Genomic DNA, 144,179 nt, shown 5'->3' on the forward strand with positions numbered 1-144,179 from the left:
TCCCCCGGCCCCCCTCCCCCGCCACCCCTCCCCCTCCCCCCGCCCCCCCCCGCCCGCTCGCTTCCTCCCCGCTCCCTCCCCCCTGCTCCCTCCCTCCCCCTCCCCCCGCTCGCTCCCGCACTCGCCCCCTCTTCTTGCCCCCTTCCTTACCCCTCCCATCCCTCCCCCTCGCCCCCACTCTCTTTCCCCCTCGCTCCGTCCTCTCTTTCCAACCTCTCATATCTTTTATCTCTTAGTTCTTGTACACAGACTGTTTCACCCTATCCTCACTCTCATAAATACAGAATGTTCCTCCCCCACAAATCTTTCTCCTGCTCACTCTTACACATACATTATCGCTCCCCCTACCTCCCTTTCGGATATATGATAATCCTATAATATCTCCATATATGAGCAATAGGGATACATGACCCATGCTATATCATCACCACACAAGGGCTTATCGGGATATGTGACCATAACCTATAATACCTCGATAAGGGAATAGCGATATGACAATAGCGTATACTATCGCCACATAAGGGAGACAGGAATATATGACAATCTCCTACAATTAAGGACAAAGTGACTGAGCACTGAGAGAAATTTGAGTTGATTAGAGAGAGGCAATATGGATTTGTAAAGGGCGGGTCATGTCTAACGAACCTCATTGAATTTTGAGGAATTAGCTGAAGTAGTAGACAGTGGAATGTCTGTGGATGTGTTGTATATGGACTTCCAGAAGGCTTTCAATGAGGTTCCGTATAAGAGAATGTTAGCTAAAATTAAAAGTCATGGAATTGAAGGCAAATTATTGGCCTGGTTCGGAGATTGGTTAGGCGGTAGGAGACAGAGTAGGGATAATGGGAATGTACTCAAATTGGAAGAAAGTGACTTGTGGTGTCCCACAAGAATCTGTGCTGGGGCCTCAACTGTTCACTATATTTATTAATGACAGCGGTAACATAATGGCCCAGAAATTTGGGTCGGAGGCTTCCCGTGGGTGCAAGACTCCGACCTGCACTTATCTGGCGCGCTAGCCGTTGAACTGTGGGCCTGCGTCGTATTCCGATCCTCGGCCTCCTCCAACTGCCGGTGCGCAGGAACTTGAATCCCTCCCCCTTGCACCATTCCTCTAGCCACGTATTCATCTGAAATATCCTTCTATTTCTACTCTGACTAGCACGTGGCACTGGTAGCAATCCTAAGATTACTACCTTTGAAGTCCTCTTTTTTAATTTACCTCCTAACTCCCTATATTCAGCTTTTAGGACCTCATCCTGTTTTTTTTACCTATATCGTTGGTACCTATATGCACCACGATAACTGGCTGTTCACCCTCCCCCTCCAGAATTTAAACCCTTCCTCTTTGATCAAGCTTTTGCTCACCAATATCTCCTTAGTTGACTCGGTGTCAATGATTATTCAGATTACACTCCTGTAACGGCAGAAATTCGTATTGTTGTTCCGAGAAAGTGAAGAGAGGGAGGCGCGTCGGTCCGAGAGAGGGGGCACTTCGGTCCGAGAGGGGGGGCGCTTCGGTCCGAGAGAGGGGGCGCGTCGGTCCGAGAGAGGGGGCGCTTCGGTCCGAGTGAGGGGGCGCTTCGGTCCGAGAGAGGGGGCGCGTCGATCCGAGAGAGGGGGCGCTTCGGTCCGAGAGAGGGGGCGCGTCGGTCCGAGAGAGGGGGCGCGTCGGTCCGAGAGAGGGGGCGCGTCGGTCCGAGAGAGGGGGCGCTTCGGTCCGAGAGAGGGGGCGCGCCGGTCCGAGAGAGGGGGCGCGCCGGTCCGAGAGAGGGGGCGCGCCGGTCCGAGAGAGGGGGCGCGCCGGTCCGAGAGAGGGGGCGCGCCGGTCCGAGAGAGGGGGCGCGCCGGTCCGAGAGAGGGGGCGCGCCGGTCCGAGAGAGGGGGCGCGCCGGTCCGAGAGAGGGGGCGCGCCGGTCCGAGAGAGGGGGCGCGCCGGTCCGAGAGAGGGGGCGCGCCGGTCCGAGAGAGGGGGCGCGCCGGTCCGAGAGAGGGGACTGTTGTGTATGTACCTGTAAGGGAATAACTGGTCTCAGACTGCAGTACCGGCAGTGACCACCCCTGTATAAAAGGCCCTAGCAGGCTTCTGTAGTTTCAGTTTCCAGGTTGTCTCCATTCAGTTAAGACTTGTTATAATCAACTCCTGCAGTCCGTGTCTCAATTATACACGGACATAATACTGGCGACGAGTAAGAAATGAACTTACCTGCAATTTGGCAGCACCTCAGACGACGTTATTGAAGGTCGGAGCTCGAAGAAAGAAAAAGAATAATCCGAAGAAACTCGAGAAACGGGCGTCGACCGTGGGCAACCGCCCTCCAAATCAGCGAATTGAAAAGTTGCAGGAGAGACTGTTGAGAGCCAGGCTTGGTTCTCCAGTCTGTGGTTTCCCAGCTAATCGGTCTGGTGGCAGGTAGTGCACTGATTCTTCCTGGGCTGCGGCGGGCTAGAGCTCGATCGGGTGGCTCTGCAACGGGGCCGGGCAGCGAGTCGGGAAGCAGAGAGAGAGAGAGGGTGGAGCACACAGGGCGCGGCCGGTGCTTCGAAGCCGGGCAGCGTTCGGACCAACGAAGAGGGAGGGAAGTGTCCCAGAGGGTCCGCTCCACGACGGGAATGGTTCTTCAATTAACGGAGCAAATATTGACGCGCGATAGACAAATAAAAATACCGCAGAGGGCAGCAGCGGCGGGAAAGCGCGTGAGGCGCCACCTTAACTCGGCGGGGAAGAAGGAAAAGCGTGGGAGGCGCCATTTTGATCCATCGGGGACGAAGGAAAAGCGCGGGAGGCGCCATCTTAGATTTTCAAGATGCCAAAGACTGGCGATATCACTGCCTTCGATAATGCAATAGAAGACTGGACCACGTATGTGGAAAGAGTCAAGGTATATTGCGAGGCAAACGAAATAGCCGATGTGAAAAAGGCATCGGTATTGCTAAATTTAATGGGCGCAAGAACGTACGGCCTATTGCGGGACCTGATTACTCCAGCCAAACTGAAGGCGAAGAGTTTTAACGAAATTGTAGCTATCCTACAGGAACACGTAAATCCTACACCGCTGCTGATAGCAGAAAGATTTAAATTCCACAGGAGAAATCAGCATAAAAATGAGAGCAATGCTGATTACCTTACGGAACTACGCAAGCTATCAAAGCACTGCCAGTTCGGAGCAGGACTGGCAGATACCTTATGGGACAAATTTGTCTGTGGACTCCTGAGTGAAGGAACCCAGAAGAGGTTACTCTCAGAGAAAGAGCTGACGCTAGATAAGGCTTTCAGCGTGGCAGTATCGTACGAAGCAGCAGCAAGGGGAGCTGCGGAAATACAACAAAAGCCACAGGAATACGGCACCCACGAAATGACACGGGGATTTGCAAAATGTTATCGCTGCGGCAGAACAAACCATGACCAGAAGGACTGCTGGTCCAAGGACAAAATATGCAGGCAATGCGGAAAGATGGGACACATTGCACGAGTTTGCAGGTCTGGGAAGAAGACCAACGACAACAAAAATGCTACTAAGGAACCGTACAGGAAAGTACAAAAGATGACGGACAGTAGTTCCGAAGACCAGATGAGCGATAGTGAATCCGGGAACAAGAGACTAAGCTGTCTCAAACTTCACAACGTAATCGCAAAAGAGGATCACCGAACCATTTGGGTCACCCTCACGATAGCAGGGTCCCAAGTCAAAATGGAATTGGATACAGGATCAGCTCTAACCGTCATGAATCGACGAGACTACGAGCGGCTATTCTCACACGTACCCTTCAGAGAGACATCCATTGTCTTGAGGACGTATACGGGGCAAAAAGTATACCCCAGAGGAAAAATAAGGGTGCCTGTCGAATACAACGGCAAGAAAATACGGAAATTGTATCTCTACATTCTGCAAGATGGTGGACCACCGTTATTGGGACGTGAATGGATCAGAAAGATAAGTTTAGACTGGCACTCCATTCAGGCACTGATGGTGGCTGGTAAAAAAGGATGACGACGTTACTCCTGGACGATTGTCAACAATCTTAGCTGACGCCAAAGAGGTATTTCAACAAGAACTGGGCACTCTTAAAGGCGTAACCGCCTCGATAAAAATAGGAGAATGCAATTCCCAAGTTTTTCAAAGCAAGACCGGTACCATGTGCAATTCATCCAGCCGTCGAGGCAGAGCTGGAGAATCTGGAGAATGCAGGCGTGTTATCTAAGGTAGACTGGAGCGAGTGGGCGACACCCATCATTCCTGTCATGAAGAAAACGTTAAAAAATAAGTCTGAGGAGCCAAGGAAGGTTCGCATCTGTGGGGACTTCAAGGTGACGGTGAACCCAGTCCTTCACACAGTACAATATCCTCTTCCAAGGATAGAAGTTCGCCTCACTATCTGGAGGGAAGCGTTTTACAAAAATTGACCTAGCACAAGCATATTTGCAGATGGAGGTTGAAGAATCCTCTAGGAAGTATCTCACGATAAACACTCACAAAGGTCTTTACCAGTTTAATTGACTGGTATTCGGAGTAGCATCAGCTCCGGCGATATGGCAAAGAGCAATGGAACAAGTCCTGCAAGGGATTCCGGGGACTCAGTGTTACTTGGACGACATCCTAGTGACAGGTGAAGATGACAGTGAACACCTTGTCAACCTAGAGCAGGTGCTCACTAGACTACGTGAACATGGGCTACGAGCCAATCGCCCCAAGTGCGAGTTTTTTAAGAAACAGATATCGTATTGTGGCCACGTGATTGATGAAGAGGGGTTGCATAAGTCCCCTGACAAAATTGAAGCGGTAGTTAAGGCTCCAGCGCCTGAAAATGTGTCGCAACTGAGGTCATTCCTCGGATTGGTGAATTACTACCATAAGTTTTTGCCGAATTTGTCCACAATTCTGCATCCACTGAACGCCCTACTACGAACGGGAGTAGCATGGAAATGGAGCGATGAATGTAAGCGGGCCTTTCAGAAGAGTAAGGACCTAATCACTTCAAGAGAAGTATTGGCTCACTACAACCCATCACTACCGATAAGACTGGCGTGTGATGCGTCTCCCTACGGCATTGGGGCAGTACTGTCACATAAATTCCTTGATGGTTCAGAGAGGCCGATAGCTTTTGCGTCACGCTCGTTAACGTCAGCCGAGAGTAACTACGCCCAGATTGACAGAGAGGCCCTCAGCCTGGTGTGGGGGGTGAAGAAGTTCAATCACAACCTGCACGGTCAGAAATTTACTCTACTAACTGATCATCAACCTATCGTCTCCATTTTCAACCCTCAGAAGGGCGTTCCGATAATGACGGCACAACGGCTACAGAGGTGGTCCCTTTTCCTAGGGGCACACCAATGTGACATCGAGTACAAAGGAACTAAACAGCACGGGAATGCTGATGGATTGTCGTGCCTACCGTTGCCGATGGTGGAAGAAGAACTGGCAGTGGATCCAGTGGAGTTATGCCACTCGACTATAGTCGAATGTCTCCCTGTGACGAATGCAAACATAGAAAAGGAAACACGAAATGACTCGACACACTCCTGGGTCTATGATTTAACGGTGAAGGGATGGCCAGCACATGGCGAACCACTGCTGCCAGCATTCTCGCCGAGAAGAGAACAGCTGTCAGTGTGCAGAGGAACCTTGATGTGTGGACCCAGAGTAGTAATTCCACCCAAATTGAAGGATAGAGTGCTCAATGAGCTTCATGAGGGTCATCTGGGAGGGGTAAAAATGAAGAACTTAGCCAGAGCGTTTGTGTGGTGGCCGGGAATCGATAGAGAAATCAAAGAGATGACCAAGAACTGTACAGGATGCCAGAAGGTCCAAAACGCCCCACCACAAGCCCCTCTACATCCATGGGAGTGGCCCTCATCTCCATGGCAAAGGGTGCACATTGATTTTGCTGGTCCCTTTATGGACTCGATGTTTTTAATTGCGGTGGATGCACATTCAAAGTGGCCAGAGGTAATAAAAATGTCCTCAACCACCACAGAAAAAACTATCGCAGTCTTACGAACCATATTCACCAGGAATGGGCTGCCTGAACAGATTTGCTCTGACAATGGACCACAGTTTGTGTCTGAAGAGTTCCGGAGGTTCTTAAAGAACAATGGTGTTCAGCATTACACATCCGCCCCATATCATCCAGCCACTAATGGATTGGCCGAGAGGTTTGTTCAAACATTCAAGAAGGCTATCAAGGCAATGTGTAATGAAGATATACCCCTACAACACAAGGTGGATAACTTCTTGTTTGCCTACCGGAATGCGACACATGCGGTTACCAACCAAACTCCAGCCATGATGTTCTTCAATCGAAGACTACGATGCTGCTTGAATTTGGTTAAGCCAAACGTCAGAAGAGATGTGGAGAACAGGCAGTTTCAGAATATGAATGGAAAGGCCGACCAGGAGTTTTAAGATAGGTCAACCAGTTTTGGCCCGGGACTACCACACAGAAAAATGGCAGCCAGGAACGATCTGTACATGGCAAGGACCTCTAATGTATACCTTGGACGTTGGAGAGAGCATTGTAAGACGCCATGCTGACCAGATTCTAGAGTCACTGGAAACGTCAACTCCACACCACGATCTGATACACCTGGCGATGAAACCGAAGTACCAATTGCATCTACCGCAGAATCGGTGATATTGGAAGCAGACGAACCAAACAACGACATTGATCCCGACGCAACCTTGCCAGAAGAACCTGATATCCCAAAGAGGCGTTATCCAGACAGAATCAGGAAGCCTCCTCAAAGACTGAACTTATAATTGCTTAACTTCAACCAATGTATCTAGCAACCGTAATTGTAATTAGTTATTTAGTTGTTAAATGAATGTTATGTACTGTTTATCTAAAAGGGGAGGAATTGTTGTGTATGTACCTTTTAAGGGAATAACTGGTCTCAGACTGCAGTACCGGCAGTGACCACCCCTGTATAAAAGGCCCTAGCAGGCTTCTGTAATTTCAGTTTCCAGATTGTCTCCATTCTGTAAAGACTTGTTATAATCAACTCCTGCAGTCCGTGTCTCAATTATACACGGACATAATATAACCCGGGGAGGATGTGCCCGGTGAGATCAGACAGTGTGTAACCCGGGGAGGATAGGCCGAGTGAGATCAGACAGTGTGTAACCCGGGGAGGGTGGGCCCAGTGAGATCAGACAGTGTGTAACCCGGGGAGGATAGGCCCAGTGAGATCAGACAGTGTGTAACCCGGGGAGGATGGTCCTGTGGTAAACCACTAATCTGCCTGTACAGAACATGTCTGGGCATGCCTCAGCTGGCTCCGCCCCTGGCTCCACCCCTAAGCCCAGGTATAAAGGTGATTGACCTCCAGTCCCCCTGGCTTTAAGGATCGGTCTACCAGCAGAGGCATGCTCGTATTCTTTTGTTAATAAAAGCCTACTTGTTATAAGTTTAACTCTTAGTCTTCTGGAGTTATTGATGGCGCATCAATTTTATTAACGAAAGGTTTTGAAATGGAGCAAATCCTGAAACCGGAACGCCTGGAACTGGACCCTCAAACGGCGGATGCATCAAATAACTTCGAGCACTGGCTGAGCTGCTTCGAAGCATTCCTGCAGGCCTCCAGCACTACCGTCAGGACCGAAGCCGACAAACTGCTAGTACTGAACTCACGGGTGAGCCACCAAGTATATTCGATTATCCGAGACGCTGTATCCTACACAGCCGCTATCACGATACTAAAAGAACGATATACTAAGCCAGTCAACGAGGTCTACGCTAGACACCTCCTGGCTACCCACAAACAGCGACCCGGGGAATCGGGTGACGAATACCTACGGGCACTGAGAGTCCTCGGCCGGGACTGCAAGTGCAAATTGGTGACGGCCGCGGAAAATACCGAAGACCTAATCAGAGACGCCTACGTCGCCGGCATCAGGTCCAGCTACACTCGACAGAGACTGCTAGAGCAAAGTGGGCTCAACCTGCAGAAGGCTGTGGCCCTTGCTAACTCACTGGACGTGGCCCTCCGAAACATGGATGCCTACCCCCCGACCATACGGCCCTCCCCGCCCCGTGGATGTCGCGGGGGCCGCCATCTTGGGACACGGTAAGGCCACAGGCCTGCGCCACGCCACCACCGCCACGGTCCACCTGCAGCCCAACTACAGCTGCGAAGTCCAGAGGCTCAAAGTGCTATTTCTGTGGCCAGGCCAAGCACCCCAGACAACACTGCCCGGCGAAGGACGCGATCTGCTCCAAATGCGGAAAGAAGGGGCACTATGCCAAAGTGTGCAGGGCAAAACCGACCAACTCCAGCAGTGCCGCGTGTGAGCCGTGCAGGTCGCCATCTTGGACACCACCAGCCGCGTGTGAGCCGTGCGGGCCGCCATCTTGGACATCACCAGCCGCGTGTGAGCGGTGCGGGCCACCATCTTGAACGTCACTTTGGGACCAGGCCCCTGACTCCCCCACTGCCTCGCGCGAGTACAACAGCGACCCACCGACCTCAACGATGGCCTCCATCATCCTGGACCAATCCAGGCCTCACCAACTGGCCAGGTCCATGATGGACATCAAGGTAAATGGTCATGCAACAAACTGTCTATTTGACTGCGGGAGCACGGAGAGCTTTATCCACCCCGACACGGTGCGGCGCTACTCCCTATCAGTCATGCCCAGGCGCCACCGGGTCTCTATGGCCTCCAAGTCCCATATGGCGGACGTCGGCGGCTACTGTGTAGCAACCCTGACAGTAATGGGCACAGAGTACAAAGACTTTAAACTCCTTGTCCTGCCACAGCTCTGCGCTGCTGTGCTACTGGGACTGGATTTCCAGTGCCACCTAGAGAGTGTCACGATGGCGTACGGCGGGCCCCTGCCCCCACTTACAGTCTGCAGCCGGCAAAATTTAAAACAACCGCCGCGCACAATATGCAGCCTATCCACCCTGAAAGTCAGCCCCCCCCACCCCCCCCCCATTGTTTGCTAATCTCGCCCACGACTGCAAGCCCATCGCAACAAAAAGCAGACGGTACAGTGCCGGGGATAGAAGCTTCATTAAAATAGAAGTAGAGAGACTCCTGCGGGAGGGGATTATCGAGGGCAGCACCAGCCCATGGCGAGCCCAAGTAGTGGTCGTGAAGACCAGCGAGAAACAGCGCCTGGTCATTGACTACAGTCAAACAATCAATAGGTATACCCAATTAGACGCATACCCCCTTCCCCGCATATCTGATATGGTCAATCAGATTGCACAATACCGGGTATTCTCTACCATTGACCTGAAGTCGGCATACCACCAACTCCCTATCAGACCTGAAGACCGCCAGTATACTGCCTTTGAGGCAAACAGCCGCCTCTACCACTTCGTCAGAGTCCCCTTCGGCGTCACCAACGGGGTCTCAGTCTTCCAAAGGGAGATGGACCGGATGGTTGACCAGAACGCGCTGCAGGCCACTTTTGCCTACCTGGACAATGTCACCATCTGCGGCCATGACGCCAATCTAGAAAAATTCCACCGAACAGCCCAGCGCTTAAATTTGACATACAACAAAGAAAAGTGTATGTTTCGCACCACCTGCCTCGCTATCCTTGGCTGTGTAGTGGAAAACGGAGTCATCGGCCCCGACCCCGACCAAATGTGCCCCCTTCTGGAACTACCCCTGCCTCACTGCCTCAAAGCCCTGAAGAGATGTCTGGGGTTTTTCTCTTATTACGCCCAATGGGTGCCCAATTACGCGGACAAAGCCCGGCCCCTTATCAAGTCAACCTCCTTCCCCTTGGCGGCAGAGGCCCGTGCAGCCTTCACCCGCATAAAAGAGGACATTGCAAAGGCTACAATGCACGCCGTGGACGAGTCCATCCCTTTCCAAGTGGAGAGCGATGCGTCTGACTTCGCCCTGGCCGCAACCCTTAACCAGGCGGGGAGACCCGTGGCCTTCTTTTCACGAACCCTCCAGGGCCCCGAAATTAGACACTCCTCAGTCGAAAAGGAGGCCCAGGCTATAGTGGAGGCTGTACGGCATTGGAGGCATTACCTGGCTGGTAAACGCTTCACCCTGCTCACTGACCAACGATCAGTAGCATTTATGTTGAATAACAAGCAGAGGGGCAAAATCAAAAACGACAAGATATTGCGGTGGAGGATCGAATTATCCACCTACAATTATGATATCTTATACCGGCCCAGGAAACTTAATGAGCCCCCGGATGCCCTATCCCGTGGAACATGTGCCAATGCACAGGTCGATAGGCTACGGGCCCTCCACAACGATCTCTGCCACCCGGGGGTCACCAGGTTTTTCCACTTCATTAAGGCCCGCAACCTGCCTTACTCCATCGAGGAGGTCAGGACCATGACCAGGAACTGCCAAGTCTGTGCCGAATGCAAACCGCACTTTTATAGGCCAGACAGGGCGCACCTGATAAAAGCCACCCGCCGCTTCGAGTGCCTAAGCGTAGATTTTAAAGTGCCCCTCCCCTCCTCTGACCGCAACACGTACTTCCTCAACATCATTGACGAGTACTCCCGTTTCCCGTTCGCTATCCCCTGCCCGGACATGACCAGCGCCACAGTCATCAAATGTCTCAATGACCTCTTCGCCATATTCGGTTTTCCCAGCTACATCCATAGTGACAGGGGCTCGTCGTTCACGAGCGACGAGCTGCGCCAGTACCTGCTCGAAAAAGGGATAGCCACAAGCAGGAACACCAGCTACAACCCCTGGGGTAACGGACAAGTAGAAAGGGAGAACGCGACAGTGTGGAAAACCGCCATGCTAGCCTTAAAGTCCAGAGGCCTCCCAACCTCCCGTTGGCAAGAAGTCCTCCCCGATGCGCTTCACTCCATACAGTCACTACTCTGTACCGCCACGAACGCCGCCCCTCACGAGAAAATGTTCGTCTTCCCTAAGAAATCCACCTCGGGGACATCGCTACCGCCATGGCTGACGTCTCCAGGGCCCGTCTTGCTCAGGAAGCACGTGAGGAGCCATAAAACAGACCCCCTGGTCGAAAGGGTCCACCTCCTCCACGCCAACCCACAATATGCATACGTGGCGTATCCTGACGGGCGGGAGGACACGGCCTACATACGAGACCTCGCACCCTCAGGTGCCACCGAAAACACCATTACCCACAACACACCCCTAGAAGGGAATCCACATCTAACCCAAGTAGACGGCACGCCAGGGCCCTGTGACCCACCCTTATACACCCACCGACCCCGCACCCACGAAGACGACACGCCGGTGCTCCGGCCCACGCGGGAAACGGCCGCGGGAAAAGAACCGCCGCAGCCGGCACCCCGACGATCACTACGGCAGACAAGACCCCCGGAGAGACTTGCCTATACGAACTTCTGAGACACTTCACCCCGCCGGACTCATTTTAAACAAGGGGTGAATGTGGTAAACCACTAATCTGCCTGTACAGAACATGTCTGGGCATGCCTCAGCTGGCTCCACCCCTAAGCCCAGGTATAAAGGTGATTGACCTCCAGTCCCCCTGGCTTTAAGGATCGGTCTACCAGCAGAGGCATGCTCGTATTCTTTTGTTAATAAAAGCCTACTTGTTATAAGTTTAACTCTTAGTCTTCTGGAGTTATTGATGGCGCATCAGGTCCCAGTGTGTAACCTGGGGAGGATGGGCCCAGTGTGATCAGACAGTGTGTAACCCGGGGAGGATGGGCCCAGTGTGATCAGACACTGTATAACCCGGGGAGGATGGGCCCAGTGTGATCGGACAGTGTGTAACCCGGGGAGGATGGGCCCAGTGAGATCAGACAGTGTGTAACCCGGGGAGGATGGGCCCAGTGTGATCAGACACTGTATAACCCGGGGAGGATGGGCCCAGTGTGATCGGACAGTGTGTAACCCGGGGAGGATGGGCCCAGTGAGATCAGACAGTGTGTAACCCGGGGAGGATGGGCCTCGTGAGATCAGACAGTGTGTAACTCGGAGGATGGGCCCAGAGAGATCAGACAGAGTGTAACCCGGGGAGGATGGGCCCAGTGAGATCAGACAGTGCGTAACCCGGGGAGAATGGGCCCAGTGAGATCAGACAGTGTGTAACCCGGGGAGAATGGGCCCAGTGAGATCAGACAGTGTGTAACCCGGTGAGGATGGGCCCAGTGTGATCAGACAGTGTGTAACCCGGGGAGGATGGGCCCAGTGTGATTAGACAGTGTGTAACCCGGGGAGAATGGGCCCAGCGAGATCAGACAGTGTGTAACCCGGGGAGGATGGGCCCAGTGTGATCAGACAGTGTGTAACCCGGGGAGAATGGGCCCAGCGAGATCAGACAGTGTGTAACCCGGGGAGGATGGGCCCAGCGAGATCAGACATTGTGTAACCCTGGGAGGATGGGACCAGCGAGATCAGACAGTGTGTAACCCGGGGAGGATGGGCCCAGTGAGATCAGACAGTGTGTAACCCGGGGTGGATGGGCCTAGTGAGATCAGACAGTGTGTAACCCGGGGCGGATGGGCCCAGTGAGATCAGACAGTGTGTAACCCGGGGAGGATGGGCCCAGCGAGATCAGACATTGTGTAACCCTGGGAGGATGGGACCAGCGAGATCAGACAGTGTGTAACCCGGGGAGGATGGGCCCAGTGAGATCAGACAGTGTGTAACCCGGGGAGAATGGGCCCAGTGAGATCAGATAGCGCCAGTCCCTCTAAAGCACAGAGAATTTGTGCATTTCCATCCAGAATTCTGGTGATTGTTCAGAAGCCAAAGCAGGCAGGACGAGGATCTGAGCAAATGGAGAAAATGAAACAGAAATACTCGGCCCTGAACTTTTACTTCTCTGAAACATTGGAGGAAAATTGTAAACTGCAATCCACTTCACAACATTAATATTGTTCTCCTTTTCTGCTCTGTGGTAATTAGATCTCCCGGGGAGTGACAGAGTAATTGAGAAAGGTCCACAGCTGGCGTAAACATGGATTGTAGACTGAGGAACAACAGGTGAAATAGCACAGGATTGTGAGAGCACCAACCAGAGAGAACCCTTGCGATTCAAAGGGCTTCTAGAGATCGACTGGGGAGAAAGGTCAGAGAGAGTCCCATTGACTCAGATACACACTGGTTCTGGAGATGGACTGGGGAGAAAGGTCAGAGAGAGTCCCATTGACTCAGATACACACTGGTCCTGGAGATGGACTGGGGAGAATGGTCAGGGAGAGTCCCATTGACTCAGATACACACTGGTCCTGGAGATGGACTGGGGAGAAAGGTCAGAGAGAGTCCCATTGACTCAGATACACACTGGTCCTGGAGATGGACTGGGGAGAAAGGTCAGAGAGTCCCATTGACACAGATACACACTGGTCCTGGAGATGGACTGGGAAGATAGATCAGAGTCCCATTGACTCAGATACACACTGGTCCTGTAGACCGTATACAAAGGTTACAGGGTAATGCAGGAAATGGTGAGAATAGGACTGGGAGAGTCTGACCACTGAGCACAATTATCCAGCATGAGGCCGTGCAATGGGATGTGAAGTGAGATCAGTTTCTGTCTCTAAACACACAGTCACACTGAATCTTGTGTGTTGTAGAGTAAAGGGGTTTGATCTAAGAGGTGACTCCAGTCTGAGGCCGAGGCCAGTAGACTTTAACTATCTCCCCGCCCCCAGCACCAACTCAGAAAGAACTGACCTTTATGATGGCCATGATATCAGTATTATACTGCCTGTTAAGGTGATACCAGACATTCAATTATATTTCATATCCAACTCTCTAAAGTCTTATAATTCTGAACTGGATGCTGGGTTTTACGAAAATGTATTTACTCTGATTCTTTTGCTGGATTTCACAATTGAAGTTGATTTAAATGATTAATTTATTCATAAACTGGTGATAAAATGATATATAAATCTTATATTTTAATAAAGATTTGTAAAATTGCAAACAATTTATTATTTTGTGTGGTCACCTGATCCAGCTCCCTTCCTTGGCCGAGGGTTCTGTTTATTAAACTGAGAGAGGTGTTTGTCCCGATATTTTCTAGATTCCTTTCCCTGCTCGTTCAGCACAGTCCCCTGATTATCGTGGAGCCTAAAAACACCATGTTTCAGCTCTTCAAAGACTGACTGGAGTTTCCAGAATTGTCCTTTACTGAAATTTTGTAACATTTCAGATGTGCAACGGTGACGATCGGATATTTCGCCGTCAAGTTCAGTATATTGTGTAATTTAAATGGTCACTGTTAACAGTAACAGATTTAGATGGTTTAAGACAATCTGATTTTCAGCAGTCACAGGGTGTATCTCCAACAATGTGACTTTTATTGATGTATTTCTGTAGATGTGGCGCTGCTTAATGTTCTGTACAGCTGGAACTGACGGTGGATTCAGTAAATCCGCAGTGTCAGGTCTGGTGGTGTAAAAAATCCGTTATTGGAATCGCAGCTTCATGGTTAGAAACACTGGCTGAATGTTCAGGGTTACTGTTCTGAACTAAACTCCGAACATGTCATGTTGGTTTTGTTATTTCCGTGTTCAGTTATTTTCGGCAATCGAGTTCCTCTATTTCTAGGGTAACAATCTGTTCGATCGCAGCACAATGGCAAACATTCAAAGACCGAATGGATGAGCTACAGAATTTGTTCATTCCAGTTTGGCATAAAAATAAAAATAAAAAGGTGACTCAACCGTGGCTAACAAGGGAAATTAGGGATAGCATAAGATCCAAGGGGAGGACATATAAATTGGCTAGAAAAAGCAATAATCCTGAGGATTGGGAGCAGTTTAGGAGTCAACAAAGGAGGACAAAGGGATTAATTAAGAAAGGGAAAATAGAATATGAGAGTAAGCTAGCAGGGAACGTAAAAACTGACTGTAAAAGCTTTTATAGATATGTGAAGAGAAAAAGATTAGTGAAGTCAAGCGTAGGTCCCTTACAGTCAGAATCAGGGGAATTTACAATGGGGAACAAAGAAATGGCAGACCAACTAAATACATACTTTGGTTCTGTCTTCACAAAGGAGGACACAAATAACCTCCCAGAGATGTCGGGGAACATAGGGCCTGATGAAAGGGTGGAACTGAAAGAAATCAGTATTTGTAGGAAAATTGATGGGACTAAAGGCCGATAAATCCCCAGGGCCTGATGGTCTACATCCCAGGGTACTTAAGGAAGTGGCCCTAGAAATAGTAGATGCATTGCTGGTCATCTTCCACAACTCGATAGACTCTGGAACGGTACCCATGGATTGGAGGGTAGCTAATGTCACCCCACTATTCAAAAAAGGTGGTAGAGAAAAAGCGGGGAATTATAGACCGGTAAGCCTGACATCGGTAGTGGGGAAAATGCTAGAGTCTATTATAAAAGATGTAATAGCAGAGCACTTGGAAAGCAGTGACAGGATCGGACAAAGTCAACATGGATTTACAAAAGGTAAATCATGCTTGACTAATCTACTGGAATTTTTTGAGGATGTAACTGATAAAATAGATAGGGGAGAACCAGTGGATGTGGTGTATTTGGACTTTCAGAAGGCTTTCGATAAGGTCCCACACAAGAGATTAGCATGCAAAATTAAGGCACATGGGATTGGGGGCAAGGTATTGACTTGGATAGAGAACTGGTTGGCGGACAGAAGGCAAAGAGTTGGAATAAACGGGTCGCTTTCCGAGTGGCAGGCAGTGACTAGTGGGGTACCGCAAGGATCGGTCCTCGGACCCCAGCTGTTCACAATATATATTAATGCTCTGGACAAGGGAATTGGATGTAATATCTCCAAATTTGCAGACGACACAAAGCTGGGCGGGAGGGTAAGCTGCGAGGAGGATGTCAGGAAACTCCAGTACGATTTGGACAGGTTGGGTGATTGGGCAGAAACATGGCAAATGCACTATAATGTGGATAAATGTGAGGTTATCCACTTTGGTGGCAAAAACAGGAAGGCAGATTATTATTTGAATGGCAATAGATTGGGAGAAGTGTAAGTGCAAAGAGACCTGGGCGTCCTTGTGCACCAGTCACTGAAGGTAAGCATGTTAAGAAGGCAAATGGTATGTTGGCCTTCGTAGCAAGAGGGTTCGAGGACAGGAACAAGGATGTCTTGCTACAGTTGTACAGGGCCTTGGTGAGACCGCACCTTGAGTATTGTGTGCAGTTTTGGTCACCTTACCTGAGGAAGGACGTTCTTGCCATGGAGGGAGTGCAGCGAAGATTCACCAGGCTGATACCTGGGATGGCAGGAATGACGTATGAGGAGAGATTGTGTCGATTGGGCTTATACTCACCGGAGTCTAGAAAATTGAGAGGGGATCTCATCGAAACCTATAAAATTCTGTCAGGTCTGGACAGACTAGATGCAGGGAGGATGTTTCTGATGGCCGGGGAGTCCAGAACCAGGGGTCATAGTCTAAGGATAAGGGGTAAGCCATTTAGGACTGAAATGAGGAGGAATTTCTTCACCCAGAGAGTGGTGAACCTGTGGAATTCTCTGCCACAGAGGGCGGTGGAGGCTAGTTCATTAAATATATTCAAGAAAGAGTTGGATATATTTCTTGAGGCTAAAGGAATCAGGGGATATGGGGAAAAGGCAGGGACAGGGTACTGAATTTGGATGATCAGCCAATACATTGAATGGCGGAGCAGGCTCGAAGGGCCGAATGGCCTACTCCTGCTCCTATCTTCTATGTTTCTATGTTTCCAATTTATATCCGAAGGACCGTGAAACTTCAGTGTAAACTGCAGTCTATGTATTCGGTAGTCTCGGAGTTGGAACCTGTTGTTTCTGAGCAGTAGGTTATATAGATACATATATTTCGTAATACCTCCTCTTGCTATGATTTATTAACGCTTTGTTCTAAATTTGATAACACCTGTTTCAATACATTTTGTATAGAGAATATTGTTCCATGTTATTCGGTTCTGGGCACTGCTCCCTCGTAAGATATATTGGTCTTGGAGAGGATGCTGCACAGGTTCATTGGAATGACACCGGAGATAAAAGTGTTCAATTATGAGGACAGGTTGCATAGACTAGGTTTTCTATTCCCCAGAAGATGAAGTGGTGATTTAATTGAGGTTTTTAAGATGATTAAAGGATTCAGTAGGGTGTATAGACAGAAATTATTTCCTCTGGTGGAGGAGTCTTGAACAATGAGGCATAACCTTCAAATTAGAGCTAAGCTCTAATGATGTCAAAGTATGTCTCCACAAAAAGGGCAGTGGAAAACTGGAACTCTCTCCCCCTAAAAGCTGTTGCGGCTCGGTCAATTGAAAATGTCAAAACTGAGATTAGTAGATGTTTGTTAGGCATTAAGGGTTAACGAACTATGGCGCATGCATTGAGTGAAGACCCAGATCAGCCATGATCTACTGAAATGGTGGAACAGTCTGAAGGGGCTGAATGGCCTCCTCCTGTCGCTATGTTCAGTTGTATTCCTCCCACCACTGGGGGCGATGTAGTGAACATTCCCGCTGTCCACCTTTTCCCAGGAGTGCAGTGAAGACATCCCAGTCCCTCTGCCTCAGTCTGAGCAAAGCCATGGAGATTGAGTTGTGATGAATTAAAAGCCTGCTCCCTCTCCAAGGAGAAACTAGACCGCGAGAGGCAGCGACAGCGACCCTCCGCTCAGCAAACTCCAGCCCGGCTTTCACACCGGGAGGCGGAGGGGGATTATCACGCAGGCGCAGTGATGTCACAGTCAGCCTGAAATATCAGAAACAACAACAGGAAATGCTGGAAAAACTCAGCAGGCCAGGCAACATCCATGGAGAGAAAAAACAGAGTCAACGTGTCGGGTCGAAACCTTTTTCAAAACTGGAAAGGAAATAGATCGAAAGGCAGTGCTGGGAGAGAACAAAAGAAGTGAAGAGACATTAAGAGGTATTCAAAACGAGACGCGATGGTGATAGGACGAGTGGAGACAAAAGACGGCTCCAGATTAGGTGTGAGATGTTCTGGCAGAATGGGAGACAGCTGCCATGTGGGAGATCTGTTTCATTTCCTTTCCAGTTTTGAGAAAGGGTTAGACCCGAAACGTCGACTCTGTTTGTTCTCTCCACGGATGTTGCCTGGCCTGCTGAGTTTTTCCAGCATTTTCAGTTGTTTCGGATTTCCAGCATCTGCAGTATTTTGCTATCGTACTGAAATATCAGAAATAACAACAGAAAATGCTGGAAATACTCAGCAGGCCAGGCAGCATCCGTGGAGAGAGAAACAGAGTTAATGTTTCAGGTCTGGGACCCTTCATCAGAACTGGAAAAAACTGGAGATGTAACATATTAAGCAGGTGCAGAGACAGGGGCGGGGGGGGCGGTTAGGAGGGGAGGAAGGAATTGAAAGAACACCCTGTACTATTGAAAGAGGCAGGAAAGATAAAATGTTGCAAATGGGAATGGCCTCTTACCCTCTCTAGATCTTATCATTGCTAACTGCCGACGTGACGTCGGCCGTCTCCATTTCTCTGCTCCCCTCACTCACTCCAACCTACCTCCCTCTGAACTTGCAGCACTCCGATCGCTCCGATCCAACCCTAACATTATCATTAAACCTGCTGATAAGGGTGGTGCTGTTGTTGTTTGGCGAACCAACCTCTACCGTGCGGAACCTGAACGCCAACTCTCCAACACCTCCTCCTACCTCCGCCTGGACCATGACCCCACTAGCAAACATCAAGCCATTGTTTTCAAGCGTGTCACTGACCTCATCTCCTCTGGAGATCTTCCCTCCATGGCCGCCAACCTCATAGTCCCCCAACCCCGCACAGCCCGCTTCTACCTCCTTCCCAAGATCCACAAACAGGACTGCCCTGGTAGTCCCATCGTTTCAGCCTGTTCTTGCCCCACGGAACTTATCTCTTCCTATCTCGACTCTATTTTTTCTCCCCTTGTCCCATCTCTTCCCACCAACATTCGCGACTCTTCCGATGCCCTCCGTCACTTTAACAATTTCCAGTTTCCTGGCCCCAACTGCTTCCTTTTCACCATGGACGTCCAATCCCTCTACACCTCCATACCCCACCAGGACGGCCTTCGGGCGCTCCGTTTCTTCCTTGAACAGAGGCCCAACCAGTCCCCATCCACCACCACCCTCCTCTGCCTGGCTGAACTTGTTCTCACATTGAACAACTTCTCCTTTGACTCCACTCACTTCCTCCAAATTAAAGGTATTGCTATGGGAACCCGCATGGGCCCTAGCTATGCCTGCCTGTTCATGGGATATGTGGAACATTCTTTGTTCCAGTCCTACTCGGGTCCTCTCCCTCACCTCTTTTTCCGGTACATCGATGACTGTATTGGTGCCGTTTCCTGCTCTCGCCCTGAACTAGATAAGTTCATTCACTTTACTTCCAATTTCCACCCTTCCCTCACCTTAGAGTCATAGAGTCATAGAGTAATACAGCACGGATAGAGGCCCTTCGGCGCATCGTGTCCGCGCCGGCCATCAAGCCCTGTCTAATCTAATCCCATATTCCAGCATTTGGCCCGTAGCCTTGTATGCTATGGCATTTCAAGTGCACATCCAAATGCTTCTTAAATGTTGTGAGGGTTTCTGCCTCCACAACCCTTTCAGGCAGTGAGTTCCAGACTCCAACCACCCTCTGGGTGAAAAAGTTCTTTCTCAAATCCCCTCTAAACCTCCGGCCCTTTACCTTGAATCTATGCCCCCTAGTTATTGACTCCTCTACTAAGGGAAAAAGCTCCTCAGCATCCATCCTATCTATGCCCCTCATAATTTTGTACACCTCAATCATGTCCCCCCTCAGCCTCCTCTGCTCCAAGGAAAACAAACCCAATCTGCCCAGTCTCTCTTCATAGCTGAAGCGCTCCAGCCCTGGTAACATCCTGGTGAACCTCCTCTGCACCCTCTCTAACGGTCCCTCACATGGTCCATCTCCGACTCTTCCCTTCCTTGACTTCTCCGTCTCCATTTCTGGCGATTGGCTTTCAACAAACATCCACTACAAGCCCACTGACTCCCACAGCTACCTGAACTACACTTCCTCCCACCCCGCTTCCTGTAAGGACTCTATTCCATTCTCCCAGTTTCTCCGTCTACACCGCGTCTGTTCTGACGATGCCACCATCCATACTAATGCTTCCGACATGTCTTCCTTTTTCCTCAACCGAGGATTCCCCTCTACTGTGGTTGACATGGCCCTTGACCGTGTCCGTTCTGTTTCCCGCACTTCTGCTCACACCCCTTCCCCTCCCTCCCAGAACCGCGATAGGGTTCCCCTTGTCCTCATCTTTCACCCCACCAGCCTCCACATTCAACGGATCATCCTCTGCCATTTCTGCCACCTCCAACGTGATCCCACCACCAAACACATCTTCCCCTCACCTCCCCTTTCAGCATTCCGAAGGGACCACTCCCTCCGCGACACCCTGGTCCACTCCTCAATCACCCCCAACAGCCCTTCTCCTTCACCTGGCACCTTCTCGTGCAAGCGCAGGAGATGCAACACATGCCCTTTTACCTCCTCCCTTCCCACTGTCCAGGGCCCCAAACACCCCTTCCAGGTGAAACTGTGATTTACTTGTACTTCTTGCAATCTAGTATACTGCATTCGCTGCTCACGATGCGGTCTCCTCTACATTGGGGAGACCAAACGCAGATTGGGCGACCGCTTTGCGGAACACCTCCGTTCAGTCTGTAACGGTGACCTTGAGCTTCCGGTCGCCTATCACTTTAATTGTCCGCTTCATTCCCACTCTGATCTCTCTGTCCTCGGGCTATTGCATTGTTCCAATGAAGCTCAGCGTAAGCTCGAGGAACAGCACCTCATCTTTCGATTGGGCACTTTACAGCCTGCCGGACTCAACATCGAGTTCAACAATTTCAGATAATTATCCCTGCCCCCATTTTTCATGCAGTATGATTTTTGCCATTCCCATTTGCAACATTTTATCTTTCCTGCCTCTTTCAATAGTACAGTGTGTTTTTTCAATAACTTCCTCCCCTGGCCATCTCTGCACCTGCTTAATATGTTACATCTCCAGCTTTTTCCAGTTCTGATGAAGGGTCCCAGACCTGAAACGTTAACTCTGTTTCTCTCTCCACGGATGTTGCCTGGCCTGCTGAGTATTTCCAGCATTTTCTGTTGTTATTTCTGAAACGGTGGCAGTGGTTAGCACTGTTGCCTCACAGCACCAGGGACCCGGGTTCGAATCCGGCCTCGGGTGACTGTCTGTGTGGAGTTTGCACATTCTCCCCGTGTTTGCGTGGGTTTCCTCCCACAGTCCAAAGATGTGCGGGTTAGGTTGATTGGCTATGATAAATTGACCCTTAGCGTTAGGGGGATTAAATACGTGGGGTTACGGGGATAGGGTGGGATATGTATTGGTGTAGGGGTTACGGGGATCGGGTGGGATATGTGTCGGTGCAGGCTCGATGGGCCGAAATGGCTTCTATCTGCACTATGGGGTTTCTGTGATTCTGTGAAATATCAGAGTTGCATTGCCTTCCCGCGCAGGCGCAGTGCCGCTCCCTTGCCTTCCCGCGCAGGCGCAGTCTCGCGCTCCCTCTGACGCAGGCGCAGTGCCGCTCTGTCTCAGACGCAGGCGTAGTGCCGCTCTCTCTTTGACGCAGGCGCTGTCGCTCTCTCTGACGCAGGCGCAGTACCGCTCTCTCTCTGACGCAGGCGCAGTACCCCTCCCTCTCGCTCGCTCGTTTTCTCTCTCTCTCTGACGCAGGCGCAGTACCTCTCCCTCGCTCTCTGACGCAGGCGCAGTGTTGCTCGCTGTCGTCATTCCGGGGATTGCCGGTCCGGCTCAGCTTGCCTCTGGTGCCGGGCCGGGTTGATCGATGAGTGAGGGTCAGAAACAGGGTCATTGCCCAGGTTACGGGTGCCGCGCTCTGTGACTGAGGGAACTCTGCTCCATTCAGCACTCGGCCCGACAGCGGCTGCTCAGCCCGGAGTTTGGATCACAGCGAGGGAGGGTCACCGCTCCGGTCAGTAACTCCGCTCAGAAAATGGCGCATTTCTGTCTACAGCAGTGAGAATGCGGAAGTCTCGTATCTAATTTTTTATATCACACAGAGGGAGGGGATTCACAGGATCACAGCTCCGGTTAGTAACTCCCCGGGGAATGAGCTGGACCGGCTCACAATACAGGGGCTGGTCCGGGGGTGGAGGGCGCGGTGGGTTCATCAGGTCCCGGGGAATGAGCTGAAGCAGCTCACAATACAGGGGCTGGTCCGGGGGCGGAGGGCGCGGTGGGTTCATCAGCAGTTTGGACAGGAAATGGCGCATTTCTGCCCAGAGCAGTGTAAATGGGGGAGTCTCGGGAGGGTGGAAATTTACTGTGAGGAAAATCTCCAAACTAAACACACAGCCCCGGAACTGGGGATCTGAGGAAAGGGACAAAATCAAACAAATACTCGACCTTGAAATTGAATTTTAATAAGCAGATTAAAAGTCTACATTACATTATTTCACGCTTTCAATATTGTTCTTATTTTCTGCTCTGCCGCAATTAGATCTCCCGGTGAATGATGGCGTGATTGAGGAAGGTGCTCAGCTCGAAGTAAACAGGGATTGTAGACTGAGGAACAACAGTAGGTGAACCAGCACAGGATTGTGAGCACCAACCAGAGAGAACTCTTCCGATTCAAAGAGCTTCCATCGGTGGACTGGGGCGAAAGGTAAGAGAGAGTCCCATTGACTCAGATACACTCTGGTCCTGGAGATGGACTGGGGAGAAAGGTCAGAGAGTCCCATTGACTCAGATACACACTGGTCCTGGAGATGGACTGGGGAGAAAGGTCAGAGAGAGACCCAGTGACTCAGATACACACTGGTCCTGCAGACAGTACACACAGGTTACAAAGTGAGGCAGGTCTTGGCGAGAATGAGAGTGGGAGTGTCTGACCACTGAGCACAATTATCCAGCATGAGGCCGTGCAATGGGATGTGAAGTGAGATCAGTTTCTGTCTCTAAACACACAGTCACAGTGAATCTTGTGTATGTTTTAAAGTAAAGGGGTTTGATCTAAGAGGTGACTCTGGAGCAGAGCCCAGCAGATGGACATGTGTCTGTTTGTTAGGTGGGGCTGAACTCACACCGACACCTTCGGACCTCAGTGTTAAAATATTTCAGATCTGGTGACAAATCGGGGAAAGATTGAACAGTGAAACTAATTAAAATCAATTCATTGAACACGATTCAGAGACAAACCTATAGCCTGTGACCAGCAGATATGGAGTATTGTCAGATAGTGAATGCTGAGCACAGCATTATTACGTAAGAAGTAGGAGCAGAAGTCTGCCACACAGCCCCTAGAGCCTGTTCCACCATTCAATACGATCATGGCTGATCATCGACCTCAACTCCACTCTCCTGCCCGATCTCCATATCCCTGGATTCCCCTAGAGTCCAAAAATCTATCTATCTCAGCCTTGAATATACTCAATGACTCAGCATTCACAGCCCTCTGGGGCAGAGATTTCCAAAGAGTCACAACCCTCTGAGTAAAGAAATTCCTCCTCACCTGAGTCTTAAATGACCGACCACTTATCCTGAGACTCTGCCCCCTAGTTCTCGACACTCCAGCCAGGTGGAACAACCTCTCGGCATCTACCCTGTCAATCCCCTTCAGAATCTTATATGTTTCAATGAGATCACACCTCATTCTTCTAAACTCCAGAGAGTATCGGCCCATTCTACACAATCTCTCATCATCGGACAGCCCTCTCATCCCAGGAATCAATCTAGTGAACCTTCGTTGCACCGCCTCCAAGGCAAGTATATCCTTCCTTAGATAAGGAGGCCAAAACTGTGCACAGTACTCCAGGTGTGGTCTCACCAAGGCCCTGTACAATTGTAGCAAGACTTCCTTACTCTTATACTCCAGGCCCCTTGCAATAAAGGCCAACATGCCATTTCCCTTCCTCACTGCTTGCTGTACCTGCATGCTGGTTTTCTGTGTTTCTTGCATGAGGACACCCAAATCTCTGATCACCAACATTTGAAAGATTCTCACCATTTAAAAAGTATTCTGTTTTTCTTCCTCACATTTCCCTACATTATACTGCATCTGCCACCTTACTGCCCACTCACTCAGTCTATCTATATCCCTTTGCAGACTCTGTGTTCTCCTCACAGCTTACTGTCCCACCTAGATTTGTATCATCAGCAAACTTGGATACATTTCACTCGGTCCCTTCATCGAGGTCATTAATATAGATTGTCAATAGCTGAGGCTCCAATACTGATCCTTGCGGCACCCCACTAGTTACAGCCTGCCAACCTGAAAAAGACCTGTTTATCCCGACTCTGTTTTCTGTCCGTTAACCAATCCTCTATCCATGCTGCTTTATTATCCCCAACCCCATGAGCCCTAATCTTGTGTAATAACCTTTTATGTGGCACCTTATCGAATGCCTTTTGGAAATCCAAATATACTACATCCACTGGTTCCCCTTTATCTACCCTGCTAGTTACATCCTCAAAAAACTCTAATTAATTTGTCATACACGATTTGCCTTTCATAAAACCATGTTGACTTTGCCTAATCATGTTATGATTTTTAAGTGCCCTGATACAACTTGCTTAACAATCGATTCCAGCATTTTCCGAATGACTGGCCTGTTGTTCCGTTTTCCCTCTCCCTCCTTTCTTGAATAGCGGTGTTACATTTGCGACCTTCCAATCCGCTGGGACCGTTCTAGAATCTAGGGAATTTTGGAAGATCAAAACCAATGCATCCACTATCTCTTCAGCCACCTCTTTTTGAACACTAGGATGTATGTCATTGGGTCCAGGAGATTTGTCGGCTTTTAGTCCCATTAGTTTCTCTAGTACTTTTTCTCGACTTGTATTAATTACCTTAAGTTCCTACCCTTGGTTCCCCACCATTTTTAGTATGCTTTTTGTGTCTTCTACTGTGAAGACAGATACAAAATATTTGTTTAACGTTTCTGCCATTTCTTTATTCTCCATAATAATTTCTCCTGTCTCAGCCTCCAAGAGACCAATGTTTAGTTTTACTATTCTCTTCCTTTTTACATACTTGTAGAAGCTCTTACAATCTGCTTTTATATTTCTTGCTAGTTTTCTCTCATTGTATTTTTCCCTTATCAATGTTTTGGTCAACCTTTGCTGGTTTTTGAATCTTCCCCCAGTCCTCGGGCTTACTATTATTCTTTGCAACATTATAAGCTTCTTCTTTCAATCTAATGCTATCCATAACTTCTTTAGTTAGGGTGGGGGGCTGAGCCAGTGGGTGTGGGGGGGGCAGAGGCCTGGGCCAGTGGGGGAGAGCGTGGGCCTAGGCCAGTGAGGGGGCGGAGGCCTGGGCCAGTGGGGGAGAGTGGGGGCCTAGGCCAGTGAGGTGGCAGGGGGCTGGGCCAGTGTGTGTGGGGGGCGGAGGCCTGGGCCAGTGGGGGAGAGCGGGGGCCTAGGCCAGTGAGGTGGCGGGGGCCTAGGCCAGTGAGGGGGCGGAGGCCTGGGCCAGTGTTGGGGCGGTGCGGAGTGCTGGGCCGTAGGGGGCGGGTATCTGGGTCAGTGAGGTGGCGGGGGGCTGTGCCCGTGGGGGGACAGAGGAACAACATCACTTGAATTGTACAGGATCGGTCAGAAGGTAAGTTCCATGTTGCTGAGCCTCACTGCAAGTAAAATATGCATTGAATGAGGTGTTTGATAGAAACATAGAAGATAGGAGCAGGAGAAGGCCATTCGGCCCCTCGAGCCTGCTCCGCCGTTCAATTAGATCATGGCTGATCATCCAATTTCAGTACACTGTCCCTGCCTTCTCCCCATATCCCTTGATCCCTTTAGCCTTTAGAACTATATCTAACTCCTTGAATATATTTAATGAATTGGCCTCAACTGCCTTCTGTGGTAGAGAATTCCACAGGTTCACCACTCTCTGGGTGAAGAAATTCCTCCTCATCTCAGTCCTAAATGGCTTACCCCTTATCCTTAGACTGTGACCCCTGGTTCTGGACTCCCCCACCATCAGGAACTTCCTTCCTGCATCTAATCTGTCTAGTCTTGTTAGAATTTTATAAGTTTCAATGTGTCCTCCTTTGTGAAGACAGAACCAAAGTATATATGTATTTAATTGGTCTTCCATTTCTTTGTTCCCCATTATAAATGCATGAGGGAGAAAGGAATCTCAGGTTATGCTGATGGGGTTAGATGAAGAGTGCTGGCAGCAGGCTCGTGTGGACCATAAAGTGGCACAGACCACTTGGGCTGAATAGCTGGTTTCTCTGCTGTTAATTCCATGTAAAACAGGAGGTGACGATGCCGCATTTTCTGAGACAGTTTGGTATAAAGAGAACATCAGAAGCTTTGCTCTAATTCTGTAACGTGCAACAAGCAAACTCTTCCGGTGGAACTGGGAGATTCCAGTCGCCCAGCCAGAGCACGTGGAATATTCTGTAAAAGTGAAATGAGTTTAACTGTTTCTATAACATTGAATCACAAATAAGGTTTGTGTATTTCACAGAAGAGGGTTTGATCAGAGACTCGTCCCGTTTGCCACGTGGGTGAAGAGTCAGGCAGGTGCATCTCCATCTCCAGCCTCCCTTTCCTCAATGTTTTGCCGCCTCCCGAATTTCTGCCCATCTTTTTCACAGCCTCATGTTTGAATCTCTCCAATCAGGTTTCTGCTCCTGCCACAGCACTGAAATGGCAGCAACCAAAGTCCCAATCGACACATTCTGAGACTGTGACCATGGTAAACGATCCCCCCTCATTCTTCTCGGCCTCTGCCGTCTTTGACACGGTCGAGCACGACATCCTCCAAGGCCTCTCCCCCGTTGTCCAGCTCTGGGTTAGGGTTTCCTCCGGGTGCTCCGGTTTCCTCCCACAGTCCAAAGATGTGCGGGTTAGGTTGATTGGCTATGATAAATTGACCCTTAGTGTTAGGGGGATTAAATACGTGGGGTTACGGGGATAGAGTGGGATATGTGTTGGTGTCGGGGTTACGGGGATTGGGTGGGATATGTCGGTGCAGGCTCGATGGGCCGAAATGGCCTCTATCTGCTCTGTGGGGTTTCTGTGATTCTGTGACTGCCCTCACTTGGTTCCACTTTTACCTATCCAGTCGTAGCCAGAGAATCTCCATCAATGGCTTCTCTTCCCGCTCCCGCACTGTTAACACTGGAGTCCCCCATTGATCGCCCCTCGCCCCCTCCTGTTTCTCATCTCCGTGCTACCCCTTGGAGACAGCCGAAGACAAGTGGTCGGCTTTCACATGTACCCTGACCCCACTCTGCTCCACATCTCCACCAGCTCTCTCGAACCCGCCACTGACTCTGCTTTCTCACGCTGCTTATCCGACATCCATCTGTGATTAGCTGCACATTTCTCCAATTAAACATTGGTAAGACCCAAGACATGGTCTTTGGCCCCTGCCAGGAATTCTGTTCCCTCCTTGTACCCAATCAGTGTCTCAGATTTAAACATACCATTCGCACGTGATATCAAGAAATGGCTGCCTGCACTGGATACAGGAAAGGGTATGGGCCCCGACAACATCCCAGCTGTTGTGCTGAAGACTTGTGCTCCAGAACTAGCCGTGCCTCTAGCCAAGCTGTTCCAGTACAGCTACAACACTGGCATCTATCCGACAATGTGGAAAACTGCCCAGGTGTGCCCGGTCCACTAAAAGCAGGACAAATCCAACCTGGCCAATTACCGCCCCATCAGTCTACCCTCAATGATCAGCAAAGTGATGGAAGGTGTCGTCGACAGTGCTATCAAGCGGCACTTATTCACCAATAACCTCGTCAGTGATGCCCAGTTTGGGTTCCACCAGGACCACTCAGCTCCCGACCTCATTACAGCCTTGGTCCAAACATGGACAAAGGAGCTGAATTCCAGAGGTGAGGTGAGAGTGACTACCCTTGACATCAAGGCAACATTTGACCGAGTGTGGCATCAAGGAGCCCTAGTAAAACTGAAGACAATGGGAATTGGGGGGGTGAAACGCTCCACTGGCTGGAGTTATACCTAGCACAAAGGAAGATGGTTGTGGTTGAAGGGCAATCATCACAGCCCCAGGACATCGTGGCAGGAGTTCCTCAGGGCAGCGTCCAAGGCCCAACCATCTTCAGCTGCTTCACCAATGATCTTCCCTCCAACATAAGGTCAGAAATGGGGATGTTCGCTGATGACTGCAAAGTGTTCAGCGCCATTCACAACTCCTCAGATAATGAAGCAGTCCATGCCCGCATGCAACAAGACTTGGACGACGTTCAGGCTTGGGCTGATAGGTGGCAGGTAACATTCGCGCTACAGAAGTGCCAGGCAACGACTAACACAAACAAGCGAGAGTTGAACCACCTCCCCTGATATTCAATGGTATTACCATCGCTGAAACCCCCACTATCAACATCCTGGGGGGTCACCATTGACCAGAAAACTAACTGGACCAGCCACATAAAAACTATGGCAACAAGAGCAGGTCAGAAGCTAGGTATTATGTGGCGAGTGTCTCACCTCCTGACTCCCCAAAGCCTTTCCACCATCTACAAGGCACAAGTAAGGAGTGATGGAGTATTCTCCACTTGCCTGGATGAGTGCAGCTCCAACAACATTCAAGAAGCTCGACACCATCCAGGACAAAGCAGCCCGTTTGATTGGCACCCCATCCATCACCTTAAACATTCACTCCCTCCACCACCGGTGTACCGTGGCTGCAGTGTGTACCATCTACAAGATGCACTGCAGCAACTCGCCAAGGCTTCTTCGGCAGCACCTCCCAAACCTGCGACCTCTTCCACCTAGAAGGACAAGGGCAGCAGGTGCATGGGAACACCACCACCTCCAATTACCCTCCAAGTCACACATCATCCTGACTTAGAAATATATCGCCGATCCTTCATCGTTGCTGGGTCAAAATCCTGGAACTCCCCCCCCCACCCCCCCACCCCCCGTGACAGCACTGTGGGAGTACCTTCACCACACGGACTTTAGAAGTTTAGAAGAAAGAGGGGATCTCATTGAAACTTATAAAAGTCTAACAGGACTAGACAGACTAGATGCAGGAAGGATGTCCCCGATGGCGGGGGAGTCCAGAACCAGGGGTCACAGCCTAAGGATAATGGGTAAGCCATTTAGGGCTGAGATGAGAAATGTCTTCACTCAGCTGGTGTTGAATCTTGGAATAGCTGGGGTCCTAGCACCAATCCCTGCGGTACCCCACTAGTCACTGCCTGCCACTCGGAAAAAGACCTGTTTATACCAACTCTTTGCTTCCTGTCTGCCAGCCAGTTCTTTGTCCAAGTCAGTACCTTACCCCCAATGCCATGTGCTTTAACTTTGCACACCAATCTCTTATGCGGGACCTTATCGAAAGCCTTCTGAAAGTCCAAATACACCACATCCACTGGTTCTCCCTTCTCTATTCTACCAGTTACATCCTCAAAAATTTCCAGTAGATTAGTCAAGCATGATTTACCTCATAGAAGCAAGCCGGGTAGATGGAGTTAAGATACAGCTCAGTCATGATCGAATTGAATGGACGAACAAGCTGGAACGAATGAGTGGCCTACTCCTGTTCCTACGCCTCTATTTATAAAGCCAATGCTGCCATATACGTTTCAAAAGCCTTATCGTCCTGTCCTGTCACCGTCAAAGATGTCTGTATCTATACCTCCAAGTTTTTCTGTTCCTGCAATCCCTTACAATTAAAACCAACTGGTACAATTTAATCGCCTCATTCTTCCCTCCATAATGCAGCATTTCACACTTCTCTGCATTAAATTTCACCTGCCATGTGTCAGCCCATTTCACCAGTGTCTCCATTTCCTCCTGAAGTCTTCTGCTATCCACCTCACGGTTTACGACTTTTCTGAGATTCGTGTCATTGACAAACTTTTAAATTATGCCCCGTATACCTAAGTCCATGTCATTGAAATATATCAAAAAGAGCAGTGGTCCTAATCCCGACCCCTGGGGACACTGTATACTTCCCTCCAGTGTGAACAATATCGGTTCACAACTACTGTCTGTTTTCTGTCCCTTCACCAATTTAGTATCCACGCTGCCACTGCTCCTTTAATATCATTGGCTTCAATTTTGTTAACCAGTCTATTATGAGGTACTTTATCAAAGGCCTTCTGAAAGTCCATATACAGAACATCAGCTGCACCACCTTCATCAACCCTCCTATTTCATCGATTCGTTCATTCAAGTCAGCCAGATTTGATTTGCCTTTTAAAACAAATCCATTTTGGCTGTCACTAGTTAACCCATGTTCTTCCAAGAGACAGTTAATTTTGTTTTGGAAATGTTGTCCCGAGGAGTTTGCTCAACACCGATGTTAAGCTGAGTCACCTGTGGTTATTTGGTTCATCACTCTCTCCTTTTTTGAACAGTGAAGTAATGTTTGCAGCCCTCCAGTCCTCTGGCACCTTTCTCAGATCCAAGGATTGGAAGATTGTGGCAGAGCGGGTGACATTTCTATTTGAGCCTTATCAACCGTTTTAGTACATCGTCCTAATCGATTTATATCCTGTCCAATTTCTCTACCAGCTCCTCCTTTACTGTGCGATTGGCAGCATTCTCTGCTTTAGTGAATGCAGAGTGATGTAAGCCCCCAAAGTGTGGACTAAGTGATATACAAAGTCGACAACACTGGCTTGTTGTAAGAAAGACAGACCCAATAATTGAAGTAAAAACGGTTTATTCAGGCCTGGGGAGCTGTGGCTCTTGCGTCCCAACACAAGGCTCCAACTCCACCGAACCTCTTGAGGTTCACACAGTTATACAAAAATTAAGGCCCTGCCCTAAAGGCGGGGATAAGCTTATTAGCATATACAGAATTATAGTTAAATTGTAATTATAAAACCGTGACATTCCATTCTTCCAGTCGCTTACAAATCTCACATTTCGTTATCAGTTGGTCCTGTTACTTTCTCATGACCCGGGGCCTCAACTTTATTACTTTACGATCGTCCATTTGCTGTTGTCAGATGGCTTGGTCTTTTTAAGTATTTCTCTAAGATAGTAGATCTTTCCAAAGCGGGCAATCCGCAGACTTTCTGTCTCTCTTGAATTATTTCTACAGAGCAAAAACACTTTAGTTAGTTTAAAGAATAGAACCCTGTTGAGCTTCACACTAACAAACCCTTAAGTGCAAAGGTGTCGACTCACGTGGCCGAACCCATATATCTCTCCCTCTTTCTAAGGGGTTGTTTTGACAGTTTTAATCTCTCAGCAGTTAACCCGTAGTCCTGTTTAAACCTTATCTGGGTTTATACAACTTTTACAGACTTCTATTGTTCAACTCGGAGCACGAATTAACCTATTCCCTCCATTTTGTATATTGGTGTTACAGATGAATCCTGGTTTGTTTTACCTTATTAAATCCAATTTTTAATATCTTACTTCACAGGCAAAGTGCTAATTTATTACCTCAGCTGTGTCCTCGGCTTCCACAAGATGATTGCCTTTTTGGTCATTAATCGGCCCCACCTTTCCTTGGACTATTCTTTCATGCTTTATATGTTTATAAAAGGCGTTCGTGTTCCCTATTATGTTACCACTAATCATTTCTCATACATTGTGCTTGCCCCTCTGTTGCTGTTGTGTGTTTATTCCACTAGTGGCAGCTTTAGTGAAACAGCAACGTACTGAATTTTACAAAGTCTCAAACTGGTACTGAATTAACTGAATCGCTTTTACATTTCCACAGTGGGGAAAGGAAAGGCCGCTGATTGATAGTTTCAATGGCCGCACGTGCATGGGTACACACACAAATGGAGAATTATGATTGTAAAACAGCAGTCACATCCACCAGTTGTATATTCGTGGTGTTTTCTGAGATCCCAGATGTTCGATCCGTGTGTTAATGGAGACACGGAATGCAGGAGTTGATTTAACAAATGTTTACTGAACAAAGTCTGGAGGTGAACTAACTGCACAAGACGCTACACAGGCTTATATACCCGAGTGGTCACTACTGGTACAGTATACAGGGGCTTCAAAAACATAGTTCCTCTTAAAGGTGCATACACTACAATTCCTCCCCTTTTAGATAAATAGTACATAACATTTTAAGTAATCATTAAATAACATTTTTACAAGAACAATAATATACACATTTGCTGAAGTTAATCAATTACAAATTCAGTCTCTCTGGAGGCTTCCTGACTCGGTCCGGACAACGCCTCGGTGGTGTAGTAGGTTCTTTTGGCAAGGTCGATTCGGCTTCAATGCCAGTGTCGGGTTCATCTGGTTCCAGTATCACCGGATCAGAGGTAGATACTATGGGTATCTCTGCTTCATCATTAGGCGTATAGAGTTGTGGTGTCGGTTGTCCCTTTTCGGATGACTATGATCTGGTCAGCATGGCGCCTTATTATGCTTTCTCCAATATCCACAGTATACATCAGCGGTCCTAGTTGTGTGCAAATAGTTCCAAGCTGCCATTTCTCAGTACGGTAGTCCCGGGCCAAAACTGGTTGACCTATCTGGAAGGTTCTAGTTGGCCTTTCATTCATGCTTTGAAATTGCTGGTTCTCTACGTCCCTTCTGATGTTTGGCTTGACCAAATCCAGCCGGCATCTTAGGCTTCTATTGAAAAACATCATGGCGGGGGTTTGGTTTGTAACCACGTGTTGCATTCCTGTACGCAAACAAGAAGTTATCTACCTTATGTTGTAGATTTATGTCTTCATTACCCATGGCCTTTATGGCCTTCTTGATGGTCTGGACAAACCTTTCAGCCAATCCATTGGTGGCGGGATGGTATGGGGCGGACGTGTAGTGCTTAACCCCATTGTTTTTTAAGAACTTCCTGAATTCTTCGGATACAAATTGCGGTCCATTATCAGAACAGATCTGTTCAGGCAGCCCATTCCTGGCGAATATGGTCCTTAATGCTGTGATGGTTTTTTCCGTGGTGGTGGAGGACATCTTTATTACCTCCGGCCACTTGGAGTGTGCATCCACCGCGATTAAGAACATTGAGTCCATAAATGGACCAGCAAAGTCGATATGTACCCTTTGCCATGGAGATGAGGGCCACTCCCATGGATGTAGAGGGGCTTGTGGTGGGGCGTTTTGGACCTTCTGGCATCCTAGACAGCTCTTGGTCATTTCTTTGATGTCTCCATCGATACCTGACCACCACACAAACGCTCTGGCTAAGTTCTTCATTTTCACTCCAGCCAGATGCCCCTCGTGAAGCTCCTTTAGCACTTTATCCTTGAGTTTGGGTGGAACCACCACTCTGGATCCACACATCAAGGTTCCTCGGCACACTGACAGCTGTTCTCTTCTTTGCGAGAATGCTGGCAACAGTGGTTCGCCATGTGCTGGCCATCCCTTCACCGTTAAATCGTAGACTCGTGAGAGAGTCGGGTCATTTTGCGTTTCCTTTTCAATGGTAGAATTTGTCACCGGTAGACATTCCATTATGGTCAAGTGGAACATCTCCACTGGGTCCACTGTAGGCGCCTCTTCCACCGTTGGCAACGGTAGGCGTGATAACCCGTCAGCATTCCCATGCTGTTTTGTTCCTTTGTATTCTATGTCATATTGGTGTGCCCCTAGGAAAAGGGACCACCTCTGTAGCCTTTGCGCTGTCATAATGGGAACACCCTTTTTAGGGTTGAATATGGAGACGAGGGGTTGATGGTCAGTCAACAAGGTAAATTTTTGTCCGTGTAGGTAATGGTTGAATTTCTTCACCCCCCGCACCAGGCTGAGTGCCTCCCTGTCGATCTGGGCATAGTTACGCTCAGCTGAGTTCAATGAACGTGACGCAAAAGCTATCGGCCGCTCCGAGCCATCAGGGAATTTATGCGATAATACTGCTCCCACGCCGTAAGGGGATGCATCGCACACCAATCTGATTGGCAGTGATGGGTTGTAATGAGCCAACACTTCCCTGGACGTGATCAAGCCTTTGCATTTATGGAAGGCACGTTTACAGTCTTCACTCCATTTCCAAACTACTCCCGTTTGTAGCAGTGCGTTAAGAGGGTGCAGAACCATCGACAAGTTTGGTAAAAATTTATGATAGTAATTTACTAATCCCAGGAACGACCTTAATTGTGAGACATTTTCAGGCGCTGGGGCCTTTACGACCGCTTCAATTTTTTCAGGTGACTTATGCAACCCTTCTTCGTTAATGACATGGCCACAATATGATATTTGTTTCTGGAAAAATTCGCACTTGGGGCGATTTGCTCGTAGGCCCCATTCTCTCAGCCTCGTGATCACCTGCTCCAAGTTGGCAAGTTGCTCGTTGTCGTTTTCTCCTGTTACAACGATGTCGTCTCGGTAGCATTGAGTCCCCGGAATCCCTTGCAGGACTTGCTCCATAGCTCTTTGCCAGATAGCCGGAGCTGATGCCACTCCGAAAACCAGCCGATTGTACTGGTACAGGCCTTTGTGTGTGTTTATCGTGAGATACTTTTTAGAGGCCTCCTCAACCTCCATCTGTAGATATGCCTGTGCTAAGTCAATTTTGTGAAACGTTTCCCTCCGGATAGTGAGGCGAAAATATCTTCTTTCCTCGGAAGAGGATACTGTACCGTGTGAAGAACCGGGTTTACAGTCACCTTGAAGTCCCCACAGATGCGAACTTTTCTCTGTTCTTCAGATTTATCATTATTCAATGTTTTCTTCATGACCGGGACGATGGGTGTTGCCCACTCGCTCCAATCTACCTTGGATAACACACCTGCTTTTTCCAAATTCTCCAGCTCTGCCTCGACGGCTGGACGAATTGCGTATGGCACCGGCCTTGCCTTAAACTTGGGAATTGCCGCATCTTCCACTTTTATTGAGGCGGTGGCGCCTTTCAGGGTTCCTAGTTCCTGTTGAAACACTTCTTTGGCGTTAGCTAAGATTTCTTTTAATCGTCCAGGTATGACGTCATCATCGTTTTTTTTCTTACTGGTAACCGTCAGTGCCTGAATGGAGTGCCAGTCTAAACGTATCTTTCTGATCCATTCACGTCCCAACAACGGTGGACCACCATCTTGCAGAACGTATAAATACAACTTCTGTATTTCCTTGCCGTTGTATACAACAGGCACCCTTATTTTCCCCCTGGGGTATACTTTCTGCCCCGTATATGTCTTCAAGACAATGGATGTGTCTTTCAAAGGTATATGCGGAAACAGCCGCTCGTAATCCCGTCGACTCATGACGGCCAGAGCTGATCCTGTATCTAGCTCCATTTTGACTGGGGACCCCGCTATCGTGAGGGTAACCCAAATGGTCTGGTAATCTTCTTTGGCAATTACATTATGTAATTTGAGACAGCTTAGTCTCTTGTTTCCGGAGTCGCTATCGCTCTTCTGGTCTTCGGAGCTACTGTCCGTCATCATTTGTACCTTTCTGTACTTTTCCTTATTGACCTTTTTACTGTCAGCGGATTCTTTCCAGATCTGCATACACGTGTCCCATCTTTCTGCATTGCCTGCATGATTTGTCCTTGAACCAGCAGTCCTTCTGGTCATGGGTGGATCTGCCGCAGCGATAACATCTCTCGAAACCCCGTGTCATTTCATGGGTGCCGAAGTCCTGTGGCTTTTGCTGTATCTCTGCAGCTCCTCTTGCTGCTGCTTCGTATGGTACAGCCACACTGAAAGCCTTGTCCAGTGTCAAATCTTTCTCAGAAAGTAGTCTTTTCTGTGTTCCTTCGCTTAGGAGACCGCAGACGAATTTGTCTCGTAGAGAATCTACCAGTCCTGCCCTGAATTGGCAGTGCTTTGACAGCTTTCGTAATTCGGTGAGGTAATCAGCGTTACTTTCATCCTTGTGCTGATTCCTCCTGAAGAATTTGAATCGTTCCACTATCAGCAGCGGTGTTGGGTTTAAGTGCTCCTGTAAGGTATCAACAATCTCCTTAAAATTCTTGTCCATCGGTTTGGCTGGAGTGATCAAGTTTCGCAACAGCCCGTATGTCCTTGCGCCCATCAGATTTAGAAGTACCGATGCCTTTTTATCATCCGCTACTTCATTCGCCTTGCAATATACCTCCACTCTTTCCACATATGTGGTCCAATCTTCTATATCACTATTGAAAGCAGTAATATTGTCAGTCTTCGGCATCTTGAAAATCAAAAATGGCGCTTCCCGCGCTTTTCCTCCGTCCCCGATGGATCAAAATGGCGCCTCCCGCGCTTTTCTTTCTTCCCCGCCGAGTTAAGATGGCGTTTCCCGCCGCTGCTGCCAACGCTGTTCTCCGCGGTTCCCGTTGCGACCTGCAGTTTTTCGCGGTATTTCTTTTTTTTTTATATATCGCTTCAATAGTTTCTCCGTTACTTGGAGAACCGTTCCCGTCGTGGAGCGGACCCTCTGGGACTTCCCCTCCCTCTGCTCGGTCCGAACACCGACCTGCTTTGCAGCACCGGACGCGCCCTGAGTGCTCCACCCTCTCTCTTTGCTTCTGCTTCCCGACTCGCTGCCCGGCCCCGTTGCAGAGCCTCCCGATCGAGCTCTAGCCCGCCGCAGCCCAGGAAGGATCAGTGCACTACCTGCCACCAGCCCGTTTAGCTGGTGAAACCACAGTTTTTGTTTTTTTTCTGGCTTCGACCTTCGTCTGAGGAATCGATCCCCTTGAGGTGCTGCCGAATTGCAGGTAAGTTCGTTTCTAACTCGTCGCCACTGTTAGATCCGTGTGTTAATGGAGACACGGAATGCAGGAGTTGATTTAACAAGTGTTTACTGAACAAAGTCTGGAGGTGAACTAACTACAGAAGACGCTACACAGGCTTATATACCCGAGTGGTCACTACTGGTACTACAGTATACAGGGGCTTCAAAAACATAGTTCCTCTTAAAGGTACATACACTACACCAGAGCTACCAGCTGCTGTACTGTTGAGGGAGGAGGGCCTTGATATCATGTTAACAAGGCAACGTTCTCTTTCTCATTTTAATATTTCCGTCTAACCCACCCATTAATATTATATTTGTTACAGAGCATCAGAGCCTGGGAACGCTTGTCACCGCCATGGCTGAATGTCCAAACAGGGGAGAAGATCCAACATCTGCAACAAGAATAAGAATGGACACAGGTAGGTTCACCTTATACTTCAAATACAATGTCTGTCCCGACAAAAGGTCCAGAACTAGTTGAAGAACCTGCAGCTCTCTCAGGTCGAGGGAACAGGACAGGGGCTGAGTACAAAGAGGGAAATGAGTGACCATCTAGAGGGACACTGCAGTCTTGGGTGGAGGCAGTCTCTGAGTACTGAAACTCTCCAATGGATGCCTGGTATTGGGGACTGTAAGGTGGAGAGAGTGATCAGAGGAGGGTTTTCCTGAGCAAACAGTGTGACTCCAGAGAGCAGGAGGCCACCCAGCGGGGCAGAGTGAGAGGTAGGTGGGGCACAGGAATAGGAGAGCGGTACTGGTGGCAGATTGTATAGTCAGGGGAATAAACACCCTAATCTGCGGCCCTGAGCATGTCCCGAATGGTTAGTTGCCTTCCTGGTGCCAGAGGGAATAACATCCTGGAACGGGTGGGGCCACCTCTGGGAAGGAAAGGAGAGCAGAAAAGAGCCATGTTCGGAACCCGTAACACGGATAGAAATACGTTTATAGAGGGACTATTGAGACTGAGGCACTAAACTAAGAAACCAGGCCTCAAGCTGTTGAGCTCCGGATTGTTTTGCACTGGGCTGCTTAAGGCGGAAAATATGAGGCTGGTCAATGTGCGGCTGCAGGGCTGGAGCAGGAGGGAAGTGTTCACGTTCTTGGGGCGTTAGTGAGTTCCGATATAAGGGAAGCGACGAGCGCCATCTGTACCGACCAACAATAACGGTTTTACAGAAAAGGTGAATGAAGCAGTGGGAGGATATCGGGATGTGACTGGAGATTGGGAAATATCCGGATCGGAGACAGAGCGGAATTAGTAAAAATGTGGGAGCTGAAACAGAAGATTTAAGAAATAGTGAAACAGGTATTAGCAAGAAAAAGGAAGGAGGATTTGAAATCGCGAGAAACAAATTCACTTGGTTTTTAAAAAAAAAAGAAACTGGACAAGTCAGCATTTCAAGTGTTGGAGCTAGTATTGAGTGTTGTGTGTGTGTACAAATCATTCCAAACATTCAGAAACATGAGAGATGTGATCAGGTATCTATAAGACAGGGTCTTGGTTTTCACAGGACTCAGAGGGAGATGTTCCTGGTGATAACAGTTTGAGGGAAGAGTGAAAGTTTGTGACTGCCAGTATTAATAAAGTATTCGATGACAGCATAGAACAACAACATGGACACACTTACGTTTATATAGCACCTTTAAAGTAGTAAAACGTCTCAAGGTGCTTCACAGGAGTGTTAGCAATCAAAGTTTGACACCGAGTCACATAAGGTGATATTAGGACAGGTGAGCAAAAGCTTGCTCAAAGAGGTAAAGTTTAAGGAACGTCTGAAAGGAGGAGAGCGAGAGAGAGGCGGAGGCGTTTAGAAGGTAAGGGTGTTCCAGGGAGCAATGCTAAGATGGAATCCATATGTACACAGTTCAGCAATAGGAAGGGAGTTAGCACAATTCTCAGTGGGTTTTACAGGTCAGCGAGCAGTGGAGGTGAGGGAGAGGGGTGGCTGGGGAAACTAGTTGTGAAGAATGCAATTTTGGGGAGATACCAAATATTTCCTTAACTTTCTAAAAATGATGGTGGAAGTGAAGATTTGATGGACTAGAGGAGAATGTGGGTCCACAGTTAGAGATCACTGTAGGGAAGGATTTGGATCTGAGTAAAATAGCTAAGGTGGAGAAGTCACTGGGCTCAGAAATAATGCACCCCAGACTGTTAGAGGAAGTCAGAGAGGCGATAGGAGGGACTGCCCCCAGCATTTCAACCCACGTTTAATATCAAAAATATGCTGGTGTACTGAAGAAGCCCAAGTGATGATTCTGTGGATTAACCTGGTAACCAGAGACCATTGTGTAGAAACTCCACCAAATCTGTTAATCCAGGTCGAATTAGTGAGCATTTAGCGAGAAAGAGTATGATGAGGGGAGGCTGGAACGGATTGGATGTAGAAAAGTCGTATATGACAATTTTACGAACAATGACGGACAGGTAAAGATCCTTTGGTCCATCCAGACTCTCCCAGGCAATTGCGATGCTTTGCCATACTTTGTTCTAGCCATTCCAAACCAAACCATGGGTGAGGTGAAAAAAAACAGGTAAAAACACAGGCCAATTTGGGGGATTAAAATAGGGGAAATTCCTCTCCGACCCTCTAGGCAATTGAAACTAGTCCAGCAGATCAGTCTTACACTGAATTCCCGGAAGTGTCTTCCTGTTGTAAGAGGTGATGTCCACACCAAACAGGAACAGGTCCAGCTCTCGCCTGAAGGAATTCACCGAGTCACTGTCCACCGCCAGAGAAGGTATCCTGTTCCAGAGGTCGACTATTCTCTGGGAAAAGAACCACCTCCTGACACCTAACTTAAATCTGGCCTTGCACAACTTAAAATGGTGACCCCTGGCCCTCCGTAAGCTATGTAATTGGAACAAAGTGTCAAATGGAACACAATCGATTCCTCCATCATCTTATAAACCTCAATCAGATCACCACTAAGTCTTTGCTTCTCTAAAGTGTAGAGTCCAAACTCTTAGCCTATCTTGATAACTAAGTTGCTTTATACAGGAAACTTTGTGCTATCTGGCACCCATGGGACCGAGCTACTGCCGTTTTTTTAAAAGCTCCGCATGTTATCAGATAGGAGCTTTTCATCGCAGTATCTGACCACAAACACTGTTGCTCAGCAACAGCTTGTAAACACTCAGCCCGTGGCTTGGAAGCGTCTCTGAAGCTGTTGCTAAGATACAGAGACGCTTTCTAGAGCCTGCTGTATCTGACCACAAACACTGTTGCTCAGCAACAGCTTGTAAACACTCGGCCCGTGGCTTGGAAGCGTCTCTGAAGCTGTTGCTAAGATACAGACGCTCTTTCTAGAGCCTGCCGTGTCTGACCACAAACACTGTTGCTCAGCAACAGCTTGTAAACACTCGGCCCAGTAGCTTGGAAGCGTCTCTGAAGCTGTTGCTAAGCGACAAAGACGCTTTCCAGAGCCTGCCTGTGAAAAGAATGCTAGGAGAAAAAAAAACACCTAACCAAAACGGCTGCTGATTTCTGCTGTTAGATCAAAGTTGCCGGACATTCAACTTCCGGATAGCACAAAGTTTCCTGTACTGGGAATTAGTCTAATGTCCCTCCTCTGCAACAGTTTAAAAGCCTCAATCTCACCCACCATGTGAGGAGACCAAAACTGGACACAGTATTGCAAGTGAGGCCTTTACCAAGGTCTTGTACTAAGAGAAAATAGGTTGTCTTATACCCAACTGTCCTATGAATGCACCCTAATACCCCCTTTGTTCTAACTATCGCTTCACGGCATTGCTCCTGTACTTTTAGAGATGTATGTACGAGAATGCCCGGATCTTCCTTTCTCCCCCTTATTTAATGCCATGAAGGGTGTATGAATGTTGAGCACTCGCCCTGCCCACAGGCATAACATGGCACTGATCCAAGCTAAACATCATTTGCCAGTCATGTGCCCAATCTCCCAACACATTAAGATGCAGTTTTGTGGAGATGTGACTATACAGGGTTTTGGAATGTTGCCCATGCGGTGTGAATGTGTTATCAGAAGGTGATCGATAATGTGGCTCACAGGAAGCTGCAGCCGTTTGGTATACGATGAAATGTAGCCGCCTGGGTAGAAAGTGGATAATGTGTTTAGTTTTCTCCATTTGTGTTCACAGATCCGGACTCTACAATCACTGAGTTCTTGACAAAGTGCGACGATTACCAGCTGTTCCGGTTCACGAAATTCTACCGGGACAGACTGGAACAGGCGATTGAAGGAGGGGTGGACGGAGTCAGCTCGCTGTTAACATATGAGTGGCATTTCAGTGGACAAGAACATCGGGTAAGTGGGAGGCACACAGAATGAGTTTGGAATATTTAAACATCACAGAACTGACAGGATATCAGAACTTAGAATCACAGAATGTTACATAAGAGAAACATGTCAAATAGGAAAGAAATGGATAAAACGGAAAATATTTATAAGGCCCAGAAATTCGGGTCTCCACGGGTGACTACGCACGGGGTATTCACCCGTAGGCCCAATGGAAGTGCCGGTTTCCTGCATGCACGGGAAACCGGCACTTCTGTTCCCCTGAAAGATGGGGTTAAGAGGCCGAACACGTGCGCAGGAGAGGCTGTGCGTGCGCATCGAACTTGTGTTCTTTTTGCAGGTTTTCCCGGGAGGGTAAGTCTCCAGAAGTTACACATTTAAAAAGCAGGCGTAAGGCCTGTTTCTTTTTACAAGGTAAGTGGTGAATTAATTAAAATTAAAACATTTTTTCCACAGGTTTATTATTTTTAAATACTTTAAAGCAAGGTAAGTTTATTTTTAGCCCCGTTAGAAAATAAAATTATTTTTTCAAATTTAAATTATTGTATAAAAGTTATTTCATGTAATTTATAGTTTATTTAAAAAATGTGATTTTTTAAAAATTTATTTGAAGATTTAGTGATGTTTTGGGGCCCGTAGTATTTATAAGTTTTGACAGCTCTTCCTGTCAAACTTATGAATGATGCATACCCTGCTCCCCATGGCCCACGTGATCCCAGGGGACGCATCGAACTAACTGCGCCCCTGGGATACGCAAGCACTGCGTGCCGGCAGTTGGAGGAGGCCCAGGATCGGAATCTCACGCGGGCCCACAGCTCAACGGTCGGCGCGCTAGGTAAGTGCAGGTCGGGGGCGTGCACCCGCGGGAAGCCCCCGACCCGAATTTCTGGGCCATCGTGAATCTGAAACGATACGAAGAGGTGAAAATACCCAGCGGATCCATCCCTATCTGTACAAGGGACAGGGGAACGGTTTGGGTATAACTGTTTGTGGACTGAAAACAAAGGGAAACCGTTTTAGTGGGACTGGGAAAAGGAGAGACCAGAGGCAACAGACAGCAGTATTTTGCTATCGTGTTAGAGGGAAGGTCATGAGTTTACTGACTTGGAAACGACTTAACGTAAATTAAGGAACTGGGAGATGACAAAAATCACCTGTAGAGTAAATGAGAGGTATTTCAAGAACAAAAACAAAATGGTAAAATGTAGAGACCCGAACAAGAAATCTAACGCCCAAAAAATGGGAATTGAAAACCCAAGGCAGTGCAGGTTTTTCCTCCCCCTGCATCACCAGGAGTCAATTCCAACTTCGGCAAGAGACTCAATACGAGCGCTAGAACCTGTCGTGGAGCGTCACTCCCCGGGACAGCACTTCAGGAAATTACAGCAAGCAGCCTGTAATGTTCTATCAATTACCTGTAATGAAACAGAACTAAATGGAAATTATAATCGGGCAGGGTGTATAATGGACGGTTGATCTGCTACCACATTTCCAAGTTAATAATCTGGGAAACTTACTCTCATCCCAACCTCCTGCTCACTACCCATTACTGTTAATATCCCACCTAGTCTAATCCCAACCTCCTGCTCACTACGCATTACCGTTAATATCCCACCTAGTCTAATCCCAATCTCCTGCTCACTGCCCATTACTGTTAATATCCCACCTAGTCTAATCCCAACCTCTTGCTCACTACCCATTACTGTTAATATCCCACCTAGTCTAATCCGAACCTCCTGCTCACTACCCATTACTGTTAATATCCCACCTAGTCTAATCCCAACCTCCTGCTCACTACCCATTACCGTTAATATCCCACCTAGTCTAATCCCAACCGCCTGCTCACTATCCATTACCGTTAATATCCCACCTAGTCTAATCCCAGCATCCTGCTCACTACCCATTACTGTTAATATCCCACCTAGTCTAATCCCAACCGCCTGCTCACTATCCATTACCGTTAATATCCCACCTAGTCTAATCCCAACCTCCTGCTCACTACCCATTACCGTTAATATCCCACCTAGTCTAATCCCAACCGCCTGCTCACTATCCATTACCGTTAATATCCCACCTAGTCTAATCCCAACCTCCTGCTCACTACCCATTACTGTTAATATCCCACCTAGTCTAATCCCAACCTCCTGCTCACTACCCATTACTGTTAATATCCCACCTAGTCTAATCCCAACCTCCTGCTCACTGCCCATTACTGTTAATATCCCACCTAGTCTAATCCGAACCTCCTGCTCACTGCCCATTACTGTTAATATCCCACCTAGTCTAATCCGAACCTCCTGCTCACTGCCCATTACTGTTAATATCCCACCTAGTCTAATCCCAACCTCCTGCTCACTACCCATTACCGTTAATATCCCACCGAGTCTAATCCCAGCATCCTGCTCACTACCCATTACTGTTAATATCCCACCTAGTCTAATTCCAACCTCCTGCTCACTACCCATTACCGTTAATATCCCACCTAGTCTAATCCCAACCTCCTGCTCACTACCCATTACCGTTAATATCCCACCTAGTCTAATCCCAACCTCCTGCTCACTACCCATTACTGTTAATATCCCACCGAGTCTAATCCCAACCTCCTGCTCACTACCCATTACCGTTAATATCCCACCTAGTCTAATCCCAACCTCCTGCTCACTACCCATTACCGTTAATATCCCACCTAGTCTAATCCCAACCTCCTGCTGACCGCATAATGTTTAGAATTGCAATTAGTCCAGGTGTATTCTTCTGTTCAGCCCCCATACTCCAGCATTACCTTCTATCCACGCAGCAATAGAAATAGATTTTATCAAAAAAATGTTGACTTGCTTCCACAATAGTCTGTGGTTGAATTATGCTTTCTTTCTTACCACCTCGTGTGTAAATACATTTATCAACCTTCACCTCAATTCTTCAAATTAGCCGAAATATGTACCTGCTGGGCAATCAGTGGAAACTATCAGTAACTTTTTTTGATCTTAGCTATTCCGAATCTGAAGACTTGCAGCAACTCCTCACTTAATCTGCTCACCTCTAGTGGAATGAGCCCAATGTTCTCAAATCGCGCTCTCTGACAGTAACTCCACATCCATGGGAACATCCTAGTGCAATTACACGCCAGTTTTTCCATTGCTTTTACATCCTAAACATGGAGTGTCCAAACCTGGACATAACTGGTTAAATTACCTGCCCCTGTGCTCTTGGTGTGGAACGTCACTCCCCAGGGGGGATCAATAGGAAATTGAGATTTCTCAGTCTGTAATTACCTGCCCCTGTGCTCTTGGTGTGGGACGTCACTCCCTCGGGGGGAACATGAGGAAATTGAGATTTCTCAGTCTGTAATATTCCGTCCACTCACTTTAATGGTTTGGTTTCTGCCCCATTTTTTTCACTGGGTGAGTGACTGGTAGTTTCATATTTTCGCAATAGGACAGATTTTGCGGTCGAAATAACGGTGGGGCTAACAGCGCTCACTTATTAAAGTGTAAATTGGACAGTAACTTCGAACGACTGCACATGCGGCGTTAAACACGAAAATGGTGAAGGTCCTGTCTGAGTTTCCCTGCTGCTCCCAAAGCTGCACGAGGATGGTATCTCGCCGAGAGACTCACCATTGAAATGCATGGAACGGCATAAAATGACTACTTATCTGATAGATACACAGGAAACTCACCAGGAAAAGTCGGGGCTTGCCTATTCCAGTGTAATTATTTGTTTAACAGCGTGATCAGTCTTAACTAATGCCAAGCAACCTCTCTGGCGCAGAAAGTTAACTTTTACAAGTGTGGAGTCTCATTCCTTTGGATTTTAATTATTGTTGGAGCGGTATAAACAAAAATTCAATAATGTTTGTATCTTTTCTATCTGACTCTTTTTTCGCTCCCTCTGAACATAAGAGGATAAGAAATATTAGCACAAGTAGGCCATTTATCCCTTTGAGCCTGCTCTGCCATTCAGTAAGATCATTGCTGATCTATCTCATCTCCCCTTTCCTGCAATATCCCCATGTCCCTTGATTCCCTTAATATTCAAAAATCTATCGATCTCTGTCTTGAATATACTCAACGACTGAGCCTCCACAGCCCTCTGGGGTAGAGAATTCCAAAGATTCACCACCCTCTGAGTGAAGAAATTTCTCCTTACCACAGTCCTAAATGGCCGACCCTTTTTTCTAAGACTGTGACCCCTGGTTGCAGACTCCCCAGCCAGGGGAAACATCCTCCCTGCATCTACACTGTCAAGCCCTGTAAGAATGTTGTATGTTTCAGTGAGATGCATTCTGAATCCAATCTTTCTTTCCCTATCTTTATTTCACTTTCTGCATGTGATTTGACATTGCATTCTATATTCTAACTAAGACTTCCTGGTTCAGACTTTGCGTAAAGATTATTCAAACTGATTGGTTAAGGAAGCATACAGTCGCTTCTCCTGTTCCCTCTGTAGATGGTGCTGGGCGTTTTGGCTCTAATTTACACTGACGATGAAGGAATGGCGATACATGTTCAAGTCAGGATTGTATGTTACTTGAAGTGGAACTTGGAGGTGGCGGTGTTTCCATGCGGATGCTGCTCTTGTCCTTCTAGGTGGCAGAGGGCGCGGGTTTGAGAGGTGCTGTCAAAGAACCTTGGCGAACTGCTGCAGTTCTCTGTAAATAGCACACACTGCAGTGATGGTGCACCGTTGGTGGAGGGATTGGATGTTTAAGGTGGTGGGTGGGCTGCTGATGAAGCGTATTTCTCTGTCCTGGATTGCGTGGAGCTTCTTGAGTGTTGTTGCAGCTGCACCTATCCAGGCAAGTGGAGAGTTTTCCATCACACGCCGCAGTTGTACCTTATAGGTGCAGGAGAGGCTTCTGGGTGGCCAGGAGTTGAGCCACTCGCCACAGAATACCCAGCCTCTTACCTGCTCTAGCAGCCACGAGTTTTTTGTGGCTGGTCAATAGTAGGGATTTGACGATGACAATGCCAAGTAATGACAAACGGACATGGTTGGACACCATGTGGGAGATGGGCATTGCCTGACACTTGTGGGGCACGACTGTTAACTTGCCAATTGTCTGCCCAAGCCTAGATTTTGTCCAGGACTTGCTGCATGCGAGCATGAACCGCTTCATTATCTGACAAATTGAAAATGGAGCTGAACACTGCAATCATCAGAGAACATCCCCACTCCAGGCTTTATGATGGAGGGATGGTCATTGGCGAAGCAGCTGAAGTGGTTAGTCCGAAGACTCTACCCCGAGGAACTCCTGCAGTGATGTCCTGGTGCTGAGACGATTCTCCTCCAATAACCACACTCCATGGTGCCACACACGTCGAACACTATCCCGAGGATCTCCTGCAGTGATGTCCTGGTGCTGAGACGATTCTCCTCCAATAACCACACTCCATTGTGCCACACACGTCGAACACTGCCTTGATGTCAAGCACAGTCACTGTCACCTCACAGCTGGAATTCAGTTCTTTGGTCCATGTTTGGAGTCGATTGCTCCTGGTGGAACTCAAATTGAGCCTCGGTGAGCAGCTTATTTGTGATTAATTGCTGCTTGTTAGCAGTGTTGATAACTCCTTCCAACACTTTGATGATTGAGAGCAGGCTGATAGGGCAGTAATTGATCGGGTTGGATTTGTCCTGCTCTTTATGGACAGGACATACCTGGACAATTCTCTACATTGTCGGGCAGATTCCAGTGCTGTGGATGTACTGGAACAACTTTACTAGAGGTATGGTTAGTTCCAGAGCACAGATCTTCAACGCCACAGCCAGAATGTTGATGGGACCTTTAGCATTTGCAGTGCCCAGCTCATTCATTTGTTTCTTGATACCGAAATGTGAGGGAACTAGGCACTAAATCTCACATCTACTGTCCATTCTGGACCTTTTGTCACCTTTAGTGCTTCCTCCAAGTTGTGTTCAAAATGGAGGAGTACTGATTCATCGGCTGAGGGAGGGTGGTAGGTGGGAATCAGCAGGAGGTTTCCTTGCCAATGTTTCACCTGAACCCATGAGACTTTATAGGCTCCGGACTCAATGTTAATGATTCCCAGGGCACTTGCATCTGAGGGTCTATCACTGCGCCCCACCGCTGGTGGGACAGGAAATACCGATGAATGCTGATGGAGGTGCCTGGGACTTTGGCTAATAAATATGATTTTATAAGTATCACTGCATCACACAGTTGCTTGACTAATGTGTGGTCCACTTCTCCCTACATTGGCACAAGTCCCCAGGTGTTAATGAGGAGGGCTTTGCAGGGTTGACTGTGTCCGAATCCAATGCCGAAGCCGAGCGATCCGCCCAGTTTTATTCGTCCGTATCCTCCTTTCGAGAGGCTTTCTAGGCCATTTCAGAGGCCACCACATTGGTGAAAGACTGGATTCACGTATAGGCAAGACGAAAAGGACAATAGGTTTTACGACAATCATTAATATCAGCTTTTTATTTTGAAATGTTTCAAATTCGAATTTGAATTCAAATTCATGAAACGTCCATGATGGGATTTGAACTGTTATCTCTGGATTACTCATCCAGTAACATAACCAACACACTATCGTTCTCGATGCCTCGCCATCTCTGTGTCCATTTTCTGATTGCACCTCTGTGAAGTGCCTTTCGACGCTTTCTTTTTTGCATTAAAGGTGTTATATAAATGTAAGTTTTGATGATGAAAGTCCTGACTACACCAACCCCATTGCTGGATATATGTTCCCAGTTACCGAGGTTTCATACCGGCAGCGGATTTGTAAAATAACGGGTGTCAGACATTTCAATTACCGGGGGAAAAAGCGATTAGATTTTTCATCATTATTTTTAAGAACATAAGAAATAGGAGCAAGAGTAGGCCATTTGGCCATTCAATGAGGTCATGGCTGATCTTCTGCCTCAATTCCATTCACCGGCCCTATCGCCATATCCCTTGATGTCTTTACTAGTCAGAAATCTATCAACTTCTGTTTTGAATATTCCCAATGACTGAGCCTCCACAGCCCTCTGGGGTAGAGAATTCCAAAGATTCACCACCCTCTGTGTGAAGAAAATTCTTCTCATCTCAGTCCTGAATGGCCTATCCTTTATCCTGAGGCTGTGGCCCCTGGTTCTAGACTCCCCAGCCAAGGGAAACACTCTCCCAGCATCCACCCTGTAATAATTTTGTATGCTTCAATAAGATTCCCTCTCATTCTTCTGCATTCAAGAGAATATCGGCCTAGTTTACTCAAACTCTTCTCATATGACAGTCCCGCCATCCCAGGAATCAATCTCGTGAACCTTCGTTGCACTCCTTCTAAGGCAAGTTAATTCTTCCTTAGGTAAGGAGACTATAAAATTGTACACTACTCCAGGTGTGGTCTCACCAAGGCCTATATAATTGGAGTAAGACTTCTTCACTGCTGTACTCAAATTCTCTTGTAATGAAGGCCATCATACCATTTGCCTTCCTAATGGCTTGCTGCACATTCACTTTCAGTGACTAATGTACAAGGACACCAAGGTCCCTTTGAGCATCTGCATTCCCCAATCTTTCACCATTTAGGAAATACTCTGTCTTTCTGTTTTTTCTACCAAAGTGGATAACTTTATATTTATCCAGATTGTATTCCATCTGCCATGTTCTCGCCCACTCACTGAGCCTGTCAAGATCCCCTTTGAAGCCTCTTCACATCCTTTTCACAACTGACACTGCCACCTAGCTTAATAGTATCAGCAAATTTGGAAATGTTACCTTTAGTACCGTCATCCAAATCATTGATATAGATTGTGAATAGCTGGGGCCCAAGCACCGATCCTTGTGGTACCCCACTATTCACAGCCTGTCATTCTGAAAAAGCCCCATTTATCCCTACTCTTTGTTTTCTGTCTGTTAACCAATTCTCAATCCATGCTAGTATATTACTCACAATTCCATGTGCCCTAATTTTGTTCACCAACCTCTTGTGTGGGACCTTATCGAAGGCCTTCTGAAAATCCAGATACACCACATCTTCCGGTTCCCCTTTGTCTACTCCACTAGTTACATCCTCAAAAGAACTCCAATATTTTTGTCAAACAGGATTTCATTTTCATAAATCCATGTTGACACTGCCCAATCTTACTATTAGTTTCTAAGTACCCAGTTATTGCATCCTTTATAATAGATTCCAGCATTTTCTCAACAAAACATGTGAGGCTAACAGGCCTGTAGTTCCCAGTGTTTTCTCTCTCCCTTCTTAAATAGCAGGGTTACATTTGCTGTCCTCCAATCTGCAGGAACCGTTCCAGTACCTATATAATTTTGGAAGATGACAACCAATGCATCCACTATTCCAATGGCCACCTCTGTCAAAACCCTAGGATGTAGGTCATCTGGTCCTTGGAATTTATTGACTTTTAGTTCCATTAATTTTGCTAGTACAGTACTGTTTTTTTTTTTTGCTAATAATTTCTTTAAGTTCCTCATTCTCGCCATACCCTTGGATTCTCGTATTTCTGGGAGGTTTTTTATGTCTTCCTCCGTGAAGACAGAAACAAAGTGTTTATTTAATTTCTCTGCCATTTCCTCATTCCCCATTATAAACTCTCCCGTCTCTGATTGTAAAGGACCTACATTTACCTTTGCCAGTCTTTTCCTTTTCACATACCTATAGAAGCTTTTACAATCCGTTTTTATATTTATCGCTAGTTTGTGCTCATATTCCATTTTCCCTTTCTTTATCAATTTCTTGGTCCCCCTTTGCTGATTTCTAAAAAGACCCAATCCTCAGGCTGACTGCTTTTTCTGGCAACTTTATAAGCTTCCTCCTTTGATTTAATACTAGCTTTAATTTCTTTTGTTAGCCATGGTTGGATCACTTCCTTTTGGGTTTTTGTGCCCTAGAGGAATATATGTTTGTTGCAAATTATGCATTAGTTCCTTGAATGTTAGCCATTGTATGTCTCACTTCATACCTTTTAGTGTAGTCTCCCAATCTACCATGGCCAACTTGTCCCTCATACCCTTGTAGTTTCCTCTGTTTAGATTGAAGACCTTAGTTTCAGATTGGACTACATCACTCTCAAACTTAATGTAAAATTCAATGATATTATGGTCGCTTGTCCCTAAAAGCCCCTTTGCCACAAGATTATTGATTAGCCCTTTCTCATTACACAGTACCAGATCCAGAATAGCCTTTTCCCTGGTTGGTTCCTCCACATACTGATCCAGGAAACCATCTCGCATGCGTTCCAAAAATTCATCCTCCACACCGTTGGTGGTAATTTGATTTGCCCAGTCAATATGTAGATTAAAGTCCCCCATGATTACCGTATTGCCCTTGTTACATGTACTTCTAATCTCCTGATTGATACTGTGCCCTACATTACCACTACTGTTTCGTGGCCTATACACAACTCCCACCAATATTTTCCGCCCTTTGCTGTTTCTTAGCTCCACCCAAACTGATTCCAGTTCTACATAACGATCTGCCAAGCCAAGATCTTTTATCTCTATCGTACCGATCTCATCCCTTATTAACAGCGTTACACCACCTCCTTTACCTTTTTGTCTGTCCTTCCTAAATGTTGTGTGATGAAATATGTCATTCATCAGAATCTGTATTTAACTACATATATTGTATTGCCTGCTCCTGTGTTTTTACCTTGTATTGTGTATAGTGCACCGCCCCCTTTCTCCCCATTGGGTGTGTCGGCTCCGCCCATACCTGGCCCTACTTAAGACAAGCCCAGGCTTGTCTTGCAGCAGAACAGCAGAATGCTAGGTGAAGACACAGGCATCTTTCTTTGCTAATAAAAGCCTAGTTTTATCCAGTTAACTTTGAGCCTTGAAGTTATTGAGGCGCATCATTGAGTACCCTGGAACATTCAGTTCCCAGCTTTTGTTACCCTGCAACCATGTCTCTGTAACGGCAATGATATCATACCCATTTACTTCTATTTGTGCCATTAATTCATCCACCTTGTTGCGAATGCTACGTGCATTTAGATTATGTGCCTTCAGCTTTGCCTGTTTAATATTTTTCTGCACTTTGACCCTCTTTACTGTTGGTCTTTATTTCTGCTCCCTACTAGTTTTGCTGACTACTTTTCTAACTTGCACTTCCAGCTTTGTTTCTCTCTGTTCTGGGCCCACACTAAGGTTCCCAGCCCCCTGACAAACTAGTTTAAATCCTTCCCAACAGCATTAGCAAACTCCCTGCGAGGATATTGGTCCCGGTTCTGCTGAGGTTTAACCCTTCCAGCTTGTACAGGTCCCACCTTCCCCAGAATCGGTCCCAATGCCTCAGGAATTGAAATCCCTGCTTCTTACACCATCTCTCCAGCCATGCGTTCATCTGGTCTATTCTCCTATTTCTGCTCTCGCTAGCACGTGCCACTGGGAGTAATCCTGAGATTACTACTTTTGAGGTCCGGCTTTTTAATTTATTTCCTAGCTCCATATATTCTGCTTGCAGGACCTCGTCCCTCTTTCTCCCTGTGTTGTTGGTACTGATGCGGACCACGACCTCTGGCTGTTCACCCTCCCCCTTCAGAATGTCCTGCAGCCGCTCAGTGACATCCTTGATCCTGGCACTAGGGAGGCAACATACCATCCTGGAGTCACGTCTGCAGCCACAGGAAAGTCTATCGGTTCCCCAACTGATAGAATCCCCTATCACTATTTCTCTCCCACTCTTTTTCCTCCACTCCTGTGCAGCTGAGCCACTTGTAGTGCCACGGCCTTGATTCTTGCTGCATTCCCCTGAGAAACCATCTCCCCCAGCAGTATCCAAAACGGAAAATCTGTTGGAGAGGGAGATGGACCCAGGGGACTCCTGCACTGCCTTCCTAGTTCTTTTACTCTGTCTGGTGGTCACCAATTCTCTGTCTGTCTGTGCACTCTTTACCTGTGGTGTGACCACATCGTTCTCCGTGCTATCTGCGAAGATCTCAGCCTCGTGGATGTCCCACTGTGGCTCCAGCCGCTGCTCCAGATACAAAATGCGGATTTCGAGTAGCTGCAGCTGGAGACACTTCCTGCAGATGTGTTCGCCCTGGACTCCGAAAGTGTCCCTGACTTCCCACATGGCATAGGAGGAGCACTCCACGCTGCCCTGCCATGTCCTACCCTTAATTTACTCCCTTTACTTCTGCTAAATTAAAGAATATTAAATACACTAGGGACCTTACTTCACTTTAAACACTACAGGGTTAATTTTCTGGCCGCCGTCGGGCGGCTTTTCATGCGGCCGGGGGCCGAAAATTGGCGAAAAAGCGGGTCGGGACCCCCCCCCCCCCTGATTCCCCGCCCTGTCCGACTTTCGGACCGCCGTTTCCCCGCGCCCTGCTTCAATCCCGGCCGCCGCTGGCGGGACTGGTCGTTGGAGCACTAATCAGCAATTACCAGCTTGTTGAGGTAGTTTCTCCGGGGCCGTTGCAACTTTGGGGCTTTCCCCACCTGAAACCCGCCTGCGGGGAATCCCGCTGCTGAGAGCTGGCGTGAAGCTTGCCGGCTTGCTTGCTGTCAGCTGCAGGTCAATGGAGAAGCTGCGATTTAAAGGGACAGCACTTGTTTGTTGAAGGACCTTGTTGCAGGTTTGGGGCTACTTCTTCAAGGCTTAGGCACAGCTGTGGAAGGTTGCATCCTCACACACTTCTCCAATGCCATCTCCTGGGAAGCCCCTCTCGCCACCCTCACTCAGCGCTTCCTCAGCGGAGGCATCTACGAGAAGCGTGGGACGCCTTTTTTTCCTTCCCTTCTTGCCAGCAGAGGCGGCAGCAGCAGAACCAGGAACAGCAGGATGAGCACCAGGAGCACCAGGCTGCTGCTCACTCACCTGAAGCTGCACAGGCCAGAAGGGGCCAGCGCTTGGAAGTGGCTTGAGAGCACCCTGCTGCGCTTTAGGGGGCCATGGGGACCCGTATCTGCACTGGCAGTCCTACTCAGAAGGACTTCCATGAAGATCTGGTTTCTCTGTTCAACAGATGGCCAACGCTCCTCAAGAGATGTCATTTTCTTATGAGCACTCACCATGTTTTCCGTACCCTGGCGAGTTATCTCCTCCATGGAGGTTGCCAACCTTTCCATGGTGATGCGTTCATGCGCCAATGACTCCACAAAGGCTCTGCTTATGGTCGCTATGGACTCCTCCATTCGCTCCACACTCGCAGCGACCCTGGAGACAAAACCTGACAGAGACTCCTGCATCTGTGCATGGCGATCCATCAACTCTTCTCTTGCGGATGGACCCAGAGGCAGAGGGTCGACATGCAGCGTAGCTGAGCTCAACTGGCAGAGTCCTGCGCCCTCCGATGAGGACTCTCCACTGCTGTCCCTGTCTCCAGAATCTGCTGAGGCTCACTTGTGAGCTGTGAAACACCAGGTGACAACACTATATGTCCTGAAGGTCCCCCCGAAGTGTGAGTGTCTGCGCTGGTGTTGGGTGTGCTTACTTCTGCTGATGCTGCGCCATCAGAGGTTGGAGGTTCCTCTGAGGAGTCTGGCTGCACAGCCTCTTCCTCCTCCACAGTGAGGACGGGGGCTCTGGATGGTACTGTGGGGGAGTAAAGGAAGGATTTAGGGATGTGATGCCAAGGTTCTTCTGGTGACTCCCAGCGAGTTGGCATCTGCTGACACCTGCATCCATGCAGCATTGGTCTCAGTGGGAGGCCTCTTCCTCCCTGACCTAGGGAAGAGGACCTCCCTGTGGGCCCTAACCCCATCCAATAATGCCTGCAGTGAAGCCTCGTCGAATTTGGAGGCAGCTCGGGGTCTGGCACTGCCCACAGCTGCTGCAGGCTCCTCTGCCATCCTGTATGGTTCGTTTGGAAGCCTTCAAAGGATGCAGTGTTTGCTGTGGACCTTGAAAGCACCACGGATGATGACATGCATACTGTGGGGATTTCTGACTCGAATTGGACAATTAGCAAGGCTTCCCACATGCTGGGAATTAATTGGCCACTTGAGGGAAAATTGCGTGGAGCTGGCTGACACTTTTTTATGTGTGTCAGAAACCCCACATGCGGGGAAACCCGACCATTCCCCACACAAGCTGAAAATCGGGGCCGACTTACTCTAAACTAGAAACCTTACTTTTACTTTAACGTGTGGACTGAAGAAATATTTACAAGGTCCTACTTACCAATCAGCTCCTTCCATGGTTGAGATGTTACTTTAGCGGTTTTGCAGTTGTTGTTTGACTGCTCCCACTCTTGGATTCTTTCCTGGGTTTAAATAAGAACCAACTCCTACAGAGTGAAAAGTTAGGGAAAGCAAAGGGGAACCAAGGGAGCTCCTCCTTCGACTCCTCACGCATCTAACTCCCTCACTCACCCAACTCTCAGCACTCTGTTCAAACCGCACTTCGTGCAGAACGCACTGCGAAGTCTGTTTTTATAGGCCGAATTTCCCTAATTAACTGCCTTCAGCTGCTTTCAATTATCCTCTGCCTCTGGGCCTGCTGACTCCTTTCAGGTCCGCTGTCCTCGGCCTCCTGCGCTCTTTATCCTCTGCCTTCTCCGGGGCTGCCGACTCCATTCAGGTCCGCTGTCCTCGGCCTCCTGCGCTCTTTATCCTCTGCCTTCTCCGGGGCTGCCGACTCCTTTCAGGTCCGCTGTCCTCGGCCTCCCGCGCTCTTTATCCTCTACATTCTCCGGGACTGCCGACTCCATTCAGCTCCGCTGTCCTCGGCCTCCCACGCTCTTTAACCTCTGTCTTCTCCTGGTTTGCTGACTCCTTTCAGCTCCGTTGTCCTCGGCCTCCCGCGCTCTTTATCCTCTGCCTTCTCCGGGGCTGCCGACTCCATTCAGCTCCGTTGTCCTCGGCCTCCCGCGCTCTTTATCCTCTACATTCTCCGGGACTGCCGACTCCTGTCAGGCCCGCTGTCCTCGGCCTCCCGCGCTCTTTATCCTCTGCCTTCTCCGGGACTGCCGACTCCTGTCAGGCCCGCTGTCCTCGGCCTCCCGCGCTCTTTATCCTCTGCCTTCTCCGGGGCTGCCGACACCTTTCAGGCCCGCTGTCCTCGGCCTCCCGCGCTCTTTATCCTCTGCCTTCTCCGGGGCTGCCGACACCTTTCAGGCCCGCTGTCCTCGGCCTCCCGCGCTCTTTATCCTCTGCCGACTCCGGGGCTGCCGACACCTTTCAGGCCCGCTGTCCTTGGCCTCCCGCGCTCTTTATCCTCTGCCGACTCCTTTCAGGTCCACTGTCCTCGGCCTCCCGCTCCCTTTATCCTCTGCCTTCTCCGGTGCTGACTCTTTTCAGGTCGATGGGACAATTCTCCGGCCCTATACATCAACAACGGTGATTATTTCAATCAGTTGGCCTAATTTCTCAAGCAGTTTTCCAGCTGCTTCTCTCACTTCAGATTCGTTCCTTTCCTGCAAATGAAGTTCTGACTTGCTGCTGTTTTATTTCTATTAAATCACAAAGTATGACAGCAGGATAAAATGTGAGAAACGAGTGTTTCATATCGTCAATCAATAATCTGATGTCATGTTTGACACTGAAGGACAGAGTAAACTAATCAGATTACAGCTGCTGCAGATTCTCAGTGATTCCTCGCTCTCCGAGAACTATAATTCATTCCAGTTCTTTGCCATTAATGAGTGAATCAAGATGTTTACAGAATATTTAGCCCCTGTTCAGAATGGATCGGTACCCGCCCCAGCGACTGCTTCCTCTGCTCAAAACAACTGGGAGGTCCCAACTCTGAACACATCCTTTCCTTCTCAGTGTTTATCTTTCACTCCGCTCCTCAATCCATTCATTACCATTCTTTACAGAAAGTCACTGATCTCGCGGAGAAGGGAAACCGGGCGGACAGTTCCAAACTTCTCCTAAATCTGGTGATGGAGAAAGGCTCTCGGGCTCGAAGGACGATGTGGGAATCCTTTGTGAAAATGCGCAATGGGGTACCAAAGCTGGACAAAATACTGAAAGAAATGCAGGAACTTGGTACGGTGAACTCCGATATTGCATGCAATTTCAAATTCAAAGAAAGCATGATTTGCTCTAATATGTAACAGATATGATTTCATGAATGCTAATTGATTTAAACAGGTTCAGAACCATTTGATTACATGAACATCGCACGAGGTTTATCCGAAGTATCCAGTCAGCTGAAAGGTAAGTGACGACGGAGATTTGAAAACATTTATTTCACACCTGAGAATCGGAATGATTGGCTGTAACCGTTTGTTTAGAGGTTTTGAATCTGGAAATCAGAAGTTGAAAGCCAGGAAAAATAGGATTGGACATCATTTAGATTTATCATCAATCCAAAGCTATTCTGTATAGGTTCAAATTACAAATCAGGACATTTCTGAAGTTCCTGTAAATATGCGAACGTGACATCATTTCACTAAATCCATCTGCTGATCTCTTAGTTGTGAAACCCCATACACACCTGGCAAGATCCTGATACACTGGGAAACCCCATACACACCTGGCAGGATCCTGATACACTGGGAAACCCCATACACACCTGGCAGGATCCTGATACACTGTGAAACCCCATACACACCTGGCAGGATCCTGATACACTGGGAAACCCCATACACACCTGGCAGGATCCTGATACACTGGGAAACCCCATACACACCTGGCAGGATCCTGATATATTGTGAAACCCCATACACACCTGGCAGGATCCTGATACACTGAAACCCCATACACACCTGGCAGGATCCTGATACACTGTGAAACCCATACACACCTGGCAGGATCCTGATACACTGAGATATGCCATACACACCTGGCAGGATCCTGATGCACTGAAACCCCATACACACCTGGCAGGATCCTGATACACTGTGAAACCCCATACACACCTGGCAGGATCCTGATACACTGTGAAACCCCATGCACACCTGGCAGGATCCTGATAGTGTGAAACTCCATGCACACCTGGCAGGATCCTGATACACTGTGAAACCCCATACACACCTGGCAGGATCCTGATACACTGAAACCCCATACACACCTGGCAGGATCCTGATACACTGAAACCCCATACACACCTGACAGTTAGCCTCCGGATAACACAAAGTTTCCTGTACTTTGTTCTAGCCATCCCAAACCAAACCATGGGTGAGGTGAAAAAAACAGGTAAAAACACAGGCCAATTTGGGGGATTAAAATAGGGGAAATTCCTCTCCGACCCATCTAGGCAATTGAAACTAGTCCAGCAGATCAATCTTACACTGAATTCCGGAAGTGTCTTCCTGTTGTAAGAGATGATGTCCACACCAAACAGGAACAGGTCCAGCTCTCGCCTGAAGGAATTCACCAAGTCAGTGTCCACCGCCAGAGAAGGTATCCTGTTCCAGAGGTCGACTATTCTCCGGGAAAAGGACCACCTCCTGACACCTAACTTAAATCTGGCCTTGCACAACTTAAAATGGTGACCCCTGGCCCTCCGTAAGCTATGTGATTGGAACAAAGTGTCAAATGGAACACAATCGATTCCTCCATCATCTTATAAACCTCAATCAGATCACCGCTGAGTCTTTGCTTCTCTAAAGTGCAGAGTCCAAACTCTTAGCCTATCTTGATAACTAAGTTGCTTTATACTGGAAATTAGTCTAATGTCCGTCCTCTGCAACAGTTTAAAAGCCTCAATCTCACCCACCATGTGAGGAGACCAAAACTGGACACAGTATTGCAAGTGAGGCCTTTACCAAGGCCTTGTACTAAGAGAAAATAGGTTGTCTTATACCCAACTGTCCTATGAATGCACCCTAATACCCCCTTTGTTCTAACTATCGCTTCACGGCATTGCTCCTGTACTTTTAGAGATGTATGTACGAGAATGCCCGGATCTTCCTTTCTCCCCCTTATTTAATGCCATGAAGGGTGTATGAATGTTGAGCACTTGCCCTGCCCACAGGCATAACACGGCTCTTATCCAAGCTAAACATCATTTGCCAGTCATGTGCCCAATCTCCCAACACATTAAGATGCAGTTTTGTTGAGATGTGACTATACAGGGTTTTGGAATGTTGCCCATGCGGTGTGAATGTGTTATCAGAAGGTGATCGATAATGTGGCTCACAGGAAGCTGCAGCCGTTTGGTATACGATGAAATGTAGCCGCCTGGGTAGAAAGTGGATAATGTGTTTAGTTTTCTCCATTTGTGTTCACAGATCCGGACTCTACAATCACTGAGTTCTTGACAAAGTGCGACGATTACCAGCTGTTCCGGTTCACGAAATTCTACCGGGACAGACTGGAACAGGCGATTGAAGGAGGGGTGGACGGAGTCAGCTCGCTGTTAACATATGAGTGGCATTTCAGTGGACAAGAACATCGGGTGAGTGGGAGGCACACAGAATGAGTTTGGAATATTTAAACATCACAGAACTGACAGGATATCAGAACTTGGAATCATAGAATGTTACCGCAGAGAAACAAGTGAAATAGGAAAGAAACAGATAAAACTGAAAATATTGTGAATCTGAAACAATGATACGAAGAGGTGAAAATACCCAGCGGATCCGTCCCTATCTGTACAAAGTACAGGGGAACAATTCGGCTATAACTCTTTGTGGACTGAAAACAAAGGGAAACCGTTTTAGTGGGACTGGGAAAAGGAGAGACCAGAGGCAACAGACAGGGATTAAAGGGAAGGTCATGAGTTTACTGACCTGGAAACTACTTAACGTAAATTAAGGAACCGAGAGATGACAAACTCATCTGTGGAGTAAATGAGAGGCATTTCAAGAACAAAAACAAAATGTTAAAATGGTTAAAATGTATGAGACTTGAACAGGAAAACTAACGCCCAAAAATGGGAATTGAAAACCCGACGCTGTGCAAGTTTTTCCAACTTCGGCAGACACTCAATACCTGTCGTGGAGCGTCACTCCCCGGGACAGCAATTCGGGAAATTACAGCAAGCAGCCTGTAATGTTCTGTCAATTACCTGTAATGGAACAGAACTAATTGGAAATGATAATTTGCAGGGTGTATAATGGACGGTCGACCTGCTGCCAACTTTCCAAGTTAATAATCTAGGAAACTTACTCTCATCCCAACCTCCTGCACACTGCCCATTACTGTTAATATCCCACCTAGTCTAATCCCAACCTCCTGCTCACTGCCCATTACTGTTAATATCCCACCTAGTCTAATCCCAACCTCCTGCTCACTACCCATTACTGTTAATATCCCACCTAGTCCAATCCCAACCTCCTGCTCACTACCCATTACTGTTAATATCCCACCTAGTCTAATCCCAACCTCCTGCTCACTGCCTATTACCGTTAATATCCCACCTAGTCTAATCCCAACCTCCTGCACACTGCCCATTACCGTTAATATCCCACCTGGTCTAATCCCAACCTCCTGCTCACTACCCATTCGCGTTAATATCCCACCTAGTCTAATCCCAACCTCCTGCTCACTGCCCATTACTGTTAATATCCCACCTAGTCTAATCCCAACCTCCTGCTCACTGCCCATTACTGTTAATATCCCACCTAGTCTAATCCCAACCTCCTGCTCACTACCCATTACTGTTAATATCCCACCTAGTCTAATCCCAACCTCCTGCTCACTGCCCATTACTGTTAATATCCCACCTAGTCTAATCCCAACCTCCTGCTCACTGCCCATTACTGTTAATATCCCACCTAGCCTAATCCCAACCTCCTGCTCACTACCCATTACTGTTAATATCCCACCTAGTCTAATCCCAACCTCCTGCTCACTGCCCATTACTGTTGATATCCCAACTAGTCTAATCTCAACCTCCTGCTCACTGCCCATTACCGTTACTATCCCACCTAGTCTAATCGCAACGACCGGCTCACTACCCATTACTGTTAATATAGAAACATAGAAGATAGGAGCAGGAGTAGGCCATTCGGCCCCTCTAGCCTGCTCCGCCATGGAATGAAATCATGGCTGATCATCCAAACTCAGTACCCTGTCCCTGCTTTCTCCCCATATCCCTTGATCCCTTTAGCCTTAAGAAATATATCTCACTCCTTCTTGAATATATTTAATGAATTGGCCTCCACTGCCTTCTGTGGTAGAGAATTTCACAGGTTCACCACTCTCTAGGTGAAGAAATTCCTCCTCACCTCAGTCCTAAATGGCTTACCCCTTATCCTTAGACTGTGACCCCTGGTTCTGGACTCCCTGGCCATCGGGAACATCCTTCCTGCATCTAGTCTGCCTAGTCCTGTTATAATTTTATAAGTTTCAATGAGATCCCCTCTCATTCTTCTAAACTCCAGCGAGTACAAGCCCAATCGACCCAATCGCTCCTCATACATCATTCCTGCCATCCCAGGTATCAGTCTGGTGAATCTTCGCTGCACTCCCTCCATGGCAAGAATATCCTTCCCCAGATAAGGCGACCAAAACTGCACACAATACTCAAGGTGTGGTCTCACCAAGGCCCTGTACAACTGCAGCAAGACATCCTTGTTCCTGTACTCGAATCCTCTTGCTATGAAGGCCAACGTACCATTTGCCTTCTTAACCTCCTGCTGCACCTGCATGCTTACCTTCAGCGACTGATGCACAAGGACACCCAGGGATCGTTGCACTTCCCCTTCTCCCAATCTATTGCCGTTCAGATAATAATCTGCCTTCCTGTTTTTGCCACCAAAGAGGATAACCTCGCATTTATTCACATTATACTGCATCTGCCCAATCACCCAACCTGTCCAAATCATACTGGAGTTTCTCGGCATCCTCCTCACAGCACACACACCCACCCAGCTTTGTGTTGTCTGCAAACTTGGAGATATTACATCTAGTTCCCTCGGCTAGATCATTAATATATATTGTGAATAGCTGGGGTCCTAGGACCAGTCCCTGCGGTACCCCACTAATCATTGCCTGCTACTCTGAAAAAGACCCGTTTATTCCATCTCTTTGCTTCCTGTCTGCCAACCAGTTCTCTATCCAAGTCAGTACCTTGTCCCCAATCCCATGTGCCTTAACTTTACACGCTAATCTCTTATGCGGGACCTTATCGAAAGCCTTCTGAAAGTCCAAATACACCACATCCACTGGTACTCCCTTATCTATTCTACCAGTTACATCCTCTAAAAATTCCAGTAGATTAGTCAAGCACGATTTACCTTTTGTAAATCCATGTTGACTTTGTCCGATCCTGTCGCTGTTTTCCAATTGCTCTGCTATTGCATCTTTTATAATGGACTCTAGCATTTTCCCCACTACCGATGTCAGGCTTACCGGTCTATAATTCCCAGTTTTCTCTCTACCACCTTTTTTGAATAGTGGGGTAACATTAGCTACCCTCCAATCCATGGGAACTGTTCCAGAATCTATAGAATTTTGGAAGATGACCAGCAATGCATCTACTATTTCTCGGGCCACTTCCTTAAGTTCCCTAGGATGTAGATTATCAGGCTCTGGGGATTTATCAACCTACAATCCCATCAATTTCCCTAACACCATTTCCCTACAAATACTGATTTCATTCTGTTCCTCCCTCTCATTGGACCCTATCTTCCCCGACATCTCTGGGAGATTAATTGTGTCCTCCTTTGTGAAGACGGAACCAAAGTAGGTATTTAATTGGTTTTCCATTTCTTTGTTCCCCATTATAAATTCCCCTGATTCTGACTGCAAGGGACCTACGCTTGACTTCACCAATCTTTTTCTCTTCACATATCTATAGAAGCTTTTACAGTCAGTTTTTATGTTCCCCGCAACTTATTCTCATACTCTATTTTCTCCCTCTTTATTAATCCCTTTGTCTTCCTTTGCTGAATCCTAAACTGCTCTCAATCCTCAGGTTTACTGCTTTTTCTGGCCAATTTATATGTCCTCTCCTTGGATCTTATGCTATCCCTAATTTCCCTTGTTAGCTACGGTTGAGTCACCTTTTTTGTTTTATTTTTATGCCAAACCGGGATGAACAAATTCTGTAGTTCATCCATGCGATCTTTAAATGCTTGCCATTGCCTATCCACCATCAACCCTTTGAGTGACATTCCCCAATCAATCCTACCCAACTCGCACCTCATACCATCGTAGTTTCATTTATTTAAATTCAGGCCTGTAGTCTCTGAGTCAACTACAGCAAACTTTTGATTAACCGGCCCCAAAATAACCGGAACGCTCTATCCACCGGCAAAATTCAGGAGTCGGTTCAGGTAACTTTTTTTACTCCATTTGTTGCTGTGCAAGGGTGTAGCTGAAGCTGTTGCTAAGCTACAGAGACGCTTGCAACTTGTGCCGATTTGTTTTGAAGCTGCAGGGTTTGTTGCTTTATACGGAGCTCTGAGCTCCGTATCTTTTACTATAGCGTTCGGTTATCCGGAATTGTTGATGAATCGGCACCACGTCAGTCCCGTCTGTGCCGGATACCAGAAAGTTTCCTGTACTTCACTCTCCATCTTAATGAAGAATTCTATCATATTATGATCACTCCGCCCCAAGGAGCCTTGCACAACAGGATTGCTAATTATTCCTTTCTCACAACATAATACCTACTCTAAGATGGCCTGATCTCTAGTTGGTTCCTCGACATTTTGGTCCAGGAAACCATCCCGTATACACTCCAGGAATTCCTTCTCCACAGTATTGCTACTAATTTGGTTAGCCCAATCTATATGTAGATATCCCACCTAGTCTAATCCCAACATCCTGCTCACCACCCATTACCGTTAATATCCCACCTAGTCTAATCCCAACCTCCTGCCCATTACCGATTACCGTTCATATTCCACCTGGTCTAATCCCAACATCCTGCTCACTACCCATTACCGTTAATATCCCACCTAGTCTAATCCCAACCTCCTGCTCACTACCCATTACCGTTAATGTTGTGTCTGTCAGTAGTAAGACACAGACTGCAGGAGAACGGTACAACAGGTGTTTACTCAACGTGGCTCACTCTGGAACCGAACTGTACAGATTACTACTCAGTGCTATATACAGGTGTGGTCACTGCCAGTACTACAGTATACATGAACTGTAAAAAGTAGTTCCCACCTTAAAGGTATATACATTACAATTCCGCCCCTTTTAGATTAACAGTACCATAACACTCATTTAACAATTAAATATCAAACTAATTACAATTAACACTTTTAACATACAACGTTAGCTGAAAATAGTCCATTTATATGTTCAATCTTTGGGGAGGCTTCCTGATCCTTTCTGGATAGCGCCTTTCCCGAGTGTCTCGCTCTTGGTGCGGAGGCGATTCTGGCACCCTGCCGTCGGTTGGGTCATCAGCTTCCGATGCTACTGTTTCTGGGGTAGATGCGACCTGTACGTCAGGTTCCTCACCAGGTACGTATGGGTGAGGCATGGGGTTGACTTGTTACTGTGACTCTAGGATCTGGTCAGCATGGCGTCTCACTATGTTCTCCCCAACGTCCACTGTGTACATTAGTGGGCCCTGCCTTGTGTATATCGTTCCTGGCTGCCATTTTTCTGTTCGGTAGTCGCGGGCCAAGATTGGTTGCCCTACATTGAAGCTCCTTGTTGGCTTCTCATGGATGTGCTGGAATTGCTTACTCTCAACATCTCTTCGTACGTTTGGTCTGAGCAAATCCAGGTGAGATCTTAACCTTCGGTTAAAGAACATCATGGCCGGGGCCTGGTTGGTGACTGCATGTGTCGCATGTGAACAGGAAATTTTCCACCTTATGCTGCAGCGGAATGTTGTCATTGTACATAGCCTTTATTGCCTTCTTAAAGGTTTGTGCGAACCTCTCAGCCAATCCATTTGTGGCTGGATGATACGGGGTGGATGTGTAATGCCTTACCCCATTCTTCTTCATAAACCTCCGGAACTTTTCGGACACAAACTGTGGTCCGTTATCAGAGCAAATCTGTTCTGGCAAGCCGTTCCTGGCAAAAATGGTCCGTAGGACTGCAATCGTTTTCTCCGTGGTGGTGGAGGACATTTTGATGACCTCAGGCCATTTCGAGTGTGCATCCACGGCTATTAAAAACATTGAGTCCATGAATGGACCAGCAAAATCAATATGCACCCGTTGCCATGGAGATGAGGGCCACTCCCATGGGTGTAGAGGGGCATGTGGTGGTGCATTTTGGACTTTCTGGCATCCTGAGCAGCTCTTGGTCGGGTCCTCGATTTGTTTATCGATTCCTGGCCACCACACATAAGCCCTGGCAAGGCTTTTCATTTTTACCCCTCCCAGATGACCCTCATGAAGCTCATTGAGCACTCTATCCCTTAACTTTGGTGGAATTACCACTCGGGACCCACACATCAAGGCCCCCCGGCCCACTGACAGCTGTTCTCCTCTTGTCGAGAATGCTGGCAACAGTGAGTCGCCATGTGCTGGCCATCCCTTCACCGTCAAATCATATACCCGAGACAGTGTCGGGTCATTTCGAGTCTCCTTTTCTATACGAGCGTTAGTTACCGGTAGGTATTCAACTATAGTCGAATGAAATATTTCGACAGGATCCACTGCTGGTGCTTCCTCCGCAGTAGGCAGTGGCAGGCGTGATAGCCCATCAGCATTTCCATGCTGTTTCGTGCCCTTATATTCAATCTCATAGTGGTGCGCCCCTAGAAAGAGTGACCATCTTTGTAGTCGTTGCGCAGTCATCACCGGAACGCCCTTCTTCGGATTAAAAATGGAGACAAGAGGCTGGTGGTCAGTCAGCAAGGTGAATTTCTGCCCGTGCAGATAGTGATTGAACTTTTTCACTCCCCACACTAGGCTGAGGGCCTCCCTGTCAATCTGGGCATAGTTACGCTCGGCTGAGGTTATTGATCGTGACGCAAAGGCTATTGGCCTCTCTGAGCCGTCCGAGAATTTGTGCGACAGCACCGCTCCAATGCCGTAGGGTGACGCATCACACGCCAACCGAATTGGTAGTGCTGGGTTGAAATGGGCCAATACTTCTTTCGATGTGATTAGTGTTTTGCTCTTCTGGAAAGCTCGTTTACATTAGTCACTCCACTTCCATGGCACTCCAGTTTGCAGTAGGGTGTTCAGTGGGTGTAGTATTGTAGACAAATTTGGCAAGAACTTATGGCAGTAGTTTACCAACCCGAGGAACGACCTCAGTTGTGACACGTTTTCCGGTGCTGGAGCCTTGACTACTGCCGCAATCTTTTCTGGGGACTTATGTAACCCCTCTTTATCGATAACGTGGCCACAATATGAGATCTGTTTTTTAAAAAACTCGCATTTGGGGCGATTAGCTCGGAGCCCATATTCCTTCAATCTAGTGAGCACCTGCTCCAGGTTGGCGAGGTGATCACTGTCATTTTCGCCCGTGACCAGGATGTCGTCCAAATAACACTGGGTCCCTGGGATCCCTTGCAGGACTTGTTCCATTGCCCTTTGCCAAATAGCCGGAGCTGATGCTACCCCGAATACCAGCCGGTTGTATTGGTAGAGACCTTTATGGGTGTTGATTGTGAGGTATTTTTTTGATGCTTCTTCTACCTCCATTGCAGATACGCCTGGGCCAGATCAATCTTAGTGAAGCGTTTCCCTCCAGATAGCGAGGCGAAAATATCTTCAATCCGCGGAAGTGGATATTGCACGGTGTGAAGGACTGGGTTCACTGTTACCTTAAAGTCCCCACAGATGCGAACCATCCTTGGTTCCCCAGGCGTGCTGCTCAATGACTTTTTCATCACAGGGACGATGGGTGTAGCCCACTCGCTCCAGTCTACCTTGGACAGTACTCCTGAACGTTCCAAGCTCTCCAGCTCTGTTTCGACGGCTGGGCGGATCGCATAAGGTACCGGTCTGGCCTTAAAAAATTTTGGGCTTGCATTGTTGCTGTCATGCCTTTTAGTGTTCCGAGTCCTTGCTGGAACACTTCTTGCGCGTCGGTTAGAATCTTTGACAGTCGCCCAGGTGTGACGTCGTCATCCTTTTTGGCAGCCACAGTCAGTGCTTGTATGGAATGCCAATCCATCTGTATTTTCCGGATCCATTCACGTCCCAGTAATGGTGGTCCTCCATCTTGCAATACATCCAGGTCTAGTTTTGGTGTTTCCTTACCGTTATATATAACGGTCACCCTTATTTTTCCTTTGGGGTAGACTTTTTGCCCCGTGTACGTCTTCAAAATAATTTTTGTGTGTCTCAAGGGTATGTGTGAGAATAGCCGCTCGTAGTCCCGTCGGTTTATGACTGTTAGGGATGATCCTGTGTCCAATTCCATTTTTACCTGGACTCCTGCTATCTTGAGAGTGACCCAAATAGTTCGGTGATCTTCCGTTTTGATCACATTATGTAGTTTCAGACAACTCAGCTCCCTGCTTTCGGAGTCGGTATCACTCTTTTGTTCATCTGAACTATTCTCCGTCACCTTATGTACCTTCTTGTACTTTTCTTTTGGAGATTTCTTATTGCTGGTTTTCTTTTCCCGACCTGCAGACTCGTGCTATGTGTCCTACTTTTCCACACTGTCTGCACACTTTGTCTTTGAACCAGCAATTATTGTGGTCGTGCGTTGTTCTGCCGCAGCGATAGAACTTCTCTGTTCTGTATGACATTTCGTTTGTGCCATATTCTTGCGGTCTCTGTTGTATCTGCAGCGCCCCATGCTGCTGCTTCATATGATACCGCAATGCTGAAAGACTTGTCCAGCGTAAGGTCCTTTTCAGATTAAAGCCATTTCTGGGTTCCTTCACTTTGAAGCCCACACACAAACTTGTCCCTTAAGGTATCTGCCAGTCCCGTTCCAAACTGGCAGTGTTTCGATAGTTTGCACAGTTCTGTTAAATATTCAGCATTGCTTTCATCCTTATGCTGGTTCCGTTTGTGAAACTTGAATCTTTCTGCAATCAGCAGCGGTGTGGGGTTTAAATGTTCCTGTAGTATCGTCACTATGTCTCCAAAACACTCTTCCACTGGCTTCGCTGGGCTTACTAGATTTCGTAATAAGCCATACGTCTTTGCATCCATTAAAATTAACAATACCGGCGCTTTCTTGTCATCTGACACCTCATTTGCCTTGCAGTATACCTCTCTTCGTTCGACATATGTGGTCCAATCTTCGACTTCATTGTCAAATGCGGTGATACTGACACTCTTTGGCATTTTGGGTGTGGTTTAAGATGGCTTAAAATGGCGTCTCCCGCGCTTTCCTTCCTCCCTCGCTGCTGCCAACGCCGCTCTCGGCGGTCCTCATGGCAATGGCGGCGCCTCGCGGGTTTCTGCGCGTCTCTCTCCCTCTCCTCGACGCTGCTCTGCCCCTGAACACCGGCTGCGCTCTGTGCGCTCTGCCCTCTCTCCCGTCGACGCTGCTCGGCCCTTTGCTGTGCCGCTCGGTCGGGCTCCAGCCCGCCGCTGTCCGGGAAGGGTCGGCGCACTACCTGTTGCCAGCCCGTTTCGCTGGACCACCGCGACTGGAAAGCCAAGCCTGGCTCTCAACAGCCTCCCCCGCAATTCTCGAGTCTCTGCTGGATGACTGGGCGGTTGCCCGTGTCTCTGGCCTTGACCTCCAATCTACTGGTCTCCAGGAACGAATCCCTGGGAGGTGATGCAGAGTTGCAGGTAGAATCGAATTTGCCTCGTCGCCAATGTTGTGTCCGTCAGTAGTAAGACACAGACTGCAGGAGAACGGTACAACAGGTGTTTACTCAACGTGGCTCACTCTGGAACTGAACTGTACAGATTACTACTCAGTGCTATATACAGGTATGGTCACTGCCGGCACTACAGTATACATGAGCTGTAAAATGTAGTTCCCCCCTTAAAGGTATATACATTACAGTTAATATCCCACCTAGTCTAATCCCAACCTCCTGCTCACTGCCCATTACTGTTAATATCCTACTGACGTGCCTTCAATAACCACAAAATTAGAAGTTATAGACATTAACAAGTTGGCTTTTAATCACTAAGATCAGAGCTAACATCTCAACACACTGACTGGCTTGCAGGGATGAGCCATACAGGTTAGTCAGGAAAGAGGAAGTGAAACCATACACCGTGTGGGGAGGGTAATATACATGAGTGCAAAACGAATACAGGCAAGAACAAACAGATTTCGTTACACCTACCTAGTCTAATCCCAACATCTTGCTCACTACCCATTACTCACTACCCATTACTGTTAATATCCCACCTAGTCTAATCCCAACCTCCTGCTCACTACCCATTACCGTTAATATCCCACCTAGTCTAATTTCAATCTCCTGCTCACGACCCATTACCGTTAATATCCCACCGAGTCTAATTTCAATCTCCTGCTCACTACCCATTACCGTTAATATCCCACCTAGTCTAATCCCAACCTCCTGCTCACTACCCAATACCGTTAATATCCCACCTAGTCTAATTCCCACTTTCTGCTGACCACATTATGGTTAGTAGCCTAATTAGTCCAGGTGTATTCTTCTGTTCACCCCCCATACTCCAGCATTCCTTTCTATCCATGCAGCAATAGAAATAGATTTTATCAAAAAAGTGTCGACTTCAACAATAGTCTGTGTGATTGAATTGTGCTTTCCAACCACCTCGTGTGTAAATAAATTTATCATCGTTCACCCCATTCTTCAAATTAGCCAAAATATGTGCCCTCTGGGCAATCAGTGGAAACTATCAGTAGCTATTTATTTGATCATAACTCTTCAGATTCTGAAGACTAGCAGCAGCTCCTCACTTAATCTGCTCACCTCTAGTGGAATGAGCCCATCGTTCTCAAATCGCGCTCTCTGACAGTAATTCCACATCCCTGGGAACATCCCAGTGCAATTGCACGCCTGTTTTTCCATTGCTTTTACATCCTAAACATGGAGTGTCCAAACCAGTACATAACTGGTTAAATTACCTGCCCCTGAGCTCTTGGTGTGGAACGTCACACCCCAGGGGGGAACATGAGGAAATTGAGATTTCTCAGTCTGTAATTACCTGCCCCTGTGCTCTTGGTGTGGGACGTCACTCCCCAGGGGGGAACATGAGGAAATTGAGATTTCTCAGTCTGTAATTACCTGCCCCTGAGCTCTTGGTGTGGAACGTCACTCCCCAGGGGGGAACATGAGGAAATTGAGATTTCTCAGTCTGTAATTACCTGCCCCTGTGCTCTTGGTGTGGAACGTCACTCCCCAGGGGGGATCATGAGGAAATTGAGATTTCTCAGTCTGTAATTTTCCGTCCGTTCACTTTAATGGTTTGGTTTCTGCACCATTTTTTTCCACTGAGTGAGTGACTGGGGGATGAAATAGTGGTAGTTTCATATTTTCGAAATAGGCCAGATTTTGCGGTAGAAATAACGGTGGGGCTAACGGCGCTCAATTATTAAAGTGTAAATTGGACAGTAACTTCCAACGACTGCACATGCGGAGTTAAACAGGAAAATGGTGAAGGTCCTGTCCGAGTTGCCCTGCTGCTCCCAAAGCTGCGCGAGGATGGTATCTCGCCGAGAGACTCGCCATTGAAATGCATGGAACGGCGTAAAATGGCTACTTATCTGATGGAAACACCAGGAAAAGTCGGGGCTTGCCTATTCCAGTGTAATTATTTGTTTAACAGCATGATCAGTCTTAACTAATGCCAAACAACCTCTCTGGCGCAGAAAATTAACTTTTACAAGTGTGGAGTCTCATTCCTTTGGATTTTAATTATTGTTGGAGCTGTATAAACAAAAATTCAATAATGTTTGTATCTTTTCTATCTGTCTCTTTTTTCGCTCCCTCTGAACATAAGAGGATAAGAAATATTAGCACAAGTAGGCCATTTATCCCTTTGAGCCTGCTCTGCCATTCAGTAAGATCATTGCTGATCTATCTCATCTCTCCTTTCCTGCAATATGATTTAGATAGATAGATTAGATTTATTTGCCATATGTAACAAGTACAATGGAATGCTTGTTCCCCGTAGGGACGCGTCAGCTATACATACAGCGCCGCGTTCAAAGTCAATACAATGGCAGTGGGAGCACGATGTCCCTCAGCCGCTCCGTCCTCCTCTTCACCGCGGCCTCCTCCTCACTGTTGCCGGCTCCTCGTGTGGTGGCCTGCTTCTCCCGCTCTGGCCACCATGCCCGGCTCCCCTCCTCCCATCCGGACTGCGAGTTACCCGAAATGGAGCTGCTGGCCGACGTGCTGCAGCGTGTCGTGAGTCTACTGCTGCTGCTCGTTGTGCTGCGCTCCTCTGCCCGACTCGCCGAACACATCGTCGGGATGTGAATGCTCCAATGCGGCCTCCTCTTCACCGTCGCCGGCTCCACGCTCCACGGCCCGGGGCCTACTTCTCTCTCTTCACGGGTCGGCCTCTGGCCGCCATGCTCGGCTCCCCTCCTCCTAGCCGGAATTCCTTCCCGCCGAGGAGCTGCCGGCCGATGTGCTCCAGTGGGTCGGCTTGGCTGCTGCTGCTGCTCACCACGCTGCGCTGCCTCTGCCCGACTCGCCGAGTACCTCGCTCCGGTTGCGGGAGCGAGCGGCGAGGGTTGGCCGCCCGAAACAGGGAGAGCGATCTCCGCACCGGACCGTCACCATATCCCTTGATTCGCTTAATATTCAAAAATCTATCGATCTCTGTCTTGAATATACTCAACGACTGAGCCGCCACAGCCCTCTGGGGTAGAGAATTCCAAAGATTCACCACCCTCTGAGTGAAGAAATTTCTCCTTACCACAGTCCTAAATGGCCGACCCCTGTTTCTGAGACTGTGACCCCTGGTTGCAGACTCCCCAGCCAGGGGAAACATCCTCCCTGCATCTACACTGTCAAGCCCTGTAAGAATGTTGTATGTTTCAGTGAGATGCATTCTGAATCCAATCTTTCTTTCCCTATCTTTATTTCACTTTCTGCATGTGATTTGACATTACATTCTATATTCTAACTAAGACTTCCTGGTTCAGACTTTGCGTAAGGATTCTTCATACTGATTGGTTAAGGAAGCATACAGTCGCTTCTCCTGTTCCCTCTGTAGAGGGTGCTGGGCGTTTTGGCTCTAATTTACACTGACAACGAAGGAACGGCGATACATGTTCAAGTCAGGATTGTATGTTACTTGAAGTGGAACTTGGAGGTGGCGGTGTTTCCATGCGGATGATGCTCTTGTCCTCCAGGTGGCAGAGGGCGCGGGTTTGAGAGGTGCTGTCAAAGAACCTTGGCGAACTGCTGCAGTTCTCTGTAAATAGCACACACTGCAGTGATGGTGCACCGTTGGTGGAGGGATTGGATGTTTAAGGTGGTGGGTGGGCTGCTGATGAAGCGTATTTCTCTGTCCTGGATTGCGTGGAGCTTCTTGAGTGTTGTTGCAGCTGCACCTATCCAGGCAAGTGGAGAGTTTTCCATCACACGCCGCAGTTGTACCTTATAGGTGCAGGAGAGGCTTCTGGGTGGCCAAGAGTTGAGCCACTCGCCACAGAATCCCCAGCCTCTTAGTTTTTTTGTAGCTAGTCAATGGTAGGGATTTGACTATGGCAATGCCAGTTAATAACAAAGGGACATGGTTGGACTCTCTTGTTGGAGATGGGCATTGCCTGACAGTTGTGGGACGCGAATGTTGCTTGCCACTTGTCTGCCCAAGCCTAGATTTTTGTCCAGGACTTGCTGCATGCGAGCATGAACCGCTTCATTATCTGACAAATTGAAAATGGAGCTGAACACTGCAATCATCAGAGAACATCCCCACTCCAGGCTTTATGATGGAGGGAAGGTAATTGGCGAAGCAGCTGAAGTGGTTAGTCTGAAGACTCTGTCCCGAGGATCTCCTGCAGTGATGTCCTGGTGCTGAGACGATTCTCCTCCAATAACCACACTCCACGGTGCCACACACGTCGAACACTGCCCCGAGGAACTCCTGCAGTGATGTCCTGGTGCTGAGACGATTCGCCTCCAATATCCACACTCCATGGTGCCACACACGTCGAACACTGCCCCGAGGATCTCCTGCAGTGATGTCCTGGTGCTGAGACGATTCGCCTCCAATATCCACACTCCATGGTGCCACACATGTCGAATACTGCCTTGATGTGAAGCACAGTCACTGTCACCTCACAGCTGGAATTCAGTTCTTTGGTCCTTGCTTGGAGTCGATTGGTCCTGGTGGAACTTAAATTGAGCCTCGGTAAGCAGCTTTTTTGTGATTAAGTGCTGCTTGTTAGCAGTGTTGATAACTCCTTCCAACACTTTGATGATTGAGAGCGGGCTGATAGGGCGGTAATTGATCGGGATGGATTTGTCCTGCTCTTTGTGGAATGGACATACCTGGACAATTCTCTATCTGTGTTCACTATGGAGAAGGACGATGTAGGCATAGAAATCAGGCAGGGGGATTGTGATATACTTGGACAAATTAGTATTGAGAGGGAGGAGGTGCTTGCGGTTTTAGCGGGCTTAAAAGTGGATAAATCCCCAGGCCCTGACAAGATGTATCACAGGCTGCTGTGTGAGGTAAGGGAGGAGATTGCAGGGGCTCTGACACAAATTTTCAGAACCTCTCTGGCCAAAGGGGAGGTGCCAGAGGACTGGAGAACCGCTAACGTAGTACCATTATTCACGAAGGGTAGTAGGGATAAACCAGGGAATTACAGGCCAGCGAGCCTAACATCAGTGGAAGGGAAATTATTGGAAAAAATTCTGAGGGACAGAATCAGTCTCCACTTGGAGAGGCAAGGATTAATCAAGGATAGTCAGCATAGCTTTATCAGGGGGAGATCATGTCTGACCAATTTGAATGCATTTTTCGAGGGGGTGACTAGGTGTGTGGATGAGGGTAGTGCAGGTGATGTGGCCTACATGGACTTCAGTAAGGCTTTTGACAAAGTCGGGCATGGGAGACTGGTCAAGAAGGTAAGAGCCCATGGGATCCAGGGCAACTTGGCACATTGGATCCAAAATTGGCTTAGTGGCAGGAGGCAGAGGGTGATGGTCGTAGGTTGTTTTTGTGACTGGAAGCCTGTGTCCAGTGGGGTACTGCAGGGATCGGTGCTGGGTCCCTTGCTGTTTGTGGTCTACATTAATGATTTGGATGTGAATGTAAAAGGTATGATCAGTAAGTTCGCAGATGACACGAAAATTGGTGGTAAAAAGCAAGGAAGGAAGCCTCAGGCTACAGGACGATATAGATGGGTTGGTCAGATGGGCGGAACAGTGGCAAATGGAATTTAACCCTGAAAAGTGTGAGGTGATGTATTTTGGACGGACTAACAAGGCAAGGGAATACACAATGAATGGTAAGACCCGAGGAAAGACAGAGGATCAGAGGGACCTTGGTGTGCATGTACATAGATCCCTGAAGGCAGCAGAACAGGTGGATAAGGTGGTTAAAAAGGCATATGGGATACTTGCCTTCATTAGCCGAGGCATAGAATATAAAAGCAGGGAAGTTATGATGGAGCTGTACAAAACGCTGGTAAGGCCACAGCTGGAGTACTGTGTGCAGTTCTGGTCGCCACACTATAGGAAGGATGTGATTGCTTTGGAGAGGGTGCAGAGGAGATTTACCAGGATGTTACCTGGGCTGGAGCGCTTCAGCTATGAAGAAAGACTGGACAGGCTGGGGTTGTTTTCCTTGGAGCAGAGAAGGCTGAGGGGGGGACCTGATTGAGGTGTACAAAATTATGAGGGGCATAGATAGGGTAGATAGAAAGGAACTTTTCCCCTTAGTAGAGGGGTCAATAACAAGGGGGCATAGATTCAAGGTAAGGGGCAGGAGGTTTAGAGGGGATTTGAGGAAAAACTTTTTCACCCAGAGGGTGGTGGAATCTGGAACTCACTGCCTGAAAGGGTGGTAGAGGCAGGAACCCTCAACATTCAAGAAGCATTTAGATGAGTACTTGAAACGCCATAGCATACTAGGCTACGGACCAAGTGCTGGGAATTGGGATTGGAATAGACAGGGCTTGATGGCTGGTGCGGACGCGATGGGCCGAAGAGCCTCTTTCTGTGCTGTATGACTCTATGACTCTAAATTTCTTGGCCATTAATGAGTGAAACAAGATACTTACAGAATATTCAGCCCATGTTCAGAATGGATCGGAACCCGGCCCAGTGATTACTTTTTGTGCTCAAGAAATAGGAGATCCCATCACAGAGCAGATTCTTTCCTTCTCATTCTCCGTGTTTATCTTTCACTTCGCTCCTCAATATATTCATTATTATTCTTTACAGAAAGTCACTGATCTCGCGGAGAAGGGAAACCGGGCGGACAGTTCCAAACTTCTCCTAAATCTGGTGATGGAGAAAGGCTCCCCAGCCCGAAGGGTGATGTGGGAATCCTTTGCGAAAATGCGCCATGGGGTGCCAAAGCTGGACAAAATACTGAAAGAAATACAGGAAAGTGGTACGGTAAACTCCGACACTGCATTCAATTTCAGATTCAAACACTGCAGATTTTACTGTAATATTACACAGATCTGAGTTCATGAACTCTCATTGATTTAAACAGGTTGTGACCAATATGATTACATGAACATCGCACACGGTTTATCCGAAGTACCCAGTCAACTGAAAGGTAAGTGATGAAGTGGAGATTTCAATACATTTATCTCACTTCTGAAAATCTGAATATTTCACTGGATCCGATTGTTTAAAGATTGTCAGAAGCTGGGAATGAGAAGTTCAAAGGCTAAGGAAATAGGATTGACCATTGTTTGGATTCTTGATTAATCCCCAAAAGTTCAGCATAGATTCAATTTACAATTAATGCCGATTTTTGATTTATTGTTAAATTTATGGGTCTTGTGTGCTCCAGTTATTGCAACACACAACACATAGACGTGGCAGGATCCTGATACACTGTTATACCCCATACACACCTGGCAGGATCCTGATACACTGTGAAACCCCATACACACCTGGCAGGATCCTGATACACTGTGAAACCCCATACACACCTGGCAGGATCCTGATACACTGTGAAACCCCATACACACCTGGCAGGATCCTGATACACTGTGAAACCCCATACACACCTGGCAGGATCCTGATACACTGTGAAACCCCATACACACCTGGCAGGATCCTGATACACTGTGAAACCCCATACACACCTGGCAGGATCCTGATACACTGTGAAACCCCATACACACCTGGCAGGATCCTGATACACTGTTATACCCCATACACACCTGGCAGGATCCTGATACACTGTTATACCCCACACACACCTGGCAGGATCCTGATACACTGTGAAACCCCATACACACCTGGCAGGATCCTGATACACTGTGAAACCCCATACACACCTGGCAGGATCCTGATACACTGTGAATCTGAATACAAACCACCTCTGTGCCACGCAGACATTCTGGGATCACCAAGTGCCTTGGGCCAGTTATTCAGGTTTTCCTGCGACCCTAGAAATCTGTTCCACCATAGAGTGCAGGGAAAGATCGAGACATGCGTAATAGTAAAATGTTAGCACATCTCAGCACAAAATAAGGTTTTGGAAATTGCCATACCTGATCTGAGAAGATGTGCAGGTGTTCACACAATGGAACCTTATTCCGTGTCGAAATGTGAGAAGTGTACTATGTTCAGTTTGACTAGGAAGTTATTGGCTTTCTTCATTATGGTATTGAACGAGAGACCCTCATTCTACTCCAAGAATAGTCCTTTAAATCACGTGTATTTTAACCCAATGTAACGACTAACAGAAACACATTTGTAATTACCCAAACCAACATTTTAGGAAACTTATAACAAATTGAAATAAAACAACAGAACAGTTCAAATCGACGGTGAATGTTTTCTGCTCCAACATTAAACTGGGTGAAGTGGGCGGCAGTTCTATTTCTAATTCTAAAGCAAGATACTGCGGATGCTGGAAATCTATTTCTAATTCTAATCGGTGATATAACAGGCTTGCTATAAAAACATATTTAGTGATTTTATGTGTAAAACTGCTGAAACATTGTTTGTGATTTCAGAGATAAAATGTAAGCAGAGAATGATTAGGGACAGGAAAATACCGGTCGGGTCTTCCAGTCTGTCCCTGTTGGAGAGATGAAGCCACCGAAGATTCCTCTGAGTATCCACAGAAACACCTTCAATTGTCTCTAGACCCCACTTACACTGCCCTTTAGTGCCCTTCCCTGGTAACTGGTCTCCCTGCTGTATTACCCTGTGGGTGAAAAAGTACCCGGATTTCCATTCTTACTTCTGATCTTCAATTTTCTCCATTATTAATTATTTTGCTACTTGTTTCCTGCACTAATGTTGTGAATTCCATTAAAACATTTCATAACTATATCTCTTGGCCAAAACACCCTCAACCTAAACTCCTAAAATCTTAAATCATCTTCCTAATTCCCCTCTGTACCATCAGAATGCCAGTAGCCTTTACCTGTGTTCAGGTAACTTTAGCAGTGCAGGTAATACCCCAGATAACTGCGGTCAATTCACAGTCTGCCTCTCTCTCTATGCACAATACACCAGATAACCTGCCCGAGTCCTGATTTAATACCAGTGGAACTTCTGTTAAGAGAAGGAGAGGATTCGGGAGGGATTTCCAGAGCTTCGGGCCCAGGAAGCTGATGGGGCGTCCGCCAATGGTGGAGCGATGAAAATCGGAGATGCACAAGAAGCTAGAATTGGAGTAAGGCAGAGATCTCTGAGGATACTAGGGCTGGAGATTACAGAGATAGGGAGGGACAAGACCATGAAACAATTTAAAAATAAAAATGTGAAAATTAAAACCAAGGCGTTGTTGCGTCAGGAGCAAATGCAGCTCAGCGAGCGCATGAGGTGATGGATGAACGGGAGTTGGTGCAAGTTAGAATATGAACAGTAGAGTTCTGTATTAGTTCAAGTTTATGGCAGGTACATTGTGGGAGGCCGACCAGGACAGTATTGGAATAGTCGAGTCTGGATGTAACAAATGCATTGATGAGAGTTTCAGTAGCAGATGAGTTGAGGCGGACAGAGATGAGCAATGCTTTGGAGGTGGAAGTAGGCGGTGTTGGTGGTGAACAGATATACAGTCGGGAGCTCAGCTAAGGGTCAAATAAGCCCCCGATTAGAACTTCTGACCTCTTAGTCTGTTTCACACCCAATTCACACAATACCCCAGCTGCCATGCCTACAGTCCGATATAGGTAGAGTGGACCAGCTGAACATTTTGAGTTTATCCCACTCCCAGTACACACAATCCTCCAGATAGCCATCCCACGGTCTGATACAATGACATTGGGACTCCTGGCCATTCACAGTCCGTCCATCTCCCAATATGCGCAATCCTCCAGATACCCTTCCCACGGTCTGATACAATGACATTGGGACCCCTGGTCATTCACAGTCTGTCCCTCTCACAGTACACACAATCCTCCAGATAAAATTCCAACGGTCTGATACAATTACTGTGGGACTCCTGGCGATTCAATCTGTCCCTATCCTCCTCCTCATGTCTTCTAGCTGCTCCCTTTGAAGATTGATTAATGAGAACCACTACTGTTGTATAACCAGGATCATGTGTGGATTTATAATGAGATGTCTGTTATAAATCTCCTCATCATCAAGAAACTACTCATGAAATAACACAGGACGGCCAGCTGGTGGCGCCGTCCAAGGAGTATAAATACTCGGGCGTGGGCCCAGCTTACCAGGGACATTTTGTAAGACAAGGAGCTAGTGAAATACAACTAGACTTCCATGTTCTGAAACAAGTTGATTCAGGCCTTGCTTTCTGCTCAAACCAAGTGTGTAGTGAGTTTTATTACATCAATGTCTCCAGTACAAAGCAGGGCTGATGGCATTAACCGTCCGAGGGAAAATATCACTCGTAGAAATCTCCAGATTCAGTGAATATTAGAATCAAGAGGATTTGAAACTTTTCGGCCATTGTTAACTTTCCAACGAGGTTTCCATTAACTGAGTTTTAATTTCTACACGCAACTCTATTGAAGTTGTGAATTAAATTTTGCAATATTTTACTGAATAGTGAAATGGTATTGAGAAGTTGCTTTATGTCAATACAATTAACATTGAGACCACTTTCTGTCTGTTCTATTTGAAGATGTTCAACAGAAACACAAGGAAACACTCCGGGTACAAACTGAAACACTGAGCGTGAACACGATCCTAATAAAGGAGAAGGTTCAGATTTTCCAGCTGGTTGATCGATACGCTGAGCTAACGATCATTTCTAATGTTCGAGATCGGACACTTGTAGAACATGAACTGCTGGCAAGAGGCCGAGACCATGAAGAGTCGAGAGAGAAACATCTCCGGAAAGAACTGGAAAAAATCCGAACTGATCAAATGTTCCAGAGCAGTTTTTCCCGGAGAAAATCCAAATCTGGGAGTTCAGCAGCAGTGAGCGGAGTCCCTGGGATTGGAAAAACAACAATGGTACAAAAGATTGTTCATGACTGGGCCACTGGGAAAATATACCCACACTTTCAATTTGTTTTCAGTTTTAAATTCCGGAATTTGAACGCTATTAACTGTAAAATAAACCTGTGGAACCTGATAATCATTTTCTATCCTTACATCGGGAATATTCTGGGAGAGCTCTGGAAGAACCCGGAGGGATTGCTGTTTATATTTGATGGTCTGGATGAATTCAAGGACGGGATCGATTTTGCTGACAATCGGAGAAAGACAGAACCTCAGCACATGTGCACAGATCCCGAATTCCGGTGTGAAGTGTCTGACATTGTGTACAGTTTAATACAGCACAAGCTGCTCCCAGGATGTTCAGTGCTAGTGACCAGCCGCCCCACTGCATTACATTTATTGGAAAAGGCTGAGATCAGTGTCTGGGCTGAAATCCTGGGATTTGTTGGTGAAGAACGGAAGGAATATTTCAACAAGTTTTTTGAAGATCAGACGGTGGCAGCCGCTGTTTTCAAACACGTGGAAGCGAACGAGATCCTGTACACCATGTGCTACAACCCTTCCTACTGCTGGATCCTCGGTCTGTCACTGGGCCCCTTCTTTACACTTAGAGACAGGAATCGGCAACAAGTTCCCAAGACCATCACCCAACTATATTCCTACTATATTTACAACATTCTGAAAAACCATGGCCGAGAGATTGAAAGCCCCCGTGATGTGTTACTGAAGCTTGGTGAGATGGCCTTCACAGGAGTCTCCAAGAAGAAGATTGTGTTTAGAAATGGAGATTTGATCAAGTACAATCTGCAACCTTCCCAGTTCCTGTCCGGGTTCATGATGGAACTTCTGGAGAGAGATGATTCTGTCCAGAGCGTGGTGTACACATTCCCGCACCTCACCATCCAAGAGTTTGTAGCCGCACTCGCACAATTCCTGACTCCAGATCCCGGGGACATCCTGAAACTCCTCAATGAAGCCCACAGCGAGGAAGATGGGCGATTTGAGATATTTCTCCGTTTTGTTGCTGGTCTCTCCTCCACACAGGCAGCTCGGCCCCTGGAGGAGTTTCTGGGCCGATTTCTTCATCAAACCACCTGCCGAGTGATTGACTGGGTGAAGGAGAAGGTGGAAGGACAGATTGGGAACACAGAGAGTGAAATTGGTAAAAGGAACCTCCTGAACACATTCCACTACCTGTTTGAGTCTCAGAATAAAGCACTGGCTCGGATAACAGTGGGGTCTGTGGAAACACTGACATTTAGCGGATTGACATTGACCCCGATTGACTGTGCAGTCCTGTCTCACGTCATTGGTCTGTGTGATACAATAAAAGAACTCGATCTACAATACTGCCACATTCAGTGTGAAAGACTCCAGCGGCTGGGACCCGTACTGCACAAATGCCAGGTGTTGAGGTAACTGTTTATTTTTCTCTAACTGTTGGGCGAGTTGTAGACCAGTCACGGATTGTGTTATCGCTTCGTAATGAAGGGGAAAAGCACAATTCAGTTAAACCAGAGAGAAGCAGATTCAACACAAATATGTCCAGTAATAAGCGGATCGGTCAGTAATTCCCCAAGTACTAGAGCCTCTAGAATGGATCCTTGTGAACAAGTAGGGATTTTACAGTCTTTATCAGATCAGCAAATACAGGTCACTGAGAGTCTGATAAATTAATTAAAATAAATCAGATTTAATAAGGCCGGACAGCGGAATGTAAATATAAAATAATCCGGCAGTAAAGATAAAATTAATTTTAAATGTTTTTCACTTCCACCATTTCAACTGGAGACAAGACGGAATCCGAGTTTAAATCGCTAACAGTTCGATATTTATTCCGATACCGTGCAGGGTGTGTCTTGTTGAGGGGGAAGTGTCCTGGATTGGGAATATTGGGGAATTGGGAATTCTTCCAGCTGTAAATGTTTACAATTATGCACAGTCATGAATATTGAGCAAAGATGGTTATTCAGGATCTTTAAGCTGCCGGTGAAAAGGTTCCAATCTAACTGGATCACAGACACACACCGGCCAGTGGTGGGGTCTCGCAAACAGCGGGCGGCTCCTGGGAAAACTGGGGGAAGTGAACCCGGGAATTCCCCATAAACAGTGTGTGAGGCCCCGCTCGGGGAGGGAAATTCAGAAAATTCCCCAGAAACTGTCGGGCCAGTTACACCTGAAATAAATGTAGAGCCATTTTAGTGGGAATAAAGTGAGAGACTCCCCTCCCCTATAAACTAGGAGTACAGGGAGATTTAAAACTTGTAACGGGACAGAATAAACTCTCTTGCTGCTATTGACAAAAATTCACTTTAAGCCCTCTGACTCCCACAGCTACCTGGAATACACTTCCTCCCAACACGCTTCCTGTAAGAACTCTATTCCATTCTCCCAGTTTTTCCTTCGCTGCCGCATCTGCTCAGACGATGCCACCTTCCTTACCAGTGCTTCTGACATGTCTTCCTTTTTCCTCAACCGAGGATTCCCCTGTACCATGGTTGACACGGCTCTTGACTGTGTCCATTCCATTTCCTGCACTTCTGCTCTCACCCCTTCCCCTCCCTCCCGAAACCAGGATAGGGTTCCCCTTGACCTCACCTTTCACCCCACCACCCTTCGCATTCAACGGATCATCCTCCGCCAATTCCGCCACGTCCAGCATGATCCCACCACCAAACGCATCTTCCCCTCACCTCCACTTTCTGCATTCTGAAGGAACACCTCCCTCCATGACACCCTGTTCCATTCCTCAATCACCCCCAACACCCCTTCCCCTTCCCACGGCACCTTCACATGCAAGTGCAGGAGATGCAACACCGACTCTTTTACCTTTCCCTTCCCAGTGTCCAAGGCCCCAAACACTCCTTCCAGTTACAACAGCGATTTACTTGTACTTCTTGTAATCTAGTATACTGTATTCGCTGCTCACGATGTGGTCTCCTCTACATTGGGGAGACCAATCGCAGATTGGGTGACCGCTTTGCGGAACACCTCCGCTCAGTCCGTAAGTGTGACCCTGAGCTTCTGGTCGCCGATCACTTTAATTCTCCGCTCCACTCCCACTCGGATCTCTCCATTCTCGGCCTCTGACAGTCGTCCAACAAAGTATAACATAAGATCGAGGAACAGCACCTCATCTTTCAATTAGGCAGTTTACAGCCTTCTGGACTCAACATCGAGTTCACCAATTTCAGGCCCCTATTTTATTTTTTTCATTATTGTTTTTCTTTTTCCCTTTTTTCTCGCAGGACAGCTGTTGATGATTCTGCCATTACCGTTCACACCTCATCTAGATTCATCTTTTGTTGTTAACTTGTCCAATTATCATCTCCTTTTGCTTGCACCATCATCCCTTTTGTATTTTAATCTCTCCTGTCGTCCACCCTATCACAGACCTTCCCTTTTGTTCTTTCCTCCACTCCCCCACCTTTCCCTGCCCCTACACGTCCTTCAAAATCTGTTACATCTGTATCTTTTTCCAGTTCTGACTGTCCTTGACCTCAAACAGATATACCGCTTTGGATATTGTCGGGGGAGATGGATTATCAGAGCAAGGCAGCAGCAGCCAACTTCCTGGCACCGTGGGTGATTCTGCTGCACAGGACTGGAGGAAAAAGAGTGGGAGAGCTATAGTGATAGGGGATTTTATTGTAAAGGGAATAGACAGGCGTTTCTGCGGCCGCAAACGAGACTCCAGGATGGTATGTTGCCTCCCTGGTGCAAGGGTCAAGGATGTCTTGGAGCGGCTGCAGGGCATTCTGGAGGGGGAGGGTGAACAGCCAGTTGTCGTGGTGCATATAGATACCAACGATATAGGTAAAAACCGGGATGAGGTCCTAAAAGCTGAATATAGGGAGTTAGGAGGTAAATTTTAAAAACGGACCTTAAAGGTAGTAATCTCAGGATTGCTACCAGTGCCACGTGCTAGTCAGAGTAGAAAAAGAAGGATATTTCAGATGAATACGTGGCTAGAGGAATGATTCAGATTCAGATTCAGATTAGATTTATTTGCCATATGTAACAAGTACAATGGAATGCTTGTTCCCCATAGGGACCCGTCAGCTATACATACAGCGCCGCGTTCAGAGTCAATACAATGGCTTCCCGTGGCAGTGGGAGCACGATGTCCCTCAGCCGCTCCGTCCTCCCCTTCACCGCGGCCTCCTCCTCACTGTTGCCGGCTCCACATGTGGTGGCCTGCTTCTCCCGCTCTGGCCACCATGCCCGGCTCCCCTCCTCCCATCCGGCCTGCGAGTTACCCGAAATGGAGCTGCCGGCCGACGTGCTGCAGCTTGTCGTTGAGTCTGCTGCTGCTGCTCGTTGCGCTGCGCTCCTCTGCCCGACTCGCCGAACACATCGTCGGGATGTGAATGCTCCAATGCGGCCTCCTCTTCAACGTCGCCGGCTCCACGTTCCACGGCCCAGGGCCTACCTCTCCCTCTCCCGGGTCGGCCTATGGCCACCATGCTCGGCTCCCCTCCTCCCAGTCGGAATTCCTTCCCGCCGAGGAGCTGCCGGCCGATGTGCTCCAGGTGCAAGGGGGAGGGATTCAAATTCCTTGGACATTGGAACCAGTTCTGGGGGAGGTGGGACCAGTACAAACTGGACGGTTTGCAGCTGTGCAGCACCGGGACCGATGTCCTAGGGGTAATGTTTGCTACTGCAGTTGGGGAGGGTTTAAACTAAATTGGCAAGGGGTTGGGAACCTGTGCAGGGAGACAGAGGAAAGAGAAACAAGGATAGAAGCACAAGACAGGAAGGAGAAAAGCAAAAGTGGCAGTCAGAGAAATGAAGGGTTTAAATCAAACATGGCCACAGTAAATAATAATTCTAAAAGGTCTAAGAGTGTTAAAAAAACAAGTCTGAAGGCTTTGTGTCTTAATGCGAGGAGCATTCGTAATAAGGTGGATGAATTAGCTCTTCAAATAGAGGTAAACAGATATGATATGATTGGGATTACGGAAACATGGCTCCAGGGTGACCACGGCTGGGAACTCAACATCCAGGGGTATTCAATATTCAGGAAAGACAGGCAAAAAGGAAAAGGAGGTGGGGTAGCATTGCTGGTTAAAGAGGAGATTAACACAATAGTAAGGAAGGATATTAGCTCTGATGATGTGGAATCTGTATGGGTAGAGCTGAGAAATACCAAGGGGCAGAAAACGTTAGTGGGAGTTGCATACAGACCTGGAAACAGTAATGCAGAGGTTGGGCTGGCTTTAAATGGGAAATTAGAGATGCGTGCAATAAGGGCACAGCTGTTAAAATGGGTGACTTTAATCTACATATAGATTGGGCTAACCAAATTCGTAACAATACTGTGGAGGAGGACTTCCTGGAGTGTATACCGGATTGTTTTCTGGACCAATATGTCGAGGAACCAACTAGAGATCAGGCCATCTTAGACTGGGTATTATGTAATGAGAAAGGACTAATTAGCAATCTCGTTGTGCGAGGCCACTTGGGGCGGAGCGATCATAATATGATAGAATTCTTCATTAAGATGGAGAGTGATTTGACTCAGAGACTAGGGTCCTGAATTTAAATAAAGGAAGTTACGATGGTATGAGGCGCGAGTTGGGTAGAATGGATTGGGGAACGTTACTTAAAGGGTTGACAGTGAATAGGCAATGGCAAACATTTAAAGATCGCATGGACGAACTAAAGAATTTGTTCATCCCTGTTTGACATAAAAATAAAACAAAAAAGGTGACACAACCGTGGCTAACAAGGGAAATTAGGGATAGTATAATATCCAAGGAGCGGACCTATAAATTGGCCAGAAAAAGCAGCAAACCTGAGGATTGGTAGCAGTTTAGGATTCAGCAAAGGAGGACAAAGGGATTAATTAAGAGGGGGAAAATAGATTGAGAGTAAGCTTGCAGGAAACATAAAAACTGACTGTAAAAGCTTCTACAGATATGTGAAGAGAAAAAGATTGGTGAAGTCAAGCATAAGTCCCTTGCAGTCAGTATCGGGGGAATTTATAATGGGGAACAAAGAAATGGCAGACCAATTAAATACATACGTTGGTTCTGTCTTCACAAAGGAGGACACAAAAAACCTCCCACAGATGTCGGGGAGCATAGGGTCCAATGAGAGGGAGGAACTGAATGAAATCAGTATTTGTAGGGAAATGGTGTTAGGGAAATTGATGGGATTGAAGGCCGATAGATTCCCAGTGCCTGATAATCTACATCCTAGGGTACTTAAGGAAGTAGCCCTAGAAATAGTAGATGCATTGCTAGTCATTTCCAAAATTCTATAGACTCTGGTACAGTTCCCATGGATTGGAGGGTAGCTAATGTTACCCCACTATTCAAAAAAGGCAGTGGAGAGAAAACGGGGAATTATAGACCGGTAAGCCTGACATCGGTAGTGGGGAAAATGCTAGAGTCCATTATAAATGATGTAATAGCAGAGCACTTGGAAAACAGTGACAGGATCAGACAAAGTCAACATGGATTTACAAAAGGTAAATCGTACTTGACTAATCTACTGGAATTTTTTGAGGATGTAACTGGTAGAATAGATAAGGGAAAACGAGTGGCTGTGGTGTATTTGGATTTTCAGAAGGCTTTCGATAAGGTCTCACATAAGAGATTAGCGTGTAAAGTTAAAGCACATGGGATTGGGGGCAAGGTACTGACTTGGATAGAGAACTGGTTGGCAGACAGGAAGCAAAGAGTTGGAATAAATGGGTATTTTTCAGAGTGGCAGGCAGTGACTAGTGGGGTACTGCAGGGATCGGTGCTAGGACCCCAGTTATTCACAATATATATTAATGATCTAGACGAGGGAACTAGATGTAATATCTCCAAGTTTGCAGAAGACACATAGAAACACAGAAGATAGGAGCAGGAGTAGGCAATTCGGCCCCTCGAGCCTGCTCCGCCATTCAATGAGATCATGGCTGATCATCCAAATTCAGTACCCTGTCCCTGCCTTCTCCCTATATCCCTTGATCCCTTTAGCCTTAAGAAATATATCTCACTCCTTCTTGAATATATTTAATGAACTGGCCTCCACCGCCCTCTGTGGCAGAGAATTCCACAGGTTCACCACTCTCTGGGTGAAGAAATTCCTCCTCATCTCAGTCCTAAATGGCTTACCCCTTATCCTTAGACTATGACCCCTGGTTCTGGACTCCCTGGCAATCGGAAACATCCTTCCTGTATCTAGTCTGTCCAGGTCTGACAGAATTTTATAGGTTTCGATGAGATCCCCTCTCAATCTTCTAATCTCCAGTGAGTATAAGCCCAGTCAACACATTCTCTCCTCATACGTCATTCCTGCCATCCCAGGTATCAGCCTGGTGAATCTTCGCTGCACTCCTTCCATGGCAAGAACGTCCTTCCTCAGACAAGGCGACCAAAACTGCACACAATACTGAAGGTGCGGTCTCACCAAGGCCCTGTACAATTGCAGCAAGACATCCTTGTTCCTGTACTTGAACCCTCTTGCTACGAAGGCCAACATACCATTTGCCTTCTTAACTGCCTGCTGCACCTGCATGCTTACCTTCAGCGACTGGTGCACAAGGACACCCAGGTCTCTTTGCACTTCCCCTTCTCCCAATCTATTGCCATTCAAATAATCTGCCTTCCTGTTTTTGCCACCAAAGTGGCTAACCTCACATTCATCCACATTATTGTGCATTTGCCATGTTTCTGCCCAAGCACCCAACCTGTCCAAATCGTACTGGAGTTTCACGACATCCTCCTCACAACATAGCCTCCCACCCAGCTTTGTGTCGTCTGCAAATTTGGAGATATTGCATCCAATTTCCTCGTCCAGATCATTAATATATATTGTGAACAGCTGGGGCCCTAGGACCGATCCTTGTGGTACCCCACTAGTCACTGCCTGCCACTCAGAAAACGACCCGTTTATTCCAACTCTTTGCTTTCTATCCGCCAACCAGTTCTCTATCCAAGTCAATACCTTGCCCCCAATCCCATGTGCCTTAATTTTGCCCGCTAATCTCTTATTGACACAAAGCTGGGTGGGACTGTGTGCTGTGAGGAGGATGCCTAGAAACTCCAGTATGATTTGGACAGGTTAGGGGACTGGACAGATGCAGTATCATGTGGATAAATGCGAGGTTATCCACTTTGGTGGCAAAAACAGGAAGGGAGATTATTGTTTGAACGGCAATAGATTGGGAGAAGGGGAAGTGTAACGTGACCTGGGTGTCCTTGTGTACCAGTCACTGAAGGTAAGCATGCAGGTGCAGCAGGCGGTTAAGAAGAAAAATGATATGTTGGCCTTCGTAGCGAGAGGATTCGAGTACAGGAACAAGGATGTCTTGCTGCAGTTGTGCAGGGCCTTGGTGAGACCACAACTTGAGTATTGTGTGCAGTTTTGGTCGCCTTATCTGAGGAAGGATGTTCTTGCCATCGAGGGAGTGCAACGAAGATTCACCAGACTGATACCTGGGATGGCAGGAATGACATATGAGGAGAGATTGGGTTTATACTCGCTGGAGTTTAGAAGAATGAGGGGATCTCATTGAAACTTATAAAATTCTAACAGGACTAGACAGACTAGATGCAGGAAGGATGTTCCCGATGGCGGGGGAGTCCAGAACCAGGGGTCACAGTCTAAGGATAAGGTGTAGGCCATTTCTGACAGAGATGAGGAGGAATTTCTTCACACAGAGAGTGGTGAACCTGTGGAATTCTCTACCACAGAAGGCAACTGAGGCCAAGTCAGTAAATATATTCAAGAAGGAGTTAGATATATTTCTTAAGGCTAAAGGGATCAAGGGATATGGGGAGAAGGCAGGGACAGGGTACTGAGTTTGGATGATCAGCCATGATCTCATTGAATGGTGAAGCAAGCTCGAGGGGCCGAATGGCCTAATCCTGCTCCTAGCTTCTATGTTTCTATGTCTATGTTTCTATTGGGCTGGATTTTAATTCAGGGGCTGGTTGGAGTCGTGTAATCCGCATTTTGTGTTATCCACACAAATCCAAATCGATGTGGGAGATTGATGCGATTTTAACTTAATTGGCCAATTGATTTCCAGCGTGTGGCAACCCATGGCAAATGATTTTTTCCAGTCTGAAATTCGCCGCTGATGACGTCATCATTGCTGCTGCATTTAATGTCTGCAACAAGCCTTGCTTCTTCCGCAGACTGCCAACATTTTGGCCTTTCATGCTGCAGGGACCTGGAGGCAGAATGGCCTGTGAAAGACCAAGGTCTGCTCCAAGGTTTGACGACGTTGCCCTGCAGACTTTAGTTGAGGGAGCAAGAGCTCACAAGGAGGTGCTCTTCCCTTCTTCATGGAGGAAAAAGCCTCCCCAGCAGACCAAGGCTGTGTGGCTGCAAGTGGCAGAGGAGGTCAGCTCATTCTCAGTTACCTGCAGAACCTGGACACAGTGCAGGAAGAGATTTCACGACCTTCTGCGCACTGGAAAAGTGAGTATGAATTTCCCATCACCCTCAATCTAATCCCCATTGCTCCTCCTCACCAGCACTCGGCTTTAGCAATTTCTTCCTCCACATCCCACTTGACACTGCCATCCATGCACCCTTACCCATTCCCTCGCTCTCTATGGTCACATTCACCTAACTATTCCAATATGCAGCCCTCACACTCCCTATCACTGTGATGCTATGAAAACAACTAACAACACACAGGGAGGGCCCTTGGTCTTGCCACCTCATTCCATCTTTGTCTCCTTCTAAGTATCTATGCTATGGAATCTCTACACTCACTCCTTCATTCTCACTCACCCTCCACTTGTCTCCGTCTTTACAGGAAAAGGGAGCTCACAATAAGCGCGAAAGAGCGAGGACAGGAGGAGGGCCACCCTCAGTAGCCCGCCTCACCCGCTGGGAGGAGGTGGTCCTGGAGATTGTAGGAGTGGAGGAAGTTGCGCAAGTGGCGACGGACAGAGGGGTGCATCACAACAAGCTGGTGACAGAATAGTTTTCCATCTCTCTCACTGACATTGCATGAGTCACTGATAATGATTCTGAAGCTCTAATAGATGGACTTATGATCATCTGCAATGTGCATATAACCTTGGCATCACATCTCTGACTCTTTCCTTTACTCCCCCACAGGACCATCGCAAGCACCCGTCCCCACTAGCCTGGAGGAAGAGCATGAGCCTCAAGACTCCTCAAAGGAAGCTGCAACATCTGAGGGCGTAGCATCAGCAGAATTAAGCGCATCCAGCACCAGCACAGACACACTCACCTCAGTGGGACCTTCCGGACATAGAGTAGTGTTGTCACCTGGTGTATCACAGCTCACAAGTGAGCATCAGCAAATTGTGGAGACAGGAACAGCAGTGGAGAGTCCTAGTCGGAGGGCGCAGGACTCTGCCAGCTCGGCTCAGCTGCATGGCAACCCTCTGCCTCTGGGTCCATCCATAAGATCAGCAGTGCTGGAACTCCAGGAACAGATGCAAGAGTCTCTGGCAGGTTTTGTCTCCAGGGTCGCTGTGAGTGTGGAGCGAATGGAGGAGTCCATAGCAAACATGAACAGAGCCTTTGTGGAGTCATTGGCGCATGAACGCATCAGCATGGAAAGGATGGCAGCCTCCATGGAGGTGATAAGTCACCAGAATGCAGAAAACATGGTGAGTGTTCAGAATAGAATGACATCTCTGGAGGAGCGATGGTGATCTATTGAACAGAGAAACCAGACCTTCATGGAAGTCCTCCTGAGTAGGACTGCCAGTGCAGATACGGGTCCCTATGGCCCCCCGATATGCAGCAAGGTGCTCTCAAGCCACTTACAAGTGCTGAGGGGGACCTGACCCATGAGAGGGAAGTTGGTGGCAGACATCAAGGAATTGGGGGCTCCTCTCCAAACACTCACACTTCCATGCCACTGCAGAGCCCTCGGTCACAGCCCCACCAGAGTCCACACCCAACTGAGATCGGCGACTCAACCCCTGCACAGCCGCAGGAGCAGCAGGCTGTTGACGAGCCCTCACAGGTTCGCAACCCAGAGGACGATCGCCAAAGGTGTCGAGACAGGAGCAGCAGGAAAGTGAGCAAGGGGCCTCCACATCTGCTGAAGCCACAGGGGAAGCACCACGTAGGAGCACGCGTAAGAGAATGATACTGCACAAATAGTCACAATGGTAGTCACTTGGGTGAAATTTGATGTTTTCTGTGAAAAAGCCATCAGATGAATAATGTAAAGAAAAAATCTGATGGCTACTGCTGTAGTTGTGGCGTGTGTCTTTTCGCAAATGGGACTTTCACATTGAGGGCTTAGGATTACTTGCAATTGCCAGTATGGTGGTGAAATTGCTTGAAATCCGCTGGTCCTTGGCCATTGTCGATGCTCAGGTAAGAAGCTGCGAGGCAAAAGTGCTTAATTGGCTAGGCTAAGCAAATTTGGACAAGATGAGTGCGTTCCTTGCATCCTGGCCAGCAATGTGGTCGCGCGCTGGCGCCTTCTGGCCTGTGCAGCTTCAGGTGGGTGAGCGGGAGCTTGGCGCACCTGCTGTTGCTGCTGCTGTTGGTGGTGCTGTTGTTCATGGTTCTGCTGGTGCCGTGGCTGGTCTTCGTCCAAATCTGATGTCCAGGAGGAAAGGAAATAAATGGTTCCCATGCTTCTGGTATATGCCTCAGTTCAGGAAGCGCTCCGTGAAGGTGGCGAGAGGGGTTTCCCAGGAGGTCACACTGGAGATGGGTGTCAGGCTCGAAACTTCCACAGCTGTGGTTAAGCCTTCTAAAAGTTACCCCAGACCTGAGACTACAAAGTCCTGCCACCTGCAAATGATGGCTGATCAAATCTCCTCTTTCATGGTTGACCTGCAGCTGATAGTCAGCAATCCAATTGTGCTCCCGCCAGTTTTCACCGTCGTGTTTCAGAACAGGCGTGTTTCATGTGGGAAAAGGGTGAAAATCGCAAAGGCCTTTCAAAATGGCATTTTAGAGCCAATTTAGTGCTTGTTAAGGGCCTTAACGGCCTCTCCCGCCTCCTGGAGGTGGCACGGAGACAGGACCACTAGACATGAATGATTTAAAATTGATTGGAAACGGGATGGAGGCGGGGTTGGGCCTGCCTGCCAGTTTATGCAATTTTAACCCCCCACAAGCCTCCAATCCCACCTCCATGGCCCAATGAAAATCCAGCCCATTAATTCTGTTTTTCTCTCTAGATGCTGCCTGACCTGCTGGGTATTTCCAGCATTTTCTGTTTTTATTTCAGCATAAATTCTCCTTATATAAAATCCTGGGGGACGGATTTTACAGCAGCAGTTACCGCTTCACAATATAACTCACCCCGATATATTATACAGATTAATATAACGCAGAGAGTATAAATTACAGGGAAGCACCGCTTTATCATTTAATTCTGGGAAAATCATCCCATTTCCATAAAGTCCGGGACTTAAGGAGCAGCAAAAATGAGACAAGTTGCTCCAACCATGACGAGGCCGGTCACTGAGCTCCAGGAGCTAATTCTGATCATCAGGGAATGAGACCAGACTGAGGGACATTTAAAGGCTTCGCACAGACAGCACTTTATTTAATTAATACATTTACAGACAGTCCCTGAATATATGGGAAGTTGGACAGAGTGAGATTAAATCCCAGTGACAGGAATAGTGGTGAATTTCGCAGGGGTCAGCGGGCGTGATCGGTGCCAGGTAGGATGGGCAACTGGATTTATTCCCAGCGGGTCGGGACCCCACTGTCAACCCGCCGCCATGCCCCCGCCCCCACCCCCAGACCTGACCTGCAGTGGCAGGGGAGGCAATTCAGGTCATTATGACCTCGCTAACAAAGGATTAACAACTATTTTCAGCTCACCTTCAGAGTTTATCAGGTCACCCGTGTGGTCTGCGCTGCTCGGGGATCACGTCAGGTAAGCTGGGCGGGAGTTGAAAGGCCATGGAACCATTTCATTACTTGACAGCTGGAAATGTGCTATAAAAGCTCCCATCTCACAGCTGTTCACTTTCCAAGCTCAGAAGCTGTTGCTTCCTGCATTTGGAAGACGGATTGAGCTTTATGCAGTTTGCAAGTGTTTGGAGCAAACCCTCTATCCAGTGACCCCTCAATGGATCAACCTCTTTCACCTTTGACCGTTTGCTTCTGTAATCTCAAGTTCACCTGCCATCTATTACATCAGAATGTGTACGGTTTATACTGTCTCACCTTGGGCCTCAGAGTCACACCACGATCAGCCCCAACACCTGCAGGACCAGGCACACCAGCAGCACCAACACCAACCTTCACCATAACTCCTGATTCTGCACAGCACAGATGGCATCAACACCCGATCACATTGCTGACCGGGTCGCCAGAGATAGCCTCAACATGGTCAGATATACTTCACATAACGCTGCATGCCCTGGATGCCACATGATGTGCCAGGTTAACACCAGCCCACACCAACAACACAAAGCATCCCATCAATGCCCAAACCATTCCTGTCACACTCATCAGCATTGCGGGGGCAACGTTATGTCTCACCAGTCAATGAAACTCACTAAGCCATTTCCTAAGGTGCACACAAATCTGTCAAAGAACGGAAAGTGTTGAAAAGAAAGATTTCAATGTTTGACAAAACATTAACAGAAACATCACATGAACATTGGCTAAAACACACAATTGCCTACCCTTGTGTGTTGTTAGTTGGTTCAATTGGACTAGGATGAGGGTGAGTGTGATGGCTGTCTAGTGAGATGGGGATGTGATAATATAGACAGAGAGGGATGGGTGGAGGTTCAAGGTAAGTTGGTGTGAGTAAGAATGTGCAGGAGTATGGTAGGGAAGGCAGAGTGAAGGGGATGTGATGAGTAGCACAGCAGGATGAGGTTGAGGATGAGGTTGAGGATGCCTTTGCAGTAACGTTTCGTGATCTACTGAGATCATTGAAATGTTTGCGCCACTGCAGGCTGGTCCTCCTGACAACATTCCTGCTTGAGCCCCACTGTGCAATGTGCAACCAGGCTGTGTTTGTCTTTTCCACCCCTTGGAAGTGACGCGAACCTCCTTGCATGCTGTGGCTCCCTCCATACGCATATAGAAGGAGTTATGGGAGATCCTGGGTGCAGCCCTGCTCCTCTGTGCTGATGTTGTCAGTGTTTGTAGCACCTCAATACTGTAGAACACTGACATCACAATGGTCAAACTCATGTTGTCAGTGTTTGTAGCACCTCAATACTGTAGAACACTGACATCACAATGGTCAAACTCAATGTGTGAGTCATCAAATGAGGTCATCAAACCCGCTTCCCCCAATTCTCCAGAGCGAGGCCGCGACCCGGCCCCACCCCCACCCGACCCGACCCCGGCCGCACCCACCCCGCCCAGGGAGCGAAATCGCGGGAGGTAACTGGTTTATTAATTTCCTGAAATACTTTCAGTGATTAATGTAATATCCAAGAGAGAAAAATATATCAGATCCGGGCTTTGATTCAGTTTGTTTCCCTCTCTGTGTTTGTGTTTAGACTGAGTTACAATAAACTGGGAGATTCAGGAGTGAAACTATTGTCTGCGGCTCTGAGGAACCCGGACTGTAAAATACAGACACTGTGGTAAGTACCAGACTCTGTGAGATTGTGTTTATAATAACTGGATGTCTGACACTGAACATTATTATTAGTATCAGTAACAGTGTTAGTGTCAATCCACAGAGTTTACTCTGATTCCTGTTATTTCTCTCTCTCTGGTCCCCAGGCTGAGTGATGTTGGTCTCACAGATTCTTGTGCCGGGGATCTCGCCTCCGCTCTCAGTACAAACCGGTCATTGATGGATCTGAACCTGGGTAATAATAAACTGGGAGATTCAGGAGTGAAACGACTGTCTCCAGCTCTGAGGAACCCGGACTGTAAAATACAGACACTGTGGTAAGTACCGGACAGTGTGAGATTGTGTTTATAATAACTGGGTTTCTGACACGGTACATTATTATGAATATCAGTGATAGTGTTATTAATAAACACTGGGGATTTACTCTGATTCCTGTTATTTCTCTCTCTCTGATCTCAGTCTACGGGCTGTCGGTCTCACAGATTCTTGTGCCGGGGATCTCGCCTCCGCTCTCAGTACAAACCGGTCATTGATGGATCTGAACCTGGGTAATAATAAACTGGGAAATTCAGGAGTGAAACTACTTTCTGTGGCTCTGAGGAACCCGGACTGTAAAATACAGAAACTGGAGTAAGTACCAGACAGTGTGAGATTGTGTTTATAATAACTGGATGTCTGTGACACTGTACATTAGAATCAGTAATAGTGTTATTAATAAACACTGGGGATTTACTCTGATTCCTGTTATTTCTCTCTGATCCGCAGGCTGTATATTAACGGTCTCACAGATCCTTGTGCCGAGGATCTCTTCTCCGCTCTCAGTACAAACCGGTCACTGATGGTTCTGAACTTGGTAGCAAACTCCTTCACAGACCCATCTGTCCCCGCTCTCTGCCGCATCATACTGACCTGCAGGAGTCTGGAACGGATCGTGTGAGTGTGTTAATGTTAATAGGATTCAGTCACATTTTTGAGTAATATTTGTCTATAATTATTATTGAAAAATTAACCCCAGGCTCTCTGTTATTTACACTGTTGTTCAATCTGTTTATTTCCTGTTTAATCTTTAATCTGTTTCAGGCTGTTGGGGAATCAGTTCAGTTCAACCGGAAAGAAACAGCTGGAGTCGCTGCAGGGATCCAGACCCGGACTGAGTGTGGATGTGTGAACATTTCAATTGATGACGTCACTGCTCTCATTTGACTATTTTTGGCCGATGACTTGATTTTAATTTAATTTACGGGTTTCCAGCTCGAGCTGATCGCGTCATCTCCCATTGTGAGGTCAGAGGCCCAGCCACAGGGTCACGAGCCTCAGCCGGCCAGCCCCACAGCACTGCTTCTGCAGAATATCCAGGGCTGAATGTTCCCCAATGGGGCACTGGGCAAATGCACAGACAGGAAGTGCCCAGGGTGGGGCTCAGTCTGGGCTGCAGTGGGACACTGACTATTCCACTCAGTGTTCCTGGGTGTCTCTCCCAGTGAGGAGTGAGGCTCTGTAACAAGTGTCCCTGTGTACAGTGTGTATCTCTCCCAGTGAGGAGTCAGGCTCTGTAACAAGTGTCCCTGTGTACAGTGTGTGTCTCTCCCAGTGAGGAGTCAGGCTCTGTAACAAGTGTCCCTGTGTACAGTGTGTATCTCTCCCAGTGAGGAGTCAGGCTCTGTAACCAGTGTCCCTGTGTACAGTGTGTGTCTCTCCCAGTGCGGAGTCAGGCTCTGTAACAAGTGTCCCTGTGTACAGTGTGTATCTCTCCCAGTGAGGAGTCAGGCTCTGTCACAAGTGTCCCTGTGTACAGTGTGTATCTCTCCCAGTGAGGAGTCAGGCTCTGTAACAAGTGTCCCTGTGTACAGTGTGTGTCTCCCCCAGTGAGGAGTCAGGCTCTGTAACAAGTGTCCCTGTGTACAGTGTGTATCTCTCCCAGTGAGGAGTGAGGCTCTGTAACAAGTGTCCCTGTGTACAGTGTGTATCTCTCCCAGTGAGGAGTCAGGCTCTGTAACAAGTGTCCCTGTGTACAGTGTGTGTCTCCCCCAGTGAGTCATAGAGTTATACAGCACAGAAAGAGGCCCATCGCGTCCGCGCCGGCCATCAAGCCCTGTCTAATCTAATCCCATTTTCCAGCATTTGGTCCGTAGCCTTGTATGCTATGGCATTTCAAGTGCTCATCCAAATGCTTCTTGAATGTTGTGAGGGTCCCTGCCTCTACCACCCTTTCAGGCAGTGAGTTCCAGATTCCAACCACCCTCTGGGTGAAAAAGTTTTTCCTCAAATCCCCTCTAAACCTCCTGCCCCTTACCTTGAATCTATGCCCCCTTGTTATTGACCCCTCTACTAAGGGGAAAAGTTCCTTTCTATCTACCCTATCTATGCCCCTCATAATTTTGTACACCTCAATCAGGTCCCCCCTCAGCCTTCTCTGCTCCAAGGAAATCAACCCCAGCCTGTCCAGTCTTTCTTCATAGCTGAAGCACTCCAGCCCAGGTAACATCCTGGTACATCTCCTCTGCACCCTCGCCAAAGCAATCACATCCTTCCTATAGTGTGGCGACCAGAACTGCACACAGTTCTCCAGCTGTGGCCTTACCAGCGTTTTGTACAGCTCCATCATAACCTCCCTGCTCTTGCCTTCATTAGCCGAGGCATAGAATATAAGTATCCCATATGCCTTTTTAACCACCTTATCCACCTGTTCTGCTGCCTTGAGGGATCTATGTACATGCACACCAAGGTCCCTCTGATCCTTTGTCTTTCCTAGGGTCTTACCATTCATTGTGTATTCCTTTGCCTTGTTAGTCCATCCAAAATGCATCACCTCACACTTTTCAGGGTTAAATTCCATTTGCCACTGTTCCGCCCATCTGACCAACCCATCTATATTGTCCTGTAGCCTGAGGCTTCCCTCCTCGCTATTTACCACCCCACCAATTTTAGTGTCATCTGCGAACTTGCTGATCATACCTTTTACATTCACATCCAAATCATTAATGTAGACCACAAACAGCAAGGGACCCAGCACCGATCCCTGCGGTACCCCACTGGACACAGGCTTCCTGTCAGAAAAACAACCTTCCACCATCACCCTCTGCCTTCTGCCACTAAGCCAGTTTTGGATCCAATGTGCCAAGGCACCCTGGATCCCATGGGCTCTACCTTCCTGACCAGTCTCCTATGCGGGACTTTATCAAAAGCCTTACCGAAATCCATGTAAACTGCATCCACTGCACTACCCTCATCCACACACCTAGTCACCACCTCGAAAAATTCAAGCAAATAGGTCAGACATGATCTTCCCTTGACAAAGCCATGCTGGCTATCCCTAATTAATTCTTGCCTCTCCAAGTGGAGACTAATTCTGTTCCTCAGAATTTTTTCCAATAATTTCCCTACCACTGATGTTAGGCTCACTGGCCTAATTCCCTGGTTTATCCCTACTGCCATTCTTGAATAATGGTACTACGTTAGCTGTTCGCCAGTCCTCTGGCACATCCCCTGTGGCCAGAGAGGTTCTGAAAATTTGTGTCAGAGCCCCTGCAATCTCCTCCTTTGCCTCACATAGTAGCCTGGGATACATCTCGTCCAGGCCTGGGGATTTATCCACTTTTAAGCCTGCTAAAACCGCTAGTACCGCCTCCCTCTCGATGCTAATATGTTCAAGTATATCACAGTCCCCCTGCCTGATTTCTATGTCCACATCATCCTTCTCCATAGTGAACACAGATGCAAAAAATTCATTTAAAACCCCACCTACATCTTCTGGCTCTACACACAGCTTGCCACTTTGGTCCCTAATGGGCCCTACTCTTTCCCTAGTTATCCTCTTGCCCTTAATATACTTATAAAACACCTTAGGATTTTCCTTTATTTTGCTCACCAGTGTTATTTCATGGCCCCTCCTCGCTCTCCTAATTTATTTTTCAAATATCCCCCTGCACTTTTTATACTCCTCTAGGGCTTCCTCTGTCTTTAGTCCTTTGTATCTGCAAAAAGCCCCCCTTTTTTTCCTCATCCATTCTTGTATATCCCTTGACATCCAAGGTTCCCTGGGCTTGTTGGTCCCACCCTTGACCTTTACGGGAACATGTTGCCATTGTACTCTCTCAATTTCCTTTCTGAAAGACTCCCGTTGCTCCGATGTGGATTTTCCTTCAAGTAGCTGATCCCAGTCCACATTGGCCAGATCCTGCCTCATCATATTAAAATCAGCCTTCCCCCAATTTAGAACCTTTATTTCCGGTCCATCCTTGTCCTTTTCCATGACTACCTTAAATCTCACCGAATCATGGTCACTGTCACCAAAGTGCTCACCTACTAACACATCTACCACTTGCCCGGCCACATTCCCTAGAATTAGGTCCAGTACCGTCCCCTCTCTTGTAGACCTTTCTACATGCTGGCTCAAAAAGCTCTCCTGGATGCACTTTAAGAATTCTGCACCCTCTAAGCCTTTTGCACTCTGACTATCCCAGTTAATATCCCAGTGAGGTGTCGGACACTGTAACAAGTGTCCCTGTGTACAGTGTGTCTCTCCCAGTGTGGAGTCAGACTGTGTAACAAGTGTCCCTGTGTACAGTGTGTGTATCTCCCAGTGAGGAGTCAGCCTCTAACAACTGTCCCTGTGTACAGTGTGTCTCTCCCAGTGAGGAGTCACACTCTGTAACAAGTGTCCCTGTGTACAGTGTGTCTCTCCCAGTGTGGAGTCAGACTGTGTAACAAGTGTCCCTGTGTACAGTGTGTGTATCTCCCAGTAAGGAGTCAGACTCTGTAACAAGTGTCCCTGTGTACAGTGTGTCTCTCCCAGTGAGGAGTCGGACTCTGTAACAACTGTCCCTGTGTACAGTGTGCCTCACCCAGTAAGGAGTCGGACTCTGTAACAAGTGTCCCTGTGTACAGTGTGTGTCTCCCAGTGAGGAGTCACACTCTGTAACAAGTGTCCCTGTGTAGTGTGTCTCTCCCAGTGAGGAGTCAGACTGTGTAACAAGTGTCCCTGTGTACAGTGTGTCTCTCCCAGTGAGGAGTCGGACTCTGTAACAAGTGACCCTGTGTACAGTGTGTCTCTCCCAGTGAGGAGTCGGACTCTGTAACAAGTGTCCCTGTGTACAGTGTGTGTCTCTCCCAGTGAGGAGTCGGACTCTGTAACAGGTGTCCCTGTGTACAGTGTGTGTCTCTCCCAGTGAGGAGTCGGACTCTGTAACAGGTGTCCCTGTGTACAGTGTGTCTCTCCCAGTGAGGAGTCGGACTCTGTAACAAGTGTCCCTGTGTACAGTGTGTCTCTCCCAGTGAGGAGTCGGACTCTGTAACAAGTGTCCCTGTGTACAGTGTGTGTCTCTCCCAGTGAGGAGTCGGACTCTGTAACAGGTGTCCCTGTGTACAGTGTGTGTCTCTCCCAGTGAGGAGTCGGACTCTGTAACAGGTGTCCCTGTGTACAGTGTGTCTCTCCCAGTGAGGAGTCGGACTCTGTAACAAGTGTCCCTGTGTACAGTGTGTCTCTCCCAGTGAGGAGTCACACTCTGTAAATGTGTCCCTGTGTACAGTGTGTGTCTCTCCCAGTGAGGAGTCGGACTCTGTAACAAGTGTCCCTGTGTACAGTGTGTCTCTCCCAGTGAGGAGTCAGACTCTGTAACAAGTGTCCCTGTGTACAGTGTGTCTCTCTCAGTGAGGAGTCGGACTCTGTAACAAGTGTCCCTGTGTACAGTGTGTCTCTCTCAGTGAGGAGTCGGACTCTGTAACAAGTGTCCCTGTGTACAGTGTGTCTCTCCCAGTGAGGAGTCGGACTCTGTAACAAATGTCCCTGTGTACAGTGTGTCTCACCCAGTGAGGAGTCGGACTCGGTAACAAGTGTCCCTGTGTACAGTGTGTCTCTCCCAGTGAGGAGTCAGACTCTGTAACAAGTGTCCCTGTGTACAGTGTGTCTCTCCCAGTGAGGAGTCACACTCTGTAACAAGTGTCCCTGTGTACAGTGTGTCTCTCCCAGTGAGGAGTCGGACTCGGTAACAAGTGTCCCTGTGTACAGTGTGTCTCTCCCAGTGAGGAGTCAGACTCTGTAACAAGTGTCCCTGTGTACAGCGTGTCTCTCCCAGTGAGGAGTCACACTCTGTAACAAGTGTCCCTGTGTACAGCGTGTCTCTCCCAGTGAGGAGTCGGACTCTGTAACAAGTGTCCCTGTGTACAGTGTGTCTCTCCCAGTGAGGAGTCACTCTGTAAATGTGTCCCTACAACCCTCCGAGATTTCTCCACTCCTCTGACCTGTTGCACATCCTCGATTTTCGTTGCTTTGCATTGTTGCCATAACTTCAGCTGCCAAGACACTAAACTCTGGTATTCCCTCCCTAAACCTCTTCGCTGCTCTACCTCTCCATCCTCCTCCATTAAACGCTTTTTAAAACCTACCAGATTCCCCGAGTTTTGGGCCATCTCTGATAAAATCTCTACGTGGCTCAGTGTCAGATTTTGTCTGTTAATTGCCTTGTGTCGGTTCATTTCATTAAAGCTGCTATATAAATACAAGTTATTGTTGTTGTCCCTGTGTTGTGTTAATAAAACTCCACCGCTTACTTCAGCTCATGCCTGGTCTCCTCGACATTCTCAATAACTGGTTTCACTGTTTTAATATATTAAATAAAGGTTTCTCTAAAGTACATCCTGTGGTAAACCACTTTTATCGTTACACTATAGTTATCACTGTTGTATTGTTATCACCGTTATCACTGTTGTATCACGATACGAGGTCGCCTCTTGTCGCGCTGTTATACCTGGGCTGACCACCTCCAACTCCGCCCATGGCTCCACCTACCTGCCCAGGTATAAAGGTAGTCGACTGGCTGGTATTCCTCCTTGTTGGACCCGATCACCCACGAGGGTGAGCTCTGTTATTTAGTCAATAAAAACCTTTAGTTACGTTCCTAACTCGTCGCTTTTTATTGGACGAATTGATAGGTATATCAATTTTATTGACTAAATTTTAAAGATGTCTACTACTGGCCAGCCAGAAGCCCTCCCAGAAGCACAGCCACACCAGCCGGCTTGGCTGCAAGCCCTCAAACCACCGTACCTGGATCTAAACCCACAGGCAGCAAACGCAGCCCTCAACTTCAAACACTGGCTGGACTGCTTCGAATCCTACCTGGAAGAATCCGGCGCCCCGCAGAGATCCAAACTAAGACTTCTGAACGCCCAAGCGAGCCCGAGAGTATACGCACTCATCCAGGACACGACTACGTACGAGGCCGCTATCAACCTACTGAAACAGCAGTACCGCAGCCCGGTAAATTACATGTACACCAGGCACCTAAGATCCCGCCCGCAACAGCCAGGAGAGTCTGTAGCTGAATTTTTACGGGCGCTAAGAGCACTCGGCAGGAACTGTGACTTTAAAGCGGTGACGGCTGTTGAAAATACGGAAGATAATATCCGCGATGCCTTTGTGAAAGGCCTACGGTCCGACTACTCACGGCAAAGACTGCTTGAAGCTAAAGACCTCGACCTGGACAAAGCTGAAGCCCTCGCTCTCTCCCTGGAGGTGGCCCATCAGGACCAGGAGGCGTTTTCCAGGTACTGCTCGCGACCCTGGGACTCGGGCCCGACCCCTACCGCAATACCCTTCGCAGCGCCGCCCCCGGGACCTACCTCAGCGTCGGCGTCCCGGACCCGACCGGGCCCGCCACCCCCGGTACCGGCTCCGACATCGGGCACCCGCGATTGGGCCGCCGGCTGCTTCTTTTGCGGCCAGGAGAAGCACCCGAGGTCGCGCTGCCCAGCCAGGAACTCTACCTGCGCAACCTGCAGGAAGAAAGGCCACTTCTCTAAGGCCTGCAGGAGCGGATCTTCAGAGGCCAGCAGTGCCTCATGCGAACTGTGGGGGCGGCCATCTTCTTTCACGGCAACTGAGGCCAGTATCCCCACACGTGAGTCATGGGGGTGGCCATCTTTGATCAAGGCAACCGACCCCAATAGTGCCTCATGTGAGTTATGGGGGCAGCCATCTTCTCCGCCATTTTGTCCTACCTCGTGGGAGACGCCATTTTACCCACCACGCCCGACTGCCACCGGGCCCCCGGACCCGACGACCGCCTCGCCCGCAGACGACAACGACTCGCTTACCTACACGCTAGCCTCCGTCACTCTGGATCAAGCCCGCCCACACCACCTGTCCAAGTCGATGATGGACATCAAAGTAAACGGCCACGCCACGACCTGCCTGTTCGACAGCGGAAGCACGGAGAGCTTCATCCACCCAGACACGGTGAGCCACTACTCCCTCCCTGTCCTGCCAACGCGCAACCGAATCTCGATGGCATCGAGGTCCCACGCCACGGACATTAGCGGCTACTGTGCTGTGACCTTGTCGGTTAAGGGTACAGAGTATAAAAACTTTAAACTCCTCGTCCTCCCCCAGCTCTGCACTGCCGTCCTACTAGGGCTGGACTTCCAATCCCACCTCCAAAGTGTAACCCTAGCATACGGTGGACCCCTCCCCCCACTCACAGTCGACAACCAGCGAAGGTTAAACCGCCCACCGCGTAACACCTGCAGCCTATCCACCCTCAAGGTGCCGCCACCTTCCCTGTTCGCTAACCTCACCCCCGACTGCAAACCCGTCGCTACCAAGAGCAGGCGGTACAGCGCTGGGGACAGAGCTTTCATTAGCTCTGAGGTGCAGCGTCTCCTGAAGGAGGGCATCATCGAGGGGAGCAACAGCCCCTGGCGTGCCCAGGTCGTGGTCGTTAAGACCGGCGATAAAAATCGCCTGGTCAGCGACTACAGCCAGACCATAAACAGATACACCAAGCTGGACGCATACCCCCTTCCCCGCATATCTGACATGGTCAATCAGATTGCACAATACCGCGTATTCTCGACCATCGACCTTAAGTCGGCCTACCACCAACTCCCTATCCACCCCGAGGACCGCCAGTACACCGCTTTCGAGGCGAATGGGCGCCTATACCACTTCCTTAGGGTCCCCTTCGGTGTCACCAACGGGGTCTTGGTCTTCCAAAGGGAGATGGACCGGATGGTTGACCAGAACGGACTGCAGGCCACATTCCCCTACCTAGATAACGTCACCATCTGCGGCCGCGACCGGCAGGACCACGACGTGAATCTGGAGAAATTCCTCCGTACAGCCCAACGGCTGAACCTCACCTGCAATAAGGAGAAATGTGTGTTTAACACCTCGCGCCTTGCCATCCTTGGCTGTGTAGTAGAGAACGGACTCATCGGCCCCGACCCCGAAAGAATGCGCCCCCTCATGGAGCTACCCCTCCCCCACTGCCCTAAGGCACTTAAGAGAACCCTGGGGCTCTTCGCCTACTATGCCCAATGGGTGCCCAATTATGCGGACAAAGCCAGACCCCTCATGAAGTCCACATCCTTCCCCCTTACGGAGGAAGCGTGCGCAGCCTTCTCCCTCATTAAGGGAGACATTGCCAAGGCCACTATGCAGGCAGTGGATGAGTCCATCCCCTTCCAAGTCGAGAGCGATGCATCCGACTTCGCCCTAGCCGCCACCCTTAACCAGGAGGGGAGACCGGTGGCCTTCTTCTCAAGGACCCTACAGGGCCCTGAGATCCGACACTCGTCGGTCGAGAAGGAGGCCCAGGCGATTGTGGAGGCGGTACGACGCTGGAGGCACTACCTGGCAGGCAAACGATTTACCCTCCTTACCGACCAACGTTCGGTCACTTTTATGTTTAATAACAAGCTGAGGGGCAAAATCAAGAATGACAAGATCTTGAGGTGGAGAATCGAGCTCTCCACCTACGATTATGATATCTTGTACCGGCCAGGTAAGCTGAACGAACCCCCCGATGCTCTGTCACGAATTACATGCACCAGCGCGCAAAGTGATAGACTTCAGACCCTCCACAACGACCTCTGCCACCCCGGGGTCACCAGACTTTACCACTTCATTAAGGCCCGCAACCTGCCCTACTCCATCGAGGAGGTCAGGACCATAACCAGGAACTGCCAGACCTGTGCCGAGTGCAAACCGCACTTCTTTAGGCCGGACAGAGCAAGCCTGATCAAGGCCACCCGCCCCTTCGAGCGCCTGAGCATCGACTTTAAGGGGCCCCTCCCGTCCTCTGACCGTAACGTGTACTTCCTCAACATTGTTGATGAGTACTCCCGTTTCCCCTTTGCCTTCCCCTGCCCAGACATGACCAGTACCACGGTCATTAAATGCCTGAACGACCTCTTCGCCTTGTTCGGGTTCCCAAACTATATACATAGTGACCGGGGCTCCTCTTTCATGAGCGAGGAACTCCGTCAGTTCCTACTAGCGAGAGGTATTGCAGCAAGTAGGACCACCAGCTACAACCCCCGAGGGAACGGCCAGGTGGAAAGAGAGAACGCGACGGTATGGAAGGCCGTCCTCTTAGCCTTAAAGTCTAAGGGCCTCCCAACCTCCCGCTGGCAGGAAGTCCTCCCGACAGCGCTGCACTCCATCCGGTCACTACTTTGCACTGCCGTTAACGCCACCCCCCATGAACGAATGTTTGTTTTCCCCAGGAAGTCGACTACGGGAACCACTCTACCAACCTGGCTGACCTCTCCGGGGCCCGTCTTGCTGCGAAAGCACGTGAGGGCCCATAAAACAGACCCCCTGGTCGAGAGGGTGAACCTCCTGCACGCCAACCCCCAGTACGCCTACGTGGCTTACCCAGACGGGCGGAAGGACACTGTCTCCTTACGAGACCTCGCACCCTCGGGCACTCCGGAGACACCACCTTTACCCCCCCCCACCACCCCCCCAATTCCAGCCCAGGTAGACGGCATGCCGGAACCCCACGAGCCTTCGCCGACCACGCAGACACCAGCACTAACACCGGATAATGCAGCACCGCCGCTGCGACGATCGGAGAGGCTTACGAGGCCTCCGGACAGACTGACATACCAGAACTGGTAGTACACTTCACCCCGCCGGACTCAAATCTAAACAAGGGGTGAATGTGGTAAACCACTTTTATCGTTACACTATAGTTATCACTGTTGTATTGTTATCACCGTTATCACTGTTGTATCACGATACGAGGTCGCCTCTTGTCGCGCTGTTATACCTGGGCTGACAACCTCCGACTCCGCCCATGGCTCCACCTACCTGCCCAGGTATAAAGGTAGTCGACTGGCTGGTATTCCTCCTTGTTGGACCCGATCACCCACGAGGGTGGGCTCTGTTCTTTAGTCAATAAAAACCTTTAGTTACGTTCCTAACTCGTCGCTTTTTATTGGACGAATTGATAGGTATATCACATCCCAACTACTCCCCCTCTGAAGAAGGCCTCGGTCGGTCCCCTCTGAAGAAGGTCTCGTTCAGTCTCCTCAGGACCAGGCCTCGGTCGGTCCCCTCTGAAGAAGGTCTCGTTCAGTCTCCTCAGGACCAGGCCTCGGTCAGTCCCCTCTGAAGAAGGTCTCGTTCAGTCTCCTCAGGACCAGGCCTCGGTCGGTCCCCTCTGAAGAAGGTCTCGTTCAGTCTCCTCAGGACGAGGCCTCGGTCAGTCCCCTCTGAAGAAGGTCTCGTTCAGTCTCCTCAGGACCAGGCCTCGGTCGGTCCCCTCTGAAGAAGGTCTCGTTCAGTCTCCTCAGGACAAGGCCTTGGTTAGTCCCCTCTGAAGAAGGTCTCGTTCAGTCTCCTCAGGGCGAGGCCTCGGTCGGTCCCCTCTGAAAAAGGTCTCGTTCAGTCTCCTCAGGACGAGGCCTCGGTCAGTCCCCTCTGAAGAAGGTCTCGTTCAGTCTCCTCAGGGCGAGGCCTCGGTCGGTCCCCTCTGAAAAAGGTCTCGTTCAGTCTCCTCAGGACCAGGCCTTGGTTAGTCCCCTCTGAAGAAGGTCTCGTTCAGTCTCCTCAGGACGAGGCCTTGGTCAGTCCCCTCTGAAGAAGGTCTCGTTCAGTCTCCTCAGGACCAGGCCTTGGTCAGTCCCCTCTGAAGAAGGTCTCGTTCAGTCTCCTCAGGACCAGGCCTCGGTTAGTCCCCTCTGAAGAAGGTCTCGTTCAGTCTCCTCAGGACCAGGCCTTGGTTAGTCCCCTCTGAAGAAGGTCTCGTTCAGTCTCCTCAGGACCAGGCCTTGGTTAGTCCCCTCTGAAGAAGGTCTCGTTCAGTCTCCTCAGGACCAGGCCTTGGTTAGTCCCCTCTGAAGAAGGTCTCGTTCAGTCTCCTAAGGACCAGGCCTTGGTTAGTCCCCTCTGAAGAAGGTCTCGTTCAGTCTCCTCAGGACGAGGCCTCGGTCGGTGCCCTCTGAAGAAGGTCTCGTTCAGTCTCCTCAGGACGAGGCCTCGGTCGGTGCCCTCTGAAGAAGGTCTCGTTCAGTCTCCTCAGGACGAGGCCTCGGTCGGTCCCCTCTGAAAAAGGTCTCGTTCAGTCTCCTCAGGACCAGGCCTTGGTTAGTCCCCTCTGAAGAAGGTCTCGTTCAGTCTCCTCAGGACCAGGCCTTGGTTAGTCCCCTCTGAAGAAGGTCTCGTTCAGTCTCCTCAGGACCAGGCCTTGGTTAGTCCCCTCTGGAGGACATCTGACAGTAAAAGCTGCTGTGGAATCTTTGCATTATTCTACTTCCCCTCTACTCAAATCAAGACAAGACAGGCAGGCAGACAGACATATGAAATTAAGACAACATGCAGAATAGAAATCAAAACAGAAAATGCTGGAGATACTCAGCAGGTCAGGCAGCATCTGTGGAGAGAGAAACAGAGTTAATGCATCAGGTTGACGACCTTTCGTCAGAGCCTTGACAGAATCTGACGAAAGGTAATGGAGATGATACGTTAACTCTGTTTCTCTCTCCATTTATGCTGCCTGACCTGCTGAGTATTTACATCATTTTCTGTTTTTATTCCCATTTCCAGCATCTGCAGAATGTTGCTTTTGATGCCGAATAGAGAGCCTGTAGCTGTAGGACGCAAAAATTAAAAGACAAGATACTGAAAAGTGTACTTTTGCTTTTAAACTGCCAAACACAGCAGAGTAATGAGAGAAATCAACTTTCTTTCATTGCTGATAGTGTTGTGTGCCAATTTTGCAGGCTGGCCTGTGTGAAAGAGAGAGAGAGACAGCATTAGCTGGTGTTTATGCAGGGCTTGGCTGAGTTCATGTTACCTGCCGTGTGCATTGGTATTGCATCTCATGTCTGAAAAAAACAAAGTATACACCATTAGATCATACTGATTTAATTCCAGACTGCAATGCTGTGGGATCTTACTTTGCCTTTCTTTCAAGACTTTTGTAAAAAGCAAAGCTACACATATACATCAAGCAAATTGATTTTTTCTGTACTTTATCGAGGAATGTATGTGGGCTGTTTCAGAGCATATCCTGCAGTGGGATCTTACTCTACCATTAAGCCCAACCCAACCAAACCAAGTCAAGACTTTTGTAAAAACAAAGCATATATATAAAAAATATTTTCAGAATAATCCATTTGATGTTTTTCAGGACTGGTCTTTATTGGGGAATGTGCTTGGGGTGTTTTCAGAGCAAAAGCTGCTGTGGGATTATTCCATTCATTTTATTCCATTCCACTCAAATCACAGACTAGCAAACATTTAGTTAACAAAATTAAAGTCAATATATTATTATTTATCCCTGATTGTATTTCCTTCTTTTCACCCTCCCGGTCTTTCATTTCCTTGTGGAGAACCGGATTTCTGGGGCCTCGGCTTCTCTTCCTGTTGGATTGTCCTCATCAAACATGGCCGCAGAACCAGAAAGGGACATCATCAAAAATAGACACTCCCAGGCTGCAGCCCTTTCAAAATGGAAGTGTGAGTTTCTGCAAATTGCAGAGTCTGTCTAAGTGTGTCTATATGTGCGTGGGTGTCTGTGTTTCTGCAAATTGCAGAGTCTGTGTGAGTGTGTCTATATGGGCGTGGGTGTCTGTGTTTCTGCAAATTGCAGAGTCTGTGTGAGTGTGTCATGTTACTGTAAATTTTAGTTCAATGTAGGATGGAGGGAGACTGAGTGACACACAGACAGTCAGTGCGAGCGAGAGAAACATGAAATCAAAAGGCAAGTTGCAGAATGAAGCCTGTGTCTGTAGGCCACAAAGTGAAAAGATAAGCTACTGAAAAGTGTCTTTTTGGTTTTAATCTTCCAACATGGCAGTCATCCCTCTGCAGGCTGGCCAGGCTATGAGTGTGTGTGTGAGAGAGAGATAGAGAGGGCAAAAGCTGGTGTTTGTGTGAGATGTGGTCTGCTGTCTTATTACCTGCTGTTGTTGTATTAAACCCTATTGATGTCATTCTGGTCTGGTCCACATGTAATGCTGCTGTGTATCACTTCATTGCACTTTATTTCACTTTACTTCAAGACAGGCAGTCAGTCAGTGAGATACTGAAAAATGCCTTTGAGGACTATCTGACAATAAAAGCTGCTCCGGGATCTTTTCATTATTGTTATTCCACTCCACTCAAACCAAGACAAGGCAGACAGGCAGTGAGAGTCACCTGAAATCAAGACAACAGGCAGAATAGAAATGAAAACAGAAAATGCTGGAAATACTCAGTAGGTTATACAGCATCAGTGGAGATAGAGAAACAGAGTAAACGTTTCGGCTCAATGTCCTTTAGTCAGAACCTTGCCACAATCTGACAAAAGGTAATCGAGCTGAAACATTAACTCTGTTTCTCTCTCTCTCTCCACAGATACTGCCTTACCTGGTGAGTATTTCCAGCATTTTCTGTGTTTATTTCAGATTTCCCACACCCACAGCATTCGCTTTTGATGCAGATTAGAAAGCCTGTTCCTGTAGGCCAGAAAATGAAAAGATAAAATACTGAAAACTGTCTTGTTTGCTTTTAAACTGCCGAACACAGTAGAAGAATGATAGAAATCAACTTTCTTTCATTTCTGACAGTTTTGTGGCAGTTTTAAAGGCTGTCGTGTGTGTGTGTGAGAGAGACAGACAGACAAAGCAAAAGCTGGTGTGTATGCAGGGCTTGTCTGTGTTCAAGTTATCTGCTGTGTGCATTGGTACTGCATCTGATGTCTGGAAAAAAAAACAAAGTATATACCATTAGATCATACTGATTTAATTCCAGACTGCACTGTTGTGGGATCTTACTTTGTCTTTCTTTCAAGAATTTAGTAAAAAGCAAATCTACATATACACATCAAGCCATTTGATATTTTTATGGACTGGACTTTATAGGGGAATGTTTGTGGTGTGTTTCATGGCATATCCTGCAGTGGGATCTTACTCTCCCTTCAGCCCAACCCAAACAAGACAAGACATTTGTAAAAAAAAAGTACGTATTATTCCTATTTAATTATTTTCAGAATAATCCATTTGATTTTTTTCTGGACTGGGCTTTATTGGGGAATGTGCTTGGGATGTTTTCAGAGCAAAAGCTGCTGTCTGATCTTTCCATTCATTTTATTACACTCCGGGCAAACCACAGACAGGCAGACTTTTAGTTAACAAAAGTAAAGTACATATATTATTTATTCCTGATTGTATTTACTTGTTTTCACCCTCCCGAGCTTTCATTTCCTCTCGGGGACCCGGATTTCTGGGGCCTCGGCTTCACTTCTTCCTGTTGGATTGTCCCCATCAAACATGGACTCACAGCAAGGAATGGACATCATCAAAAATAGACACTCCCAGGCTCCACATCTTTAAAGATAAATGTGTGTGTGAATTTCTGCAAATTGCAGAGTCTGTGAGTTTGTCTGTATCTGTGTGGATGTCTGTGTTTGTGCAAATTGCAGAGTCTGTGTGAGTGTGTCTGTATGTGAGTGGGTGCCTGTGTTTCTCCAAGCTTCAGAGTCTGAGTGTGTGTGTCATGTTAATGTAAATTTTAGTTCAATATGGGTGGGAGGTGTTATGTCCGTGTATCTTAATGTTGTGTCCTTCAATAATCAGACAACAGACTGCAGGGAACGATTCAACAGGTGTTAACTGAATGAGGGTTACTCTAGAACTAAGTGTACAGATCACTACTCAGGGTTTATATACATGTGTGGTCACTGCCGGTACTACAGTATACAGGAGCTGTAAAAAGTAGTTCTCCCCTTAAAGGTACATACATTACAATTCCTCCCCTTTTAGATTAACAGTACCATAACACTCATTTAACAATTAAATATCAAACTAATTACCATTAACCCTTTTAACATGCAACATTAGCTGAAAATAGTCTATTTATAAATTCAGTCTTTGGGGAGGCTTCCTGATCCTTTCTGGATAGCGCCTTTCCCGAGTGTCTTGCTCTTGGTGCGGAGACGATTCTGGCCCCCTGTCGTCGGTTGGTTCATCCGCTTCCGATGCTACTGTTTCTGGGGTAGATGCTACCTGTATGTCGGGTTCATCACCAGGTACATATGGGCGAGGCATGGGGTTGACTTGTTCCTGTGACTCTAGGATCTGGTCAGCATGGCGTCTCATGATGCTCTCCCCAACGTCCACTGTGTACATTAGAGGGCCCTGCCGTGTGCATATCATTCCTGGCTGCCATTTTTCTGTTCAGTAGTCACGGGCCAAGACTGGTTGCCCTACATTGAAGCTCCTTGTTGGCTTCTCATGGATGTGCTGGAATTGCTTACTCTCAACATCTCTTCGTACGTTTGGTCTGAGCAAATCCAGGCGAGATTTTAACCTTCGGTTAAAGAACATCATGGCTGGGGCCTGGTTGGTGACTGCATGTGTCGCATTCCGGTAGGCGAACAGGAAATTGTCCACCTTGTGCTGCAGCGGAATGTTGACATTGTACATAGCCTTTATTGCCTTCTTAAAGGTTTGTACGAACCTCTCAGCCAATCCATTTGTGGCTGGATGATATGGGGCGGATGTGTAATGCCTTACCCCATTCCTTTTCATAAATCTTTGAAACTCTTCGGACACAAACTGTGGTCCGTTATCAGAGCAAATCTGCTCTGACAAGCCGTTCCTGGCAAAAATGGTCCGTAGGACTGCAATAGTTTTCTCTGTGGTGCTGAAGGACATTTTGATCACCTCAGGCCATTTCGAGTGCGCATCCACGGCTATTAAAAACATTGAGTCCATGAATGGAGCAGCAAAATCAATATGCACCCGTTGCCATGGAGATGAGGGCCACTCCCATGGGTGTAGAGGGGCATGCGGTGGTGCATTTTGGACCTTCTGGCATACTGGGAAGCTCTTTGTCAGGTCCTCGATTTGCTGATCAATCCCTGGCCACCACACATAAGCCCTAGCAAGGCTTTTCATTTTCACCCCTCCCAGATGACCTTCATGAAGCTCACTGAGCACTCTCTCCCTTAACTTGGGTGGAATTACCACTCGGGATCCACACATCAAGGTCCCCTGGCATACTGACAGCTGTTCTCTTCTGGATGAGAATGCTGGCAACAGTGAGTCGCCATGTGCTGGCCATCCCTTCACCATCAAATCATATACCCGAGACAGTATCGGGTCATTTCGGGTCTCCTTCTCTATACCAGCGTTAGTTACTGGCAAGCATTCAATTATAGTCGAATGAAATATTTCGACAGGATCCACTGCTGGTGCTACCCCCGCAGTAGGCAGTGGCAGGCGTGATAGCCCATCAGCGTTTCCATGCTGTTTCGTGCCCTTATACTCGATTTCATATTGGTTCACCCCTAGAAAAAGGGACCATCTTTGTAGCCGTTGCGCAGTCATCACCGGAACGCCCTTCTTTGGATTAAAGATGGAGACAAGTGGTTGGTGGTCAGTCAGTGAGGTGAACTTCTGCCCGTGCAGATAGTGGTTGAACTTTTTCACTCCCCACACTAGGCTGAGGGCCTCCCTGTCAATCTGGGCATAGTTACGCTCGGCTGAGGTTAGTGATCGTGATGCAAAGGCTATTGGCCTCTCTGAGCCGTCTGAGAATTTGTGCGACAGCACCGCTCCAATGCCGTAGGGTGACGCATCACATGCCCACCGAATTGGTAATGCCGGGTTGTAATGGGCCAACACCTCTTTCGATGTGATTAGTGTTTTGCTCTTCTGGAAAGCTCGTCTACATTCCTCACTCCACTTCCATGGCACCCCAGTTTGCAGTAGGGTGTTCAGTGGGTGTAGTATTGTAGACAAATTTGGCAAGAACTTATGGTAGTAGTTTACCAGCCTGAGGAACGACCTCAGTTGTGACACATTTTCCGGTGCTGGAGCCTTGACTACTGCCTCAATCTTCTCTGGGGACTTAAGTAACTCCTCTTTATCGATAACGTGGCCACAATACGAGATCTGTTTTCTAAAAAACTCGCATTTGGGGTGGTTAGCTCGGAGCCCATATTCCTGCAACCTAGTGAGCACCTGCTCCAGGTTGGCAAGGTGATCACTGTCATTTTCGCCCATGACCAGGATGTTGTCCAAATAACACTGGGTCCCTGGGATCCCTTGCAGGAGTTATTCCATTGCCCTCTGCCAAATAGCCGGAGCTGATGCTACCCCGAATACCAGCCGGTTGTATTGGTAGAGACCTTTATGGGTGTTGATTGTGAGGTATTTTTTTGATGCTTCTTCTACCTCCATTTGCAGATACGCCTGGGCCAGATCAATCTTAGTGAAGCGTTTCCCTCCAGATAGTGAGGCGAAAATATCTTCAATCCGCGGAAGTGGATATTGTACGGTGTGATGGACCGGGTTCACTGTTACCTTAAAGTCCCCACAGATGCGAACCTTCCTTGGTTCCCCAGGCGTGCTGCTCAATGACATTTTCATCACAGGGACGATGGGTGTAGCCCACTCGCTCCAGTCTACCTTGGACAGTACACTTGAATGTTCCAGACTCTCCAGCTCTGCTTCGATGGCTGGGCGGATCGCATAAGGTACTGGTCTGGCCTTAAAAAATTTGTGGCTTGCGTTTTCTTCAATTTTAATCATTGCTATCATGCCTTTTAGTGTTCCGAGTCCTTGCTGGAACACTTCTTTCACGTCAGTTAGGATCTTTGACAGTCGCCCAGGTGTGTCGTCGTCATCCTTTTTGTCAGCCACAGTCAGTGCCTGTATGGAATGCCAATCTAGCTGTATCTTCCGGATCCATTCGCGTCCTAGTAGTGGTGGTCCTCCATCTGGCAATACATATAGGTCCATTTTTGGTGTTTCCTTGCCATTATATATAACGTTCACCCTTTTTTTTCCTTTGGGTTAGACTTTTTGCCCTGTGTACATCTTCAAGACAATCTTTGTATCTCTCAGGGGTATATGTGAGAATAGCCGCTTGTAGTCCCTTCGGTTTATGACTGTTAGGGCTGATCCTGTGTCCAATTCCATTTTCACTTGGACTCCTGCTAGCTTGAGCGTGACCCAGATAGTTTAGTGATCCTCCGTTTTGATCACATTATGTAGTTTCAGACAACCCAGCTCCTTGCTTCCGGAGTCTGTATCACTCTTCTGTTCATCTGAACTACTCTCCGTCACCTTATGTACCTTGTTGTACTTCTCCTGTGGAGATTTCTTGCTGCTGGTTTTCTTTCCCGACCTGCAGACTCTTGCTATGTGTCCTACTTTTCCACACTGTCTGCACACTTTGTCCTTGAACCAGCAATCATTATGGTCGTGTGTTGTTCTGCCACAGCGATAGCACTTCACTGTTCTGTATGACATTTCATTTGTGCCATATTCTTGCGGTCTCCGTTGTATCTCTGCAGCGCCCCGTGCTGCTGCTTCATGTGATACTGCAATGCTGAAAGCCTTGTGCAGCATAAGATCCTTTTCTGATGGAACCCAGAAACGGCTTCTTTCACTTTGAAGCCCACACACAAACTTGTCCCTTAAAGTATCTGCTAGTCCCATTCCAAACTGGCAGTGTTTCGATAGCTTGTGCAGTTCCGGTAAATACCCAGCATTACTTTCATCTTTATGCTGGTTCCTTTTGTGAAACTTAAATCTTTCTGCTATCAGCAGCGGTTTGGGGTTTAAGTGGTCCTGTAGGATTGACACTATGTTTTCAAAATCCTTTTCTACTGGCTTCTCTGGGGTTACTAGGTTTCGTAGTAAACCATACGTTTTGCCACCCATTGAATTCAACAATACCAGCGCTTTCTTGTCATCTGGCACTTCATTTGCCTTGCAGTATACTTCTATGCGTTCGACATATGTCGTCCAATCTTCGACTTCATTGTCGAACGCTGTGATACTGCCACTCTTCGGCATTTTTGGGTGTGGTTAGACTGGCTTAAAATGGCGTCTCCCGCGCTTTCCTTTCTTCCCCGCTGCGGCTTAAAATGGCATCTCCCGCGCTTTCCTTTCTTCCCCGCTGCAGCTTAAAATGGTGTCTCCCGCGCTGCTGCCAACGCCGCTCTCGGTGGTCCTCGTGACAAATGGCAATGCCCTGTGGATTTCGTGCGCTGCTCCTGCGCTCCTGCCAACGCCGCTCTCTGCGGTCCTCGTGGCAATAGCAGCGCCTCGCGTTTTCCTGCACGCCTCTCCCCCGTTGACGCTGCTCGGCCCTTGAACACCGGCTGCGCTCTGTGCGTTTTCCTGTGTGCCTCTCTCCCCCGTTGATGCTGCTCGGCCCTTGAACACCGGCTGCGCTCTGCTCGCTCTCGCCTCTCTCCCCCGTTGATGCCGCTTGGTCCTGAACACCGGCTGTGCCCTGTGCACTCTGCCCTATCTCTCTCCCCCGTCGACGCTGCTCGGCCTTTTTCTGTGCCGCTCGGTTGGGCTCTAGCCCGTCGCTATCCGGGAATGGTCTGCGCAGTACCTGTTGCCAGCCTGTTTCGCTGGACCACCATGACTGGAATGCCAAGCCTGGCTCTCGACAGCCTCCCCCCGCTGGATGACTGGGCGGTTGCCCGTGGTCGACGCCCTTGCTTCTGGACTCGACCTTCTTCCACTGTTCTCCAGGAGCGAATCCCTGGGAGGTGATGCAGAGTTGCAGGTAGGTTCAAATCTGCTCGTCGCCAATGTTATGTCCGTGTATCTTAATGTTGTGTCCTTCAATAATCAGGCAACAGACTGCAGGGAACGGTTCAACAGGTGTTTACTGAATGAGGGTTACTCTAGAACTAACTGTACAGATCACTGCTCAAGGTTTATATACAGTTGTGGTCACTGCCGGTACTACAGTATACAGGAGCTGTAAAAAGTAGTTCTCCCCTTAAAGGTACATACATTACAGGAGGGAGACTGTGTTAGTGAGAGCCCAGACAGACAGTCAGTGAGAGACATGGGCCTCGATTTTCATTGGGCCGTGAGGCGGGCTTTTAGGTGTGCGGGGTGTTAAAAATCGCAAAAAATGGCAGGTGGACCCCCGCCCCCTGCCTGTTTCCCAACTCCGAGCAATTTTAACTCCGGCGTGTCTGCTGGTCCTGACTCCGTCCCGCATCCAACAGGCGGGACTGGTCTTTAAGGCCCTTAATTAGCACTAAATGTCCTCTATAATCCTATTTTAACAGGCCCTTGCAACTTTAACCCTTTTCTCACATAAAACACGCCTGGTGGGAATCACGAATGTGAAACCTGGCGGGAGCACTATTGCATTAGTGACTTTCAACTGCAGGTCAACCACTAAAGTTGAGTTTTGATCAGCCATCATTTGCAGGTGGCAGGACTTCGTGGTCTCAGGTCTGGGGCAACTTTTACAAGGCTTAACCACACCTGTGGAAGGTTGGTGCCTCACACCCATCTCCATTGTGACCTCCTGGGAAACCCCTCTCACCACCTTCACTTAGCGCTTCTTCAACGGAGGCATATACCAGAAGCATGGGAGCCATTTATTTCCTTCCCATCTGGGCATTAGAGGAGCTCGAGCACCAGCCACGCTACCAGCAAAACCAGGAACAACAGCAGCAGCAGGAGCACCAGGCTGCTGCTCACCCATCTGAAGCTGCACAGGCTAGAAGGGGCCAGCACCTGGAAGCCCGTCGGGGCAGGAGATACCCTCCAAACAGGGTCTACAGACGCAGGGTCAGCTACCTCAACATGTCTGGGCAGCAGTGCCAAAGGCGGCTCCGACTTTCACGAGAGGTAGTGACTGACATCTGCGCAATGCTACAGCAAAACCTGCTGCCCAGAGGATCAGGTGGACTACCATTACCAGTGGCCGTCAAAGTCACCAGCACACTCAACCTTTTTGCCTCAGGCTCATTCCAGGGATCAGCAGCAGATATCAGTGGCATCTCCCAGGCAGCCGCACACACTTGCATCACGCAGGTAACCGATGCCCTCTTTGCCCTCGTGCACAATCACATCCATTTCACCAAGGATCGAGCAAGTGTCACTGCGCGAGCGGTTGGATTAGCTCATCTGGCAGGCTTTCCAAGGGTGCAGGGCGTGGTTGACTGCACACATGTGGCCCTTAGGGTACCCCATCGTAATCCAGGTATTTTTGTCAACCACAAGGGCTTCCACTCCCTCAACATTCAGCTGGTGTGTGACCACAAGAAGGAAATTTTGCTTGTTTGTGCCATGTACCCTGGCAGTTGCCATGACTCCTTCCTACTGCGCCAGTCTAGTGTGCCTCCACTATTCAGTCCGCCAGACCAACTTAACAGATGGCTATTTGGAGACAAGGGCTATTCCCTCAGGACATGGCTAATGACGCCGTTGAGGAGGCCAGCCAACGAAGCGGAGGAGCGCTGCAACTCCAGCCACATTTCCACCAGATCCAGTATCGAGCAAACCATCGGTTTACTGAAGATGCGCTTCAGATGCCTGGATAGATCAGGTGGCGCCCTACAGTACTCAGCATCCAGGGTCTCCAGAATCGTCGTGGTTTGCTGTGTACTTCACAACATGGCAGCATCGTGGCTTGCAGATTCCTGAGGACCAAGTGGCTCCTCACGCATCCTCCTCCTCAGAGGAGGAGGAGGGCGAAAATGAAGATCCTGCAGAGGCCCATCTACCAGCGGCAGCATTACGCGAGAACATTGCTGCCCGGGATGCAAGGAACGCACTCATCCTGGCCAGATTTGATTAGCCTAGTCAATCAAACACTTTTGCTTCGCAGCTTCTTACCTGAGCATCGACAATGGCCAAGACCCTGCGGATTCCTAGCTATTTGACCAGCATACTGACAAGTGCAAGTAATCCTAAGCCCTCAATGTGAAAGTCCCATTCACGAAATGACACATGCCAGAACTGCAACAGCTGCCATCAGAATTTGTATGTACAAGAACCAACTGATGGCATTTTTACAGTAAACTCATTTCACCCAAGTGACTACCCTTGTGACTACGTGTGCAGAATTTTCCTGTTACGCATGCTCCTACGTAGTGCTTTCCCTGTGGCTTCAGCAGATGTGGAGGCCCCTTGCTATCTTTCCTGCTGCTCCTGTCTCGACACCTTTGGCGGGCCTCCTCTGGGGTTGCGAGCCTGTGAGGGATCATCAACAGTCTGCTGCTCCTGCGGCTGTGCAGGGGTGGAGATGCCTATCTCACTTGGGGGTGTGGACTCCGGTGGGGCTCTGACCGAGGGCTCTGCAGTGGCATGGAAGTGTGAGCGCTTGGAGAGGAGGCCCCACTTCCTTGAGGTCTGCCACCAACCTCCCTCTCATGGGTCAGGTCCCCCTCAGCACCTGCAAGCGGCTGGAGAGCACCTTGCTGCACATCAGGGGGCCATGCGGACCTGTATCTGCAATGGCAGTCCTACTCAGAAGGACTTCCGTGAAGGTCTGGTTTCTCTGTTCAATAGATACCCATCGCTTCTCAAGTGATGTCATCCTATTCTGAACAATGACCATGTTTTCCATGCCCTGGCAACTAAGCTCCTCCATGGCCATAGCCCTCCTCTCCTCTACCGTAGCCATCCTCTCCTGCACGGTAGCCAGCCTTAACACGGAGGTCGCCATCCTTTCTGTGTTGATGCGTTCATTTGCCAATGACTCCACAAAGGCTCTGCTCATGTTCGCTATGGACTCCTCCATTCGCTCCACAATCGCAGCAACCCTAGAGACAAAACCTGCCAGAGACTCCTGCATCTGTGCCTGGAGTTCCATCACCGCTGATCTCATGGATGGAGCCAGAGGCAGAGGGTCGACATGATGCTGAGCCGAGCTGGCAGAATCCTGTGCCCTCCGAGTTACAGATGTGATGCCAAGGCTACATGCACATAGCTTTTTGCAGATGCTCATAACTCCATCTGTCACAGCTTGAAAATCATTATCAGCGACTCATGCAATGTCAAAGAGAGAGATGGGAAACTTGTGTGTCACCAGCTTGCTGTGTTGCACCCGTCTGTCCGTCCCCCATGCGCGAATCATCCCCAATACCAATGATTTCCAGGACGGCCTCCTCCCAGGGCGTCAGGTGGGCTATTGAGGGAGACCCTCCTCCTGTCCTGGCTCGCTCTCTTTTGTTGTGAGCTCTCTTTTCCTGCAATGAAGGAGACAAGTGGAGGTTGAGTGAAAATGAAGGAGTGAGAGTAGAGATTGCATGGCATAGATACTTAGAAGTAGACAAATATGGAGTGCGGTTACAAGACCAAGGGCCCTCCCTGTGTGTTGTCAGTTGTGTTCAGAGCATCAGAGTGAGAGGGAGTGTGAGGGCTGCATGGTGGAATAGTTATGTGAATGTGAGCATAGAGAGAGAGGAAATGGGTAAGGGTGCATGGATCTCAGTGTTAAGTGGGATGTGGAGGAAGAGAGTGCTGAAGCTGAGTGCTGGTGAGGAAAGGCAATGGGGATCAGATTGAGGGTGATGGGAAATTCATACTCACTTTTCCAGTGCGTTGAAGGTCATGAAATCTTTTCCTGCACTGTGTCCAGGTTCTGCGGTTGACTCCCAAGGAGTTGACCTCCTCAGACACCTGCATCCACACTGCCTTGTTCTGACTGGGAGGCCTCTTCCTCCCTGATGAAGGGAACAGGACCTCCCTGTTGGCCCGAGCCCCATCCACCAATGCCTGAAGTGCCGCCTCGTCAAAGCGAGGAGCTGCTCTTGCCCTCCCGCTTGCCATCTCTCCTGCAGGTCCCTCTGACACCAAATGGAGGAAGCTTGGCAGCCTGCAGAAGAAGCAAGGCTTGCTGTGGACCTTAAATGTAGCAGCAATGATGACGTCATCGGAGGGGACATTCAGTCATGAAAAAAACATTTGCAAAGGCTTCCCACACTTTGGAAATCAATTGGCCAATTGAGTTAAAATTGCATCAATCTCCCACATCCATTTAGATTCGTGTGGGAAACACGAAATTCGGATAACACGACAACAGCCCGCACCTGAGTTAAAATCATGCCCACAGTGTGTGAGAGAGTGAATCTGAGAGAGTGAGTCTCGGATAGATAGTGTGTGAAAGAATGAGTCTGAGAAAGACAGTGTGTGAGAGAGAGTCTGAGGGAGACAGTGTGTAACACATTGCGACAGAGAGAGAGAGAGTGTGTGAGAGCGAGTCTGAGAGAGACAGCGTGTGAGAGAGTGAGTCTGGGAGAGTTGTGTGAGAGAGTGAGTCTGAGAGGGACTGTGTGAGAGAGTGAGTCTGAGAGGGACTGTGTGAGAGAGTGAGTCTGAGAGAGGCAGTGTGAGAGAGTGAGTCAGAGAGACAGTGTGTGGGAGAGTGAGTCTGAGAGAGACAGTATGTGAGAGTGAGTCTGAGAGACAGTGTGTGAGAGTGAGTCTGAGCGAGACAGTGTGTGAGAGTGAGTCTGAGAGAGACAGTGTGTGAGAGAGTGAGTCTGAGAGAGACATGTGAGAGAGGGGGAGTTTGAGAGATGAAAGTGTGTGAGTGAGACAGAGCGACAGTGTGTGAGAATGAGACTGAGAGAGACAGTGTGTGAGAGAGTGAGTCTGAGAGAGACTGAGTCTCAGAGGCTGTGTGTGATTGTGAGCATGTAAATGAGGGAGGGAGGGGGAAAGATGTTGTTGATACAAGAGTGAGAATGAGAGAGACTACGGGCAACAAAGGGGAGAAACAATTTTTATTGAGAAGGACAGAGAAATGTGGTAAAGAGTCTGTTTGTGTCCGAGAAATAAGGGATAAAGAACGTGAGAGGATGGAAAGGAGAGAGGCAGAGAGACAGGGAGACAGAGACAGAGATGTTAACAGCTGTTTTTTGCACTGGAAGGATTTAAACAGTGGTGATCCCCAGGGGCCAGTGTGGGTGCCATTGCTTTTCTCAATATATGTGGTTATGATTGACCTGAATTTGGGTGTTGGGAGCACAATATCAAACATTGCAGCTGCCACAAAGTTAAGGAGTGCGGTTAACCATAAAGAGGACTGTAGGCAACTTCAGGAGGAGAGAGACAGGTGAGCAGATTAGACAGGTAGATGTCAGATGGAAGTTAATGCAGAGAGATGTGAGGTGAGAAGAATAAGGAGAGGAAATAGACACTATACGGTAACACTGTAAATGGAGTGGAGGAGCAGAGAGATTCAGGCATTCAGATGCACAAATCTTTAAAATTAGGAGGCAAGTTGATAAAGCTGTTCTACAAAATTCCACATGAGATCCGAGGATTTATAACTTAGAAACATAGAAGATAGGAGCAGGAGTAGGCCATTCGGCCCCTCGAGCCTCCTCCACTATTCAATGCGATCATGGCTGATCATCCAAATTCAGTACCCTGTCCCTGCTTTCTCCCCATATCCCTTTAGCCTTAAGAAATATATCCAACTCCTTCTTGAATATATTTAATGAATTGGCCTCTACTGCCTTCTGTGGTAGAGAATTCCACAGGTTCACCTTTTTCTGGGTGAAGAAATTCCTCCTCATTTCTGTCCTAAATGGCTTACCCCTTACCCTTAGACTGTGACCCCTGGTTCTGGACTCCCCGACCATCGGGAACATCCTTCCTGCATCTAGTCTGTCCAGTCCTGTTAGAATTTTATGAGTTTCAATGAGTTCCCCTCTCATTCTTCTAAACTCCAGTGAGTATAAGCACAATCGACCCAATCTCTCCTCATACGTCATTCCTGCCATCCCAGATATCAGCTTGGTGAATCTTCGCTGAACTCCTTCCATGGCAAGAACATCCTTCCTCAGATAAGGCGACCAAAACGGCACAGAATACTCAAGATGTGGTCTCACCAAGGCCCTGTACAACTGGATCAAGACATCCTTGTTCCTGTACTCAAACCCTCTCGCTACGAAGGCCAACATAGCATTTGCCTTCTTAATCACCTGCTGCACCTGCATGCTTACCTTCAGCGACTGGTGCACAAGGACACTCGGGTCTCGTTGCACTTCCCCTTCTCCCAATCTATTACCATTCAGATAATAATCTGCCTTCCTGTTTTTGACACCAAAGTGGATACATACGGGCACAGATTATAAATGGAGATTTAATGCTACACCTGGACAAATCATTGGTTAGGCCACAGTCAGAATATTGTTCCCAGTTTTTGGTGCATTACTTTAGTAAAATTGTCAAGGCCATGGAGAGGTGCACAAGAGATTCACTGAGATGATCCCAAGGACGGGAGTCTTCATGTAACATTTCTTAATAGATATGTTGAAAAGGAGATCAATTAGAGGGGTTCAAAATTTTGAGGGGGTTTTTCATCAAGTAACTGATAAAAAATTATCCCCACTGGTTAGTGAGTCGGGAACCAGAGGATATTAATTTAAGACCAAAATAATTAAGTGCCAGGTTGATTTTTCCTTTTATAACAATGTCTTCCTGAACACATTTACAGTCTCATTACTGTTTGTCAAATCTGCTACTTTTGTGCCATCAGCAAATGTTCAGCTTGTGCTCCTGATTCCCAAATCCGAACAGTCTCTGTATAGGGAGAAGAAAAGTGGGCCCAGCACTGAGCCCTGGGGTAACCACTTCCAACCCTTCACCAATCTGAGCAACTCCCATTAACACTGAGCCTCTGTTTCCGATCCTCAGCCAACTTTCTCCCCGCACTGTTCCACTTCCTTTTAAACTGCCCACCTGAACAGAGTGGCCATTACCCCGGGGATCCCCAGTTACCTGAACAGAGTGGCCATTACCCCGGGGATCCACAGTTACCTGAACAGAGAGGCCATTACCCCGGGGATCCCCAGTTACCTGAACAGAGTGTCCATTACCCCAGGGATCCCCAGTTACCTGAACAGCGTGGCCATTACCCCGGGGATCCCCAGTTACCTGAACAGAGTGGCCATTACCCCGGGGATCCCCAGTTACCTGAACAGAGTGGCCATTACCCCGGGGATCCCCAGTTACCTGAACACCGTTGCTCGCCATGTCCCTGATTTCACTTTACGTCCTTCACCGTCTCATCGAATTGTCTCGGTGCCTCCCGGCCATGTGATCATCCAAAGCGGTTTCCAGTGGGAATGAAGTTTTCTCCGGAACATTTCTTCAACCCCAGGGCCGCCCTCCCTCTAATCTCAGGGACCGCCCGCTCGCTCTCTCTGGCCGGAGACTGGAGCCGCCCCCTCACACCTGACCCTCGGCCCCGGGGCAAACCACCAATCAGCGGCCCTCTGACGTCAGCCAGCATTGTGGCGTCACCCGCCGCACGGCCACCATCTTGGTGCGACCCAGCTCACTGCGCATGCGCGCTGTTTACGGCCATAAAACCGCGCGCGATTAAAAGGAAAAGTGACGTCAGCTTCCAGCAAAATCAGCGCTCGCTCTTAACCGAGAGACTGAAAGTTTGTCCCGCGCCGCAGAGAGAAAGCGGCGGCTCATTGGGTGCCTCAGGTGCGCATGTGCGAACTCTGCTCCCAGAGTGCCGCGCGGCCTGTCACAGACATAGGGTCCTTTCACTGGCGCTCAGCATTGTGGGAGCTGCAGCCCGCCATGGCGCCCCGGCTACAAATCAAATCGAAAGCTTTCGACTGAAGATATAATGGTCCCTGGTTCAATCCCGGGTTTCACTAATTTTGTTTCATTTGTTTTTCCTTCACTATAAGGGGAGAGAATCAGGAGAGATTTTCGGATCTTGAACCCACGCCTCCCAGGCCAATAGGAATAAATTTGGTCCACCAATCTATGATTCGGATGAGGGGACCAAATGTATTATATCAAAGTCGGCTGATGATACAAAGCTGGATGGGAATGTAAGCTGTGAGGAGGATGCAAGGAGGCTTCAAAGGGATTTAAACAGGTTAAGTGAGTGGGCAAGAACATGACAAATGAAATATAATGTAGAGAAATGTGAAGTTATCCACTTTGGTAGGAAAAACAGAGTATTTTTGAAATAACAACAGAAAATGCTGGAAAAACTCAGCAGGCCAGGCAACATCCGTGGAGAAAAAATAGAGCCAACGTTTCGGGCCAAACCATTTCTCAAGACTGGAAACGCACAGGAAATGAAATAGATTAAGAGGCCAGGCTGAGAGAGAACAAAAGAGAAGTGAAGAGACATTAAACGTTTCAAAATGTTGGTCTTTATTACAAGATGATTTGAGTATAATAGTAAAGACTTCTTCCTGCAATTATATAGGCCTCTGGTGAGACCATACCTGAAGTATTGTGTACAGTTTTGATCTCCTTACCTCAGAAAGGATACACTTGCCATAGAGGGAGTGCAACGAAGATTCACCAGACTGGTTCTTGGGCTGGGTTGATGCTCCTATGAGGGGAGATTGAGTAGACTAGGCCTGTATTCTAAAGAATTTACAAGAATGAGAGGTGATCTCATTGAAACATACACAATTCTTACAGGACTTGACTGGTTGGATGCAGGGAGGATGTTTCCCCTGGCTGGGGGAGTCTAGATCCAGGGGTAACAGTCTCAGAGTAAGGTGTTGGCCATTTAGGACTGCGATGAGGAGACATTTCTTCACTCAGAGGGTGGTGAATTTTTGGAATTCTCTACCCCAGGGGGCTGTGGAAGCTCAGTCGTTGACTATATTCAAGACAGAGATCGATAGATTTTTGAATATTAAAGGAATCATTTATGTTCTTATGATATGGGGACAGTGCAGGAAAGTGCATATGAGGTAGAAGATCAGCCATGAACTTATTGAATGGCGGAGCAGTTTTGTAGGGACAAATGGACGACTCCTGCTCCTATTTCTTATGTTCTTATATGTAAACCACATCTGACCCTCTGGATCCGGCTCCAGCCGCCCGCTGCGTGTTCGAGTCCGGTTGTGGTGACAGCGGCTCAGGGTCGCGCTGGCTGGTTTTGTATCAGGACAGTGTTTGAGGGAGGGACTGTTCAGCGGTGGTGTGATAATAATTTTCAGAATTAGGTTTGTTATATTAAAGAGCTCTTTTTCTGTTACGTTCGATTTACACTCTGCCCAGTTGTATAAATGAACAGTTAACAATGTTTAAGCATTGTGGTGTGTTCAATGTTTGTGCAGTAAATCTGTCACCCAGTGTGAGCCTGGAATACAATCAACCAGCCTGGGCTCGAACCTATCCAAGGGGCGCTTTGTTGCCGGTTACCTCAATTGCTGAGAGTGTGGTGCTGATAACGCCAAGGTCACGGGTTCGATCCCTGTCGGGGTCATTAGAATATTTTCAGCATGTAACGGTTTTTCATAGCATTTAAAATACAAACTTGATAAGGAAACAAATCCACAGCAATGGGGCATTATTTGGATGAACATCCATTGCACCTTTGACACCGGGGCGGAGAGACACATAGACCATAAAATCATAGATTGACACGGCACAGACGGAGGACATTCGGCCCATTAAGTCTGCACTGGCACATTGAAAGCGCTCTCCAATTAGTCCCACTCCCCTCCTCTTTCCCCACAGCCCTGGAAATTTGTCCTTTTCAATATTTATCCAATTCTCCTTTGAAAGTTATGACTGAATCTGCTTCCACCGTCCTTTCAGGCAACGCATTCCCAATCACAATAACTCGCAGCGTAAAAAAACTCCTCATCTCCCCTCTGGTCCTTTCGCTGGTTATCTTCAATCGGTTTCCTCTTGTTACCGACCCTCCTGCCACTGGAAACAGTTTCTTCCTTATTTTGAAAACCTCAATTAAATTTCCTCTTAACCTTCTGAGGAAAACCATCCCAGCATCTCCAGTCTCTCCACATAACTGAAGTCCCTCTCTCTCTGTGTCTCTATCTGTGTCTCTCTCTGTATCTGACTCTCTCTCTTTGTCTCTGACACTCTCTCTTTGTCTCTGACACTCTCTCTGTCTCTGACTCTCTCTCATTGTCTCTGACTCTCTCTCTTTGTCCCTGACACTCTCTCTTTGTCTCTGACACTCTCTCTTTGTCTCTGACTCTCTCTCTTTGTCTCTGACTCTCTCTCTTTGTCTCTGACACTCTCTCTTTGTCTCTGACACTCTCTTTGTCTCTGACTCTCTCTCTTTGTCTCTGACTCTCTCTCTTTGTCTCTGACTCTCTCTCTTTGTCTCTGACACTCTCTCTTTGTTCTGTCTCTGACACTCTCTCTTTGTCTCTGACTCTCTCTCTTTGTCTCTGACTCTCTCTCTTTGTCTCTGACTCTCTCTCTTTGTCTCTGACACTCTCTCTTTGTCTCTGACTCTCTCTCTTTGTCTCTGACTCTCTCTCTTTGTCTCTGACTCTCTCGCTTTGTCTCTGACACTCTCTCTTTGTCTCTGACTCTCTCTCTTTGTCTCTGACACTCTCTCTTTGTCTCTGACTCTATGTCCGACTGTTCTGTCTCTTTCTCACTCTGTGCACAGCTCGACTGCTGCTCTGACAGTTTCAGTATCTGTTCGTTCCTCGTTAGTATAGTTGTGACAATCCTCGCCTGTCATGCGGGAGACCGCGGTTCATATTTCCCAATGGAGAGGAGCTTTTTAACATCCCCAATTTTTAACCTTTGGGCAGCTCCTTATACTGCTCCTTGGAACAGTTGAACAGAAAAAAGAATTCGGGACACAAATTTGAGGTGTTGGGCAAGAGATAAAGAGGGGATGTGAGGAAAAGCTTTTTTACGCAGCGAGTGGTGAGGACCTGGAACTCGCTGCGGACGGAAGTGGTGGAAGCGGAGAAACTCAATATTTTCAAGGGGAGAATGGATAGGCACTTGAGGGCAATAAACTTGCAGGGCTACGGGGATAGAGAGGGGGAATGTGACAGACTGGATTGCTCCACAGATAGCCGGCATGGACTCGATGGCCCAAAAGGCCTCCTTCTGTGTCTTGTGGCTCTGTGATTCTATGACACTATTACCTGCATTTGTAGAACGCCATTCTCTTCTGTGATATTCTTACTACAGCTCACGGAGGTGAGTTTCCGTCGTGTAGTGGTTACCACATTCACCTAACACGCAAAAGGTCCCGTTAGAAACTGGGCGGAAACATTTTGTAGAACATTCCCCATTAAAATTGAATTAATATGATAAAGTTGAATAAATTTTCTGATTAAACATGAATAAAATAAAATATCACATAAAACACGTGTATTTTCTCTGTACAATTCTGGAGCATCAGCAGCAGCAGAATTGTATTCAACCACAATCTGTAGCCTCCTAGCCCGGCAGATCCCTCACTCTACCATTACCGTCAAACCAGGGGACCAAACCTGGTTCAATGAAATGTGTAGAAGAGCAGGCCAGGAGCGGCACCAGGCGCACCTAAAAATGACGCCATTCCAAACTGGTGAATCTGGATATGGAACCAAGGCGGGCCAATGCAGCTGAGATACAGATTATCCAGGATCTAATTGAATGAAGGAACAGGGCTGAGGGGCTGAATGGCCTTCTCATGTTCATATTAGTTGGTCACCATTAAGAAAATGCTTTTCTCGGATCCCAGTGGAAGACCTCATACTCATCGACATTGTAACCAGTGCTACAGTTTATCCCATTATCTTGCAGCCAAAATACACATTTTGATAAACCTAGAAATGTTAATGCACCGTCCCTGGGTGGGCTCGAACCACCAACCTTTCGATTAACAGCCGAACGCGCTAACTGATTGCGCCACAGAGACCTGCTGGAATACTGATTACAACATATACTAAAGCCGGAGATTACCGAGATAAAACCTCAGGTCACAGAGAGCAAGACAATAATTGTCCAGTCTCTGTTTACTTGTCCAAATTAAAGAAATGTAACATTCATTGTTGGAACATGGAAATAGTCGCTGAAAGAAAATCCGTTAAAAGAATTGATTTGAAAACCCGCTTTGAGCCATTAGATCGGTTCATCAACCAATGGTGTCGGTGAGATATTAACATGGTGTCTGGGTTTCTCACAACTGTTGGAATCTTCCCACGAGTTCTTTTGCTGTTATATTTGTTCATCAATGTGGAGATCAGATATACACGTGGTCGCGTCACTGGGTGCCCCGGGAACCAGATACAACAGAGCACAGGATAATGATGGGACTCTGCCCTGTCTGCTCTATGTGGGGGTAAGTAAAAACCGAATGAGAACAAAGAACGACAGGCCTGGACTGGAGCCTTGGCCCATCCATCTGTGTGGGGCTCAGCACCATTCTGGATGAGATCAGCAAACTGAGCGCAGTCCGGGAACGGATCCTGATAACACCCTGCTCTTAGTGGCTCCACTGTGTGAGAACATCAGCACAGGCCGGATATGAAGCCTGGGCCCTTCCTGCTCCATGGGGCTCAGTAACACACTGCTTGAGATGGAGTAACATACCACAGGCCGGGGATGGAGCCTGGGCCCTTCCTACTCTGTGGGGCTCAGTAACACACTGCTTGAAATGGAGTAACACACCACAGGCCGGGGATGGAGCCTGGGCCCTTCCTACTCTGTGGGGCTCAGTAACACACTGCTTGAGATGGAGTAACACACCACAGGCCGAGGATGGAGCCTGGGCCCTTCCTACTCTGTGGGGCTCAGTAACACACTGCTTGAGATGGATTAACACACCACAGGCTGGAGATGGAGCCTGGGTTTCCCTGTTCTTTGTGGGGCTCAGCACCACATCGCCTGCAATAAACTAACAGGCCTAAGGCCGAGGAAGGAACCTGATCACATTCTGTTGTGTGGGGCTCAGTACCACACCGGGTGAGATCTGAAAACTCTGCTCACAAGCGGAGCCCCTGGGGCGGAGCCACCAGCTGCCTCCCTGCAATAACAGACAGGGAGGAGGGAGTGAGGCTGTTATTTCAATGTTTTAAGCTGATTTCACAGGCGATCCCCAGCTGTGAATCTCCCAGCAGAGAATTCAAGGAGAGTTTGATATAAATGAGATCAAAGAACAGTGCCCGAACATTACTCCTTGATTCGGGACTCTGATCTCTCTCCAGCATCTGGCTGCTGAAGATTGAATTTGCTATAATTTCACCTTGTCTCGTGATCAGTGCGGCTCATTGAGACTTCGGCCCGTCTCTCCCTTCACAACCCATCAGTGTGGAGAAAAGAACAGGGAATTTTACACATGTGTTGTGCTCTGTAACTTTATTTGAACATTTCATTGCATTTCACGCTGTGTCCAACACGGTGAGGTCCCCCGTGCTGTGTCAGCATTGTATCTTTATCAACACTCCAGCTTTACATTAACACAACCTGAGCTCCGAGATCTGGTCGGGTCACATTGCCCCGAAAGTGAGGAATGAGCGGGAGGGGCAATTGCGCCCGGGGCTAGATTTTCCTCCAAGTGGATGATGCAACATTTAATTTACTGTGAAGCCAAAATAGCTCAGCTGGGCGAGCGTTAGTCTGAAGATCTAAAGATTGCGGGTTTTGGCATTTCTTGGTTAGTTTATGTCTCCTTCACTATAAGAGGATAGAATCAGAAACGATTTTCAGCGCGTGGACCCGCATCCAGCAAACGAATGGGAGTGAAACCACTTCTGACCCGTTAGATCCTGCTCCAATCGCTCGCTGCTGGTTCAAATCCAGTTGGGGTCCCGCAGGCTGTTTGTATACCGGGACTGAGGTAGGGGCTTTTCAGTGGTGGTGCATTCATGATTATTAGAATGAGGTTTGTTAGATTAAAGATTTCTTTTACTGATTCTTTCGATTTACACTCTGCCCAGTTGTATATAGGAACAATGTTTAAGCGATGTGGTGTGATCAATGTTTGTGCAGTAACTCGGTCACCCAGTGTGAGTCTGAAAGACAATCCTCCCAGCTCTGGGTTCGAGCCTGTCCAATGGTCGCTCAGTTGGTGAGAGCGTGGAACTAATAACACCAAGGTCATGGGTTCGATCCCCGTATGGGCCATCAGAATGTTTTCATAATTTTAAGCTTTTTCGAAATACTTAAAATGCAAACTTTATAAAGAAACAAATCCATACAGAATCTCACGGGGGAATTATTTGGATTAAAATACATTGCACCTTTGACACCGGGGCGGAGAAACACAAACTTTTTGGGTTTGCTGATGAACGTTGAACAGGCGGCCTGTTCCCGATAATTGTCACAAGCAGGTAAGAGACAGACAGAGCGGCTCTGACCCCGCGAGATGGGCAAAAGGCTTCAGTTCAGGACAAATGCATCAATGAATTGTTCACACAGCACCGAGAGAGACAACATCCAGAGAAAAACACAGGAGGATATAGATCAATCTAAAATGTTATAAATAATTCCCATTCTTGATATCTGTCTATTCAATCGCTAATCCTTCACTGCCGGAAAGTAATTCCAGATTAAATCATTCAGTTCGAGAATGGCAGCGGAAAGTTACTCGAATGAACTGAAAACTGTCGAATCCCGGGATTGAATCCGGGACCATTATTAAATCTGTGGAGAGAAAAACAGAGTTAACGTTTCAGGTCGATGACCGTTCGTCTGACGTTAACTCTGTTTCTCTCTCTACAGATGCTGCCTGACCTGCTGAGTATTTCCAGCAGTTTCTGTTTTTACTTCCGATTTCCATCATCCGCAGTATTTTGCTTTTGTACTTTTATAAATCTTCAAGTTGCTCCTCCCAACTGAGCTATTGTGGCTACGGAGCAAACTACAGTGCGTCATCCTCTCGGAGGGAAAGGGAAGGGTTTGTGTCGTGAACCCGCTGCGTTTACATCAAGCATCTAATTCACCTGCAGGCTGGAGGAGCAGAGGAAGCTGGAGGGAAAGAAGTGACAGGAGCCGAAGCAGAAGACATTTGAAAATGTCAGAATCTTGTGTCTGACTGTTGTTTCAAATGATGCAGGACAGCCCTGCGTGGATTTGCAGTTTTCCCAGGAGCTGCATTGTTCGGTGCGTGCATTTTAGACATGGAAACATGTACATCTGGAGCTTGTGCTAATAGTTCACCTCACTGCATTTCAGGTAGATGCCTACCCGCACTTGGTGCTGTGGTTGCGTGAACATGTCTTTTGTGTTCTCACCTGAAATGTCATTTTGTACACAGTTTGCCTGGCGCGATATAGTTATAAAGTGGACTTAGACTGAAATGGCCGGGGTTGTTGCGGTGGGTGAAATATGGTGACGATCCATGGTTATTATCTAAGGCGACGCTGCAGGATCCTTTAAAGATCTCCCGCGGATCCGCTGAAACCAGTCGAATGTGCAGCTTTGAGAGGGGCTTTCTGCACCGTTGGGGCAGGAAACGGGAGTGAGGGCGGGACACTGTCGGCATCTGTGCTGAGTGTGAGTCTGTGCAGCATTGTACAGAGAAAATATACGGGTTCTTCGAGATTTTTCACTTTATTGAAATTTAACCACAAGATCAGTTGTTCCTTTTTTATATATTAATTCAATTTTAAGGGGGAAGGTTTTCAAAATGTTTCCGTCCGGTTACAAACCGGGGAATTTTCCCGTGTTATGCGACCGTGCTAACCATTACACTACGGAAACTCTGCCATTGGTTGGGCCAAGAACATCACAGAAGACAGGTCCGGGATTAACTTTTGCATTAATACACTTTATTATCTGAATTTGACAAAGCTCAATAAACTCTTTAAAAAGGTGAACAATTCTTCTAATTGACGAATCAACTTTCTGTTTCAGACTGAAGGAAATCCTAACATGGTCACCGAGTGACAGGCAAAACTTTCATAAGTGTTTTGTCTTTTGCTTGTGATGAATTTTCACCAGTTCTCATTTTACAGACGGTATTTGAGGAGTTGGTTAAAAATGTTCAGTGTTTGTCACACCGGGAATCTGGTGCAGCCGTTGTTCAGTTTAACAGGGACCGACAATTGTCGCCGCTTTTACACAGGGGGAGAAACTCACCCCTGGAGGTTCACCTGGAGCAAGTTCCAAAATCATTCATCCCGCCCTGGAGCGGAACCGGGGGCATTTCGTGTGTAAGGCGAGCGTGATAATTGGTACAGTCCCGAAACCTCTGCTCAGTTTGTCAGCCGCGAGTCAGAAGGATGTGTTAAGGGAGAAGGTGACCCGCTGACTCACCTCTCTCTGCACTGATTGAGATTGTGTCGCTTCTCCGTCAAACAACATCACTTCTGTCCCACACTAAAAACTCTCAATCCTTCTCCTCCGCTCGCTTTCTATTCAAGTAATTGGACAATGAATCAGTAATAAGGTTCCCTCGGGCTTTTGCTGGTGGATTTACTGATAAACCGGGGAATTGAGAGGAAACTGGAGCACAGGCAGGGTCCTTGCGACAGACCAGTCCGGCTAGCCCAGTCGGTGCAGTGTCGGATACTTCATCCCCACGGCGGGGAGTTTGCGCTTAAAATTTTTGGGCTGATTTTAAAGGCGATTCCCAGCTCGGTCAATGAGTGTTTCATATAAATGCGGTTCAACAAAATAAAAAAATCTCTCCTTGATTCCGGAATCTTGTCTCTCTCCAGCCGCTCGCTGCTAAAGATTGAACTGACTTTAATTTCACCTTGGCTCGGGGTCATTGCGGCTCAGTGGGACTTCGGCCCGTCTCTCCCTTCACAACCCATCAGGGCCGACAAAACAACGGGGAATTTTACACACGTGTTGGGTTCTGTAACTTTTTATAAACACTTCAGTGTATTTCACTATGTCCAAGACTGTGAGGTCTTCCCTGGTGTGTCAGCTTCTGGTGTTTATAAACACTTCAGATTTCCTGATAATGTTGTTGAATAGCATTTTTTGAAAGAGTCATTGACCGAGAGGTGCCGGGGATTTAGAGCTGGGGATCGCCGGTGAAACCAGCCCAATAATTTGAAACACAAACCGCCCCTGAGATTAAGAGTCTCAGGCTCTACCGACTGAGCTAGCCGGGCCGGTCTGACCCCGCGCACTGCTTGTGTTACAAACCATGAACCAGTTTCCCCTCAATTCCCAGCTTTACCAGTAAATCGGCCAACAAAAGCCCGAGAGAACCTTATTACTGATACTTTATCCAATCACTTTAATATGTGTTTTCTGGTGAGCAACACTTCTGCCGCCGGAAAATGTTCTCCTTGTTTACTTTATTAAAACTCTTCATGACATTGAACACGTCGACAAAATCTTCCCTTATCTTCTCTGCTCTGAGGAGAACAACCTCTTCTTCTCCACTACTCCACGGAACTGAAGTCCCGCATCCGTCCTAAAGCGCAGTGCCCGAATTACACACAATACTCCAAAGGTTTGGTATAACTTCCTTCCTTTTGCCCTCTATGCCTCTGTCTGTAAAGCCCAGGATTCCGTTTGTTTTTCTAACACAGGACAAAATGCTGCGGATGCTGGAAGTTTGAAATAAAAACAGAATTCGCTGGAAATACTCAGCAGCTGTGAATGGTAGGCGAGTTGGAAAAAAGCGAATTGGCCTCAAAAATGCTGTATAAGGGTTTCATGCTGCAATGGGGAGCATTCTGGACCTTGAATCCAGCGATCTGAGTCTCGGTGGAACCAGGTTTCTTCTTGTCCCAGCTGGGGACAAATAAAACAAATTTTGATCGCAACTGTGTGATTGGCTGCTCAGCAGTGGCAAAGTGTAGACGCTGAAGGTGTGGATGAGAAAAGGCCGGGCCAAAATGGAATGGTGGAGTTAAAATTGTCCAGTTCTTCCAATATTGCTGCTGGACGGGGTTTGCAAGTAGCCTTGAGGGGGCAGTGATGTATCGCCATTGCAGTGCTGGTCCCCGACACATACTCCGTTCCCGAGCCACCGACTTCATCCCAATCCCTGGCCACTGAGACTGAACCAGACAGCTTGCAACCTTGGTATTTGTCCCCGAGATGAGCTTCTGCCCAAGACGGTCTACTTCCACCTCCGTATCATCGCCCGACTCCGCCTCTGCCTCAGCTGATCTGCTGCTGAAACCCTCATCCTTGCCTTTGTCACCTCCAGACTTGACGATTCTAATGTACTCCTGGAAGGCCTCCCATCACCCTCCCTCCATAAACTTCAGCTCATCCAATCCTCTGCTGCCCGTATCCTAACTCGCACCATGTCCCGTTCACCCATCACCCCGGGTCTCACTCACCTACATTGGCTCCCTTCAGGCGACAGTTCAGTTTTCAAATTCTCGTCCTTGTTTTGAAATCCCTCCATGGACTCGCCTCCCCCTATCTCTGTAACCTTCTCCAGCCCTACACCCTCTGAGATCTCTGCACTTCTCCAATTCTGGGCTCTTACACATCCCCGATTTTAATCCTTCCACCATCTGCCGCGGTGGGATTGTGAGCTCAGGTCTCCAGATCATCATGAAGTCTGCGGCTGAGGAACAGTTTGTGGCGGGACCAGCACTGCAATGGCGATTCATCGCTGCCCCCTCAAGGCAAACCTCTCCACCAGCAAGCACTGGACAATTTTCTCCCCACCATTCCACATTTCCTCTGGAATACTGATCGATTAACAAACTCACTGTGCCGCCCTACCTCATAAATAATTGATTGAAGATTCGTTAATGAGCAGCGCAGTCTGAACCAGGATCTGTTAGAACAGTGAATTCAATGTCAAATCAGGCACAGAAAGCGAAATAAATAGAGCGAAATAAAGGTTGGATTTAGAGAGAGAGAAGAAAAATAGAAAAATGTAAAAACATTTTTATTATATAAAAAATATTCAACAACAATTTATATCTGAAGGAATGAGATTCCACACTTATAAAATATATTTTCAGTGCCAGAGAGGTTATTTGGCAGTAATTAAGACTGTTAAAAAGGGGACTTAGACTGAACTGGTCGGAGTTGCGGCGGTGTGTGAAATATGGTAATGACCTATCATTATTAGCAGAGGCGACTCTGCAGGATTATATTAAGATCTCCTGCGGATCCACTGAAACCAGTCGAATGTGCAGCTTTGAGAGGGGCTTTCTGCACCATCAGGGCAGGAAACGGGAGTGAGCGAGGGACACTGTCGGTATCTGTGCTAAATTTGAGACTGTGAAGAATGGTGTGGGCTCAGATAATATACGAGCTCTATGAGATATTTTATTTTATTGATATTTAATTACAATATGAATTTTTCCAATTTCATATTTATTCAATTGAAATGGGGAAGGTTTCTTTCCAGTTTTGAACCGGGGACCATTTATCGAACATAATGCTTGCGCCCGGGATTGAATCGGGGAGTTTGCACTTGTGAGGTGAACGTGATAACCACTACAATATGGAAACCTCTGTTTAGCTAAATATCCAGAAAGAACTGTTCAGCGAGAAGGTGAAATGCTGGATCCCAGATTCTGGATTCATTACCTTTCAGTAACATTTCTCTGGCCGAAACTGCACAAGTCAAGAATGTTCCTTTCAAAGTCATTAAACTCTCGAATTTCCGCGTCGCCCCCGAATCCTCTGAGTCAGATGCCTCCAGTTTTTCCACTCAATCAATGTCCCTTTGCAATTCCCTGTTCCCATCCACACTAATTATTGTGCCACTGTCGATCAGTGATAATTGATAGTCAAAGTGATCAGGCCATGCGAGCTCAGTCGGTAGCAGGCTCCTGGGTTCGTGCCCACGTTGGTTGAAGGTTTTTGTTAAACGTTTTCTTTGTTGCTTTTACGGTAAAGCCTCATGAATTAACCGACAATTTTCTTTGTCACAATGAAAGAAATACTAACTGAGGGAGAGTCAACAGTTCAATAATTTGTACTGTTACCCATATCTCATTTTACACACTGTACTTTAGGAGTCTGGTTTAAAATGATCATTGCTGATGACACCAGGAATCTGGGGAACTTTGGTCAAATTGAACAGGACCAGTTATTTCTACCATGCGCACAAAATAGAAGCAGTTCTGAATTTAAAATCCCATGGTGCTGACATTCAGATTAAACGCAGTCAGCGTTGAAATAAAGTGAAAGAATTTTACAGTGAAAAGATTTGTCAGTAAGTATTTGTGCCTTTAATTAAAGTTTGTGGCTTCTGATTCCCGCTCATGTCTCTTCTTCCTCTGTTGAATAAAAAACAAGGGATTTGACATTTGACTGCACTGCGCCTGATATCTGTGAGCTCATCCTTTATATTGAGCGGTTTTTCACTCTTTGATCAGCGTCAGCTTTAGCTCAGCGGTTACTTCGCAGCACCAACTTAATTCTAAGTTCGAGCCCTGTTTCACCGCGGGCGCTGCCTGGCGTTTTTTTGTCATTTTCAATCTCCTTATTTTACACCGAAACAAATTGCAGCCGTGATTTTAATTTAGCCGAGTGATATTTTTCGAGGGCACCTTTATATGATTCAATAAGCTATTCTGATCCGTAAGTGTGACCGCGTTCGATTCCCGGTTAGGGAAGTAACTTTGACATCACTGGTTTTAATTAATTAAAGCGAAGAAATTTGAGTAAATAAATAACATGCAACTAATGTGAAAAAATAAGAAATGTTTTAATCACCATTAATTAACCGACAGCCTTCTTTTGCAGAATGAAAAATATTATAATCTGGTGACTGAGTGTCAGTCGAAACTTCAGTCATTTATTTTGCTCTTTGCATGTGCTGAACTGTTAACCCATATCTCATTTTACACATTGTAATTTAGGAGAATAGTTTAAAATGTTCATTGCTTGTGAGAGCAGGGATCTGGGGAAACTTTTGTTAAATTAATCAGGACCGTTTTCTTCACAGAAAAAATATTCCCTGACATAGTTTTTTCAGACCAAACACTGACCGATCTTCCTTAGACCCAAAGTGAATGATCTGACACGTGCCCACATTGAACTGCATTAATCACAGTTCAGGGGAGATTTAATAGAGTTGTTCAAAATTATGGGGGAAACAGTTTCCACTGGCAGGAGGGTCAGCAGGGCTATGGGGGAAGAGCAGCGGAGTGGGACTAATTGGATAGCTCTTTCAAAAATGCTCCATCAATTGTTCATTTTAATCTGCGATTGATAGATTTTTGTTAACCAAAGGTAATAAGGGATGATTCAAGTCAGTGAGACTCTTTATAATTGTTTCAATCATCATTAGTCAACCCACAACATTGTGTTGCTCACTACAGGAATTGCTAACAAGTTTACTGGGTGACAGACAAACTGTAATAACTTAATATAGAATCATAGAATCAGACAGCACAGAAGGAGGCCATTCGGCCCATAGTGCCTGTGCCGGCTCTTTGAAAGAGCAATCCAATTATTCCCACTCCCCTGCTCTTTTCCCAAAGCCCTGCAAATATTTCTTTTTCAATTATTTCCCCTTTGAAAGTTAACATTGAATCTGCTTCCACCACCATGTCAGGCAGAAAAATATTGACATTAATATTATCCAAGTCCCATTTCACACAGTACTTTCCATGCTTTGCATGCCATGAATTTTTATCACTTCTGATTTTACACACTCTAATTTAGAAGTTTGCTTAAAAATGTTCGGTGCTTGTGACATCAGCCATTGTTAGATTTAAATGGATTTCAGCCGCTTTCCTTGGAAATCTCTGCCCCAAACTGCTGCTGATGCTCATTCGTTGAGTATATTCAAGGCAGAGATCGATAGATTTTTGGACTGTAGTGGAATCAATGGATATGGGGATAGGCAGGAAAGTGGAGTTAAGGTCGATGATCAGCCATTATCTGATTGAATGGCGCAGCAGTCTCGGGAGCCATATGGCCTACTCCTGCTCCTAATTATTTCATTCTTATTTTCTTATGTCCTTTCATAGGAGAGCAAACTCGCCCCTGGACATGCATGAGGAGCAAGATCCATCAAAATGATTCCGCGTATGTGATAGCTCCCACACTGCGGAAACGTCTCCACATTCAGTACCGGGTCAGATGGGAATGCTCAGCGAGCAGGTGAACCGCTGAATCCCACTTTTGAGGGATGTCCCAAAGCGCTTCACAGCGGCGTCAAAAGAAATGAGTTGCACTTAGTAATTAAATATGCAGAATGTCAGAAGTGGGATTTGCACACACGCCTACCAGAAGAGACTGCGACCTAAACGCAGACACCTTAGACCGCTCCTCAATGCTAGAAAACTCACTTGCTCACTTCTGCATTTAAAATGTTTCAGTCCTGGTGCTTGTTCAATGTTTCTCGAAGGCTCAGTGACTGTGTTATCATCTCCCCTGGGGATTTCCTGAGCCTGTGCTCGGTGTATGGGGAGGTTTGGCCCGGGTCACTGGGGTGGACAATAACAATCTGAGCTCTGGAGCTGGGGAAGAGCGAATAATTAATGGGTTTGTTTCCGTGTCTGAAATGTGGCTTAGATCTGTTGGTGTTAACCGAGGCCGGGGCTGCGAGATATTGCATTTTGTTCACTTTAAATCAGAGGAATATCCGCAGTCAGGAGCTGAAAAGGACCAAGAGCTGAAAAAACACAAGAAAAAAGAGAAGAAATGTCAGCAATTGTGATAAACTCTTCAAAGTGTTTTCTGGTAGTTTAGTGGTTTAATTGATTTAATCACCATTTATTAACTGATAGCGTTGATTTTGCAGAATGAAAGAAATGCTCACACTGAGGGGCAGTCGAATCTTCAATAACTAAACTTTAATAATTTGTGAAACTTTATTCATTGATGAAGTTTTATCACCTATCTGATTTTACACACTGTGTATCAATTAATTTCACATAAATAATAGTCTCGAGCATAATGCGCCCGCTAGGGCTCGAAGCGGGGATCTTTCACGTGTTAAGCGAACGTGATAACCGCTAACCTACAACAACTGATACACAACTTCTCCAGAAAGATCTGTTCAGCGAGAAGGTGAAATGCTGAATCCCAGATTCTGGTTTAATTTCCCATCACTAACATTTCTCTGAACAAAACTGCACAAGTCAAAAATGTTCCTTTCAAACTCATTAAAGTCCCTAAATTCCTTCTCCCGAATCTTTTGAATCAGATGCATCTGATTTTACCCACACAATCTATGTCCCTTTGCAATTTCCTGCTCCCATCCGCACTACTTACTCTGCCACTATATTAGTGTCGTTAACCTTGGTAATATATGCATATAGAAGACTTTTGGATTACCTTTTATGTTCGTTGTCATTCTATTCTCATACCCTGTCTTTTCCCTCTAATTTTCCTTTTCACTTCTCCTCTGAACTTTCTATATTTAGCCTGATTCTCAGATATATTAGGGTAGTTGAAGCCCCCATTATCACTGCTCTATAGTTCATAGTCATAGAGTCAAAACGGCACAGAAGGAGGACATTCGTTCCATCAATTCTGTCCTGGCTCTCAGTGGAGCAATCCAGTCAGTCCCATTCCTGCATTCGATCCCCGTACCCCGGTACGTTTATTTCTCTCAAGTGCCTATCCAGTCTCCGCTTGAAAACATTGAGTGTCTCCGTTTCCACCAGTTCCGTCGGCAGCGAATGCCAGGTCCTCACCAGTCACTGCATAAAAAAAGTTTACCTAAAGTCCCCCCTGTATCTCTTGCCCAATACCTTAAATCTGTGTCCCCGAGTCCATTAACATGAACTAGTGGGAACAGCCTTTCCCCATCTAACCTATCCAAGCTCATCATAATCTTGTACACCTCTATCAAATCACCCCAGAACCGCCTTTGTCTTTAAATACTCCTGTGCAGCGCCTTGGGAGGATTTACTACGTGAAAGGTGCTATATAAATACACGTTTTTGTTGTTATAATGAAAACAAATGCAGCTTCTCCAACCTGTCCTTGTAGCTAAGATCCCCCATCACCGTGAACATTCTGGTAAATCCCCTCTGCTCCCTGTCAAGGGCCTTCATATCCTTCCTAAAGTGCAGTGACCAGATCTGGATGCAGTACTCCAGTTGTAGCCTAACCAGTGCTTTGTAAAGGTTCCACATAACTTCGCTACCTTTGTACTCATTACCTTTATTTATGAAGCCCAAGATCGCATATGTTTTTTTTAACCACTCTCTCCATATGTCCTGCCACCTTCAAGGACCTATGCACAATAACTCCCAGGCTCCTCTGTTCCTGCACACTCTTAAAACTGTGCCATTAAATGTATATTGCCTCTCACTGTTCCTTCTGCCAAAATACATCACCTCACACTTCTCTGTATTAAATTCCATCTGCCACTTGTCTGCCCATTCTGCTAGGCTTTCTATTTCTTGCTGCAGTCGATTGGTATCATCCACACTGTTTGCTGCACACCCACGTTTGGTGTCGTCGGCAAATTTAGAAATTCTACTCTTTATTCCAATATCCAGATCATTTACAAATATCACAAAAGTAATGGCCCCAGCACTGACCCTTGGGGAACCTCCTCCAGTGTGAAAAAACAGCTATTTACCACAACTTGCTGTTTTCTGTCCTTAAGCCAGTTCCTTATCCAAGCTGCCACTGACCACCTATTCCATGAGCATCAATTTTGTTAACCAGCCTTCTATGTGGTACTTTGTCAAACACCTTCCTAAAATCCCTGTGGACAACATCCATTGCATTCCCTTCTGTGCAGTCTTCAGGGAACATCCCCATTTCTGTCCTTATTTTGGATGGAACGTCATTGATGAAGCAGTTGAAGGTGGTTGGGCCTAGCACACTGCATTTCTTTCTTTTTTAAGCATTTATGGGATCTGGTCGTCGCTGGCAAAGCCAGCATTTATTGCCCATCCCTAGTTGCCCTTGAGAAGGTGGTGGTGAGCCGCATTCTTGAACCGCTGCAGTCCGTATGGTAATAGTGCTCCCACAGTGCTGTTCGGTAGGGAGTTCTAGGTTTTTCACCCAGTGACGATGAAAGATCGATGATATACTTCTACATTACGAAGGTTTGTGACTTGGAGGGGAACTTAGAAGTGGTGGTGTTCTCATGTGCCTGCTGCCCTTGTCATTCTAGGTGGAAGAGATCGCGGGTTTGGGAGGTGCTGCCGAAGAAGCATTTGCGAGTTGCTGCAGTATATCTTGTAGATGGTACACACTGCAGCCACGGTACACCAGTGGTGGTGGGAGTGAATGTTTAAGGTGGTGGATGGGGTGCCAATCAAGCGGGCTGCTTTGTACTGGCTGGTGTCGAGCATCTTGAGTGCTGTTGGAGCTGCACTCATCCAAGCAATTGGAGATTATTCCATCACATTCCTTACTTGCGCCTTGTACATGGTGGAAAGGCTTTGAGCAGTCAGGAGGTGATTAACTCGCCACAGAATACCCAGCCTCTGACCTGCTCTTGTTGCCACAGTATTTATGTGGCTGGTCCAGTTAAGTTTCTGGTTAATGGGGACACCAAGATGTTGATAGTGGAGGATTCGGCGATGGTAATGCCATTAAATGTCAAGGGGAGGAGGGTAGACTCTGGCTTCTTGGAGATAGTCATTGCTTGGCACTTCTGTGGCACGTATGTTACCTGCCACGTATCAGCCCAAGCCTGAACGTCGTCCAGGTCGAGTTGCATGCGGGCATGGACGGCTTCATTATCTGAGGGGTTTTGAATGGCGCTGAACACTGTGCAGTCATCAGGGAACATCCACAAATCTGACCTTATGTTGGAGGGAAGGTCATTGATAAAGCAGCTGAAGATGGCTGGGCCTAGGACACGGCGCTGAGGAACTCCTGCAGGAATGTTCCGGGGCTGTGATGATTGACCTTCAACCACCACAACCATCTTCTTTTGTGCTAGGTATAACATCAGCCAGTGGAGCGTTTTCCCCCTGATTCCCATTCACTTCAGTTTTACTAGGGCTCCTTGATGTCAGACTCGGTCAAATGCTGCCTTGATGTCAAGGGCAGTCAGTCTCACCTCACAATTGGAATTCAGCTCCTTTGTTCATGTTTGGACCCAGGCTGTAATGAGATCTGGACCCGAGTGTTCCTGGCGGAACCCAAACTGGGCATCAGTGAGAATATTATTGGTGAGTAAGTGCTGCTTGATAGCACTGTCGATGACTCCTTCCTTCATGTTTTGATGATTGAGAATAGACTGAAGGGGCGGTAAAGTGCCGGGTTGGATTTGCCCTACATTTTGTGGGCAGTTTTCCACATTGTGGGATAGATGCCAGTGTTGTAGCTGTACTGGAACAGCTTGGCCAGATGCGCGGCTAGTTCTGGAGCACAAGTCTTCAGCACTATTGCCGGGATGTTGTCCGGGCCCATATCCTTTGCTGTATCCAGTGCGCTCAGCCGTTTCTTGATATCACATGGCGTGAATGGAATTGGCTGAAGACTGGTTTCTTTGATGGTGCGGATCTCGGGAGTAGGCCGATATGGATCAACCACTCGGCACTTCTGGCTGAAGTTGTTTGCAAACGCTTCAGCCTTGTCTTTTGCACTCACGTGCTGGGCTTCACCCTCATTGAGGATGGGGATATTCTTGGAGCCTCCACCTCCCATTAGTTGTTTAATGGTCCACCAACATTCACGACTGGGTGTGGCAGGACTGCAGAGTTTTGATCTGATCTGTTGATTGTGGGATCGCTTAGCCCAGTCTATTGCATGCTGCGTCTGGTATTAAGTCCTGTTTTGCAGATTCCCCAGGTTGGCACTTCATTCTCAGGTACGCCTGGTGCTGCTCCTGGCATGCTCTTCTACACTCGTTGTTGAATCAGGGTTGGTCCCCTGGCTTGGTGGTAATTGTAGAGTGAGTGATATGCCTAGTCATGTGATTACAGATTGTGGTGGAATACAATTCTGTTGCTTCTGATGGCCCACAGCGACTCCTGGAGGCTCAGTTTTGAACTGCTAGTCTGTTCTGAACCTATACCATTTAGCACAGTGGTAGTGCCACACAACACCAAGGTGGGTGTTCTCAGAGTGAAGACGGGACTTCGTATCCACAGTGTTTTTGCGGTGGTCACTGCTGCCAATGCTGTCATGGTCAGAAGCATCTGCGACAGGTAGATTGTAGAGGAAGAGGTCAAGGAGCTTTTTCCCTCACCATCTGTCACAGTCCCAGACTGGCAGTTATGTCCTTCAGGACTCGGCCAGCTCGGTCAGTAGTGGTGCTGCTGAGCCACTCTTGTTGATGGACATTGAAGTCCTCCACCCAGAGTACAATCTGTGCCCTTATACACTCAGTTCTTCTTCCAAGTGGTGTTCATATATTTTGGCCAGTAAATGCAGCAAACCTGAGGATTAGGAGCAGTTTAGGATTCAGCAAAGGAGGGAAAATGGATTAATTAATAGGGGAATAAAGATTATGAGAGTAAGCTTACAGGGAACATAAAAACTGACTGTAAAAGCTTCTATAGATATGTGCAGAGAAAAAGATTGGTGAAGTGAAGCATCGGTCCCTTGCAGTCAGAATCAGGGGAATGTATAATGGGGAACAAGGAAATGGCTGACCAATTAAATACATACTTTTGTTCTGGCTTCACAAATGAGAACACAATTACCCTCCCAGAGATGTCGGGCAACATAGGGTCTAATGAGAGGGAGGAATTGACTGAAATCAGTATTTGTAGGGAAATGGTGTTAGCAAAATTGATGGGATTGAAGGCCAATAAATCCCCAGGGCCTGATAATGTACATCCTAGTATACTTAAGGAAGTGGCCCTAGAAATAGTAGATGCATTGCTGGTCATCTTCCAAAATTCTATGGACTCTGGAACAGTTCCCATGGATTGGAGGATAGCTAATGTAACCCCACTATTTATAAAGGGTGGTAGAGAGAAAACAGGGAATTATAGAATGGTACGCCTGACATTGGTAGTGGGGAAAGTACTAGAGTCAATTATAAAAGATGTAATAGCAGAGCACATGGAAAACAGTGACAAAGTCAACATCGATTTACCAAAGGTAAATCATGCTTGACTAATCCAGTGGAATATTTTGAGGATGTAACTGGTAGAATAGATAAGGGAGAACCAGAGGATGTTGTGTATTTGGACTTTCAGAAGGCTTTTAATAAGGTCCCACATAAGAGATTAGCGTGTAAATTTAAAGCACCTGGGATTGGGGGTAAGGTACTGACTTGGATAGATAACTGGTTGGCAGACAGGAAGCAAAGAGTTGGAATAAACGGGTCTTTTTCTGAGTGGCAGGCAGTGACTAGTGGGGTACCGCAGGGATCGGTGCGAGGACCCCAGCTATTCACAATATATATAAATGATCTAGACAAGGGAACTAGATGTAATATCTCCAGGTTTGCAGACGACACAAAGCTGGGTGGGTGTCTCTGCTGTGTGGAGGATGCAGATAAACTCCAGTATGATTTAGACAGGTTAGGTGATTGTGCAGATGCATGACAATTGCAGTATATTGTGGATAAATGCGGGGTTGTCCACTTCGGTGGCAAAAACAGGAAGACAGATTATTATCAGACCGGCAATAGATTGGGAGAAGGGGAAGTGCAAGGAGACATGGGTGTCCTTGTGCACCAGTCGCTGAAGGTAAGCATGCAGGTGCAGCAGGTGGTTAAGATGGCAAATGGTATGTTGGCCTTCATAGCGAGAGAATTTGAGTACAGGAGCAAGGATGTCTTGCTGTAGTTGTTCAGGGCCTTGGTGAGACCACACCTTGAGTATTCTGTGCCGTTTTGGTCGCCTTATCTGAGGAAGGATGTTCTTGCCATGTAGAGAATGCAGCGAAGATTCACCAGACTGATACCTGGGATGGCAGGAATGACGTATGAGGAGAGATTGGATCGATTAGGCATACATTTGCTGGTGTTTAGAAGAATGGGAGGGGATCTCATTGAAACTTATAAAATTCTAACAGGACTAGACAGACTAGATGCAGGTAGGATGTTCCCGATGGCGGGGGAGTCCAGAACCAGGGGTCACAGTCTAAGGATAAGGACTAAGCCATTTAGGACTGAGCTGAGGAGGAATTTCTTCACCCAGAGAACGTTGAACCTGTGGAATTCTCTGCCACACAGGGAAGTTGAGGCCAATTCATTAAGTATATTCAAGAAGGAGTTGGATATATTTCTTCAGGCTAAAGGGATCAAGTGATATGGGGATAAAGCAGGGACAGGGTACTGAATTTGGATCATCAGCCATGATCTCATTAAATGGCGGAGCAGGCTCGAGAGGCCGAATGGCCTACACCTGCTCCTATCTTCTATGTATCTATGTTCAACATGGAGGAGTACTGATTCATCAGCTGAGGGAGAGCAGTATGTGGTAATCAGCTGGAGGTTTCCTTGACCATGCTAGACCCCTCCTGATTTTGAACACATCTATCAAATCTCATCGCTATCTTCTCTACTCTGAGGAGAACAACGAAAACGTCTCAATCTATACACCTAACTGAAGTCCCTCATCCCCTGAAACAAGCTTGTAAATCTTTTCTGCCTTCACATTCTTCCTGAAATGTTGTGCCCAGAATCCTCCAGCTGAGGCCTAACCAATGATATATAAAGGCTCAGTATTACTTCCTTGATTTTGTACTCGATGCCTCTATTAATAAAGCCAAGGATCCCGTGTGCTTTTTAACAGCCTTCTTAACTTGTCCCGCCACATTCAGAGATAGATATTTACACCCCCAGGTCTCTCTGTTCCTGCACCCGATTTAAAATTGTATCATTTAGTTTGTATTGCCTCAGTTCAATCATCCCACCAAAATGGATCACTTCACACATCTGCTATGTCTCTGCCCATTTCATTATTTACGACAGTTCTGAGTTTCCTGTCATCTGCAGACTTTGATATTTTGCCCAGTATACCCAAGTCCAGGTAATTAATGTATATGAGAAAGAGCATTGGTCCTAATACCGACCCCTGGGGAACAGCACTGTATATTTCCCTCCAGTCTGAAAAATAACCGTTCACCACTATTTACAACTGACACACGTGCACAGCATCGTCCTCATTCTATAAACACCCATTTTATATATAAACACCACACACATATACATAACAACAACAACAACTTGCATTTATGTAGCACCTTTAAAGTAGTAAAACGTCCAAAGGCGCTTCACAGGAGCGATTATCAGACAGAATTGTACACCGAGCCACATAAGGAGATATTAGGACAGGTGACCAAAAGCTTGGTCAAAGTGGTAGATTTTAAGGAGCGTCTTAAAGGAGGAAAGAGAGGCGGAGATGTTTGGGAGGGAATTCCAGAGCTTAGGGCCTCGGCTCACACACACAGTTTATATTTTTACACGGCCTTGTTTGCAGTTATGAATATTGCTTCCAGCCGCAAGTTTAATTGTTTTTCAGAAGCTGCTCGACCAGTTGTGTATTTGGAGCAGTTTCCCAGTTTATTTCCCTGTGATGTGATGATTGTGGGGGCTCGGTGTGTGTAATTGGATTTGCTGCAGTCAGCCGGCAGCAGGTGGTGAAAGCGGGCGTGAGACGGTGAGTGACAGGTGGGCGCTGCTTCTGATGCTGTCTGACACCCGGGGGACTCGAGTGGGCGGGGATTATAAAGCCCGTTCATTACTCCAAGGCAGGAGAAATGAAACAGTGTTTGATGAACGTGTATATATACAAACATCGCTTGTTGCAGTGTGGAGCTCGTGGCGCAACGGTACCATGTCTGACTCCAGATCAGAAGGCTGCGTGTTCAAATCACGTCGAGGTCATCGTTTTTTTGGATAATCCCGTAATTAATATTTTCTTTGCTGTTTCACGATAACCAGACCCTTGCTCTAAAGTCTGTCTCACTGTTTCCCCAGTGTCAGGGAGTGAAGCGCCTGATGCCCTCATGTATTTAATTTTACTATTCACAAATACAGTTATTCGTTCAAAGTCAACCTGCAGGTGGCCACACATAGAATAAACAGAGCCAGAGAGACAGACAGAATCGGGAAACACCGGGAAGTCGGCAAGAGATATTGACAAGCAGATGTTTCCGAGACCAGAACCTGTCATCATTGATGAAGAACTGGATCCGGCCCCAAAAACTATCAGCACAGAG

At 47.7% G+C, this 144,179-nt stretch overlaps 1 protein-coding gene and 1 non-coding gene across 4 annotated transcripts; one reads left to right on the plus strand and one right to left on the minus strand.

Annotated features, from left to right (window-relative positions):
- Window positions 1–21,658: 21,658 nt before the first annotated feature.
- On the plus strand, window positions 21,659–98,981 carry LOC147083082 (NACHT, LRR and PYD domains-containing protein 3-like). 3 transcript variants are annotated; one of them, XM_085980269.1, is made up of 15 exons: window positions 21,660–21,876; window positions 22,405–22,569; window positions 36,824–36,919; window positions 40,621–40,787; window positions 55,515–55,686; window positions 55,792–55,857; window positions 57,876–58,042; window positions 73,793–73,964; window positions 74,070–74,135; window positions 77,637–79,374; window positions 92,398–92,484; window positions 92,627–92,797; window positions 92,940–93,110; window positions 93,246–93,413; window positions 93,561–98,981. In XM_085980269.1, exons 3-15 carry the CDS (start codon window positions 36,856–36,858, stop codon window positions 93,646–93,648), a joined length of 3,297 nt encoding a protein of 1,098 aa, XP_085836395.1. In that variant the 5' UTR covers window positions 21,660–21,876; window positions 22,405–22,569; window positions 36,824–36,855; the 3' UTR covers window positions 93,649–98,981. The 3 variants fall into 3 exon arrangements, with proteins under 3 accessions (XP_085836397.1, XP_085836395.1, XP_085836396.1); XM_085980270.1 differs by lacking the exons at window positions 57,876–58,042; window positions 73,793–73,964; window positions 74,070–74,135; XM_085980271.1 differs by lacking the exons at window positions 92,398–92,484; window positions 92,627–92,797; window positions 92,940–93,110; window positions 93,246–93,413; window positions 93,561–98,981 and adding an exon at window positions 81,208–81,608 and having other exon boundaries at window positions 21,659–21,876.
- A 26,102-nt stretch (window positions 98,982–125,083) lies between these two features.
- On the minus strand, window positions 125,084–125,157 carry trnan-guu (transfer RNA asparagine (anticodon GUU)). The gene has a single exon. It is a non-coding gene; the product is annotated as a tRNA-Asn (tRNA).
- Window positions 125,158–144,179: the final 19,022 nt, after the last annotated feature.

This window comes from Somniosus microcephalus, unplaced genomic scaffold (assembly GCF_052327205.1).
Source record: "Somniosus microcephalus isolate GS21.2 unplaced genomic scaffold, FLI_Smic_1.0 scaffold90, whole genome shotgun sequence".
Lineage (NCBI taxonomy): Eukaryota > Metazoa > Chordata > Chondrichthyes > Squaliformes > Somniosidae > Somniosus > Somniosus microcephalus.

Coding starts and splice junctions, on each gene's coding strand:
- LOC147083082 (XM_085980269.1), top strand. CDS start 36,856: ATGGCTGAATGTCCAAACAGGGGAGAAGATCCAACATCTGCAACAAGA. Junction 40,788..55,514: donor TCAGTGGACAAGAACATCGG/GTAAGTGGGAGG, acceptor CATTCTTTACAG/AAAGTCACTGATCTCGCGGA. Junction 74,136..77,636: donor AGTACCCAGTCAACTGAAAG/GTAAGTGATGAA, acceptor TTCTATTTGAAG/ATGTTCAACAGAAACACAAG.